The sequence below is a fragment of the Hevea brasiliensis genome, chromosome 15 (assembly GCF_030052815.1).
Source record: "Hevea brasiliensis isolate MT/VB/25A 57/8 chromosome 15, ASM3005281v1, whole genome shotgun sequence".
NCBI lineage: Eukaryota > Viridiplantae > Streptophyta > Magnoliopsida > Malpighiales > Euphorbiaceae > Hevea > Hevea brasiliensis.
In genome coordinates this window covers 64,486,912-64,621,024 of record NC_079507.1, presented here as the reverse complement: position 1 = coordinate 64,621,024, position 134,113 = coordinate 64,486,912, and the positions used below count along the sequence as shown (strand labels likewise).

General features: G+C 33.6%; 15 protein-coding genes across 16 annotated transcripts; 9 read left to right on the top strand and 6 right to left on the bottom strand.

The window, feature by feature from the left end:
* Window positions 1–12,624: 12,624 nt before the first annotated feature.
* LOC131173878 (protein yippee-like At5g53940) lies at window positions 12,625–15,896 on the bottom strand. The gene is made up of 5 exons (XM_058136499.1): window positions 15,709–15,896; window positions 15,316–15,359; window positions 13,161–13,269; window positions 12,975–13,030; window positions 12,625–12,895 (listed from the first exon to the last, which is right to left on the bottom strand). The coding sequence occupies exons 1-5, from the start codon at window positions 15,802–15,804 to the stop codon at window positions 12,811–12,813; spliced, it is 390 nt and encodes a 129-aa protein (XP_057992482.1). The 5' UTR covers window positions 15,805–15,896; the 3' UTR covers window positions 12,625–12,810.
* Window positions 15,897–24,445: 8,549 nt separating this feature from the next.
* Window positions 24,446–25,486, bottom strand: LOC110655323 (ethylene-responsive transcription factor 4). The gene has a single exon (XM_058136497.1). It carries the CDS (start codon window positions 25,408–25,410, stop codon window positions 24,709–24,711), a length of 702 nt encoding a protein of 233 aa, XP_057992480.1. The 5' UTR covers window positions 25,411–25,486; the 3' UTR covers window positions 24,446–24,708.
* A 3,989-nt stretch (window positions 25,487–29,475) lies between these two features.
* LOC110655319 (putative pentatricopeptide repeat-containing protein At3g15200) lies at window positions 29,476–32,612 on the top strand (the record flags this gene model as incomplete). The annotated part of the gene is made up of 2 exons (XM_058136496.1): window positions 29,476–31,106; window positions 32,475–32,612. Coding segments are annotated over 2 exons (1,635 nt in total), but the record flags the coding sequence as incomplete, so codon positions are not given.
* On the top strand, window positions 32,509–34,103 carry LOC131173876 (pentatricopeptide repeat-containing protein At5g18475-like). Its single transcript, XM_058136495.1, has one exon. It carries the CDS (start codon window positions 32,509–32,511, stop codon window positions 34,048–34,050), a length of 1,542 nt encoding a protein of 513 aa, XP_057992478.1. The 3' UTR covers window positions 34,051–34,103.
* Window positions 34,104–34,716: 613 nt separating this feature from the next.
* Window positions 34,717–35,115, top strand: LOC131174090 (putative RING-H2 finger protein ATL19). The gene has a single exon (XM_058137149.1). It carries the CDS (start codon window positions 34,717–34,719, stop codon window positions 35,113–35,115), a length of 399 nt encoding a protein of 132 aa, XP_057993132.1.
* Window positions 35,116–35,844: 729 nt separating this feature from the next.
* Window positions 35,845–38,622, bottom strand: LOC131173877 (30S ribosomal protein S20, chloroplastic-like). The gene is made up of 3 exons (XM_058136498.1): window positions 38,335–38,622; window positions 37,917–38,083; window positions 35,845–36,197 (listed from the first exon to the last, which is right to left on the bottom strand). The coding sequence occupies exons 1-3, from the start codon at window positions 38,495–38,497 to the stop codon at window positions 35,961–35,963; spliced, it is 567 nt and encodes a 188-aa protein (XP_057992481.1). The 5' UTR covers window positions 38,498–38,622; the 3' UTR covers window positions 35,845–35,960.
* A 495-nt stretch (window positions 38,623–39,117) lies between these two features.
* LOC131173875 (uncharacterized) lies at window positions 39,118–52,105 on the bottom strand. Its single transcript, XM_058136494.1, has 17 exons — window positions 51,928–52,105; window positions 51,767–51,830; window positions 51,487–51,595; window positions 51,295–51,357; window positions 49,969–50,072; window positions 49,024–49,090; window positions 48,843–48,914; window positions 48,466–48,627; window positions 46,941–47,014; window positions 46,737–46,834; window positions 46,239–46,343; window positions 44,655–44,752; window positions 42,908–43,045; window positions 41,954–42,001; window positions 41,031–41,145; window positions 39,832–39,932; window positions 39,118–39,368 (listed from the first exon to the last, which is right to left on the bottom strand). Exons 1-17 carry the CDS (start codon window positions 51,998–52,000, stop codon window positions 39,282–39,284), a joined length of 1,578 nt encoding a protein of 525 aa, XP_057992477.1. The 5' UTR covers window positions 52,001–52,105; the 3' UTR covers window positions 39,118–39,281.
* Window positions 52,106–55,243: 3,138 nt separating this feature from the next.
* Window positions 55,244–57,691, bottom strand: LOC131174089 (protein CUP-SHAPED COTYLEDON 2-like). Its single transcript, XM_058137148.1, has 3 exons — window positions 56,965–57,691; window positions 56,591–56,874; window positions 55,244–55,831 (listed from the first exon to the last, which is right to left on the bottom strand). Exons 1-3 carry the CDS (start codon window positions 57,143–57,145, stop codon window positions 55,244–55,246), a joined length of 1,053 nt encoding a protein of 350 aa, XP_057993131.1. The 5' UTR covers window positions 57,146–57,691.
* Window positions 57,692–63,755: 6,064 nt separating this feature from the next.
* Window positions 63,756–69,826, top strand: LOC110655282 (probable aminotransferase TAT2). Of its 2 annotated transcripts, none has more exons than XM_058136961.1 (7): window positions 63,756–64,074; window positions 67,477–67,636; window positions 67,749–67,967; window positions 68,477–68,536; window positions 68,839–68,994; window positions 69,087–69,180; window positions 69,378–69,826. In XM_058136961.1, the coding sequence occupies exons 1-7, from the start codon at window positions 63,809–63,811 to the stop codon at window positions 69,494–69,496; spliced, it is 1,074 nt and encodes a 357-aa protein (XP_057992944.1). In that variant the 5' UTR covers window positions 63,756–63,808; the 3' UTR covers window positions 69,497–69,826. The 2 variants fall into 2 exon arrangements, with proteins under 2 accessions (XP_057992944.1, XP_021667219.2); XM_021811527.2 differs by having other exon boundaries at window positions 63,757–64,074; window positions 67,297–67,636.
* A 2,867-nt stretch (window positions 69,827–72,693) lies between these two features.
* Window positions 72,694–75,840, top strand: LOC110655318 (D-amino-acid transaminase, chloroplastic). The gene is made up of 5 exons (XM_021811579.2): window positions 72,694–72,969; window positions 73,050–73,126; window positions 74,337–74,512; window positions 74,611–75,284; window positions 75,519–75,840. Exons 1-5 carry the CDS (start codon window positions 72,951–72,953, stop codon window positions 75,626–75,628), a joined length of 1,056 nt encoding a protein of 351 aa, XP_021667271.2. The 5' UTR covers window positions 72,694–72,950; the 3' UTR covers window positions 75,629–75,840.
* Window positions 75,841–82,716: 6,876 nt separating this feature from the next.
* LOC110655281 (signaling peptide TAXIMIN 2-like) lies at window positions 82,717–83,224 on the top strand. Its single transcript, XM_021811526.1, has 2 exons — window positions 82,717–82,814; window positions 83,080–83,224. Exons 1-2 carry the CDS (start codon window positions 82,717–82,719, stop codon window positions 83,201–83,203), a joined length of 222 nt encoding a protein of 73 aa, XP_021667218.1. The 3' UTR covers window positions 83,204–83,224.
* Window positions 83,225–86,378: 3,154 nt separating this feature from the next.
* Window positions 86,379–87,273, top strand: LOC131173844 (homeobox-leucine zipper protein ATHB-52-like). Its single transcript, XM_058136416.1, has one exon. The coding sequence runs from the start codon at window positions 86,498–86,500 to the stop codon at window positions 87,053–87,055; it is 558 nt and encodes a 185-aa protein (XP_057992399.1). The 5' UTR covers window positions 86,379–86,497; the 3' UTR covers window positions 87,056–87,273.
* A 6,421-nt stretch (window positions 87,274–93,694) lies between these two features.
* LOC110655317 (uncharacterized) lies at window positions 93,695–106,470 on the top strand. Its single transcript, XM_021811578.2, is given in 8 exon segments — window positions 93,695–95,460; window positions 97,449–97,589; window positions 97,717–97,945; window positions 97,948–98,037; window positions 98,040–99,476; window positions 101,792–102,099; window positions 103,913–104,760; window positions 104,844–106,470. Coding segments are annotated over 8 exon segments (5,679 nt in total). The 5' UTR covers window positions 93,695–94,050; the 3' UTR covers window positions 106,060–106,470.
* Window positions 106,471–110,063: 3,593 nt separating this feature from the next.
* On the top strand, window positions 110,064–112,660 carry LOC131173806 (uncharacterized). Its single transcript, XM_058136298.1, has one exon. It carries the CDS (start codon window positions 110,269–110,271, stop codon window positions 112,507–112,509), a length of 2,241 nt encoding a protein of 746 aa, XP_057992281.1. The 5' UTR covers window positions 110,064–110,268; the 3' UTR covers window positions 112,510–112,660.
* Window positions 112,661–123,038: 10,378 nt separating this feature from the next.
* LOC131174016 (uncharacterized) lies at window positions 123,039–124,898 on the bottom strand. Its single transcript, XM_058137043.1, has 2 exons — window positions 124,017–124,898; window positions 123,039–123,712 (listed from the first exon to the last, which is right to left on the bottom strand). Exons 1-2 carry the CDS (start codon window positions 124,548–124,550, stop codon window positions 123,272–123,274), a joined length of 975 nt encoding a protein of 324 aa, XP_057993026.1. The 5' UTR covers window positions 124,551–124,898; the 3' UTR covers window positions 123,039–123,271.
* Between the last annotated feature and the right edge of the window lie 9,215 nt (window positions 124,899–134,113).

Genomic DNA, 134,113 nt, shown 5'->3' with positions numbered 1-134,113 from the left:
AAAACTAAAAATATTTGAGTCTACGAATTTTTCGAAGTTTTTGGAATTTTTCGAATTTTTGACCTCGCTTGGCCCCGAGGCAAAGTAAAAATTCAAAATTTTGTATCTCAAATCGGACCGACCGAATCGAACCGATCGATTGGACCGCCGAATCGGACCGCTTTTCTTTTTCTTTCTTCCTTCTTCCTCCCGCCGACCTCCCCTTCTCTCTCTCTTTCTCTCTCCTCTCCTCCCTTGCCGCGCCACCTCCCTCGCTTCCTACCACGGCTGCCCTCCTGGCTGGCCGCAGCCGACCGGCCGCCCCAAACGCCAAAAATGCGCGAACATGGCGCGATTTTTTGACTTTTGATTTTCTAAAAATCCGCCGATCCCACCAATCGACGTCTTGTGTCTAAACTCATCTACTCGACGAGAGCTTTTCACATACCAAGAACACCAAATCCATCAAGCGCTTGTTCATTTTTTGCTCGAGAAGTTTTTAGCCCATTTTGAATTTTGGGCTAGATTTCTCGCAAACCATGAATCCCACGAGAAAACCGAGAGTACCCTAGCGCTCCACTTGTCGAGAGCTTCGCGGCGACATAAATTTTGAATTTTTTTGACACGTTTTTCGGTGTCCCACAACTTCGCATGAATTTTTCGAGCATTTAATGAGCTTAGAAAATTCTGAAAATTTATGTGCTAACTCGTGTTATGGGCTTCGTAGGTATCCTCAATTCGTGGAAATTCGACATGATCGTGTCCGTGAATTTTGCCGCATGCACTACACGAAAAGTCTCGAATTGACCGAGGTTTTGGCTACCCCCATTGTCGATGTCCCGCGGCCCCAAAGCCTAATCGCAAAGGTAAACCAACCTTACTTTTTCAAAATTTTCTAGTACTTAAATAGGATTAAAAATCCATAAAATATTCGTGGTAGCTCGTAAAATTATGATTCTTTTTGCAATAGCCTAGTAATATTAAGGATCAGGCAAAGTTTTAGAATTTTTAGAGTTGTTTAGGTACTTTTGCAAAAATGATCAATTATAAGGACTAAATTGAAATTTTACATATTGTGATGGATGACAGATTTGATGGGCTCAAGAGGGCTGTGTGATGTGATTGAGTTGTGATATATGGATTGTGAGTATAGAAGTGTGTTTTAAGCCCTTTTGTGTTGGTAGGTCCTAGGTACGCAGGAGACTGCCGATTTTCTGCACGACTTAGACGCATTTGGTCTTTTCCTTGTTGTATGGAGTCAAATTTATTAAATGATTGTAATAAGATTGTCAGTGAGCGAGACACCTTCTTCCTCCGCCATTACTCCTGATCACCGCCAAGTCCGTGAGTAAAATATTAATTTTAATTGTGATTTCACTATTATTATATGTTCACATGCCCATGCATCACTTATATGCATATATCTATGTAGATAAACTTTAGGCACGATTTATGTTGCATTCATAATCGTGAAAGTGCCATGTATGTTGTTGTGGTAATTTGGAGTAGGTGTGCGTGGCATGCGCAGATGAGGTGTGACTATGGATAGGACTGCAGACACGCGCTTGAGATCTTCACGGACCCGGCCCTTCGGTAGACACGCTTGAGTTCTTCGACCCCGATTTGTTATTAAGTGAAGTCCGAAATCAGTTCTTCACCGCACCAAGTTGGATTTAAGAGAGCTATATAGGGGATCAGCTCCCATATATTGTGATTGATATTACAGGGTGTGTGAGTGCTCCAAACTACCTTTTTGCTGTTATGATGTGAAAATATTGTTGCTGTTGCATTTCACTTCACAAGTTGCATTAGTTTTAGATAGTTATAGAGATTATGGTTAAAATTGATATTTTAATCTCTGAGTCGAACGCCACTCTGCTCAATATTTTTCAGCCACAGAGGATATTTTTGAGGTTAACTCGCTTTTCTCCTCAAGTCGCTTATCAATATTTGTGTAATTTATAAACTCCTAGAATTTCTCGCATGTGTTAGAAACCTTCATTTAAATTGGGCTTGTAATATAAGTTCTTATTGTGGACCTGTAAAATTATTCTATGCATGTTTGATGGACTGGATGAGGGAGCTGAGCTCCCATTTATTTTTATGATGATATGAGTATGTGGAGGGTGAGCTGAGCTCCCCAATGGATTGTATATTGTGTTTACAGGTCGGGTGAGTCAAAAACTCCCCGTTGAAAGGTCCACTTTATGGCCGGACTGTCACGACCCAACCTATGGGCCTGACCAAGACTAGACTCTGGCCACCCTAAAGCCCCGAGGCCCAGAGTAAGCCTTAACTATTCATTAACCCAACTCTAGGCCCATTTGGGCCCAATATCAAGAAAACAAACTGACAGAGTCCTACCATAAAATGGACTTTCCAACGGGAGTTTTCGACTCACCCGACTGTAAACACAATAAATAATCCATTGGGGAGCCTACCACCCTCCACATACTCATCAACATAATAATAAATGGGAGCTCACTCCTCATCCAATCCATCAAACAGATTTAAAATATTAAGTTTACAGTCCAACATGAATATAATATTACAGCATCAATTTCAAATAATTACGCTAACACATGAAATTCTAGGAGTAATTAAAATTACACAATATTGATAAATAACTCATGAGGTAAAAAGGCAAAGTTAACCTGCACAAAATATCCTCCCGTAGTCTGTGAAAATTTTTGAACAGAGGAGCGTCGACTTAGAGTAAAATATCAATCTTAACTATAATCTCTATAACTATCTCAAACTAATGCAACTCAGAGAGTGAAATGCAACATACACAACATTTTCACATCATAACAACAAAAAGGAAATTTGGAGCACTCACAAACCCTGTAGTATCAATCAAAACATATGTGAGCTGATCCTCATACGCCTCTCTTAAATCCAACCTGTGCCGAATTACTCAAGCTCTGACTTCCACTTAATAACCAAATCGAGGGTCCCAATGAATTACTCAAGCCGTGACTACCCTCAAGGAACGTCCCAAATAATTACTCGCCGTGACTACCCCGCCCCATCCATAGTCCACACCACATCACACGCACGCCAACGCACGCATTAACCGCTTCCAAATTACCACAACAACATCCATGGTACATCAACAGCTATGAATGCAACATAAATCGTGCCTAGAGTTTAACTACATAAATATATGCATATAAGTGATGCATGGGCATGCCAATATATAATAATATCGTAAATTATAATTAAAATTAATATTTTACTCACGCATTTGACGATAAATTATCGTGGCGGTGGGCGGAGGAAGAAGGTCGGCTCTATCCGATAATCATATTACATTTATTTAATACAATCACTCAATGCAAATAAAGAAAAAGACCAAATACGCCCTAAGTCGTACGAAAATCCTACAGAGTCTCCCCTATACCTAGACCTACCCAACTCGCAAAAGGGCTAAAAACGCACTTCTATACTCACAATCCATACATCAACAGCTCAATCATATCACACAGCTCCTCCGCCCATCAAATCAATCATCCATCACAATACGCAAAATTTCAATTTAGTCCTTATTATTGATCATTTTTGCAAAAATCGCCAAACAAGCTCTAAAATTATAAAACTTTGCCTCATGTCCTTAGCAATATTACTAAGCTATTGTGAAAGAATCGTAATTTTCTAAGCTACCACGAATATTTTATGGATTTTTAATCCTATTTAAGCACTAGAAAATTACGAAAAACTAGGTTCGTTTACCTTTGCCGATTCCGACTTCGGGACGCGCCGACGCTCGACAATGGGGCTAGCCAAAACCTCACCAATTCGAGACTTTTCCGCCACGGTCCGTTCGCCCAAATTTACATCTTGGCCAATCGCCGAATTTCCACGAATCGAGGATACCTACACGGCCCATAACACGGGGTTAGCACATAAATTTTTCAGAATTTTCTAAGCTCATTTAATGCTCGAAATTACATCGCGGTTCCGTGGGACCCACCAAAAACGGTGTCGGAAAATTCAAATTTATGTCGCTAAGCTCTCGATGAATGGAGCGTCGGGTGGCCTCGCTTTCTCGTGGATTCACTTGCAGAAATCTAGCCCAAAAGTCAAATGGGCTAAAATCTTCCCGAGCAAAAATCTGACAAACCGCTTGATGGATTTCGCTCTTGGTGTCTATGGAAAGCTCTCACGAGTAGATGATTTTAGACACAAGACCGGCCCAATCGGTGGCCGGATCGACCGGACGGCCGAGAAATCGAGCGACGCAAGGCCAGGGAGGAGGAGAGAGAAAAGAAAGAGAAAAGAGAGGGACGACGCGCGGAGAAGAAAAAGGAAAGGAGCCACTGATTCGACCGGTCCGATCCGTCCGGCTTGATTCGGCTCGATTCGAATACAAAATTTTGAATTTTTATCGCCGGACCAAAACGAGGTCCAAAAATTTCAAAATATTCCGTGAAACTCAAAATACGAGACTCCAAATATATTTTTAGTTTTGCCACGTGGTCTTTAAATTAATTTTTAAAATCATCAAAGTTTATATTTTCTAAAATCGAACCCGATTTTTAAAATCCAAAATCTCAAAAATTCCTAAAATTTAAATAAAATTAAAATATCAAAAATACTCATAAATAATAAAATTTGGGGTGTTACATTCTTTCCTCTTACGTAAAATTCGCCCTCGAATTTTTACACAAGGCGTAATAAAACACATGATTATGCATTGAACAAGTAAGGGTACTTGCTACGCATGTCCCGCCTCGACTCCTGTGCACTCTTCCACCGATCGACTCTCCACAAAACCTTAACCATAGGACTGCTTGGATCTCACTGCCTCACTTGGTAGTCCACTATGGCTACAGTCGCTCCTCAAATGTCAAGTTCTCTTTTAGCTCTATCACATCCTATCAAAGATATGAGAAGGATCAGAATGTATTTCCGAGCATGGAGATGTGAAACACGGATGAACATGAGAAAGGTTGGGTGGTAGCTCCAACCTGTAGGCAATCGCTTCCAACTCTATCAAGAACCTCAAAAGGTCCGATATACCGAGGTGCCAACTTGCCCTTCTTTCCGAATCTCATGACTCCTTCATTGGAGATACCTTCAGAATACATACGCCATCGCAAACTCCACATCCTCTCCTGGGTCTCGTAACTCTTCCGCTTCATCAAAGCCGCCCCGCTGCTCGATTAAAGGAACTACCTCAAGTGTACCGCACTAGGTCTACATCATGCACTTCGCTTCCCATTTCTCGCCCAACACAGAGGAGACCTACACTTTCTTCCATATAATGCCTCATAGGGTGCCAACCCTACCGGAGTGATAATTGTTGTAGGCAAACTCACTGTAGCTAGCCGCCATCCCATCGACCTCCAAAATCCAAGACACTCATGCGGCATGTCTTCCAGTTGTTTGATCGCCCTTTCTGATCGCACCGTCTGAGGGTGGAAGGTCAGACGGTTCAATCAGGTGCCAAGTGCCTCCCGCAACTTTCTCCAAAACCGAAGTGAATCGCCCTCTGCCGATATTATGGAAGCCTAACCCATGCAATCGACTATTTCTCGAATGTAGAGCCGCATACTGTACTACGTAGTATGTAGTCTTTAAGGTAAGAAGTGAGTCGATTTGGTCAAGCGGTCTACAATTACCCATATCGAGTCATATCCTCGCGTGGTACGAGGCAACCAAATACAAAATCCATAGTAATCATTTCCCACTTCCATTCGGGATAGGGAGCTCTTGCAGCTTCCCGACGGTCTCGTGTTCAAACTTCACCTTCGACAAGTCAAGCACTTGGACACAAAGTCGCTATGTCTCTCTTCATGCCATTCCACCAAAGAGCTATCTTTCACATCATGGTACATCTTGGTGGAACTCGGGTGGATATCGCATGCTGTATAGTGTGCCTCTTGCATGATTTCATTCCCGAGGTTGTCCACATCGCACACATATCCTAGAACCTTGCACTAGGGCGCCATCATTGGCAAATCCAAACTCACCACCTTCACCTTGTCAGATCTTTCTATGATCTTCATCAATTGTTGGTCTCAGGCCGGGAAACTCTAACTCGCCTCAAGTCCGCCTCACCGAAAAGTGAGCCAACAATACCCTCATCCGAAGATCTAGGATTAGACCTCGATCCATCAACTCATGTACTTCCCGAATCAATGGTCTTTTCTCTCAAATGTGCGCCAAATCGCGTAAGATTTTCTCGCCAAGGCATCCGCCACAACATTGGCCTTCCTGTGGTGGTACCGATGGTGCAATCATAGTCTTCGTAAGCTCCATCCATCTCCTCTGCCTCAAGTTTAAATCCCTCTCTTGGAAGATGGACTTTAAACTCTTGTGGTCGGTGTATATCTCGCACACGTCACCGTACAGGTAGTGTCTCCAGTTTTTAAGTGCAAAGACTACAGCCGCCATTTCCAAATCATGGGTGGGGTAGTTCGCCATGCCTCTTCACCGCCTTGAAGCATAAGCCACTACCTTTCCATTCTGCATCAAAACACACCTAGGCCAACTCGAGGCGCCACAAGACACTACAGATCCTTCACAACTCACAGGTAGTGTCAACACAGGGGCAGTGGTTAGACACTCCTAGAGCTTCTGGAAACTCACCTCACAGAAAACTGTCCAAAAGAATGGAACAGACTACCTGGTCAAATTAGTTAGTGGAGCCGCTATCCCGAGAAATCTTGCACAAAACGCTCAGAGTAGCAACTAAACCCATAAAACTTCGCACCTCGTTGGATCATGTAGGCTTAAGCCAATCGCCATAGCCTTCAATTTTCTTGGGATCCACTTGAATACCGCCACTTGAAACCACGTGTCCCAAGAATGAGATGCTTTCTAGCCAAAATTCACATTTCAAAATTTGGCGATACCGTGCTCCTCAAAGTCCGCAACACCATCCTCAAGTGCCACACGTGTTCTTCCTCGGTCCGAGAGTATACTAATGTCATCTATGAATACGATGACAAAACGGTCCAAAATGGCTTGAACACCCTGCTCATCAAGTCCATGAAGGTCACCGTGCATTAGTGAGTCCAAAAGACATCACCAAGAACTCATAATGACCATATCTTGTCCTCGAAGCCGCTTTGGACACGCCCTCATTCCCGATTCTCAATTGATGGTAGCGACCGCAGTCTATCTTGAAAAGAATCTAGCTCCTTGAGCCGATCAAACAAATCATCGATCCGAGGAAGTGGATACTTGTTCTTCACATACCTTGTTCAAATTGTCTGCACAACCTCAATGACCCATCCTTCTTTCTCACAAATAGAACAGAGCACCCTGTGGTGAAGTGCTCTGACGCATGAAACCCTTGTCCAAGAGCTCTGTAGTTGCTCCTTCGCCTCTTTCAATTCACTGGTGCCATCCTCGTAAGGTGGCATCGATATGGGGTTTATACCCTAATAACATCAATGCGTAACTCTATTCCCCTTTCGTGGTAACTCGAAGCTCTTCGAGAAGACATCCATGAATTCTCCGACAACAGAACATTTTCCATGCCGACACCTTCTACAGATGTATCTCTCACCAATGCCAAATACCCTTGGCATCCACGCCAACATTTTTCCTGCACTAATTGTTGACACCAAATTATATGGAGCCACGCCCCGTCACCATCAGCTAAACTCTTCCACACCGTATGTGGAAGTATACCTTTTGTTCCTCGCAGCCTAAGGTGGCATAATGAGTTGCCAACCACCCATCCCCGTGATTACATCGAAATCCACATCGGTAGAGGAACCAAGTCCGCGGGAGGATCTTTCCATCCACTACCACCGGGCTGCCCGGAAATACCATGTCTACATCTATGTTGTCACTAAGTGGGGTAGCTACCGACAAAGGGCATTCTAAGGTTGTAGGGTTTCTACCCAACCTCATGGCAAACACAGGAGACAAATGAGTGCGTAGCACCTTGATCTATCAAAACACGAGCCTCATAAGAACATGCACTCAAGAATACCGCCATTCTCGCCTTAAGGCCTCAAAGGCCCACCGCTTCGATCTCAAGCTTTCGCACAAACCGATTGATAAAGTTCCACAACCGAGCCCATGTCAAACCTCCATCCGGTAACACGTAGTCATTCATCCATTGCCTAGGCATGGGCCCCATGACGGCCGCATACATTCTATCAATCTTCTATCACCAATCAGACTTGCTCGCCGTCTCAGAATCCAAAACCGATATGCATCGCTCGACACATCATAGGTACCGTGCACCAACTTCTTAAAATTTATGATCTGCTTGTAAGGTTCTCTTGGTGCGTGGATCGCCGCCGTGGAGGGTGGACTATATCGCGCCATCATGTCGATGGTTCTCTCGCATCAGCCAGAGTAGCCGCCATGGGGTCCATGGGACCTCGTGCTATGAAAGACTCGTTTGAACCTGGGTAGCCGCTTTTCTACTTGAGCAAGCTCTAGCCTCCTACCCGCCTCCTGGCAGCGCCATCCCGTGGCCGACACCTCGCCAGCACATCCGTTCGTGCAAAGGCAGCTCTCCTGCTTCTACGCATTTTCCTGAAATTCAGCAGCATTAGCCCACAAAATTCAAAATTGCACATTGCACAGCTCTATAGACTCATATTTACACACAATATATGAAGCAGAAACTAGAAGCAAAGACGACAATGCAAGACGAATATGGACCCTATTTTTCCGCATGTGACTCCTATTAGACTTTTCCCAACACTTTAGACAACTTTTCCCTAGGAATCTGGAGCCTAAGCTCTGATACCACATTTGTCACGACCCAACCTATGGGCTGACTCAAGACTAGGACCTGGCCACTAAAGCCCCGAGGCCCGTAGTAAGCCTTAACTATTCATTAACCCAACTCTAGGCCCATTTGGGCACAATATCAAGAAATCAAACTGACAGAGTCCGTACATAACATGGACTTTCCAACGGGAGTTTTCGACTCACCCGACCTGTAAACACAATAAACAATCCATTGGGAGCCTACCACCCTCCACATACTCATCAACATAATAATAAATGGGAGCTCACTCCTCATCCAATCCATCAAACAGATTTAAAATATTAAGTTTACAGTCCAACATGAATATAATATTACGCATCAATTTCAAATAATTACCGCTAACACATGCGGAAATTCTAGGAGTAATTAAAATTACACAATATTGATAAACAACTCGAGGTAAAAAGCAAGTTAACCTAACAAAATATCCTCCTGTGGCTGTAAAAATTTTTGAACAGAGTGAGCGTCGACTCAGAGAGTAAAATATCAATCTTAACTATAATCTCTATAACTATCTCAAACTAATGCAACTGTAGAGTGAAATGCAACATACACAACATTTTCACATCATAACATCAAAAGGAAATTTGGAGCACTCACACACCTGTAGTATCAATCATAACATATGGGAGCCGATCCCTATACACTCTCTTAAATCCAACCCGTGCCGCTAATTACTCAAGCTCTGACTTCCACTTAATAACCAAATCGAGGGTCCCAAATAATTACTCAAGCCGTGACTACCCTCAAGGAACGTCCCAATTACTCAAGCCGTGACTACCCGCCCCATCCATAGTCCACACCACATCACACGCACGCCAACGCACGACACCGCCCAAATTACCACAACAACATCCATGGTACATCAACGCTATGAATGCAACATAAATCGTGCCTAGAGTTTAACTACATAAATATATGCATATAAGTGATGCATGGGCATGCCGAATATATAATAATATCGAAATTATAATTAAAATTAATATTTTACTCACGCATTTGACGACAAATTACCGTGGCGGTGGCGGAGGAAGAAGGTCTGTCCACCACGACAATCATATTACATTTATTTAATACAATCGACTCAATACAAATAAAGAAAAGACCAATTACGCCCTAAGTCATGCCAAAATCCGCAGTAGTCTCCTATACCTAGGACCTACCCAACCTCGCAAAAGGGCTAAAACGCACTTCTATACTCACAATCCATACATCAACAGCTCAATCATATCACACAGCCCTCCGCCCATCAAATCAATCATCCATCACAATACGCAAAATTTCAATTTAGTCCTTATTATTGATCATTTTTGCAAAACCGCCCAAACAAGCTCTAAAAATTATAAAACTTGCCCTCATGTCCTTAGCAATATTACTAAGCTATTGCAAAAGAATCGTAATTTTCTAAGCTACCACGAATATTTTATGAATTTTTAATCCTATTTAAGCACTAGAAAATTACGTAAAAACTAGGTTCGGCTTACCTTTGCCGATTCCGACTTCGGGACGCCGACGCCCGACAATGGGGCTAGCCAAAACCTCGCCCAATTCGAGACTTTTCCTGGCCACGTCCGTTCGCCCGAAATTTGCATCTGGCCAATTGTCGAATTTCCGCGAATCGAGGATACCTACACGAAGCCCATAACACGGGGTTAGTACATAAATTTTTCAGAATTTTCTAAGCTCATTTAATGCTCAAATTACACCGCGGTTCCGTGGGACCCACCAAAAACGGTGTCGGAAAATTCAAATTTATGTCGCTATAAGCTCTCGACGAATGGAGCGTTGGTGGCCTCGGCTTCTCGTGGATTCACTTGCCGAAATCTAGCCCAAAAGTCGAAATGGGCTAAAATCTTCCCGAGCAAAAATCTGACAAACCGCCGATGGATTTCGCGCTCTTGGTGTCTATGGAAAGCTCTCACCGAGTAGATGATTTTAGACACAAGACCCGGCCCAATCGGTGACGGACGGGGATTTGGTCGAGAAATCGAGCGACGCAAGGCAGGGAGGGGAGGAGAGAGAAAAGAAAGAGAAAAGAGAGGGACGACGCGCGGGAGAAGAAAAAGGAAAGGGAGCCGGTTCGATTCGGGTCCGATCCGGTCCGATTCGATTCGCTGATTCGATTCGAATACAAAATTTTGAATTTTTATCGCCTGACCGAAACGAGGTCCAAAAATTCAAAAATTTCGTAAAACTCAGTAAAATACGTAGACTCCAAATATATTTTTAGTTTTGCCACGTGGTCTTTAAATTAATTTTTAAAAATCATAAAAATTTATATTTTCGGACAATCGAACCCGATTTTTAAAATCAAAATCTCAAAAATTCCTAAAATTTAAATAAAATTAAAATATCAAAAATACTCATAAATAATAAAATTTGGGTGTTACACTGACTCTGTCCGGTTGGTTTCTTGAAATTGGGCCCAAATGGGCCTTAAAATTGGGTTAATGAATAGTTAGGCTTACTACGCCTCGGGCTTTAGGTTGGCCTGTGTCCTAGTGCCACCCAAATTTATAGGTGGGTCATGACAAAAGTTTAATAATTAAATAATTTATAATTTATATATACATAATTAGAGAATTAATAACTTACAAATTTAAAAAAATTATATAATTAATTAATAAAAATATAAAAAAATTAATGAAATTACTTGATATATATATATACATATAATTTAAATTTTTTTTTCTAAATAATAATAAAACAATGTAATATAATATGATTAATATCAATGAAAGTAATAATTATTCATTAATTATACTATAAAAGTATAAAAAGATTAATAAAAATTGAATATTAATATAAATTTCTTATTTACAATAATTACGAAAATAAAATTTTATTTATTTTTCCATAATTCATTATATAGCATTCAATATATATATAATTGAAAATATATATTTATTAAATGTATATCAAAATAAGATAAATAAAAATAAAATAATATTAAAATAAATTAAAATTTATTAAATATATAAAAATGAAAGAAAAGGCAAAGTAGTTAACTTTTTATGACTATTTTTATAATATAATTTTAAATTATTTTATTAATTTTAATATATAAAATTCTTATATTTTTATAATTAAATAAAACAACTAAAAATTTAAGAATTATTAAATAAGAAATTTATAAATTATTGAAATATATCTAATATTTTTAATTAATTAGTCATAATTTAATAAAGATATTTAAAAGAAAATTAAAAAAGAATTAAATAAAAAAAATTAATTTTTATATAATAAATATTATATAGCAAGACTAAGAGAAAATATATGCACATGGTATATCACAATTGATTTTATAGGTATATCATATTAATTGTGGCCTAATAATAATAATTCTGTGAATGAATAATATAAACAACAACAAATGAGTCAAGGATGATGAATCAATTCATTCAATAATAAGTCATATTTATTTATGCTCAGGTGAAAATAAGGAGAGAGGCGGAGAAGTAAATGGAATGGGAGAAATAAAATTATAATTTTTTTTATAGGTCAAATGTATAAATTGATGTCTGAATGACATCATTGTCCAAAGATTTATGTTAGTATTTCTATAATTATTTTCACTTACCTTTCCAAAAGTGTATCGATATGATCTATTAAATTATTTTTTAAAAAAATAAATAAATTTATGCTTAATAAGTGAAAAAAATAAAATTAAGTAGTTTAATAAATGAAAATAAAAATTTTAAGCGTCACCAAACTTTTTAATGAAAATAGGGGACAGTTTATGTAACTGATTTTTTCATATTTTAATGATTCAACTCAAAGGTTATTCAATTAACAATTTGGTTATTTTTTCTCATTTCTTAGGGGGTGGTCTACATCTCACTGCATTATTCTAGATTCATATGTGCTACCAGTGAGACCACCTGCTGCAGTGTTAGGAGTAAGCACAGAATCACTAATTATGATATTGCAAATTAGACCATTTTACACCCTGCAAGATTTATGCGTCCAGCAAGATAATGAAATTTCTCCTCAACAATTAAGAGTTTACACATTTGCTCAAAAGAAGTGTCTCGCTTCCTACTATATTATTTTGCACAACTACTTCACAAAGTTGAAGTTAGAACTTAAACATCTTCTCCGTCACTCATACTGGAATGTGTATCCACAAAGACTCCCGTCGACAAGTCCATTTCATCGACAATCCTCCCTCTGTTTGATAGACAAGCATGTATAGATGTATGATGTCAAGAAGATGACGAAATATTAATTTACAAAACAAGATATTTACCTTTCAAGAACAAACTTCCCTACTTTATACTTTTGACTCTTTTCATGTGCTGCCTCCTGGTAGGGAATCAATCACAAGATAAGATATCCTTAGTTCAAAATCAGCAATTGTTCAAAATCAGCAAAAGCTTGAATTATGTAAACTAAAGGAGGGGAGGAGGGCGGGGGAGAGAGAGAGAGAGAGTACATATTTCCAGCCAATAATTTGTCCACAACAGCAGCAAAATATATCTGCAACAGTATGCATTCCTGAAAGCATCGCTCTGTCCTCTAAGGCTCCAATTATGATGTTTACCCTGAAATCACAAACTCCACAGCATGCAGCTTTGTTGCATTATGGTATAGAAGACATTAAATTGCTCAAGGTAGGAACAAACTCCTTGTGTATTCGCTTGTGGAGCTACATACTGGAATGTGAAAATGTGAATGCACATGTACTCATACATGCATGCGTTGGAAACCAAGAGCTATCTGTCACAAGTCCCCTGAGGAAGATAACACTGCTAACTAATAACTACTAGTTCAAATTTAGGTGACCGTTCTTTATTTGTCCATATTTTCCAACAAGATACACAGTTTGAGTTCTCATAAGCTATCATAGGAAATTTGGAATAAATACTGTTAAAGCAGTGATCACTGTCCAAGCAAACCAAAATTAATATTAGCTAGCATGAAAATCAAACAAATTCCTTTTCAGTATTTACACAGAGATAAGCTGCAACTGTTTCAAATGATGAAAGAATGATAAAGAGTTAGTGGAAAAATCTTAAGTTCTTGCTGAAGGCTGAACATTTTGATGAGGAATGCCTTTTATTTCGTTTTCACATCTAATGCTACAATTGCATGACATTAACTCTGAAAGTTTCTTTCAGATTTCATGTGTTGAGGAAGAATGTACAAACAGAGATAAAGAACAGAAGCTGCAAAGAAAGAATCATGAGAATAAAAAACTGGAGGAAAGCATTTCCTGTATCCAATTAATTACAACTGTTCAAAAGGTATCTATCACACAATGCTTGTTCAGAACTATTTAATAGAACTTAGGCAGGCGATTACATGAGTTTATGCCTAACTAAATCACACTTTGGTAATAATCTGATAGGCTTATGCCTAAAAAACCTCAAACAGTAAACCATTGGCTGTTAAGGCTGTAGAATCAGTACAGTAGGAATTAGAAGTCATAAAAAAGAATAAACCTACGTTACTATTTCAAAATATAATAAACCTGCATTACTATTTCAAAATATACCATGTATCCCTCTCTAATTAGAAGTCAAACATTTGTGACTTCCAACAAAACCCACTGCCCGGGTTTTTATCAGCCATTGATATGCATTAGTTCTAAGATAACATAGAAAGTTACATACAAAAGCAAACACTTTTTAACTTAACGACGAAGAATTGTAACAATACCTAACAGTGATACTGCAAGGGGGAAAAATAATGGTTTTTTGCTTGGAGTTCTGTTCCATTGTGCTTGCTTCAGAATATTTGATATGAGGGGAATGGTAGAATTTGCAACAGTGTTAAGCATGAAATGAAATTAGCTTCCAAAGTTGAGAGTGTTGTGGAATTTATTATCAAATCAGTCCTTCCCACCCATTTTTAACTTTCTAATCCATCTTTTTTATTTATTTTCAGATTCCAGATTTTAGTTCAGCTGAGGTGCCTTTCTTATATTCTCCATATCTTGGGTTGTAGTTTGCAGCCCTCTTTGGTGCTTGTAGTGATCTATTACTAGTCAATAAAGAAGAGAAACTATAAGCACCAGTCCACTTCATGTAATTTAAGAACTAATTTTTCTTTTTCAGACAAGCACTTAAAAGAAGAGATACAGAATTTTCATGTACATAAAAAAATCCATGCGCATAATGGCAATAAGCCTGAACAATGAAGGTTATTCAACCAAGATAATGACTTATGCACAAGTATGCTACTTCAAATTCCATGGTATGCAAATTTCATTTGCCTAGACCGCAAACATTCAACCTTTTAGCCACTCAAGGAATATCAAATTCAACAGAACAAAACGCAGAATGTTAAAAGAAAACTTGCCCTATAAACAAACCATAAGGCATAAGCTAGTCATTTTTTCAGTAGAAAATAAAAAATTATAGTAACTATAACTGCAGCAATACTTCACTAACTGTTGATAGCTTGAAATTTTTGTGTTTTATAGGCAACAAAGGCAACAAGTTCTGTAAAATCAAATACTAAGAAATTTTGACCAAAAAATAATACCAAAAATCTACAGGTGGATCAATAATAAAACCACAATTCTCGTAGAATAAAGAATGAGCATAATGACTAAGCAGTCCATGAAAGAATAGTAAGGAACTCACACGTTATTGAAGAGGTATGCCTTTCCTCGGCGGCAATGGAAAGACTACAAATCAAAAGGAAAGGACGAGGTTTTTAACAATTCCATCAGAAAAGAACGACTAACAATAACCAGCAATTTATTAAACCACAAAACCCCATCTTCCCCTCCCAACCTCCCAAAAATAATAATAATAATAATAAAAAATTCATCTGATCTTCTTCTGTAACCATAGTTAATCTGCTATGCCATATTTGCGCCACCAAAATTATAAACTGCACTATTAACCTTCTCCAATACTTGCAAATATGCAGAACTTGTATCAAATATAGCATGTCTTCCTTATCCCAACTGCTAAAAGATTAAAGGGCACAATAATATGAGGGAAAATTCTGAGAAGAGCTCAGGGGATTACCCTTGAGACTAGATCAACTGGAAGGGCCAAGTGGGTACCACAATACTTGCATCTGTAAGATCTGCCTTCTAACTCCACCACAAATATCCTTCCCATGTCTTCTTTTTCCCTTTACTGCTGCAAATTTTGGATTGAGCGGTTGTTGCTGGTTTTTATTTTTGTTCTTGCAAGATAAGGAGAGAGGTGTGGCTGGATTTTGGATTAGATCAAGGAGGGAACACTGGCACTTTGACACTGACACTTGCTTAAAAACAAATGTTTTAAGAACACCTGTTTCTTGCTCTATCAGATCAATCTTTATATTTTATTAGAATCTTAAATTTAAGTCTTCGTTCAATAAGTGCTTTTGTTATTTAAAATTATTTTATAACATTTTTTAACAGAGTTAATTGCTGAAAAAGGTGGCGTTGAATTTTATTAATTAAACTAACCTTGTCGAATATATGGTTGGATTAAAATACCCTCTTCTCCATTTTAGTTCCCCTCCCCAGTTTTGATAGCCACACTCTAAAATGAGATCAAATTCACCCAATAATTAATAAATTATCAAATGAGCACCCAAAATGGTAGAATAATGTGTGGAGGGGGTTTTTCACCCAAAACAATATTTCATTGGTGATGGGCCTTTCACAGGATAGGGTTTGCTAACTTGGAAAAAGGCCAAGACTTTTAACTAGACCCGACCGTTGAGGTTAGTCTTCTAAGGCCAAGACCAATAAATGCACCCAGGACCACACACCTTATAAATTATTAAAAAAGATTTACACTTGATATAAAACCAATTCTATTTCAAAAAATAAAAATAAAAATAAAACCAATTCAGAAACTATTTAAAAATAATTTAAATATAATGAGAGTCTCTCTCTCTCTAAAACAAGTTAGTGAGAGTAGAGTTAGTGAGAGAATCTACTCTCTTCCCTAGGAGTTTGTCCCTTCACTTTTGCTTAATTTTACGACGTTGAGCATAGGATGACTCCTCTTTCTCTTGTACGGTAGTAGGTTTCCGCTCCATTAGGTGGATTGTAAATTGTAAATATAGTTTTTGTTGGGTTGCTTTGGCTGCAAACTTGAGGTTATAAAAGAGGAATTTACTGTTTGATTTATTTTTGGTTATTTGATTACTCTAGTTGTGTTTACGAAAGCGAAATTTGGCCTCTGGGTTATAGTGTTCTAGCACCTGTGAATGGAGGAAGAAGGACCCAAGGGTTGAAGAGTCAGCTTACTGTTTGAGCACCGTCTATTAGATCCAAAAACAGAAAATGGAACCAAAGGAATTATTTAGTTGGTTATATTCTCTTTATGTTATTTTTACTTTTCACGTGTAAATTGTATATTGATAGGAAACTGTTAGTTTGTTACATCCAAGTAACCAATTCTGTTATAGCTCTGTATGTAAATGTATTTACATAGTAATGAGAAAGCATCGCATTCTCTATAATCAAATTCCTTTATAAATTCTTCTTATGGTATCAAAGCAATTAATTCTCTATTCATTTAGTTCTTGAGAATTCTTTAATGGTAGTTAATACAGATCCTACACAAAATCCTTATAGCCCGTATTATCTTCATCCAAATGAGAATCCTGCACTAGTCATTGTGTCACCTATTTTTTCAGGATCCAACTATCATTCCTGGTCCAGAGCTATGCGAATAGCTCTTTTATTAAAGAACAAGCTTCGATTCATGGATGGTACTTGTCCTGCTCCAACGACAACAAACCCTTGAGATCCAGCATGAGAACGATGCAATACCATGGTACTTTTATGGCTAATTCATTCTTTATCACCATCCATCACTCACAGTATTATTTGGATAGATAAAGCAGCTGATGTTTGGCAAGATCTAAAAGAAAGATTTTCACAAGGTGATATTCTAAGCATTTATGATTTACAAGAAGAAATTTATGCCTAAAAACAAGGAGAAAGATCTGTAACTGATTACTTTACTGAGTTGAAAATTTTATGGGATGAATTGATGAATTTTAGACCCATTCATAATTGTTCTTATGAGACACCCTGTGCTTGTGGTGCTCTAACAAAGGTGAAAGATTATCAGAGCAAGATTATTTGATTCTTCCTTAAAGATCTTAATGATCAGTATGTCAATGTTAAGTCGCAAATCATGTTGATTGACCCGTTTCCATCAATCAACAAGGCATTTTCCTTAGTTATCCAGCAAGAAAGGCAGATCAACTCTTCAAATATTCATATTGAATCTACAGTATTGGTTAATAGGACTTCCAAAAGTGGTCAACATGATGCTAAGCCTCGATAGTTCTATTCAAAGAAACCAATTGCTGTAGTTACACTGCTCCTAATTCACCAGATACACGTTTTTGTACCTACTATGGAAAGTCAAGGCACACAACGGAAATGTGCTACAAGAAGCACGGATATCCACCGGGATTTTTTCAATCCAAAATCAAATCTCCTGCTCCAGCTGTGAATATTGTTGCTAATGTTACATATTCAGCTTTTGATTCAATTACAAATTATGCTTCTAAGGCAAATCCTAATGATCCGATATTTGGTATTACTCAAGATCAATATCAAAATTTATTGGCTCTTCTCTGATCATCAAAGCTTGATACATTTGTCAATATGGTTACTCCTCAAACTTCAAATTATAATACTAATCTAGTTTCATCTTTTGAGCCACATACAGGTATTCATTTTGCCTTTTATTGTCTTACTTCTCCTTATTAGTGGATTCTTGACACAGGAGCCACTGATCATATCACCTATTCCTTTCAATATTTTGTTTCATTTAAGCATATTTCTCCTATATTTGTTACTCTTCCTAATGGTAATAAAATGACTGCCACTATTTTAGGAGTTGTTAAATTTTCTGAACAATTAATTCTGCAAGATGTTCTTTACTTACCTAAATTTCATTCAATCTTATCTCTATCACCAAATTAACTTCTCATCTCTCTTGTTGTTTGATTTTTCAAAAACAAAATTGTTTCATACAAAGTCTCGCCTTGGAAGACTATTGGTATAGTCAAGTTTGCAATGGGTTATATGCAATGAAAATAATCCTCATGCTTCCTTCTTTACACTACCACAAGTTTTGACACTTGGCACTACCGCTTGGGGCATCCATCGATTCACGACTCAAACTACTTCAAGATCACTTGTCTAGATTTTCTTCTTCCAATAATGACACTAGTGAAATCACACCGCCAAACAAAAGAAATCACCATTCACAAATAGTGAAACAAAAACAAATAAGATATTTGATCTCATTCACGAGATATCCGGGTCCATTTTCTATTTCGTCAATTCATAATCACAAATATTTTTTTACTATTGTTGATGATCATAGTCGATATACTTGGTTGTATCTTCTTCAATCCAAATCTCAAACAAGAAATGCTCTTTAAAATTTTTGCTCTATGATTGAAACTCAATTCTCTACCTCTATTAAAATTATTCAAAGTGACAATGGTATCGAATTTGTTATGCCTGATTTCTTTATGTCCAAAGGCACATTACATGAAACCACTTGCATTAAAACTCCACAACAAAATGGCACTATGGAGCGCAAACACTAACACATATTGAATGTTGCTCATTCTTTACTTTTCCAATCTAATTTGCTTAAGTTGTATTGGTCTTACTGTGTCCCTCATGCTGTCCATTTAATAAATAAACTTCCCTCTGCTCTTCTTGAAAACAAGACACCATATTAGTTACTTTATGATAAACCACTAAGTTTTCTTCATCTCAAGGTTTTCGGTTCTCTTTGTTTCGCGTCTACCCTTATTGCCAACAGATCTAAATTTGATCCTCGTGCACGTAAATGTGTCTTTTTTGGCTTCAAACCAGGTACCAAAGGCTATCTTCTCTTAGCTTTCAAAACCAGAAATATTTTCTTATCTCGTAATGTCATTTTCCATGAACACATTTTCCCCTTTCATTATTCTCCCCCAACTTCTTTACCACCTATTTCTCTTCCCTAAGACACTTCTCTTCCTTTTACTGATCCAGTGCCTACACTTTCTCCACCTCTACCACTACAACAATATTCTCGAATCAAATGCACCCCAACCTACTTAAGGGATTATCATTGCAATCTCATTACCAACACAAACAATACCACTAATTCTTCCATTACAAGTAAAATTCTTTATCCTTTAGATTCAGTACTTTCCTATTCTAAGCTTTCTTCTTATCACAAACATTTTGTTCTTAATATGTCTTTACATTTTAAGCCCAAAACGTATAATCAAGTTATTAAATATGATTGTTGGAAGGATGCTATGCAAGCTGAAATAAAAGCTCTTGAGCAAAACCATACGTGGATCATTATAGATTTACCTCCTGACAAGCATCCCATTGGCTACAAGTGGGTATTTCGAATCAAATATAACACTAATGGTACTATCGAGCGCTACAAGACTCGACTAGTTGCCAAAGGTTATACTCAAATTGAGGGAATTGACTACTTTGACACTTTTTCACCTGTGGCCAAAATGACAATAGTTATATTATTATTAGCACTAGCCACAACTAATAATTGGATTTTGGAACAGCTTGATGTTGACAATGCTTTTCTCCATGGTGATTTGAATGAAGAAGTTTATATGCTTCTCCCTCATGGTTTTCACAGCTTTAAATCTAATCAAGTCTGCCATCTTAAAAAATCCCTTTATGGGCTTAAACAAGCTAGTCGCCAATGGTTCTCTAAATTGCCCCACGATTAATTTCCCTTGGTTATCATCAATCTCTAGCAGATTATTCATTATCTATTAAGTAGGATGGTGTGGATATTACAATATTGCTGGATATTACAATATTGCTGGTTTATGTCATTCTGAAATTCAAAGTGTCAAGTCTTTTCTTAATCGACAATTCAAAATCAAAGACTTGGGCTAGCTTAAATTTTTTCTTGGTCTTGAAATTGCTCGCAATTTAGCAGGCATTACTATCAATCAACGAAAATATGCCCTTGATCTTCTTTCTAATATAGTTTTCTTAATGTCTAAACCTGTTGCTACTCCTATGGACTCAAAGCTTAAATTGAGCAGAGATAATGGTGATCTTTTGTCCGATATTTAGCAATACAGGCAATTGATTGGGCGTTGGTTGTATTTAACTTCCACACGTCCTGATATCACTTTCGTTGTTCAGCAATTTAGTCAGTTCATGGATAAGCCAACAAAGCAACATCTCATTGCAGCTCATCGCGTGTTACGTTACATCAAAGGTACACCAGTTGCTGGATTGTTTTTTAGTGCACAAAGTTCTTCTCAACTAAAAGCATTTAGTGACTTTGATTGGGCTGGATGCATCGATTCTAGAAAATCTGTCACCGGGTATTGCATATTCCTTAGTTCATCTCTGATATGTTGGCGAGCTAAGAAACAACCAACTGTGTCTCGAAGTTCTTTAGAAGTTGAATACCGTGCCTTAGCTAGTACTACCTGTGAATTACAGTGGTTGTCATATCTGTTAAAGGATTTGCATATTTTACATCCTCAACCTGCTCTTCTTTTCTATGATAATAACTTTGCTCTTCAAATTGCCGCTAACCCAACCTTCCATGAATGAACAAAATATATTAAGAATGATTGCCATCTTGTTCGGGAAAAATTACAACTGACTCATCAAGTCACTTCCTCTTTCATCATCCGCTCAACTGGCAAACATTTGCAATAAACCTTTAGGTGCCATTCCTTTTCGAGACATTATTGCCAAATTGGGAGTAGTCAACATTTATTCTCCAGCTTGTTAGAGGGGTATTAGATCCAAAAACAGAAAATAGCGCCAAATGAATTATTTAGTTGGTTATATTCTCTTGCTATTTTTACTTTCCACGTGTAAATTGTATATTGATAGGAGGCTGTTAGTTTGTTACATCTAAATAACTAATTCTGTTATAGCTCTGTATATAAATGTATTTACACAGTAATAATAAAGCATCACATTCTCTGTAATCAAATTCCTTTCTAAATACTTCTCACCGTCGCTGCTTCGTCTGACTGCATGAGAGTAAGAGGCCATTAGAGCTGTCTCTCTTCTTACTCTTTCTTCTCCTAAGGTGATATGCTCTAAGCCGCCATAATTGTGTGCTTTAAGTCGTTCGTCTGAGCCTATATGTGTGCTGCTCGACTCTTAGGTCTTATTGTGCTAGGGTCACTTAAATAAGGTTTTAGCCATGCATGACCATGGCCGAAGTTTCAGTACATTTGATCTCCCACCCGATGATGATTTCCGATGAAGAGGCGAGGCTCTGCTCCTATTGTGACGTTGGTTTCATTTGTCCAGTTTCTAAGTTAAGCACTAAACCTGTTTCAACTATGGCTTATTCGGATGATGGTCAAGAGTCTGGGTTGGATTTGTTGTGTCTAAACCTTTTAAAACTAATGACTTTTATCTATTTGGGCTCCAATGCCCTGTTCTGATACTCTATATATATGTTGACCATGGGCCGTACTCTGTACTAAGTTTTAAGTCCTGTTTATTGTTAAATAAAATTCCATCTTTGGGAGTAAAAATTAAAATAAATATAAAATTAATTCACCCAATCTAAACTATTGATTTTTTCTTTTTTTTTTTTTTAAATTTAACTATATATTTTTTGAAATTTCGATTTGGTTTAACATATTACGAGTCCATAAAAACCCATTAATAAAAAAAATAAATAAAGTATATAAATTTAAAAAATTTATAAAAATCATAAAAAGATGGTATGATCCCTTAGCTGCCCAACAGGCCGCAGCTTTAAAGGCCGTCACGCGCACAAGCAGCCGCCCAAGCCTTTTTGGCGGTTGCTTTTCTAAAATTTCACTCATTCAGAGCGCTCCACGTTTCAACAACTATGCTGTGCTTCCGTCACCCGCGGGTCCCTTTATTAAATCATCCACCGCCGACGCGCCGGTTTCAACTGTCTACCACCTATCAACACAGCATCACACACGTCCCCTTCTCTTTCGTTACTCGTACATTCTTCACGTGAGTGGCCCACGTGGAGGGTGTTCATTGGGTGGTGTTCATTTCATTGTACCCACCTCATGCGACGAAAGGAGGAATCTTTGAAAATGGATTTGTAGAGGACAAATTGGAGGGAGTAGGAACCCACCAAAAGCGGCAGCCGCACCTCCTCTCACTAAACTGTTTCACACGTGGACCGCTCTTGTCTCCTTAAAAAAAGAAACTATTACATAAAATATTTCAATTAAGGCGGCCTACTCTTATTTAAAGTAATTTCTACCCTAAAAATTATTAGCGTTTATCAATTTTAACCTTCATCTAGCTTCAATTTCCTTGCCTATCAAAAAATAAACAGCAAATGAGAGAGAGACCCACTATGGATGGATAAAAAGGAAAAATAAATAAATAAATACCTGCAGACCACCGACTAAGCAACTGAAATGGATTAAATTAAATATAAAAAATTTTAGCAACGAAATTTAATTAAATTGAACGTAAAATGGAGACTGAAATCAAAAGTAAATGAATTCTTTAATTTAGTTCCGATCTAATTTTAGAATCGGACCATGGCCATCGACTTCCTGCTCGTTATTTCTTTGTCAGAGCAGCACAATGTAAAAAATACAAGCAAAAATCTAAGAGAGAAACATTTTAAATTTCAGAAATTAAGAGGTCCAAATTGCAAAGAACTTTGATGTAAGCGAAAACCAGAACCCAAAAGCTATCATTAAAGGTTTTATTGGACGGTAAATCTGCACGTGACGACAACCCGAATCCCGACATGTTCCTCGTCAACACGGAATTAAAGCCCTAGGCCCCATACCGCGTGGACCCCTTCTCGCCGCACTGATTTGGTCTCTCTCACTCAGTCAAACAGAAATAATAGCGGTTGTCGGCATCGCCTGTAGTAATGTAATCTCAAAAATACTAGGGATTTTTATTTTTTTATAACATAAATTTTATTTTATAAATAAAAATTATTATATAAATTACTATTAAAATTTAATTTAATAATAATATTTTTAAAATATAAATAAAATGAGTCAACTAAAGTATAATAATAAAAGAGGCCAAATAATTACAGAACCCACAGGTAACGCCTATATATAGGCCCCACGAGAGAGCCCTTATCCAGCCGTCGGATCGACAACTATTTTAGAGATCTGTGCCAGAAAAGGACAAGCAAGTACGCGAATCACGAGTAGACATTTAATGACCCGCGAAGAAAGGGACCAGGATTAGAACCCCATTCTTCTCATCACGAGGCCGCCCTCTGCCGTTCTTAGCACCCTTCTCTTTTACCCTTCCTTTTTTTTTTTTTTCAATTTTCCTTTTTTTTTTTCTTCTATTTTTCAATTTGTAATAATATTCTATAAAATAATACCAACAATAATAACAACAATTTGTGTGGAACTGTGGGTTACGCAGGGTGGACGGGGTCCACGTGTGAACCAACCAACCAATCAAACTGCCCACAATGCCGGCGACATGTCTGTTCGACACTTGTTCGCTACATATACAAATAAGATACGCAGCCAAAATCCAACCAAGTGAAAACAAATTTGGAATTTTGGAACCATCATGAATTCCGTTTGGTTACTGAGAAAATTGCAAAAAATGAAAATCTTCTGATTATTCTTGCTTCTATTGTAGTCTGATAAACACAACTCACCAGGGATTCAGGACCCCGGTTGACTTTTTGCATTGCTTTACCTCGGCAACCAAGCAGATATACCGTGAACAAATCAAAGTTTGAAAAACTCGATAAAATGGAAAATGGTAAAGGAAATTGTTAAAAGTTGATTTAAAGATGAAAATTTATGTATTAATGAATTTAACACTAACAATAAAAACAGTAGAAACAACATTCGAGAAATTCATGATTTCTCAGTTGCTAAAAAAACACATAAGCTTTTGCTTGGGTTATCTCTCTTTACATACATAATAAAAAAGATACGTCAGTTTTCCTCCGGTCTCGACTGGAAATTGAGCTTAAAGACAACAAAAAAGGGGGGACCAACGCCGAAGCCCAAAACAAATTCCCAAAAACCAGATCTTATAATCAGGCAACTTCTGCCGGGGGGAGGTTAAGATCCAGATCAAGTAATAATCCCTTCTTACAAGGGCTACGATCATGGTCATAATCAACAACAGATGAAGAATCTGAATCACTCTGAACCCCACCGTTCATCATCCCCGCCGTCCGATCAAATCTGCACGTGTTAGCGTTAGTATGATTTTTATTCTCCCCGTGAGCAAGGGCATCGAAAAAGAAAACTGGGCTACCAACCGCCGCGAGTGAAATCCATGCGCTCCCAGGGAAGCTAACACCGTTGGGGAAATGGCTGTGGCAGTGATGGCTGGGAACGTTGAGAGTAAGATCCAGAGGCGGTGGGGGAGAAGCAGCTCGTGGAGGTGAAGGAGAGGAGGACTCTACGGTACTGCTCTGGCTTGGGCTGCGTGCGACGGTCACAATAGGAGCGGCGGAGGAGGCGGCAGCATTGTTAAGCTCGGAAACTGAAGGAAAATTAGTCTTGGCTTTGGAGCCGCGGAACTCACGAGCAGCAGCATCGTAAGCACGCGCGGCCTCTTCAGCAGTGTCGAAAGTGCCGAGCCAGACCCGGGTTTTCTTGCCGGGGTCACGGATCTCGGCGGCGTAACGACCCCACGGCCGCTTCCTAACGCCTCTGTAACGGATCTCCTTGACGGTGGAGTTAGGGGTGGGGCTGCTGCTAGCGCTGTTAGACCTGTCTCTTGGAGCCATCTTTCAAGCCGTTTCCGCTACACAGAGAGAGAGAGAGAGAGAGAGAGAGAGAGAGAGAGAGAGGAGAATGCTCGATAGGCTGAGTTTGCCACATTTGGGTTGGGTTTTATAGATGAGAAAATTATCGTAGATTTAGTACATCATATAGTGAGGATTAATTAAAATTTTTAATTACGTAATAAAAATTTTTAATTACGTAATAAATTAAATCTATTTAAAAATTTGTGCTTATTGCAGAATAGAAAAGATAAAGGTGGGGTTTGAAGGTTTAAAGCTACGCTCCTTTTGCGGTGGGTTTGTGTTGTGCATGTACGTGCGTGCGAGTCAAAGATAGACAACGTGGCTTCTCTTGCACGACCCACGCGAGTGAGTCCACTGTCTAATCAAACTTTGACACGTTGGGTTTTCCGCCCCGCCAGCTCCCTGTGTTGGTAATTTACCTACAGATCCTATGGAATTGATTTTTTGAAGGCATAATCAACCCCATCCCATCTTAATTAACAGGCTAATTAATTTGTCATTATGGTAAGAAGACCAATTCCATGTACTTCCATTCTAGGCGCTTGCTTTCCATTTTTCTATGATTTTGCTTTTTGGAATGAAAGTTGGCCAATGTTCCTTACAAATTCAAAAATAAATTATGGCTGATTTTTTTTATAATTTAAATAAAATCTTTTGGACTCAAAAAAAGAAATTAAAAACATGTTTCGTTAAATGTTTGTAATCAATCATCAATTTACTAACTAGTATTATAAGACCAACATTTAGAAACTATATATTTAAATTTTGATCGTTTTGATTATAATTTTAAATGTTGAGCCTTGAGTTATGAAATACTATGCAATCATCATAATGAATACCTTCAAAAAGTGATTTTAAACCCAAATGCTAATAAATGACTCTCAATAGGTATTTATAACTTGCATAATACTAATAAATTTCATAAAATCTATTGAAATTCATTTATAAAGTTACACTTTATTTGATTTGTAATATAATTCATTTAAAATTTAAAATTATTAATTTCATAAAATATATCCTATTAACTTTTGTTAATATAAAAATTAAATTCAAAATTTCTCTATTTATTATATTATAAAAGTAAAGAAAGATTAATTAAATTATTTATAATTAATTTTTTTGATAAAATTTATTTATAAGTAAGAATGAATTAAATTAAATGGATTAGAAAACTACATTAAATAATTCATTTTGATATTCAATATTTGATACATCGAATTACAATCTCGTAATAAGCTACCGCAATATATAGCCTAAAGTGTTAAAAAAAATCTCCAATTTTATTGTAATAAGCTATTGCTCGCGGATTAATAAAAAAAAGGTACACGCGTGAAAAAACGTGTCCGTGCTACGCCCCCCTCACGTGCTAGTGAATCAGTCACTTTTTTCAGGTAATTGGGCTCAGTCAACGAGAGTTTTGACCATTCGCTTTACCAATTACTACAAATTTGCCCCGCCGCCCTGCCTGCCGCATCCAAGTGAAATTCAATTATTGCTTATTTCAGCAATTATCTCATACACCAACTCTCATCCTAACATCAACAAAGTCTTCTCTTCTCACCGCTAGATCCCCCGTTTTGACAACGTCAACGCCCAAGCAGCATGAGCCGGATCAGCAACTTCCATGCGGATTCGGGACTCCTACACACGCGGCCATAGGGCGGAGAAATTGTTGGTGTTACAGAGATGCGGTCATCCAAATTACTGTTTGCAAAAAGGGACACGCAAACAGTGGCGGCACGCCTCGCGCAACACGAAAAGACCGACTCCACCGCCTTCAGTTTTTTAATTGGTTTCTTTTTTAAGCTGCGTGTCTTCATATAACGCGTGCCACGTTTCTCTATTTTTTTTGTGGTTCTAACTCCAAACTCCAAAACAACATATAACCTTTTTAGTTCATTTATGATAATTATTAAATAAAAAATTACGAAATTTTATTAATTATTAAAATTTAAATTTTACATTATTTTAAATTTTTTGATGGCTGTCTTTAAGTTACTGATTAAGTATTGGCTATTTAAATTTATCTATTTTTATTGTTATATAATTTTAGTCACGTACTGGAATTTTATCATAAATAATGGATAATTATATATATTTTAATTATTATTTTTCTTTAATCATAATAAAGTTTTAGTATGATGAAAGTAATTAAAAGATTTTAACTATTTCTTAACGAGTATTTTAACAAAAATATTAGAAAATTTCATTTTCATTATTTTATTGTATATTTATTTATTTAAATACATCATCGTTCTATATTAAAAATTTTTAAAATATTGAAATTGAAATTATTTTATTGTCTAAACATCAAATTATTGTGTTTAAAATATATAAATTTATTAAAAAATTGATATATATTTTTATAATAATAATAATAATAATTATTATTATTATTATTATTAGACTTTTCTTACACACTCTTTTTCAAATTTTTGACACCATGCATTATAAATGTGTTAATATCATTTTATTATTTTATTTTTAGGAATTTATTAAATGAAAGGGGTGGCATAAATAAAATAAAATTAAATATTTTATATTTTATGCTAACATTCTATATATCTAAATGACTCCCAATTTCAAATATATAAGGCACTCCCTCCATCCTATTATAATAGGTAATTGAGAAAAAATTTTGTAATTTTATTTATCATTTTACGAAATTAAGAAAGTATTAATTATTTTTTTTTCAACTTTATCCACATCTATTAATATTTCTAATGCATTTGTCTTTTCTTAATATTTCAATGATATTATAAGAATATTTTTAATTAATTATTAATTAATTTTTTTAAAAATGCTATCCAATAATTTTTTCAATATTTATATAAAAATTTTAAAATATTATTAAAATAGGACGGATGGAATAAATATTAAATCTTATACCATAATTCCCTCAATAAAAAAAATCCTATACCATAACACTAGGGTTTACTTTTAAGGCATTTTTGGAATAATTATTATGAAATTTGGTCTAATTCTTTTTATTTTGTAGATTATTGTTGAATTTTTTTGAAATTTAGGCTTTAATTATTATTATTATTATTATTATTTAAGAAATGGCTTAGGTTCTCCCTCATATTTTTGAAGTTGGGCCCAGAAATCTCATAGTGGGCTTTGGTTGAGCAATCTCGAAAAGCTGAAACGAGCCCTCCTCCGTCTCGTTTGATTCCCTCGAGCCTTTTCCTCGCCTCTCTTGCAGATGCTTACTGCGTAGCTACTCCATCACTCCATTCCCTTGTGCTCTCTCTTTATTCTCTTGGTCATGGGTCATCGCTTATACTCGTCAATTACTACTTCAAAAGAGTATAAGCAGCCATCACAATACCATCCTCGCGGCAATCTAACACCCAACTCTTTCTCACGCTAGGTAAAATCTACCATCCTAATTGCGTTTTTCTTAATGGGTATGGGGATGTGATATTGAGATTGTTCTTATTGGTTTTTGGCTTTTTTTATGGGATTGAAATTGATTTTCACAAAGGAGTTTAGGTGGAAATATGAAGAAATTAACTTAAAAATCCGTCTCTTCTCATTTTGTGTTCTGTATGCAAGGTGCTTGTGAGATAATTTATCATTGATTGGTCTTTCTGTTCTTTGTGGGCATTGAATTGAAGTGTCTTAGTGCTCTATTTGGCTTTATTTTTAGTTGTGCTTTTCTATTCTTTTTTCGCCATTTTGGTGGTGATGAATTTACATATCACTTTACGATTTGAAAGCTACTCTACTCATGTAAACATCACAATCTTGATTTGATTCTTATTTTTTGTTATTTCAGAGGTCGGGTTCAATACTTTCTTGGATTTGGACGAATTTCAATCCTGATTTTTAGCTTTTGGGTTTAATGATTTTCATCTTTTCAAATTACTCTTGTTTTTAGGACTTGGAACTGCGTTGTTGTAGCTCTTTCTGTATTCTGCTTGAAAAAGAAAGGGGAAAAAAAAAGATAAAAGAAAAGGGCTTGAGAACTGATTTTGATTTGCGGAAGTGTTGGGCTACCTTGTTAATTTGTTTTGCTAATAATAAATCCACCTAATAAAAATTTACAAAATGCCTCCCATATTCCAACAATTCAAAACCATTTTATGGCAAAACATTTACTTGAAATCCAAATTCAAATGTCCAACCATACCCACAACTTGCCGCTCTTTCCTTGTTTACATTCACTATCTTCACATCCCACATAACCGAAATCCTGGAGAGTCCAAGTCCCCATTCAAAGCATTTCACTTTGTTCATTCGGTTGCTAATTCCCTTTCACTAACTGCACCCCAAAATGAACCTGCCAATGAACTAGCAATCCAAGTCCAAAACATCTTCGAGAATTACAGAGACAGCCCCACAAGGAAGATTGAGCTTGCTCTCAATCATTGCTGCCTCACATTGACAGAAGATCTAATCTTGAACATACTGAGGAGGCACCGATCTGATTGGAAACCAGCTTTTATATTTTTCAACTGGGTTTCTAAAGGTGGCCAAATTATTTTGGGTTCTGGTGTTTATAATGAGATTCTTGACATTCTTGGAAAAATGAGGCGGTTTGGGGAATTGAACCAAGTGCTTGATGAAATGTCCAACAGAGGGGGACTTGTCAATGAGGAAACATATAGAGTTCTGGTTAATAGATTTGCAGCTGCACATAAGGTGGAAGAGGCAATTGAGGTTTTCAATAAGAGGAGAGACTTAGGGCTAGAGCTTGATTTGGTTGCATTCCAGAAACTTTTGATGTGTTTATGTAGGTACAAGCATGTAGAAGTTGCAGAAACTTTGTTTTATTCTAAGGGAAATGATTTTGGCATGGATATAAAGACGATGAATATTGTTCTGAATGGGTGGTGTGTGTTAGGAAATGTGCATGAGGCAAAGAGGTTTTGGAAAGATATAGTTAGCTCTAAATGCAAGCCAGATTTGTTTACATATGGAACTTTTATTAAAGCATTAACCAAGAAGGGAAAGTTAGGCAAAGCAATGAAACTCTATCGAGCAATGTGGGAGAAACATTGCAAGCCAGATGTGGTGATATGCAATTGTATTATTGACGCATTGTGTTTCAAGAAGAGGATTCCAGAGGCCTTGGAGGTTTTCAGGGAAATGAGTGAACAGGGTTGTTTACCAAATGTGGCTACCTACAACTCGCTTATCAAGCATTTGTGCAAAATTCAGAGGATGGAGAAGGTTTACGAGCTTTTGGATGAAATGCAGGACAAGAAGGGGAGCTGCATGCCAAATGATATAACTTTCAATTTCTTGCTCCAGGCATTGAAGAAGCCAGAGCAACTTCCTTGGGTTTTAGAAAGGATGGAGAGGAATGGATGCAAGATCAATGGTGACACATATAACTTGATCTTGAAATTGTATGTGGCTTGGGATTGTGAGGAAAGAATAATAGGTACTTGGAATGAGATGGAGAAATATGGTTTGGGACCTGATCGACGATCCTATACCATTATTATCCATTGGCTCCATCACAAGGGAAGAATTAAGGATGCTTTGCATTACTTTTGGGAGATGAAATCTAAGGGAATGGTTCCAGAGCCAAGGACTGAGATGTTGGTCAATGCAATGAGTATGAAGTCGAAAGAAAATGATGCTGAACAAGAGGAAAAAGGTGCAATAAATAGTAAAAAATCATCAAGTTCTATGCGCAAAAGGATAAGGAAGATTAGAGCAGGGTAATCTTGCTTCAATTTTTAAGTGTTATCAAGATCATGTGATTACCTTCTGTGGGAGAAAGAGAAATTAACTGAAATATGGATGTATAAATGCTTGAAGATAGTGAGCTCCACGTTTATCTTTGGGGCAAGAAACAAAAGTCAATTTCATCAAATCGTATCGCAGAACTGTTTTGTTGAAGACTCATTTCTAAGTGATGCTTTTAGGAGGTAACAGGATGACACATTTTGTGGGCCGAGTCCTCTATTTTTCCTTATTAATACTGAATCTTGGTGGCAACAGAAAAAATGTTATTGATGAAAATTATGTTATGTGATGACTTTTTTTCATTTGGAAAGGTTGTTTTTCAAAGTTTCAGAAATAAAACTTACTAAGTTTCAGAATATGGCTTGCAATTTATGTGGCAATGTGAAGAACTCAACATAAAAACTTGTCTCTTCTTTCATTTTGTGTTCAAAGAATTTTTAAGCTAATCTATCCTCAATTGGGTTTCTTTGTCCTTTTGGAGCATTGCAAGTATCATAGTCTTAATTTTGCTGCATTTTCAGCTTTGATTGCCTTTCCTTTTTTTATTCGTTTTTCCTTGATCTTTATGGTGGTTGTGAATTTAGAAGAAGTCATGAAAATATTGCAACCTTGATTTGATTGTTATTTTTTTTTCTTTAGAGATGGGGTTTCATTCTTTCTTGCATTTGGCCAGATTTTTGGTTTGGGGTTTCTTTTATTGGTTTTCATTTTCATCATTTCAAATTATTCTTGTTTTTGAGGATTTGGAAGTGGGTGGTTTATTCCATTATATATACTGTTTCAGAAGAAAAGGAAAAAAGGAAAACAGAATGAGAGCTGCTTTTGATTTAAAGAAGAGTTTGGACCACCTTGTTAATTTGGTTTGCATGTGATAGTGTATCTTCTTTTGACTTTGCTTGACTGGTAGCCTTCTCGAAGTGTATGCATGAGTTGCTGGTCTCTTAAAACTTATCTGGTTTACTTAGCCAAAAGGAAAAGAAAGATGTCAAGAGAAAAAGATAAAGAAGCCAAGTTGATCAGAGGGACATGTGCAGTCATTTTTTGTACTCAGATTTATTCTGTTTATGTTGTATTTACAATAATCATTGAGCATTCTTCAGCGAACAGATCTGCACATGTGCTAGAGCTTATAATCTTCTCAAATGATATGTCACTTGATTTATTCTCCTTTCCTTGGTTATTGTTGTTGTCTTTGTCAAAGCCCTCATTTAATGCTGTTTTTCTCTAGTCACAATGTATGCTGAAGATGATTATGAGTTGAATTAATGTGTGTTGGTTTTAAAACGTGCTTTTTGATAGACATTTGAAAAAGAAGGCTAATAGGTTGTTATCTTTTTCAGATGATGAAGTTATATAAATGGTGCTGCAGTTTTCATGAATTCTATGAGAGGTTTTGGCCATAAGTTTCGTTCATTCACTACTTCTGCTTCAACTCCATCATATTCATTTCCATGGATCTCTCCTCTTCAATTTTCAAAGGCAACTCATGTACAAGATTTACCAACTGAAACCTCAAACACCCTTGTGGATTCTCGGAGAAAATCAAAATTCATCTCTCACGATTCTGCCATAAATTTGATCAAACATGAGAGGGATCCACAACATGCATTAGAAATTTTCAACATGGTAGCAGAACAAAAGGGTTTCAATCACAATCATGCTACCTATTCAACCATAATTCATAAGCTTGCTCAGGCCAAGAAGTTTCAGGTGGTTGATGCACTGCTTCATCAGATGACCTATGAAACTTGCAAATTTCATGAAAATATATTACTTAATCTTATGAAGCATTTCTCTAAGTCTTCTCTGCATGAGAGAGTGCTTGAGATATTCTATGCAATTCAGCCAATAGTTCGTGAGAAGCCATCTCTCAAAGCCATCAGCACGTGTCTCAATCTGTTGATTGAAGCAAAGCAGATTGATTTGGCCCAGAAAGTTCTGTTATATGTCAAGGGGTGTCTCAAAGTAAGACCAAATACCTGTATTTTTAACATCTTGGTCAAGCATCATTGCAAAATTGGGGATCTTGAATCTGCCTTTCAAGTTTTGAAGGAGATGAAAAAGTCCAGTTGGACTTATCCTAATTTGATTACCTACTCAACTCTGATGGACGGGCTATGCAAAAGTGGAAGACTTAATGAAGCAATTGAATTGTTTGAGGACATGGTGGCAAAGGATCAGATATTGCCCGATGCTCTCACTTACAGTATTTTGATTAATGGCTTCTGCCATGGGGGTGAAGTTGATAGGGCCAGGAAGATAATAGAGTTTATGAGAAATAATGGATGCAACCCAAATTTATTTAATTATTCAGCCCTGATGAATGGATTTTGTAAAGAGGGAAGGTTTAAGGAGGCCAAAGAGGTTTTTGATGAGATGAAGAGCTTTGGCTTGAAACCTGATACAGTTGGCTACACTACATTGATAAATTGTTTCTGTGGGACAGGTAGAATAGATGAAGCCATGGAGTTGCTTAAAGAGATGGCAGAAATGAAGTGCAAACCTGATGTTGTAACTTTTAATGTGCTGCTTAAAGGTTTGTGCAGAGAAGGCAGGTTTGATGAGGCTTTTGGGATGCTTGAGAAACTAGCTTATGAGGGTGTTTATCTGAATAAAGGGAGTTACAGGATTGTTTTGAATTTCTCGTGCCAAACAGGTAAGCTGGAGAAGACTTGTGAACTGTTGGATTTTATGCTCAGTAGAGGCTTTGTACCCCATCATGCAACTTCAAATGAGTTGTTGGTTCGCCTATGTAAAGCTGCAATGGTGGATGATGCTGTTACAGCATTATTTGGATTAGCAGAAATGGGGTTTAAACCAGAACCTGATTCATGGGCTGTTTTAGTTGAACATATATGCAGAGAAAGAAAATTGTTGTTTGCATTTGAACTGCTTGATGAGTTAGTTACCAAATAAGCTGGCAATTCTACACTGTTTTAATCTCAATCGATGAAATTTGCAAACTTCAATTCTTGTTGCTTCTTTGTAGCGTAATTTACTAAAGTAGCCATCAATTGATGCGAATTAGAAAGTTATCCATTATTGTAATTTAAATGTTAAAGACATTCTCATAGTTGCATAGATCAAAATCGATAGTCTAGCAAGATGTTTGTTAGCATGAATTTTCTTTTCCACTAAAAGAAAACAATTTAATTAATGTAATGATTGGTTATTCATTTTACTTAATTATTTTCCACCATGGAAAATGCCAATGGATAACTATAAATAACTAAAATAACTACAATTAATATATTTATAATTATAATTAACTAGAATAACTAAGGTTATAGCTAGTTTAACCAAAATTCTTCCTTTTGATTACAGTATTTTCTTATTAGTTTTGAACTAAGTTTCTTTTAATTGATAAAAACTTTAAAACCACCAGATTTCTATAAAGAAATTAAATAGCAGCTGATTCAAGCCTTGATAATCATAGATACACTCATTTCACCACATCCACATCTCAAGATGATTCCTTCAGATTTTGTATTCTTACCTTCAAATCAGCAAAACAATTTTGTTAATGTGATGGGTTTCATAATTATCATCTTAGTCTGCATAATCTTATTATGCATTGTTATCATGGCAATAATTTTTTTCGCTTTTTATATATCGTTTAAGTATATCATTCGACCTCTATTTTTGAATGATAGCCTTAATGATCTTGAACTTGGACGGTTTATATATGATCAAGATTTAGAGTCACATGAAGAGGAAATACTTGATGAACTTCCAAGCAATATGGAGAACGAAGTAGCAAGAATGCAGTTCATTGATTGGTTGTTGCCGTCTGTAAAATACGGAGAAGAAATGAAATCGAAACATGAAGATTGTGCAATATGCTTGGATGATTACAAAGATGGAGATTTATGCAGAATTTTTCCATTGTGCAAGCATATATTTCATCCAAATTGTATTGATGTCTGGTTGGAGAAGAATTTAACATGCCCCATTTGTCGTCAGTATATTTTTGGCATTTGATGATGAGTTTCAATGTAAATTTTTTACACGCTAAAAATCTCTCTCCTCTTCTCTTTTCTCCTATTCCTTCAAACAGTGTAGAATCAGAAACTTCAAATATGAATTTTGTAAATACAAAGGATCAAATAAGCAATTTTCAGTACACTAACATACTTCTCAAAAGTAAAATATAAATCAGAAAGGCAAATCCAGAGCAAATTCAAACAAAGGATAGGCAAAGAAAATATATTTCATCAGTTGTGATAATGACTTGGAAGAACCCAAAAATCAAAATGGAAGCACCTTGTTCTGAACTTTCTTCGCTACTTAAAAATTATAGGGATATTTATCACATAAAATAACAACCTACAGTGTACTGATCAGGAAAAAAAAAATTTAGTAAATTCAATTCAACTTTCAAAATTAAATAATTCAATTCAGTTCAAATTATTTAAAATAAATAATTTTTTTAAATTAAAATAATTAAATTCTTTTATTACATACATAGAAATTGACAAAAAATTTTAACTAAATTAAATTCTTATAAAATTGTTCCAAACAGGGAATTTAGAAAACTTAATTATATTTTCAATATACTAAAAATATTCTTTTATAGCACCTGATATTGCAAAACAATTGAATTCATAGAACATTTAAACTTGATAGTCTCCATTCCAAATAACAAAAGGTAAAGCCGGTTAGATGATCAGCATATATAGCAATTCCTAAGGAGGACAAAACAAAGAAAGATGCCTGTCAAACGCCCCGAAAGGAATTATACATATATAACAAAACAAAGTAAATATCTTTCATACATAAAACTCAAAAATCCCTCTCCCATGCTCCTCTAATTTAAACCAGCTGTCCTAACTGGCAGTTGCTCCTGCAGGAGCAGGGGTATACCAGCCGTGGTGAATCTCTACCGCCTTTTTTCTCCTAGCAAGTCGCGACTTTCTACGCGCTCCAGTATTTCTATGCAATGTTCCCACTTTTACAGCCTTATCAATGACTGAGTATGCCTCTGCAATTAGTTTTTCAATGGGAAGGACCTCCTCTGCTTGTGCATCGGGTTTCTTCCTCAAATCATCTAATGCTTCCAACACCTGCAATGGTAGCATACAATTTATTAGCAAACTTAATAAAAAAGTTGCACATATATCCTTCCGACCATGCCAGGGGCATAGGTAAAAAAGATGACGACAAAAGCATCTTCTATTATTTCCATTCGAGTCGTAGTCAGTGCATAGAACCATCCAGCCATCTAATAATAATTGCGCTTATCAGTATGGACTTCTTGTCTAAACAGCACTCCAACGGTAGTTCATTTATTATCCAGCTCACACATGAATCTCCCGTCTTCTCAAGAATTGTTCAACACAAAAATGCTGCAAACACTAACTCCACAGACATGAAGTTTTAATTATCTAGTTCTGCTTCTCTCCCCCTCCTCTCCGCCGCGCCGCGGCGCCCCCCCACCCCCCCCCCCCCCAAGCTCCAACGTTTTTTTTTTCCTTTGTGTGTGTGTGTGTGTGCATAGGAATTAGATTAGGGTTAATAATAAACCTAAAATGTTACTTTCAATCAAGAAATTCAAAGCCATCATACACAGTCTCTTAGAGTTGAAATTACTAGAAAATGATAATCTTAGCCAAATTATAAAAGTTGACGAGGGCTCATTTTTCAATCTTGCTTTCTGACTCAAAGACTCAAAACAGTTTGTAGAAGTTCTTGACGTCATAAATTAGCCTGTTCTTTGAAGGCTGGTCAAGACAAGGCCTCTGAAAATAAAGGGATGTTGCAGTTCCTAGCTCAACTGGGAATTGGGATCAAGCTCCATTTCTAAATTTGAAGTATATCAGAATATAACGTCAGCACATAACATAATAGACAGGATCCACAACATTTATTCTTTTGTATAAACAATAGCAGCTTGTTGTTCCCCAGTGAATTCTTTGCTTCAACCGTTCATGAAGCAGAGAAGGCAGCATCACCTGGGCAAGCCAACATATAGACTTCTCACCAACAATGAAATCGAGAGACTAAAAAAGATTTGCTTGAAATCTTAAGGCCAAGAAACCAATTTCAACTCCATGACCAGATTCATATTGTAGCTGCACCAAAACTCGATACTTTTCCTCAATAATTAACTTGTGAAACCTTTGATTCTAGGCAGGACTCTGAAATTTTGAAATTTTAATGTGCTGCTGAAATGGACACATGCATACTACGATACCAACTACAGAATAGTTGGCAATATATGGCCAAAACTCAGTAGGAAGCGAGAATTCATGGCCCAAATTCAGAATCCGAGAAACCATACAAGAATAAATATGAAGGTCAATATATTGTATAATCCTATCGCCAGATGTTTCTCCTAAAGGTGAGATTCCTATTTTGGATTATGTACTATACCCTTCTCTACATGACTTTGGCTTCATCAATTCTCCTTCAAGTTCTGACACAAAGCCAACAACTGGAGGAATTCCAGCTTCTACAGAAATTATATTGTTTCAGGAGATACAAGCATTACTTCCTCGAATCTGACAAACTATAAGATATTTTGCGAGACAACTAATCTTCTTTGCTCTCTCTCTAACTCCCAAAAATAAACCTGTGCTTGTTATGAGCATCAATTTCACGACAGTACACCAAGCTACAGAACCCAAAGATGACCACGATTACTTAAACAATTCATAAATAAAAAAAAAAGTAAATCAAATTTATCAAAAAAAAAAAAAACCAATTCCCAAACAAAAAACTGAACACTCAAGAAAAGTAATTTCACAGAACTGAACCAAAAGAAAGAAGGGGGCGTGGGTTACCTTCTTCATGCGGGTTCCAATTTCAGACTTCCGTGCTTTATTGTAAATCCGCCTTTTCTCAGCTTGGCGAGCTCTCTTTTCTGCAGAATCAGCTTTTTTATTTGAAGCCGCTTCACAAACGATTAAATGCCCAATTGGCCTTCTAACTCTGCTCATTGACAAGCACCCTAAAAAACAAATCCACGAAAACCATTGATCTATATAACAATCGGACAAAAACCCACTTAACAACATATAGATAGGTTAAAGTGGTTCCTTCCCCATGACAATATACAACGAACAGATTTCGTATTTCTCGGAAGCCAAACAAAGCAAGTGGATACATGCACTTCACTGGGTTCTTGTAGAAGACACATGATAAGATAATTGTAATGCAATTGAGAGAGGGAGAGATGAGAAAGGGCCATTACTGCAATACCTTCGTTGAACACATCGTGAGAGAGAGCGGAGGAGAAACTGAGAGACCTGAAAGTGGGACAATGAGAAGAAGAAGAAGAAGAAGCAGAGCAAGTGCTATTGAAGGAGATGTTCTTGAGCTTCGTAGGAAGGGCCAAGCACGAAGATAAAACAGCAGCTGCCATATCTGCCTATCTCCCTGTGGTACAAACTGTAGCTCTTGCAGAACGCTATTCTGTGGAGTTTCCGCTCATCCAGGGAGGTGTAGATGAACTCGCGTCAAGCGGATAGAATGGCCCTGTCACAATCTCATTGTGAAGTTGTTTGGATGCTACTATAAAGTGTGCCCGTACCCGAACAGGATAAATTTTTACGCTTTTGAGAATATAACACCTTATTTATTTATTTATTATTATTATTATTCGAGAGAATTACTTAATCCGATTATTTCGTTAAAACTTAGCTCACCTTAACAAGGAATAAAAACTGCCCTTGAGTTTCGATAGGCAAGCCTTATTTATATACATAAAAATAAATTAATTTAATTTTCAAGCAATTATTATTTTTAACATAATTTTTTCTTTTAAAATAAAATTTTTTAAATTAAAAAATTTAATTCGATTTTCAAAAAATAAAAATTACCGAGTTAAATTCTTATAAAAAAAAATAGAGGATTCAAATTTTAAAAGAAATATTCAATTTATAGAAATCAAGTTCCACATATATGCAAGCCAAAGGAAGGTGAAAATTTAGGTTAGCTATCAGCTCTCTCCCTTTCACGCGTCCACAACGAAGAAAAGAGAGATTTACTGTCTGAAAGAGTTCTGATTTCCTAAATCCAATCCAAGGGTAAATTATTAAATATTTGCGCAAAGGGTGAGCTTCCAAACTAATATTACAAAATGTTAGATCAAAAGCTGTATGAAAATAGTCCACATCTTGTCTACTTAAGTATGTTCTTCAAGGAAATTAGAATCTGTCAGCTGTCATTACTACAGGTTGTACTTCATGAGGCTTGCCGGTGAGATATGGACCTCTGCTAACAGATTCCTGCAACTGAACCAGAAAAAAAATGAAAGCATCATAAGTTAATATTAACAAAGAGCAAGTATTACAGACTCAATATTCCCACGTCTATGTCAGAAATTCCCTTGTTAATTTTGAAAATGTAACGGCAACCTGAGTTTTATATTTTGACACAACTTGTAACGTTGCACAGAGAGAACATTCTTTTTCAAACGCTCTTCTCTGCAATTACTTTCCAGAGACATTCACAGATCCCAACTATATAACTGTGCACTGAATTTGGGGCAACTAAATGTCCATTTTAGCAATCAATTGCAGTTCCTTGTTTGGCAATACTTCCGAAACATAGAGAAGGCCAGAAACCATGACCAAACATTTTTGGCATGCACATCATGATATAGGTGCAACTTCCTACATAATTAATGCCAAGTTGCTTCCCACTTCAACATGCAGCATGCAAACCAAAGGTTTGTGCATTGAGAATAAATCTCACCTTGGTAGCAATTCCAACAAGAGCAGGATTAGTGCCAAGTTTACCCGAGGCCATGAAAGCCTTTTGGATTGCCTTGCAACAATTATATCTAGCTTCCATACCTGAAATTTTCCATTAACTAGATTTAGCAGTTTTAATTCCTCCAAGGTTTGAGTACAAAGTGAGCAAAAAGAAAAAGGACTTAACAATAGCCAAGTTCAAATGAAATTGAACTATAAATAGAATTGCATTTATTCACTGTATAAGAGATACCATAGAGACAAATCATCAGTTAAGTTTCAAGTCTTCTATTTCCATGTTTAAAATAAACAGTTGAAAGTTCCATCACTAAGGAGACAAATGCAGATTTGAAAAGTCAAAGAATATTTTGACTAGTTTGAAGAGAATGTCATAATTATATTGGATTACAATTCTTCACTTTTGGTATAGGGCATAATACTTGTGTGGATGTTCATGCTATCCCATCCAATAAATTTAACAATGACAGAAACTGCTCCCAATGGACAGATCCCATAACATCAGAATTCTCAAGGTAGCTTCCAGGCTCACTCACTTGGCTAAGTCTTAAAACTCCCACTTTGTGTCCCACATCCCAATATGTTCTCATGTATGTACATGTACGTAAAAAGCATATGGAGGCTACGGATGAAGCAGTACATATGGCTGGAAAATTCCAGTTCAATTGCATAACTACAGATGTTAAAGATAAATATTAATTTCTGGCAAATTGATTGTAACTTTACTGCTTCTCTACGCCCATAGCTTGAATCCTAGGAATCCACTTGCTTATTCTATTCACCATTTCCTAGTCACAACTTCCAGGACATCAAGTCTTCTTGGACTCGCTTTAACAATGGACCAAGAAGAAAGTATCGTAATCCAGAGTTTCAAAGAGATGGCAACATGATTATTTTATAAGTTGATCAAATTGAAAGTTCATGTAATGTGTATTGAGACAAGAAAACTGGCGTGCAATTATCAGTTATCCGGTTCAAATCATGTTTAAGGAGGTGCTATAACAAGCCAGCCACCACTAGTTTCCCAGAAAATAGAGCATAGTCAACAATTAAAACCTAGGTTTCAGCCCCATACCTGCATTAACAAGCAACCACATACCCCCACCAAAGGACAAAAAAACAATACAATAGTTTTAAGCAATTATGCACATCATAATAACAGAGAGAGAGATGAAAATGGACCTATTTTTGTGGTTTCAGTATTTGGATCGGTTACTATATTTACAATCTCCTGTTTTGAGCATATCTCCATCAGGCACCAAGGCCGAGCCACCAAACCAGTTATCATTCTGTAAGCCTGAAATATTCACAAAAGAATGCCATATTATATTCCATTCATAAAGTTAATCTAGCAATTCTAAACAACTGCATGTTAGATTCAAACTAGGTACAATCTCTTTGACTCAAATGAGAGCTTGTGAAACACCATTATAGGAGATAAGCACAAATACAATCAAAATATAGCAACTTAACCCTTGTCAAACAACAATAAATTGAGTTGTAAGGGAGAAAGAGCCACCATGATTTGTCCTAATGATCTTCAACATACAAGTGGAAATAAATTCATGTTGCTTTTAAATTAGCATTCAAAGATTAATCAAGAGTTCTATTCTTACAAATTAATTATTTTTACAGAATTTATAGTGGTCCTGAAGCACAAGAATAGTAGGCACATTTCGGTCCACGCAAAGAAAAATAGATAGATAGAGAGAGAGAGAGAGAGAGAGAGAGAGAGAGGAAAGAAAAGCTGGGGAATATAATATAATTTGAGACCAGAATTGATAGATATTTTATGCCAATTTGTGACCAGAATATAAAATGGTTCCATAAATTTCTTTTTCCCCCTCCATCTTCTTGAAAGCAACTGCACCTGAACGACAGGCTAAGTTGCTTTTGCCTGAGCTCACTTACCATGGAATGAGCAAACCTTTTACCATATCAGGACCTCAAACATAGAACCTTTTAGAATCTTGAGCTTTAGTTACATGACATTCAATCATGGCTTAAAAGAGTTTGTTTAAAATAATTACAACAAATCTCCCCCAATTTCATGTTCATGGAAAAAGTAAAATATTAACTTAAAATCATAAATATAAAATTCTCACCGCCAAACGAACTTCTGAATCCTGTTGAAGAACTGATAAGAAAAGACCCTGCCAATTGTTGCAACTTAGTTTTACTTGGAAACCATATGAAGAGCATATCATAAAGAGAGAAAACACAATTGTTGCCCAGGATGGAAGTGCCATATGCAAACACCACCCACAGAGCTAAGAATATGAAAACCTATTTGTTGTCTTTACTTGGTGAGTTAGAGGAACATACATCAATGATCAAACTAAGGGTGGATAACGAGCATTGGAAAACCAAATCGTACCAGTCAAACTGAACTGATCAATTCGGTTAACCAGCCTAGCTCAGTTAGGTATCAGTACAAGCTTCAGGAATTTTTTAGCTTCTGCTCGAGACCAGTTTTTTACTTGAAAAACCACTGGTTAACCAAACCAAACTGGAAAGGCATACAATTTGTCTTACACACACACACACACACATTTTGTTAGTTATAAAACTATCACCATTTTTTAAAAACCTTAAAAAAATAAATTGATATTGGGAAGATGGGGGAAATTTAGGTACATCTACATCCATTAATGCATTTTTATTCATTTAATTTATTTTCAATTGTGTTTATAGCTAATTTGGTGGACTAATATTTGGCATTAGCTATTAATTAATAAAAATTTATCTTCACTTTTGAATATCTCAATGTTTTATTAATTGTGTTAACTGTTAAGGTTTATGCATTGATTTTCTTCCCTTTTTTTTAATTAAAAAAAAAAAAGAAGAATCGATCAGGTCAAACAGTTAACTAGTCAACCGTTAACCAATTTGATTGACAAGGTTTTGGTTTGTAAAATATTATAAACCAAAGCCTTCGGTTTGGGAAAAGAATAGATTCGGTTAACCAAACCATGCCCACCCCTACATCAAACAATGTGAGAAAAACTGCAATAAGAAAAGCAAGAAAATTATAAAAATATATGAAAGAAAATTCTCACTGATGGTGTCAGCTTTGAAGTCTTGGATGCCGTTTCATAGATCAAGCGTCGAAGATTTTCTTCTGCATCAGAATTAAGTATTATGTCGCTCTCCAACCGAGACTCTCCTGATATGTTTCCAAGAGAATGCAATGCAGCCTGTGCTTGCCATTTAGAAACCATCTCATGTCAGATACATAAAAGAGAACATAGAATGTGGATTTAATGTTGGGATACTTCCAAAACAAGAGGCAATCAACTACTTAATACAAATGTTGAAGAATAATTGGGTGATAAAGAAGGGCCATTCACCAGCATGTTCAATACTACAAATCCATGTCGCATATCAGCCCTTATTTAAAATTCTCCACATTTTTTCATGTCAAACATATCCAAGCTTGCATTTTTATCTTTTCAGCACCAAAATTTCAATGCTCCTAGAACATATCAAACAACGATATCATACCAGAAATAAACTTTATCAACACAACATGGGTATAAACTAAATATATTTTACATTTAAGTATGATTTTAGCGCTCTTCCTTGATCTATAAATTAAGAATGCTAGCAAGTTATCATTATAGGTTACATCTACATAATTTACCATAGTCATGCATGGATGCACATGTATGACCAATCCCGGATTCTTTATGTCCTGAAAAGGTATGGTGTGTAGTTTTATCCATATCTGTCCATTCCTAAAAGTAGTTCTGGATAATCTCGAGTATTGACAATCACACTGATCTTTTAAAGATGGAAACAAAATATTGCAATTTATATCCACGCCTAACGTGAGCAAGAGCTCATTTCAGGCACACCACTAGAAAATTTAGAGACTCCTAGTCATATTCATCAATCTAGTTCATGAAGAAAAGATAGCAGAAATGACATGTTTTAGGCAAACTTTTGGTAGAGAGAAGCACATTGAACAGTGCCAGTTAGTGAACATTGTGATATACCATGTTAAGTATAGGCAACAATCACAAAAGCAAAAGCACCTACATGAGAAATGACATTTGATCAAATAGCGACAGTAATGGAAGTTGGTCCTGTGAAGTGGTAGCTCCAATCATTCTCCACATAATACAGTTTATGTCAGAAACTCAGAATGCATATATGCATAAACATTCCTCTCTCTCTCTCTCACTCTCTCTCCCTATGTTACTGAAGCTGGAGCTCATTTCAGAAAATGCTCCTTGCCATATTTTGAGATTCTTTAACCAATATTCTGTCAAGTTAGTTCATGACAGTAACAAAGCATCATGATAAACTCTATACTGACTTGTAGTACAAAGGAATTGCTGTAGCTAAGTGGTAGTATAATCATAAAATGACAGTTCGCAGTAAAGTTCTGCTACATGTAAATAAGAATAACATATAATGCACAATACTCCCTTCTTCAAACCCATACACCCCTTCCCCAAAAAAAAAAAATACATGACTAAATAAATAAAGAAAATTGAAAAAAAAAAAAAAAAGAAGAAAGAAAGAGGGAGGAAAGAGAAGCATCTGGATAAAAGGTGGCAAAAGGTGTTAGTCCACTATGCAATATTCTTTGCACTCCTGTTTATCAGACTTGTATGTATATGGACATTAGTTTGAGGTTAAGTCTTACTTAGTATTTATATGTGTATTGTTCTCGTGTCAGTTAAAAACCATTTAAATAAAATGAAGCTTCCTTTCATTTAAATCATGAGTTTACAAGCAACATAAAACAGTGCATAGAAACAAAGAAATTTATAAAGTAGATGGGCCCAAACCACTCACCAACTGATTGCCACGTGCTTGTCTATCAAAGGCAGCATTAATAACATGTCTTGCAGCCGGAGGTAACATACAGAGCAGCAGCGTTGCTCCTGGGATTGCTAAAACATATCAAAGTAGTTTATCAGAAAAAAAAACTTAAAAAGGATTTCAGGAAAAGTGCAAGCAAACCAAAAGTGAATTTCAAATTTATCTCAAGTTAGAGCAAATGACTAGGAGTATCATATTTGTTCCTTATATTGCTGAAAACTGAAAAATTCATCAATCTATCGTCTTAAAGGAGTATTTCTTTATAAAGTGTTTTGTGACAGGTTATGCCTATAGTTGCAACAGGTGCAGCACAATAACCAAGGGAAATCCACATTTTGCAATGTTAGTTAAAAAAAAAAAAAAAAGGGCAATCAATACAGTTTTGAAGATCATAATTTTCATATTATTGGAAAAACCCAGTCAGAAATAGCTCTCCTTGAAGAAGATAATTAAGCATACAAGATGAATCAGTTCACAGTTCAGACATGAGAGCCATCAGCCATCTCAGAAGTGCTGATCCAAATAAAACTGAGACCACACAAGTATATGACTAAATTCTGTTGTGCTGATCCATATTTAGGCTTCTGTTAAAAATCAGCCAACAGAAACAAACACCCATAAAATGCAGATAAACAACTACCAACTAAAATATCTAAAACCAAAATTTCTACAATCTATGACCGGAGTACCATTATATTAGACTTAGAAAACACGAATATTATTTTTCTTTTGCTCCATAGAGTATTAACCTAAGGCAAGACCCATCCCAATCACACCCCATCCATGCTCCGAGGTCTGATATACAATTGATGAAATGACCCATTGCCAGCCTCCTGCCAACCCAAAAAAGTAGCAAATGGATTTGATGCTACTTCATTATTTACTGAGCAGGTGTTGTAATCCCTTGATTTTAGGAATATAGATTATTAGGCATCAATTGTATTTTCTTATTGTAATTAGCTTTCTATTTTTTAATTTCCTGTTTAGGTCTAATTATTTATATATAAGTAGGAGCCTTGTATTTCATTTTTATCATCAAGAAAATACATAGAAAATTCCCTCAAATATCAGTGTCTTTCATTATGGTATTAGAGCCTACCCTGCTTCAATATTAGATTAACTATAAATGAACAAACTTTACGCTATAAATGTTCATGCCTAAACATGAAGAGGGTGCATTGTCCCACATTAGTTTGGAACAAGGAATTAAGCAAACCTCCTCCCCTTGAGTTAGCTTTTGGGGTGAAACTAAGTCCAGTCCATTTCCTCTACATAGTATCAAAGCATGTTTGAAAATGTTGGATACACGACATTATCAAACATGTGGAAAGGTGTCCAACATGCCTGATCTGAAACCCACCTAATATAGTCTAACATCAAGAAATATATCCCTTCATTAATGATTAATGATTGAACGAAAGAACACCAAGGCCATATCAAACCAGTACAAAAACTTAATCCGAAGGCATTCAGAAAAGGAGCACTACTACTAAAGAAAAGTAGCTTTGCCTCATGGCAACTGTTGCATTAACCCACTGAAATTAGTGATATACTTACACAATCCAATTTGCCCCAATGCTTCAAGTGCGCATTCACATTCATTCAAATCTTGACTCGCTGATTGAAGTCTTCCGTCGATGGCTGATACAACAGTTTTAACACCTGAATTTAAAAGAACTATTAGTACTGTTATAAACTAGCATTGATCAATCTTCAAATAAAATAGATATACAATCATACAAACTGGAATACATAATAGCTCTCACACTTGGATGCTCCTATCAGTATCCTAAGGATATCTTTCTCCCACACGTGCATGCACAAACAAAATGATGAATTAACATGTCCAGTCAAAATAGTTATGAAAAGGAGGGAATAAAACTATACAAAAGACACTTTTGAATTTCTGAATATTCACAAAAGTTGCACTCTGCAAAATGAAATGAAATGAAATTAAATAAAGAACTCTGGATTACTACAAATGCATTTTCTTCAAACAACAATTTTATCAACATCTAGAAAGTTGAGAGTCCAAAACCTAAAAGCAAGCCTTACAAGATTCATCAATGAATGTGAATATATTTTCCTTGGATAGAAGCCTTGCACTTATCATCATTGCTCTTGATCTTAATATTGCATCCATTGATGTGTTGCTTCAAAAGAGGAGGGAAAACAAAGAACAAAAACAGGAGGGGAAATATTTTAAAGTATGCAAGGATTAAAATCTATATATATAGAAAATACCACTCAAATAAGCACCTAATCATAGACGAAAGAAGTTGGATAAGAGCGGTCCTTGACAAGAACTCTGTACCATGCTGGACTTCTGCTAACTTCATTTGCTCAGCACATATAACAAGACAAAACAATGCACATTTAAGTAGTGAAAGAACGAATATCAAAATAAAAGCAATGAAAGAAAAAGAGGCAAGAAAGCTGAATAATATTAATGGAAAACAAAATCATGAAGCAGCAATGTGCATGCTGGCTTAATCATAGACCATAGCTATCTGCTGCTATTTGTTAGCCCCATGGCTTGGTCATAAGAAATCATATTGCAGCCATCAGCAGACCTGAACGTCGCACATCACATGACTCCTTACATATATATAATTTACAAATTTCTTTTGTTTTTAATTATTGCATTGCTAGAAAATCTGATATCATATTATGTTTTGTAAATTCCAATTGTCACATGCACTTTTATAAGTTCAGAAATCTCTGTGACTGAACAAATTTCCCTTTCTCATTGGAAGTCCAGGAAGCAAATGTTTTATTAAGATGTCATCTTCCACCTATTCTAGTGTTCTTTACAACTTCTGAGACATACATGATCTTTTACATTACAAGCATACTTGTCATGATTCAACCCTTCTGGTTGGTTCAATATTTCATTAAGCCTTCTGAATGGTGGATAAGGTATCATATCTTGTAAAGAGGGGAACCTCCTCATCTATACTTAAAAAATTTGAGAAGAAATTTTTCCAAATTCTTCAAAAAATTTGAAAAGATTTTTTTTCCAAATTCTTCAAATACTTGAATCATACTCAAACCAAATTTTCAAATATCATTCTATGTTCATCTTTAGGCATTCTCCTAAATTTCCACCTTAAAACATGTTTCCACCAACTTTCTTAAAACTGCCTCATGTTATCAGCCAAAGTTCTTATATTATCCCAATTTCCAGAACTGGTTGCCTTTTCCAATGCCAGTAGCTTTTTCTTCCCCTGAGATTTTCTTTACTCCTTCCCCAGTCTACTATTTGCCTGTTCACCTATTCCACATCCTAATATCCAAAAACAAACCCTAACAACTACTATAATGGAGAGTTCAACCATACAATCACTAGGAGCTCTAATCACTGACCTGTGTTACTGCAATATGCAATTTTTATTATGAATAGTTTGTCAAGTGATTATAACACTTGCTTTTTCCCAGTGAACACCTTACATACAATGCAAATGAACATAAAAACACAATAAGATTGTGTCTGTATAGGAAATTTGATTTCTAGTTCAAACTTCATGATAAAAATCTGGACTTACAAATGATAAGGGAATTAGAAACATACTTCAACCAAATTTAAAGCATGAAATTCAACTGAGGCCTTCTCAACATGCATTCAAAATTCATTCTCCAAAGCAAATTTTCAATCACATATAGGAATCTATGTAATTTGAATCTCATCATTGCTTCATTTCAAATCCCTACTTTGTCTAAACAGAACCCAAGGGAACACAGGGAGGAGGGCAACTGTATAAAAAGTAGTCGAACAATGGCAAACCTCATAAAAGAGCTCCAAAACATTTAAAGTTGCTAGGGTATCATCTGAATTTCTGACTTCTGCCTCCAACAAACTAAGTAGGTTTGAATTGTAAACTGCTGATGCCACATCGACAGAAACAGAGAATAGTTTCACTATTAAAGATAAAATCCGGATACGTCCTGAAAGGTGCTTAGATGATTAGAAAGGGATGTACAAACAAACAATTAGGCAAAAAAAAATTAATTTATACATAACATGCATGATAAGACTAGCATAGTAAATTGTGAAACAGTGCAGCAAAAAATAAAAATCAACAGAACAAATCATGTTTTAGCTATGTCTATGAAGGAAGAACTGCAATATTAAGAAATATGCCAAAGAATTAACTACCATACCAATGATGAACACCGGGCAGATAAAGTTCTGAGATGTGTAATGTTGCCATTATTCGCTGGGAAGATGACCTCCTATTTAAATTTTGCACCACTTTACCCAGTAAATAGAAGTAATAGCTATGTAGTGGAGTAAGTTAAAAGACTTAAACTCACAAAGCAGACCAGCAACGGTCGGTCTTACCATGCCCTCTGGAAAGCCAGCTAATTTCTTAATTGCCTCCATTGATGCACTTGCCACTTGTTCATTACTACAGGGAGAAGAAATGCATTCAAATGAAGAAACAACCCAGAAAAATTTTTAACGAGTAAATATGATATAATCTTTGTAAGTCTCTACCCACAACAGAAGGGAAAACAAAAGACAACTGCCAAAACACCACCACAAATTTAGCTTCCATTTTAGGTTTCAGTGAGATGGTAGATATTTTAACCTGCTGAAATGCTAGTTTTAACTTGTAAGGTTCAAATTCAGATGACAATTGAGAAATCCTTCCTCCCAGTTACCTCCTTATTGTAGAAATCTAGCCCAATCAAATATTATTAATCACCCTTGCGGGATAACAATACTTTGAGAATCAACAATGCCATATGATTTGGGCTTTTTCCCGAGCCTCTTGAGAATTGCATTGCCTTCCTCACGTTGATTCACCCTCCATGAATGAACTGTGTCGTGGCAAGATCAACCACATAGGTAGAGACTTGCACACACTATGGCAGAAACGCAAAAGAATCGGAAATCGGGTTTCAGGTACCATCATAAAGCTAAAGAGTTATTTAATTTAACAATAGATTGTAATAATTAACCAGGATGTCATATATAAAAATCAATATGGCAGCAGTTGTAGATAGCCCCAAGAAACTATAAGGCAGCACCTAACCATAAGATAACAGCCCCATAATGTTGACAACTTGCAAGGAAATTTATGCATCAGTACTCAGAATAGATAGCATATTTCCCACTTATGAAAGATGTGTCAAGATCAATACCAACTGTTTCAGGAATAAATGGTATCACCAAAGTTTGCATCTGAACTACATTGCTGATTTCAAAATACATACTTATTTCTAAAATAATGATTTAACATAAACAACTGGAACTCCCGGAAGGAAGCTGCAAACTCCTTACCCATTTACGAGACAATCAAGCAGAAGAGGATGAATGTCATGGTCAATGATTAGCTGTGCAGGTGAGATGGTTTTATCATTAAAATTTTCCAGAAGACAAGCAACCTGTGCACAAGTGGCAATAAAGCAAAACAATGGTTATCTAAATGCAGCATTATACTTTGGAAAGATATTCAATCATATATATATGTTCAGCAATTGAACAAAGTTCAAGTAAATGGCACCCAAATTGCAAACATTATACATTATTCAAAGCTACTTAATACATTTTAGTCAGTTTCTTGGCAAAATTAGATACAAGATTAGCCATCACGTCTTTAGCATACACTATGCAATAGAGATCAAGCAATTGTTAGCTCCTTTGAACAAAGTTCCAATAAATGGCGGCAAATTTGCAGTCAATCATACACTGTGCAAAGCCACTAAATACTTTTTTAGTTTCTTGGAACCACTATACACAAAATAGGCGATCCATCATGTCTTTAGCACAAATTATGCAATCAAGTTCAAGTGCTACCCCCTAATTTGAACTGCATTTTGCTTCTACCACCACATAGACCACCAAACACTATGAATTTCCTCATAGCTTAACTGGCCCACCACATAGACCACAAACATAGCACTTAACTCAAAGTTCTGGCCCACCATTAATTCTATACCAGGTAGCCCAGTAGACCAATACAAGTGCCTAACAGAACATCACTGCATCAGTGATAAATTGGGTTTTCGTCCAAGCCTTCCACCAAGGCTAAAAATTCTGCCTTCCTGAAACATTTTACTAAAAGGCACCAGTAAAGGTTCTATTAACAACACTAAAAATTGACAGTGCCAATGATGAATGATCCATATCTAATCCTTACAATTCTTGGCCAATAACTGACAGCACATACACAAAGTCTTTAAAAGAGTACAGTAACTTCTTATTTCAGTATAATATCCAACAAATGCCATTCATTCTTTATGGCACATTACATAAAATCTAATATAAAGTGAACAACTCCACAACGGCAAGGTCAACTGAAGTCCACTTCAACAGCTCTACACTCCAGCAGCCTAAGGTCTACATGTGAGCAATAGCTTGCATATGAAGCCATGTGTAAAGTACAGCCAGCAGCAGATGTTCATGATTAAATCAACATATAAAAGATAACAAGAAACTATACCACCTGCTCATTTTGAAGAAAACTAAGGATAAAAAATCCATGCACCATTATAAGAGTAGAAAACTTTGGCACAACAATTCAACATTGAAAATTTCATAACATTCAGCGACCTCCAGGAGAAAAGAAAATCAACTAGTAATGCATAAGTAATAATGTACGCATACCGTTTTGCAAGCTAGACATCTGACCAGTTGAGAATCTGCCCTCAAACCAAGTTGCACAAAAGACTGAAGAAAAACCAAAAATGAGAACAAACTTAATGAAACAAGCTTTAGCTAAACCCAATAAAACCCCTCCTTGCTCTTCGCAAGCAAACCTGCTGCTTCAATCAAAACAGGCCTTAGCAGAAGACATACCATATACTGTGGGATAAGAGATGCACCATATTTTGTCTTAAAGATTCTTTCTAGACAAGCAACCAAAGTATTCTCCAAACCAGGCACACCTGCTTTTGTTTGTAAAGCACTGAAAATAGCAAAACCAAATTCTAATATGGATAAAAGAACATGCTAAATGCAACTTAATGAGCACAATAATAATAATTAGCTTAATGCATCCATAGAACTTATATTCACAAATACCGCCCCCGGGGGGAGAAAGAAAGAAAGGAAATAAAAGCGGGAAAAGGAAGATTACCTGATAACGACAGGAAGGGGAAAACGATCAAGAAAATCCTTTGCTGCGGCGTCGTTTTGAACACCTGAGAGTGGGAATAGAATATAAGAGTATCAAAATTCAAGTTCTCTAAATTGCCCAGAGAAAGGGGAAAAAATAAAAAGGGAAATACATGTGGATACCTGGATAATAAGCAAAATCAGAAGCGGAATCGAGTAAAGGAGTAGGATCCTCCATTGCGTATTCTTCGTCCATAGCTTTGCCTTGCTCTTCCCTTTTCCTCTTTTTTTTTTTTTTTTATCAGAAGCTTTGCCTTGCTTACTTGCACTCAAAGTTGAGACTGCAAAATCTCCAGAGACAGCGCTTGAACTTTATTGGCGCGTGGCGACTGGACAACGGGCCGGGTAGAAAACGGGTTAATGGTCGGTGCAGCTTGAGAAACAGGATACATATGATCCTTTTTCTATTCCTATCTATACCCTTGCCTTTTTCAATAACCAGGTCGGTATTTTATTTTTCATTTCGCTTTAATTTATTTTTTTTATTATAATTATAATAATTATTATTAAATAATATTTAATTAAATAATTTTATCTTAAAAAATATAATTATTGAAATATAAAATATAAAATAAAATGGAAGATAGATTTTGATGGTAAAAAGATAAAAGAAATTTGAGATTTAATTTGTAATAAATTATATATTTTTATATTTATAGGTTTTGATGGTAAAAAAAAAAATACCTAGTTTTTAATAAATTTAATCTTCCATTATGCAAAAAAGCTAACAGTGTATCATTAGAGATTTATAAGAGTAATTTATAATTATTTTCTTTTAAATTTTTTATTTATTAGATGAAAGTAAAATACTATAAATTGACTTTATATATCTCAAATTATTATTTAAAAATCAATTTAAAAGAGTAATATCTACATATAAGCTAAAGATTCAAAACTTATTAATTTAAATTTACTTACCATAATTAACATTTGGCATAATTAAAAATAATAATTTTATTTAAAAGTATAAATATTTGAAATTAAAAAAAAAAGATAAAATATATATTTGAAAATTAATTTTTAATTCATTTTTCAACTATTAATGTATATAAAATATTTGCAATTTATAAAATATTAAATATTTATATTTTTTTAAAGTGAAATTAATTTTATCTAATAAGACTTAAGACTCCATTTATTTTATATAAAATAATTTGTATATAAAAATATTTTTTAAAAAAATATTTTTTATTATTTAGTTATAATTTTAAAATAATGATATGTGTTTATTTCATCCATATATAAATATTGACATTTTAATAAAATTATTAAAATTTAAAAAAAAAAATTATTTTTTTTAAAAAAATATAAATAAATTTTCTTTTAATTAAAAAAATATTTTTTGTTAACGAATTTTCTTAAATTCTTCAATCATTAAAAAATTAAAAAAAAATATTTTTCATAAAATAAATGAAATTTTAACACATGTGTTCTTGTAGTGAATATTTATATAATTACATAAATTTTATTCAAAAAATAAAATTAATTTTATTAGATAAACGTAATTAATATGAGAATATTGCTAATTATAGATATAGAATTTTTTAAAAATAACTTTTGTTTCTTACCATAAAAAGGCAACACCAAAGAAATTATTGCTCCTTGACACTTCCATAATCTATTCGGGCTTTAAAAGCGAAGCACCGGTGGATCCTATAACATGCAGCCCATTATTGCTTTTCTTAGACTGAAAGCATTGAGTAGTCAAGTAACAGTGGCCCATCTGATTCTCACGCTATAGAAACATGGCGTGCTTTGCCATTTCCACGCACCAGAGATGGGACAATGCCCCCCCTTCCGCTCGGCCTCCCCCTTCATATATCCCAAAATGTTAGGGTACTGATTGCATTCCCAACTATGCTGCAGATCACGTGCCCATTCCAACCTTAATAATATCCTAAAGGTGCTGATCACACTCAATCATCACCATCCATCTTTTCGTCCTCAGGGGCCCCACTGTTTTGACTCTCTATTAGATTTGTCGTTACTCATTTGCTTTGGATGTGGCGATGGGATGTGTTGTTTCTTTCAATCTTGCCATTGATTGATCATCGATCCATCCTCATCCTCACTTAATTTTGAGCAAACAAGATTTCTTTAATTATTATGAATATAATAAAAATACATTTTTATTAATGTGTTTTTTTATTATAAAATATATTTTTATTAATGAATTAGATAAAAACATTAATGTACTCAAATAGGCTTTTTTTATTAAAAACAATTAAAAATAATTATGTAATTTTCCAGTAAAAATAACTTTCTTTTCAATTTTTCTCTTTAAATTAGAGAAAAAAATTAAGAGTAAAATAACATTCATTTGCCAAACAAGAAAGAAGTATCTTATTCCTTTTTTTCTCTATTTTCACACATACAAACACGGTGCTAGTCTGCTACTATGATAAACTGACAATGAAAAAAAAAATATAGAAAAATCAATTAATTAATGAAAATAAAACTGAAGAGGTAAATAAAAGATTAAATTGTTAAACTGAATAAAATTTAAAAATAAAAAAATAATTTACGCCAAAAATAAATTCGAACTCTATAATTCGTACGAGTACAGACAAAAATATGAGATTGTAAGCAAAAATGTCACACAGGCCAGCATAGAATAGGTGGGAGTCCTAGAGACGACCATTAAATTTGTCTCTTCCACAAGCAATCAGTCTCCAAGTCCTATCATCATAGACCTCCACCATTCCTCATGTCTGAAATTTCTTTTTCTTCTATACATAGGGCACGGAAAGGTCCTGCTCACAGTGAGTGAAAGGTAAATCCATGGCTACCGATCCTTGGCTGCATGCCTCAATTTTTTAAATTTATTTTCGTAGAGGGCAGAGCACAACTTTCGTAATTCAACAACCCATTTAATGCTCTTTTCCCTTTGCATTGAAAAAAATAAAAAACTCCATCAAAATGCATTTGTTTCCCAGTTGTCGTGATTGATTTTAAACTTGAATTATATAATCGCATAAATTATATATACTTATAACTCTAGCTAATATCACCAAATTAAAAATTATATTATTTATATTAAATTCTATATCAATATGGTAAGAAAATTCACCTAAAATAATGACATTTAAAGTAAAAAGTAGAAGCAAAGTTCAAAAAGCTTTTTAATTCGTTTTAAAAAAAAAAATTTCAAATGTATATTTTCATCGAATAAGAAAGCAGAAGTTAATAACTTTAATCCAAAAGGTAAAATCCTAGAAATATTGGTAGGGAACATAAAGAACATAAAGTCACTTTCTAATATTTAATTAATAAACAGCCACTAGACTTGAACCAGAAAATCAACAAAATCCCTACAGATAGCCCCTAACCATATCACAGTATGCAGGAACCTGCATGATTCGTCTTTAAAACGACAAAACACATAGATAAAACAATAGGATACTCAACGCACGACATATATATTGCATTACATTAGAGCTTAATCATCAAAAACTTTGTAGGTCCACATGCAGTCGAGTTCTGTGGCACCCCTCACAGCCCTTCCGCCACCACCCCCACCATCAACTCTCCCCTCATCCAAACCTGCCATCCAATTCAGGGCATTGGTACCAACTCCATTATATGCAGCCGGCGCACCCTGGGATGAGGAAGAGAAGAAGAAAGGTAGCTGAAGATTCTCCTGCAGAGACCTAAGGCTGGGGAAAGCAGACAAACCCAGATCTCTTGGGAAACGTCCAAACGGATCAGCAGAAGGGAGAGGCGGCGGAGCAAAATCAAAGTTGTTCTGGTTAGCAGCGGCGGAGGCAGCGGCTGCAATGGAGAAACAGGACACGTGCTCAGTTTGGGCATAGCTGTCATAGGAGCAGCAGTCATGGTCATTGAGAGTGGTTGTCGAGACAATAGTAGCGCTGGTGGTGGTAGGGTCCAGGAGAGGTGGGAGAGAAACCGAAGGGGAGCTGGCTTCCGGGCAGAGGTTGATGGTGGCGTTGTAACGGCCTTTCTTGCAGATGCTACTAGAGGCAGCGCCGCCACTCTTCTGGAAGACTCGGGAGATGACCCACTCGTCCTGGTAATCACCCGAAAATAAGTCGACAAATGAATAAAAAAAAGAACATGAGAATATCATTGTCCTAATCTATGCTACAGCAACACAGGATTAACAGGTTGAAAGAAGAGATAATTTTGGCGTCCCTTAAAATAAAATCTGAGCACCCATTGGCCAGAACAATAATGCATGAGGACTTAAGAAAAAGATTGTCTATGGCATCTCGAAGAGTAAGTGCAAAGATCACAGCAAAGAAAAGCCACAAGAAAAAATAATGGTATGCCTTTTCAGACTTTTAAATAAGAACACTGAACAGCATACGAATCATTAATTGGACTGAGCTTGTTAATCATAACTGTCAAAACCTATATTTGCAAATAATAATTGATTTCGGCTCTAGCTAGAAGGGAAGCTGAAAGGCTGGAAGCACAGCAAAGTAATGGTATGCCTTTTCAGACTTTTAAATGAGAACACTGAACAGCATACGAATCATTATTTGGACTGAGCTTGTTAATCATAAGTGTCAAAACCTATATTTGCAAATAATAATTGATTTCGGCTCTAGCTAGAAGGGAAGCTGAAAGGCTGGAAGCACACCATTCCTACATCATCTGCAACCAACATCACGCCAACAGCTATAGCCCTAAACAAGCTAAATATAAATACTGAATGTCTTCCTGCTTCCCTAAAACAACCCTAGTGATGACATAGGTTTATTCATGTCCATGTTGAAATCTTGACGTTTCAAGCAAATTAATACATAGCAGACACCATATATACCTTGGAGCTGCGGGAGAGATAGTGGTAGGCAAATTTGCCTTCGAGGCGATACTCATGCATAACCCAATTGCTTTTCTCTCCTTTAGGAGCTCTCCCTCTGTAGAACACCAATGTCTTCTTCATTCCCACTAGAGCACAAGTCTTCGAGCTGTAAATCTCCCTGTCTTTCCCTGTAGCCTTCCAATAACCAGCTTCAGTGGCTCTATTGGTTCTCAAACCAGTTGGGTACTTTCTATCCCTCAGGCTGAAGAAATACCACTCTTTCTCTCCCATTTTAGCTTTCTCTGCCAAACCAATTAGAAATAATGAAACCAAAATTTATAAACTTTAATCTACTCAGTGATCTTAATGCGCGAAAAGACTTAATGAGTTACCAGGAAGCTCCCAAGGCTCGCATTTGTTGAGATCCACTTCAGCTATAGCTCTGCCAGTGAAGTTGCTGTCGAGGACCTTCTTGAGGAGATAGTATGTGATAAGCTCCTCGTCGGTCGGATGGAACCTAAAGCCCGGAGGTAGATGGGCATCACCGTTGTCAAAATGGCAGTGGCAATCCATGAAATTAAAGAAACACCAGTTCAAGAAACCAGCCCAGTTATGCTATGAAACCTTTGAAGAAGAGAGAGAACGAAAATCTTAAGCACAATCAAGTTTCTATCAAATACCACATTGTAAAGTGTCTAAAAGACAAAGCCAAGAAACGGCATGCAAAAATTGTGAACCTAAAACAGAGAAGGGAGGGAGCTTTTAGAAGAAGAAGAAGAAGAAGAAGAAGTAGAAGAAGAAGAATAGGGTTTTGTTAAATTTCTTATCTTGTATTGGGGTTTAGCAGGTCATGGGTGGAGAAAGACTGTCAATAGGGAGACAGATAAAAAGGGTTTCATAGGAGCTATAGTGGATATGATAAGGGCCAAAGCATAGAGCGCGAGAGATATGAAGGTGATGTATGTGTCTGAAGAGTGGGGTTCTGTTTAGAGTATGCGTGCGTGCGTGGGAAAGTGTGCAGGTATTCTCTGTCAGTGAAGAAAATGCAAGGGAGGGAACAGAAAGTAGTTTTTATGAGAGAAGTCCTCTTTCAGAGATAATATTGAGAAAAAACAAAATAAAATAAATTGTGAGATAAAAAATAAAAATTAAAAAGGAAGGAAAAAAAAAAGAAAGAAGAAATGAGTGAGAGAGAGAGAGAGAGAGAGAGAGATTTCCCCATGAATCGATAAAGCTGTTTCATATCTCCTCTGTCAGCACAGTACAAATATTAAATTATCATCTTGACAGAGACATTGTTATTACACGCCATCTCTCCCGATCTCCCCTCTTTCCTTCTGCTCTCAATATCTCGTGTGAGATTAGTTTTGAAAGGTTAAACATTTTCGTTCATTTGTGCTTTGATGAGAGGTTAAACATATTCACATATCTAATGATGTGGTTCACTGCTTCCTTCTACGGTTCCTTTTTTCTTATTTACAAGTGATTCATGGCCATTCTTTTTCTTAATGAGGAACCTACACCACAGTTTGACACATGAGACAAAAAAGATTTCCTCAGGAAATTGCTAAAAGCAAGGTGGTAAATGAGCATTTTACCCCACCACTTCCTAACTCTTCTCCGCCCCATGTTATAGGCCTTTGTAGCCTTTTCCAGCTATTGAAAATTTTAAATGGTGGGTTCAGTTGTTGACATTGTGTTCGAATTAGAATTAGAAGAAGGAAAATAATAAAAAAAAAAATTAAAATAATAATAATAATAATAAATATATATACATATATATTTTTATGTTTAAATAAAAAAATAATAAAAAAATTTTATTTTATAAATAATAAAATTATAATTTTATTTTTAAATTAAAAAAATTTATTTTATAAATAATAAAATTATAATTTTATCTCTAAATTAAGACATAAAACTTATCAAATATGAAGATATATTTATAATTTTTTTTTTACTTTTTTTCTTATTTTAAAGAGTGTAAAATTGAATAAAAAAAATTTATTTTCCTTTTAAATTTTCTTTTTTTTTATTTTTTATCAATTTAAACATAAAATAAAAAAAATAAAATTATTTTCCTCTCAATTTTTTTTCTTATTTTTTCTCTATTTAAATATAGTGTTAATATTTCTTAATTTTTCTTTTATTAACTTAAAAAAAGATAGTTAATGAGTTTTTATTTATTAATAAAATAGTTTTTAATGTAGTAAAATTAAAAATTTTAACATAATTAATATTATATTTTTTTTATTAATTAGCTTCATATATAATTTGATGGTTGTCCTACTTGTTGTCTACACTGATAAAAAATAATCAATGAAAAGTAGCATCTCAAATTCACAAGAGAATGACATTCAAATTGTGATACAGTGAAACTCTCCAAACTGAGAGGTACTTCACTGTGGAACATCAGTTGTTATTGCAGTGCAATTTCATATTCCAAATGCAGCTAGCAAAAAAGAAAGAAAATATATTTTATAAGAGAGCAGGATTCTTATATCTATCTCTGAGTCATTTTGATTGATCCATTTAACTATTCAATCAGTTTGTTTCATATTGAAAATCTTGCAAATTCCTCATATTACAAACAACACATGATATCTATTGTCCATCTTTTCATTTATCATATCAAAAATAGCAAAAAGATCTCTTACTCTGCACCAAACAGATAAAGCCACCCATCATGAACAAAGTCTACGTCATTATACATAATCTTGAGTAACTCCTTTCAAATTAATGGGTTTAACATGACATGATACATAATTTCACAAGAGGGTATCGGGGAAAATTTTAATTTTCAGCCCTTTTTCCCATATCCCACCCCCAACTTTCTAATGAAATGGACCAAACTTACTCGGCAAACATGCAATCAAAATATGGGGAATAAATAAAGAGGAACGCCTGTACAGGCTGACACCTGAGATTGGTAGGAACAATTCCCATCCCGGTTTTGTACATCGTCCAGTTTATTTTATTTGATAATTGGTATAATTAATAAAAATGGTGTCGCAAAAATTCAACGAAATGATTATATGTCCATGCATGGATCAACTCAAGCAATCCCATCCATCACCCTATCAAAGAAGAAAGATTGATGCTATGGGATTTTGACACATCATGCTCGGATTTTGAGACACAAGGTCTACCCGCTCAGAGGCTTCACATCAAATCATTTCTCTTCTCCTCTCTTTTCTCATATTACCAAACATATCTCTATCTTTTTCTAGTTGTCAAGGCTTTTGCTGGCAAAGGCTACCCAAAAAGGCCAAAAGAAAGAAAAAGCTCCCCCACGATCATCTCTTCTCTTCCCTTCTCCGCTCACGTGAGGGAACTTTGGGGCTTTGGCTTTGGCATTTTGTTACAGAATTCTCTTATCTTGTACATGAAATCTGCAACGAAATCTCTTCTCTTGTAAATGAAATCTACAACGAATTTAACTCTCCATGGGTTCTTTTCAAATTGATCAATCCTTTTAGTCCTTACACCAATGTTGAGTTGTAAAATCCATGAAAATAAGATCATCCCACTTTTTCCGATTGATTGTAAAAGCTTGAGTTTGAGCTAATAAGCCATTTATGAAAAATAAGAAGAAGAAAAATAATTAAGATAAATAATTTTAACAAGACACTTTTTCTTATCTAGATAAAAGTGAAAAAAAATTGAGAGAGGAGGAAAAAGTTATTTTTCTATTTTTCTCTCATTATAATAAGAAATCAAAAAGGAAAGGCTAACCTTATCCTATGAAATTATATATTTCCCCAAATAGATTGTTAACGTACTTAAAAATATTAAGCTCTTAGATTAACGACACCTGGACATTTATTATATAAAGTAACTGCCTGTAAGAAAAAGCTAATATGCTCAAGGCACTCCATAGTTATTAAATTGTCGGTATATAATTTAAATCCCCCAAACAATAGCTAGAGTCCACAAATATTTCATGGAAAAAAAAAAAAGACAAATGCTTTATTAAATACAAAATGGTGAGGAAATAAAATATAAATAAAAATAAAAAAGAATTTCTTCAATTTATTTTTTAATTTTTTATTTGGACAAGAAAATAAAATAAAAAATAAAATCATATTCTATCTATTATTTAAAATTAAAGTTTTTTTTAAGACAATTATTTAAAATTTAAGTGAAAATGGATACAAGAAAAATGTACAAAATTTGCCGACACCTTAGACATTTCTCCTCCTCCGGAAATATATATACATAAAGAAAAGATTATGCATTTATTTTTTTATATTTCTCCTTTTTTTTAAAAAAAAAAAGAGATGAATTTATTTTTTTTTCTTATATTGCTTGAATTTTCAAATAAAGAATATCAAATTATTCTGCGATATTACGGGTTAACCCTTTTATTAAAAATGGAGAAATAAAACATAAAATCTTTTCGATTTTATGTTCTTAAAATTGTTTAAAAAAAAAATGAAGCGATTAGAAGTGTATTGAGAGAAACAAACAAGAAGGCCCGATACTCAAGAGATTGCCTTAATGATCGCGCATGACGACAAACATTATATCAGCTTCCGCTTCCCCACTCTCTCTCCCGCCGCCCCCCGCTTACGGCGCATCGTGGCTCGAGTCAGCATCAACTCCTCGCTGTTCTCGTCTCTCCTCCCTTTGGGCCACCACCTAACGTGGGCACATGGTTTACACCACCGCCCCTTCCGAGTGCGCAGTGCGCACTGGCATTAAACAGTACATAAATAAATAATAATAGGAAAAAACGCAGCGTACTGTGTAGTTGTATTATTATTATTATTATTATTTAAGAGAAGTTGTATTATTATTTACTGTCAGACCAATAATGTGTGATTGTATGTTTATCATTCGTACGGTTGTAATTAGGACACGTCTGTCTCAATGTGGGCCCCATTTTATCTTTTTATGCTGAGTCTTATTTTTCTTCTGGGTAAATTATACAATGGTATCTAAGGGTATGCAATAATAAACCTCTTGTCTTTAATTTAAATATTAAAAATTAAATAAATTAAAAATAATTAGGAAAAATAAAAAAAATAATAATAAACTCAACCTTTTCAAATCAGTGGATTTTGAAATTTGGTAGAATAAATGAAAAATAAACCCAAACCCAAAATCCCACGGATAGAAAATATAAAATGGGAGTGGACTAGGCCCATTAGAAGCAGAGGACAAGACAGAATAAATTGTATCCATATGGGCCCTCCAATAATATCATATACATGGTAAAATTGAAATTTACATTAATTATTCATCTCTTATTCTAATTTTTCAGATGATATAATAGAAATTTTAAGATATATACTTTTTTACTTAAATTTATATAATTAAACATCAAATTTTGTTCAAAAATTTGTTTTTATATCAATTAAATACATAATGTAAAATCTTATTTTATGAACTATATATTTCTTTTTCATGTTATACATACATACATATATGATCTGGTTTTGTAATTAATGGATTTAAATTTTTCATATATTTTTTTATTTATTTTATATACAGAATATTATCTATAATTTTAAAAATATTTATTTATTTTTAATGATATTTTAAAATTTTTAAAAAAGATTTTGAAGTTGAAGTTTGTTATTTGATTGATGAAAAATAAAGGAAATTTTGAATTTTTTTGCTATTTGGTTGAATTTAAGGATTTAAATATTTACAAAATTTTAAATAATATTTTTTAATTTAATAAAATTATTTAATTTATTTATTATTAATAAACATAACATAATTAATTTATAAATTAAAGTTAAAAATTAAATTTATATGTCGAATAGATTTAAATGACTATCGAACAGTTTCTTAATGGTTTAATGGTTAGAATCTTTTCTTGTATAGAAAAATTAATTATAAATATATTGAAACTATTTAACTTAAAAAGTTTTAATTTATAAGTGAGATTCAAATATGAATTTTAATTTAATATCCCAAATACCCATATAATATCATTTGATCGATAAATTTTTGTCCTTAACAATGTGTTTAAGTTTGTATCATATATATTAATACAAAGTTAAATAAAGATACTTTTCAATTTTTTTGAATGAAATCTATAAAACTTGAATAAAATTGGAATATAATGCATTTTACGTAATTGATTTGGAAAAAAACCTTAATGTACATTGAAACATAATTATTCTTTAATTTATAGAGCTTCCATTGAATAATAAAAGAAAAATATTAACCTTTCACCAAATATGAGTATCCATCTCGTTCCCGAGCATGACCCATTCGTTGGTAATTTTTTTATTTTTTTATTTTTTACAAACCATTGTGTTTTTTCTAACTTCTTTTTTGTCTTATTTTTTAATAAATAGTAAGACATTTTTTCTTTTATATAAAGACTTCAACAATTTATTAAATTAATTTTTTTTAATGTTTTAAGCGATATAATAATAATAATAACAACAATATTGTTATTAATATAATTTTTTTGGTTGAAAAACAACATTATTCATAATTTTTTATTATTTTTATAGAAGAATGATGTTTAATTTAATTTATGTATAAATTTCATGAATGAATTATTGTTAACATTTACTAAATTTATTTATTAGCTTGGTCTATGGGTTCTCTTTATATCGTAATTGAATCTGACTGCTTCACTCTTATTTCTACTATCAACAGTCCCCAAGATAGTGTTGACTGAGAAATTAGAGCACCTATTGCTGTTATTCATTCTCTTATGCAGAGGTTTAGTTCAGTCTCTTTTGTTTGGGTTAAAAGGGATGTAAAAAAGCGGCTGATTGCATAGTCCAATTAAGGATTGTTTGCGGTATAATTGGGTTTCAAATAATCTTGCTAAGCTCAGCTCTTTTTTTATCTTGTTGCCCAGAGGCTTGGTTAATGCAATGCAATGCATTCTGCAATTAAAAAAAATTATTTATTTCTTTATTTTAATTGTAGTTACCAGTTATCTTGAAAGTTGAAATTTTTGTTACACATGCAATTAATTGATGGTCAGAGAGAATTACCTCAGATTTTAAAACAAGTACTAAAGTAGGAAAAAAAATTTTTAAAAGAAAAGTTCTTTGTTTTTAACCCAAAAAGCTCTATGCAGATCAACTGCCAACTTGCTATCATGCAGGGATTACAAGGGGAAACAAACTTCGATCTGTGGTGGCAAGCTGTCAGCCATGCACTCCCTTCATTCCACCAAAAAGTGCTAGCTTCTCATATAAATATCAATGAGAAGAACCCAGCAAGATTTTCAAGAAACTGAGATAGGTAGATAGATAGCCCATGGAGAAGGTTAAGGAGAGTGGAACCATGAACAATTGTGAAGTGGAGACGCCCAAAAACATAACCATCAAAGGCATTATAAGTTTGCTGATGCAAAGTGTTGATGAGAAATGTGATAGGAGTGTGATTTCTCTTGGCATGGGTGACCCTTCTGCTTATTCTTGCTTTCACACCACACCTATTGCTCGGCATGCGGTTGTTGATGCTTTTCAATCTGACAAGTTCAATGGTTATTCTCCTACTGTTGGCCTTCCGCAAACTAGAAGGTAATCTCCAAGTTTTCTCATTCCTGATCTTTTTTAACTCCTTCATTAGGCATTTATCAGTTAGTTTATGCAACTATTTTTGTAATTTTCCCGATTTTATAGAGTTCTGTCCAATTTAATTTTTGACTCTTGCAGACCAATTTTGGTGTCTGGTTCTAGATTTGAGAATTCTCTTCATTTAGAATTGAATTTGTTGCTCTAGTATGTATCCAGTTTAAAGAATTCACTTTGGAGTGAAAAGCATCTCAGTTTTCTGCTATTTAATTATCGGAGCTCATAATTGCTATCTTGTGCTCATGAATAATTCATTGCAGCTGGACTTACAGATTAGAATTGTTAGTTCTATCATAGTTCTTAAATTCCTCAGTTCTGAGTCTTCTGACTGTTGCAAGTTGTTAATATTTGGGATAGAGGTAATCCATAAGTGTTTAAGGTTTCAAGTGTTCAACGCTATTATTAAACTCAGTTTGAAAGTTAATCAGGAGAAATAACCGAGTAAATGAACAGATCAGTGGTTCAATCTGCGAATAATTAAAAATTAATTAAATATAACACATATTAATATAACTAAATAAAATTAATTAAATAAATTTTAATTATTTAAAATAAAATTTTAACATTTATTAAATTATATTTACATAATTTTTAATAGTATTTAAATTTTATATAAAAGTATTAAAAGATATAATAAATAAGAAATTTTTATGAAGGTATAATTCTCTTTTTAATATTGATGATATATTAAGTATACGTTAAAATAAATATATTGAAATAAAAAAATGTAAGTACTAAATTAGCTCACTTGATTTTAATTTTAAAGTCTTTTTATGAAGTTTTTAGTTTAATTTTCCATATCAACACATAAAAAAAATCTATTGAATAATTAAACTTGCGGGACACCGAATTGCTTTGTTTTAATTGCAAACTCGGACTGATTCACTGATTTAACAGGCCAGGTCAGTCTGAGTTTAATAATAATAGACCTTTATTTGTGAAGTGTTTTAATATCATATATCGATTTGAGATAACAGTAATGTGCTTTTTATAATGCCTTACATATTTCTCCCTAATTATTTTTTGAAAATAAGTTAGACTTCACCTATTTTCTTAAAACGAATATAAATATTCAAGGAGTTGTGATCAAAGTTTCTTTAATTTACCGTAATTTCTGATTGCAATTAAATTTCAAACTATCCATAATTACTATTCAGGTCTGCATCATTATATTTCTTTGCCTATTTCTTATAGTCGTTGTGTTGAAATTAATCTTTCAATTAGCATTTTACCATTGCTAAGATTTAAGAATTAATTAGAAGGATAGAAAAGAAAGAGGAAGAGAGAAGAGAATTACAAAGAGCTACATCTTTATTATCATTACTTTTATAAAATAAAAGATTATATGTTTATATATGAATTTCTATAATTATTCTACTCAATTAATAATATAAATCTTACACTAAACTGTAATATATAAAATCTACTAATTAAAAATATATAAAATTCATCTTGATTTTTCACAACTCTCTCCTTAAAATGGAACCTTATTAATTTCAACACTTCCCTTAACGAGATTCTCATTGAAACCAATAAATCCCTCAAAACAGCTCACAAGTTAGATTCAGAAACACCTGCACAAAGATACCAACACATATCAACTCACAAGATTGTATTTTCTCTCCATAAATGATGCTAGCAAGGAAACCTTAACACAACGCAATTCAGAAGATTGCGCTTCCTGTCCAAAGGCAGCAACGGTGAGGAAAGACAAAACAATAGGTGAATCTTTATTCAATAGCTCATAAGGGCCGTGATACGGTGGCTGTCCAAACTAAAACACCCACGAATTGAAATAGGACCTCGAATAAAGAGCAAACCCAAAACTCAAAACACATAAGTTTCAGCTACTTCCAGGTAATATTGAAGTCGGTGCTCAACCTTAAGAGTCTTAAAATAACAGTAGTATTAAAGGTAGACCACCAAAAAGTAGTAAATGGTCTCCTAAAGCCAAATCATACACAAAACAACTTAAAACCACGTCACATAAGAAGAATGGAGTTTCAAAACGTGTTGGAAGTTGCAGATTTGTCAACAGGTCACTAGGCCCAAATCAACACGCCAACCACAGCCAAAACACCCTTAAAGGAAGCACTTAACCAAACAAAATTCTGACGGAAATAAAACAACCAATCTTGAATGCAAACACACCCAGTAGCAAATCCTCGGCAAAAATCATAATGCCTATCTGCAGCAAATCAAAACAACCAAAACAGAACTTAAATAAAGAGCCTTAATGTCCTGAAGCAGAACTAGCGTGTTAGACTAGAAGATTACAGAAACTGACTTGCAGCCAGTACCTTGGAACACCCATAGAAGAGCTTCAGACCACACATTAGCACACTAGGAGAACATCGAGGCGACCTTGGGAAACGAAGCCAAAAGGGCAAACTCCGGCCGACACACTGCCACTCGCCAGCGTGTGGGGTAAGGAAAAAAAATCAAAGATCCTGTGCATGGGGGCTACTCTTTGGGTCGCTGATCACTGAACTTCACCTAGAGATTAATTGGAAGTCAGACTTCCTTCTAGGGTTGGCTGTGAGACTTGATAGTCACCCAAAAATATTGACATGAAGAAATAGTTGCCGGCAATGGAAATGCATAAGCTTTAGTGCGAAGAAAATAAACAAAACAGAAAAAAAAAATATATATATATATATATATATTTTTTTTTTCCTCCTTTTCACAGAAACAGCCGGATACCATGTTAATATTTAAGAATTAGAAAAATAGGAAAGAAAGAAAGAGAGAGAATAAAATCACAAAGGTAACCTCTTTTTTTTATTATTTTTATAAAATAAAAAATTATATATTTATATATAAATCTACTTTTATAAAATAAAAAATATGAATTTTATCTATTTAGAAATATAAATCCAATCCATTTAGAAATATAAATTCTACATTAAATAAAAATATATAAAATTTAATAATTAAGAATATATAAAACCCACATTGGCTTTCTACAACACCTCTTTTTTCAAGCTGAAATCTAAAATAACTTATCTGTATTGGCCTTAGCCTTTTGGTATCTTATTTCAGAGTTATAGTAAGAAGCGGCTAAAAGTACATATAAAACCTCTGGTTCAAAGTTGAGAGGCGTCTTCTCTGAATAATGTGGTTTATAAGATTCTTTAATAGTTTCAGTTTTGCTCTCTCACTATACAGGGCAATTGCTGATTACCTATCTCGTGATCTTCCTTACAAGTTGTCATCTGATGATGTTTTTATCACATCTGGTTGCACACAAGCCATTGATGTTGCTTTGACAATGCTTGCTCGTCCTAGTGCGAATATCCTGCTTCCAAGGCCATGCTTTCCAATTTATGAACTTTGTGCTGCGTTTAGGGGACTTGAAGTTAGACGCTTTGATCTTCTTCCAGATAAAGGCTGGGAGGTTGATCTGGATGCAATTGAAGTTCTTGCAGATCAGAATACTGTTGCATTGGTTATCATAAATCCTGGAAATCCTTGTGGGAATGTATACTCTTACCAACATTTGAAAGAGGTTAGTGGTCCAGGAGTTGGGTTCAAGTGCCAAGCAAACATATGTCAAGTGAGGTTGTATTGTTTCCTATATGTGACGCCATGAGTCTTATTTGGTTGCTTATTTGGTTTAGATTGCAGATATAGCGGAAAAGCTTAAAATTCTTGTTATTGCTGATGAAGTTTATGGGCATCTTGCTTTTGGGAAGAATCCGTTTGTACCAATGGGAGTTTTTGGATCCACTGTTCCTGTTCTTACCCTTGGTTCTCTATCAAAGAGATGGATAGTGCCTGGATGGCGACTTGGTTGGTTTGTCACTACTGATCCATCTGGCAAGTTCATAAAAACAAAGGTTTACTCTCTTCTCTTTCTGTGTATCTACATGGCATTTCATCAGTAGGGCTTACCCCATTATATCACCAGGTTCCCAACTCTGGATTGCATTTCCCAAAACATATATGTCATAACTAAAGAGTCCTGATGATACACAATAGATGCGTCTTCATAAAACATAGAACTTTTTCTCTCAATTCATTGGATTACAGCACCTCCATATTCATTTTTCCCTTGTCGGTTATTTTACTAACATCAAATTTTGTCACTTATACTGCACGTGTAAGAAACTTGAATTTGGCATATTCAATTGGTAAGCAGACGTTTCGGATTACTAGTTCTTAAATTGTGCACTGCGCGCATCTACCATTACTATTGGCATCCTTTTCTATTCTTTTGTTGAACTTTTTCAATGTGCTCATTTCTCTTTCTGTGGCAGTAACCGAATGCTTCTCTATTCCCCATAGTATTGAACAATCTTCTTGGAGATTTTAACATTTCCTACATTCTACCAAATCTTGTACTCAGGTTGTTGAACATATTAAGAAGTACTTCGACATTTTGGGAGGACCTGCAACCTTCATCCAGGTTTGCTTATTTGCATGATTATAATTTCAACGGCAGCGGAGGGACATTGAACTGCATTTCTTGATTAGCTGCAGATAATATTTGAATGCATGTGCCAAGAGTTGTTGCTTGTTCCATGCTTGTTCTTGAAAGTAGTTGTCCATGTGAATAGAACTTTTTCAATATTTTGACGTTTGAGAGGAGCTGATAACATCAGGTTTTTCAACTAGGTTTTCTTTCATGCCAAGTATAATCTACCCCTTCCTCCCCTTTTTTATTTTTTTTTCTCCTGATTTGATGTTGATATTATTTGCGTATGTTAGGCAGCAGTACCTTACATTCTTGAGCAAACTGATGAAGTTTTCTTCAAGAAAACAATCAATATACTGAAGCAGGCATCCGAGATTTGCTGTGATAGGATAAAGGAGATCCCCTGCATCACTTGTCCGCACAAGCCTCAGGGATCTATGGCTGTTATGGTGAGGAAAAGGAAGAATATGGAGCTCTTGTTGCATTTAAATAATGGGAATACAACTGAAATCTCTCATGTTGAGCTTTTAATGTAATGCAGATGAAATTGAATCTTCCACTACTGGATGATATCTCAGATGATATTGATTTCTGCTTCAAACTGGCTAAAGAGGAATCTGTTATCATTCTTCCAGGTAGGAAACATATGATCGAAGAAAATGAAATGAGTGATTTTGTAACTTGGTTCTATTTTATAATCCAAGACCTATGGAGTCCTCCCTAAAACGAGTTATTACTTGTTTCCAAGTTGCTGAAATCTTTCACCTGATGTCAGCTAACAAGCCTGCAGTTCTGTCATTGCTAACAGATGATAATTATATTTCTTTTGCAGGAACTGCAGTGGGGCTAAAAGATTGGCTCCGCATAACTTTCGCTGCCGACCCAGCATCACTTGAAGAAGCTCTAGTGAGGGTAAAATCTTTCTGTCAAAGGCACAACAAGTTTATATAGGGCAGCTACCAATGATCCCATGATAGATTCTTCCCTTCGGTGAAGCTGTTAAAAGTAATCTATCAGTAGCCGTATTATTAAACATGTAAACAAAAATAGACTTTATAGTATCTTTATCAGGTAAGCACATAAAGGAATTGACAGCTAGACATGAAACCTAACCAGAGGTTCAGAGTTTACTGCATACAAGTCCATGTGAGAAATCGATGACAAGTTTTACTCTTTGAAGGTCGTACTGATATTCAAATCTTCTTAAATTGTTTCATTGGAAGACCATGTTCTGCATTAATCATCATGAAATTGAGATCATAAGGACTCATTTTTATAGCATTTCTCAGTCCATCTCCATAAATCTAGTACTCTCAAATTGCAGTAATATTTGCAAAAATTTAGTGTCAAAACATGTCCATCGTATTTGGCTCCACAAGGGGGGGAAAAGGGCAAAAGATAGACAAAACTGAAAGGAGACATTGGGTGACTCTCGGAAAAGGACCATGGAGAATAACTTACCAACACAGGGGGTCCAGAATTTTTCCCTTTCTTTAAAGAATACAGTTTAATATTATTTTTCTTTTAACTCTTTCCCTTGGAATGTATCAATTGCAGTTTAGTGACATGCAATTGTTCTCCAAATTTCTTGACTTTTAGGGATTGCTATTTAATAGGAAATTATTGAGTCCACTTTTAGTATTTTTAACACACATAAATTTAGGTCACTCTATAAAATATGGAAAATAGGTCCCACATTTATGTGAATAAATAACACCAAGCTATGTATGATAATGGCAAATTATATAATATACCCAACTTTCATAATCTATGAAAAAGCTTATAATATGTAACCACAAGGAATACTAAAAAATAGTACTGTGTAGGGGAGAGCGAATTTTGATTTAAATTGAAAAATCTAACCGAACTGAGTCAATTCGGTTCAATCAATTCAATTTTAAAATTTAATTGACTCGGTTCGATTATTTTCATAAAAAAAAAAACTGAATCAAAATTACTAATATATATATATATAAAGAAAACCCTAAGATTTTTTAGTTTTGATTTCTAAGTTTTTTTTTTTATGTTTTATTATTGAGATATAATGTTGAAAATATGAAATTTTATAAAATTCGGTTTGATTGGCTTAAAACCAAATCAAACCGATATTTATTGGTTCGGTTCAATTAAGGTCGGTTTGATTTTCTCTTAATAATAGGTTTGATTCGATTTTTAAAATTTCTTATTTTTAATTTTCAGTTTTATCGGTTCAGAACCGAACTGACCATTTGCACACCCTAGTACTATGCGTGCATCCAATAATTTTCTTTATATAATTTGCTCAATTGAGTTTATGATTTTCTTTTTTCTTGATTGGCATAAAAATCAATTTTGAGAATATCAAAGGATTATTTATTTTGAATACAATACATCGAAGTGAGGAATTCACTATAATATCATCTGAAAAAAAAACTTAATTTCAGTGTATGAAAATCAATTTGAAAATACCTCATAGATATCAAAAAATTTTTTACAAAAATTTGTATGAGAAGAAAACTATGAATATAAAATGATAGGATGATGATGATGATGTTTTATTTTAACAGCTGATATTTTCTTACTAATAAGAAAAATAATTCTTGTGGGATATTATCTAAATAATTCTTGTGGGATATTATCTAGTTTTCCCTTTCCTTAGAATCCCCCACCCCCAAAATCCAAAGATTATTCTTTAAAAAATAATTGGAAAATTGTTAGCATATAATGTTTATTATGTATAGGAATGTAAATGGTTCGATTGATTAAATTGCGTGAATATATTTTGAAAAAATTATTATTTAGTTGTTATATTTTAATAAAGGTAATTATTTTTATTTTTTATTTTAAAAAAATATATTTATATTTATTTTTTGTTTTTTAAAAAATATATTATTTAATTTCTTCTAGTATATTATACCATTAATTTTAATATTATATTAAGGAATGGAAAGAATGGAGCAAGTGATGATCATGACCCTTGAGGCCTTCTAAAATTCTCTTTTTTACATATATATGCATCCTTGAAAATTTTATTTTATTTAGCTATTGGTCCTCTAAGATATATATATTTTTTGTTTTATTATAATATAGATAATATAAAATATCAAAAGTTTTTTTTTATTATATATTTAATAAATTTTTATAACATTGACTCTCTTAAAAAAATGATCTAATTTAACTATACCTTATTATACCATTTTCAAATATATAATATTGACTCTTCGAATATATAAAATTATAATTAAATATTTTTTAATTTAATTTTATATGTAACATTGGTTTTTGAAATAATAATAGGTAGAGTACCCATAAAAATCAATGTAACTCAACTCCATTGCTATTTTCAATTCTTAAACATGTTACAAATTTTATTATTATTATTATTATATCTGAATTTATTTAATTTTATATATTTTAATTAATATTATACATAAAATATATTTCATAAAATATTTTTATTAATATATATATTAAAATTTAATAATTCTACAAAATATTTAGAATATGTTTATTTAAATATAACATATCAAAAATTTTATAAAAATTATAAAAAATATATTTTATATTTAATTAATTATTTATATAAATAAATTTGAATAACATATACTAACTATATAAAACTCAAACTCTACACCACTATTATTTCCTAAATTTAAACTCATCTCAAACCTAATTAATACTACTTAAATTTACTGTAATGTAAAATTCAGTCTGATCAAATGATAAAAATACTTCACCTTTTACCATTAATCCATTTAAGATTTTTTTTTTATTTTAATAAAATTAAGAAGAGAAATTTAATATGACTTACTAAAATTAATCAATCCTATAAATTATTTTTAATTAGACGCTAATTGAATTTTCTCAAAAGTTAGAAACCGATCAAAATCAACTATAAAAAAAAATAAAAAATTCAATCAGTTGTATATCTTACTGTAATGCACCATAATATAAAAAAAAATTATTTTTAATATATTTAAATTATAAATAATGTGAAATAATTCTATTAATTTAGTTTACAGCCACGATACTGATTACCTGAATATTTCTCCTTGCTAATACACAGCAATAGACCTTAGACAACATGGTCATATGGCGACATGGTCAACCCATTCCCGTGGTTGGTAACAAAATTCCAAGATATACATACACAGCAATAGACCTTAGACGATTCCTTTCATTGAAGACTAGACAATAAAACATTTCTACTTATGCCTGATACTACTCTGTCCAGTAACTAGAACCAAAAACTGCAAAGACAAACTGCTACAAGTTAACAGAAATTGATTCCTCCAACCCTATCACGTTATTCTATAATCGATACTAAATTCAGACTTACTAATATAACCCTGAACTCACTTCTTCTCATCAATTATATCCCTTGCTTTGAAGAGATTCTTTCACCATCACCTTTTGCTTATCATCCATGGAGCATAAAAAATCAGGTAATAGTATTTGGGTTTTTTTCTATTTGGTTTTTCTGTTGAAAAATTGTTGAGCTTGTTTAATGTTTTATGTCTTCAAGATGAGATTGCTGCATTCGAGGCTGAGAAAGCAGTCTACAGTGACTTTAAGGTTCACGTGTTCTCTTCTTCTTCAGAGGTTGGAAACTATAAATTCCATATTTCATAACAATTACAATTGATTATGATTTTTTATGCTAATTGATCGTTTAGGGTCTTTTTTGCTATCTTCTGACATATTTGGAGAATCTCCCAAATTGGTCCTGTTTTTAGGACAATACTGCTCTGCTCTTTGTGTCTCTCTTTTTCACAAATATTCAGGATCTTGTACTGTTGGCTGCTGGATATTTTCAGGAAAAATAGGCAGTGTAGGGAATGGATTTGGGATTGTCAGTTGTAAATAAAAAGAGGAGTTTTTCATTGAGTTGCTTTAGTGAAACTTGCTGATAACCAAATTAGGTCGACGGGTGATACAATTCCTAGCAGCTAGTGAATATGATATAATATGATATGGTTATGCTTTTAAAAACAGACAAGGGTAGATTGTATTTCACTGTTTATAATGATGAGTAAATGGATCCTAAATTATGGATGTCAAGCTTTCTATGAGACACGACATTCTATTTATATTATTGGTTTGCCCTTTCTACTGGTGTCTTGTTGTGTTTGGCAACTTAAAAATTTATTGATAAAGGGAGAGGAAATGTTTTATTTTGTTTGGATGAAGAGGATGGGAAGGGAAATGTAATTATAAATAAAATTAAAGAGGGTAATAAGGTTCTCCATCAAAGTTGGATTTTTTTACAACCCAAATTGGGTTGCAATCAATTTCAATTCCTGGAAGGGACTGAAGATGAATAATTACCCTCCCTTCCCTTGCCCTCCTTTTCTTTTAAAAAAAGAAAATTCCCAAATAAGGTGGTTAAAGATTTCACCTCCATCCTGCTCCCTTCCTCTTCGTTCCACTCCCATCCATGCATAATGTTAATCTAGTGGTAAAGGTGAAAGAATTTATGAGTGTGTGTTAATTTTTGAAATCTCATCAATAATAATTTTCTCCCTAATACTAAAAAAGTAATTTCAGTTTGCCTTCTCCCCTTAGACGAGCATTGCCTTCAAACAAATAGAAATATGATTAAATTCATCCATTGAGATTGATGCCTGCCCTCATGCCTCTCAAGGGTGCCAACTAGTTCAGTGATTTTCAAGATGCAAATTGAAATTCAGAAATTTGGTGACTTTAATAAGATTTAGCAGTGACTACAGGAGAACTTTACCTCATTCTTCTCTATTCTATTTCCCTAATATTTTACTTCACTTTCTTCTCCATTTTATTGTTGATCAATCAGTTGCTTGAAAGGCTACACGAGAAATGGAGTTTAGTAAAAAAGCAACCATACCCAGCAATGTATTCTAGCGTGTATGGAGGAATAATTCTTGATCCTGCAATTATGGTGATTCCTATAGATGATCACATGGTTCATCGAGGGCATGGAGTGTTCGATACATCTATTATTTATGATGGGTATGCATAAACTCTAACTTTTGTGACTTTTCTTTTCTCCTATCCATTTTGGAGTACAATTGGTGTTAATAACTTTTTGAGCAATATGGCTTATGCAGATATCTTTATGAACTTGATGTCCATTTGGACCGCTTTCTACGATCAGCATCTAAAGCAAAGATATCTTCTCCTTTCCCTCGCTCAACTCTTCGAAGCATTCTTATTCAAATGACAGCAGTATCGAAATGCAAGAAAGGAACTCTAAGATTCTGGCTAAGTGCAGGCCCTGGAAACTTCTTGCTTTCGCCTGCAGGTTGCCCAACTTCTGCTTTCTATGCTGTAGTTATTGATGATGACTTCTCCCAGTGCAAGGAGGGGGTTAAAGTGATAACTTCCACTATCCCCATGAAGTCACCTTTGTTTGCAACTACGAAAAATGTGAACTATCTCCCTAATGTCCTCTCAGTAATGGAAGCCGAAGAGAAGGGAGCATTTGCTTCTATCTGGGTTGATAACGAAGGCTATATCGCTGAGGGTCCAAATGTGAATGTGGCTTTCATAACCCAAGATAAGGAGCTTATCTTACCTTCATTTGACAAGATCCTTAGTGGTTGCACTGCATTAAGGCTTCTTCAACTAGCACCTAAATTGGTCGAGCAAGGGCAATTAAAAAGTGTTAAAATTGCTGATCTTACTGTTCAAGAGGCCAAAAGGGCAGCTGAAATGACGTATGTTGGAAGCACGCTTCCTCTCTTGCCAATTGTTATGTGGGATGAGCAATCCATTGGAGATGGTAACAACAACTCTCTATCACACATTTCATTATTCGTGGTTTATGATCTGGATGCTACTGATTAGCAATAAAAAGGAACATAATCTTTCTAAATTGATCATTGAAAGTCACCTTTTCTTGTTGCATAGCATGGGAAATGGTTTTAAAAGAACTGTTATCTTTTTGCACATGATTGGTTATGGATGAGTCATTTATTTCATATAAAATACTTTGTTTCTTTCTTCTTGGTTGCAGGAAAGGTAGGAGAGTTAACAATGGCACTCTCTGATCTGCTTTGGGAAGATATGGTTGCAGGCGACGGCAAGCAAAGGGTACCTGTTCCTTATGAGAAGCTAGCCACATAGATTCAATAGCTGAGACCAAAGGAATGATTTCAACTTAAACTTCAGCTTCTCTCATTGCTCATTGTTATTTTCCTGCTGCTTGCCAAGGGACTTGCTTTGGCTAGTCATTGTTCATGGAATAAATCAATTGACGTTTGATTTTGCTCTGTTCATTAGTCCAAAGTGTATAATGAACATAATTACGCCTATAATAATTACCTGCATTGAATTAAGACCTTCATTTGATGAACAGAATGCAACGACATAAACGCATGTTAGCAAGAGAACTAAGTTGAGCCTATCCTCAAACTGTTTTTGCCAACAACATGGTTTTAGAATGTCTTTTGCAACAATAGCTGGGAAGACATTTTCACTTGCAGATGGAGAGATCTATGTGTTTTCCTTGCAGCTTCTAAATCTTTTAGGAATTTAATTTCTCTAAAATGGTTTCTCCTAGAAAATAGTCACTTTTCTGACCCTTTATCCTATAGTTACCATTTCAGTTCCACAGATGAACAAAAACTGATATTTTCCAGTATTTTTCAAGGAAAACAGAAAATCTGCTTGAAATTTGTATACAACCTTCTACTTTTAGCTCCAGCACAAAACTAAGAAGCTCATAAAGTCATGCTTGAGCTCAATGTTCCATAGGATTCAATGATTATACAAAAAAAAACTAAAAATGTCAGGCATTGTAGATTTCAATCCAGAGTAAACTGAATAGTTACTCTCAGGGAAAATAAATCTGATACAGAACTTCTAAAGGAAATTTTCTTAACAAATTCAGACAAAATAAAAGAAAAAACTTTGAAAGTCTTTGATATAATGGCATTTCTGCGTATATATATTGTTATTACAATTAAAATCATGCTAATAGCATCATCAAGAGGTAAAAAAAATATAATTTCATAGCATTGAAGAACAAAGAAGTTGTCATTGCAGAACAACTCCCAGCTCTTTTTCACCTCTCTGGAAATAGCAAACAAATTTCCCCATGTCACCCATTTCGAAGGAGGAAGGCTGAGTATCAATGAATTGGCAAGCGCTAGCCTCTAAGGATTCATCACAGCCAACAGAACCAGGTGGCTTGAGCTCAATCATCTTGGATGCAAAAAAGGGTGCTAGCTATGAGTAAATCTTTGCAAGCAAGAGTACTGGAAGATATGTGAGACTGGTTTTTTCCTTTTCCTTGAAGTTGGAAGAAATAAGTAGTCCTCGCTTATCTTTGAAGCGAATTGCATAAAAAATTCACACCATTAAAAAAGCATCTTATAATTGCTTTTTTATCTTGTAGTGGTAGGCATTTATTATGTACAGTAAGTGCGTCTTCTTTTGGCAGCTCACATCATCCGATGCCTTCTAATGACCATTGGTCATTGCCTGCCACCGTTGCTAACTTTTTCTTGTACGTGTTTCACATTGGCTTTCTTCGGTTAATAAAATAAAAAATAATGAATATTAATAATTTTTTTTTTTAGTTCAGATGAGGTAAATGGTGACAAGGATGATCTGAAACCCGTTCAATTACTTGAAGACATGAAACGCCCCCAACCTTGCTCCTCCTCCTTCAACCACTGCAACCTTACCCTTTCCCACAATAATCAAAACCAGAACCACAAACCCACCTCACATAAAACACCGAACAGGAATTATCCCACAGTTTACTTTGAAACTTCCCTACCAATTTGGATGCCACTATGAGATGTCTTTAGCAGATATAGTGCCATTGATGTTTTCATCCCCTGAAAACTTAGTTGGATAGGCCGTCGATTTGGGTTTATGTCCTGGAAAAATAAAATCTTAGAGGACTTCTTCACATGCTAAACCAATTTTAAGGATCGGGACTTTCAAACTACGTGACTTTATTTTCAGATTTTTCAAGCTGTTTTCCACCTAGAAAGAAAAATAAATCAAAATATGGAAGCCCATGAGAGGTGGCATGATTCTTGTTAGCATAATTATAGCAATTAGCATGATTATAGGAGATTTGTATAGTATAATTATAGTAATTAGCATGATTATAGGAGATTTGTGTAGCATAATTATAGCAATTATTATTCTTGTCCAAATTAGTTCATATTTTCATGTATAAATAGATGTAATATCTCTGTAAATGAAACACAGATAAATACACAATCATTTTCTTCATTACTTGTATTCTTTCTTCTAACATGGTATCAGCGCCATAAAACTTTTATTTCTAGTTTTTGGGGTCTCTCTGCTCTCTCTACAACCTGTTCTGGTTCATTCTTTCATACCTATTATTATACCATTTTTTTTTCTCCTCATCTTGTTATCAATGGAGAAATCTGATATTTCAAGACCTATTGCAACAGTTCTGACTGGTTCCAACTATAATCTTTGGGTTCAAGGAATGAAAAGTTTTTTGATAGGTCGTAAGCTTTGGCGTATTGTTACCGGAGATATCACTGCGCCGACAAGAGAGAACGATGAAACTGATGCAAAATTTGCTGACCGTCTTGAGGATTGGGATAGTAAAAATCATCAGATCATCACCTGGTTTCGCAATACCTCTGTCTCATCCATCCACATCCAGTTTGCTAATTATGACTCTGCAAAAGAAATCTGGGATTTTTTGGCTAATCGATATCAGACCACTGGACTTGCCCACTATTATCAGTTGTGGACTACTCTTCATAATCTGAAACAAGAAGCAGGTCAATCTGTGAATGATTTTCTTGCCCAGGTCCAACCTATTTGGAATCAAATATCTCAGGCCAAAATCAGTGAAGATCATCTTCATCTCATTCAAGTTCTAATGGCTCTTCGATCAGAATATGAGGCCGTTCGAGCGTCCCTGCTACATCGAAATCCACTCCCATCATTGGATACTGTTATTCAAGAGATTATTTTTGAAGAGACTCGTCTCAGTTTGGATAAAACTCCTCAATTTGAAGCTGCTCTTGCAACTACTCGATCCTCACATCAGAAATCTGGCAATCAACTCTGTAAGAATTGTAATCAAATTGGTCATGCTTTTGCATATTGTCCTACTATAAAATGCAAATATTGTCATGGTTACGGTCATATTCTTGAACATTGTCCCACACGTCCTCCAAGACCAAAAGGAGGGCAGTTAAATTCAAGAATGTCTCAAAGCCTGGATCTTCCTCTGTCACTGCTGTTGCTGCTACTGAGGGCTCTACTGCCATCACCATGAGTGATCTTGAGGCACTATTCAAACAGGTTATCTCTTCTAATGCTCCTGTTGCCATGTCTGCCACTCCGGGTAATTCTTATTGGCTTTTTGACTCTGCATGTTGTAATCATATGACCACTAATCTTAAATTCTTGTCTTCTACAAAACCTGTATCTTCCTTACCACCAATCCATACTGCAAATGGTACTAAAATGAACATCACACATACTGGTCATGTGTCTACCTCAAATCTTCATCTCCCTGACACCTATTATATCCCTAATTTGGCACTCAATCTTATTTCTGTTGGTCAATTGTGTGAAAAAGGACTAAATGTTATTTTTTTCTCACCATGGTGTCCAGGTACAGGATCCACAAACGGGACAGATTCTTGGGGAGGGTCGCAGAGTGGGTCGATTATTTGAGCTTACATCTTTACATCTTCCTCAGAGATTTGTGTCTGCAGCTACAATCCCTAATTCCTCCATTCACCAATGGCATCTTCGTCTTGGTCATGCTTCTACCAGTAAAATTCAACCTTTAATTTCTCGTGGATTATTAGGACCTACTAAGTTTGAGTCATTTAATTGTTTAAATTGTCAGCTTGCAAAACAATCTGCATTATTTTTTTCTCATAATAATACTACTTCAGACACTCCTTTTGGTTTAATCCATTCTGATATTTGGGGTCCTTCTCCTATTTCTTCAATAAATGGTTTTCGTTATTTTGTAATATTTATTGATGATTATTCTCGGTTTACTTGGATATATTTTTTGAAACATCGATCTGAGTTATCACAAATTTACATCACATTTGCAAAAATGATTAAAATTCAGTTCTCTTGTGACATTAAAATTCTCCGAACAGACAATGCCATGGAATATCGGGATTCTTCTTTACTTCAGTTTCTTAGTCAACAAGGCACCGTTGTTCAACGTTCTTGTCCTCACACCTCTCAACAGAATGGGCGAGCCGAACGCAAGCATTGCCATATTCTTGATTCTGTATGTACTCTTCTTCTTTCTGCCTCATGTCCAGAAAAATTTTGGGGAGAAGCAGCTTTTCATGCTGTTTATATTATTAATCGTCTTCCTACCTTGGTTCTTCATAATTTATCTCCTTTTGAAAAGTTGTTTGGACAACCTCCTGACTATTCCATCCTTAAACCTTTTGGATGTGTTTCTTTTGTTCTTTTACAACCTCATGAACATACCAAATTAGAACCCCGTGCTCGTCTATGTTGTTTTCTTGGTTATGGCATTGAACACAAAGGGTATCGTTGTTGGGATCCTGTTTCTAATAAGTTACGCATCTCTCGTCATGTTACCTTTTGGGAAAATACTATGTTCTCTTCTCTTTCCAAATTTCATCACTCTGTCAATACTGACTCTCTATTTTTCACTGACTCCTCCAAAGAGCTGTTTCCAAGTCCTGATCCAGGTGATTGTGATGTGCTCAATATTAGCCCAACTACACCTGCCCCTGTTGAATCGGCACCAGTTGTTGATCCAGTACCTGCGCCTGCATCTCCTCCTAGCACTACTCTTCGTCGTTCTACCCGTGTAAGAGAAACTCCTCATTATCTTTCTGATTTTCACTGTTACTCTACTATTGCAACCCTTCATGAGCCTCGTTCTTATCGTGAGGCAAATCGACCCTCTTTGGCGACAAGCTATGGTAGCGAACTTGAGCTTTAGAAAACTCATACTTGGGATGTAGTTGATCTTCCACCAAACAAGACCCCTATTGGTTGCAAATGGATTTACAAAATCAAGACCCGTTCTGATGGAACTATTGAACGCTACAAAGCTCGCTTAGTAGCCAAAGGGTACACTCAAGAGTATGGTATCGACTATGAAGAAACTTTTGCTCCAGTGGCCCGATTAACATCTATTCGCAGTCTCTTAGCTATTGCTGCAGTTCGTAAATGGAAACTTTTCCAGATGGATGTCAAAAATGCTTTTCTTCATGGTGATTTAACAGACGAGGTTTATATGCATCCTCCACTGGTTATCATTCTCCTCATAAGGTTTGCAAACTTGACGAGCCTTATATGGATTAAAACAAGCTCCTGTGGCTGGTTTGCCAAATTTAGTTCAACTTGGTTTTCTCTCTAGTCCACATGATTACGCATTATTCACTCGCCAGCGGTGGTATTGTTCTTCATTTGCTTTATGTTGATGATATGATAATAACAGGAGATGATTCATCGGTATTCTAGAGTTACAACATTATCTCAATCAACATTTTGAAATGAAAGACACAGGTTCTCTCGGCTATTTTTGGGTCTTGAAGTTTCTCAAAATTCGATGGCTATTATCTATCTCAAGCCAAGTATGCATCCGACTTACTTTCTCGGCGGGCATCATCGATAGCAAAACAGATCAACCCCATTGGAGCTCAATTGCAAACTTACACCTCTTGATGGCACTCCTCTTGATGATCCTACTTTATATCGGCACTTGTCGGGAGTCTTGTTTATCTCACGATTACTCGACACGATATTTCATATCTTTGTTCATCCGTCGACTAGTTTATGTCCTCCTCGCTCAACTCATTTCTCTGCAGATTGCTTGAATCCTTCGTTATATCAAAGGCACTCTTTTTCATGGTTTGCACTTTTCCGCTACCTCCTCCCTAGTATTATCCGGCTACTCACGATCTTGATTGGTGGTGATCGGCGGATCGTCGCTCTACAACTGGTTATTATTTCTTCTTGGGTAATTCTCTTATCTCTTGGCGTAGCAAAAAGCAAACTGTTGTTGCACGTTCTAGCATAGAATCTGAATATCGTGCTCTTGCTGATGCTACATCTGAATTACTTTGGTTACGGTGGTTATTAACTGATTTGGGTATCACTGATTCTGCTGCCACAATACTTCATTGCGATAATAGAAGTGCCATACAGATTTCTCATAATGATGTATTTCATGAGCGTACCAAACACATCGAAATTGATTGTCATTTTGTACGTCATCATGTTGCTCATGGCACCATATGTTTGATTCCTGTCTCCTCTGTCAGCCAAACCGCTGATATATTCACCAAAACGCATCCTCCCGCTCGCTTTCAGGATCTCTTAAGTAAACTCAAGTTGGCACCTGTGCTACCACCTTGAGTTTGAGGGGGGTGTTAACATAATTACAGCAATTAGCATGATTATAGGAGATTTGTGTAGCATAATTACAGCAATTAGCATGATTATAGGAGATTTGTGTAGCATAATTATAGCAATTATTATTCTTGTCCAAATTAGTTCATATTTTCATGTATAAATAGATGTAATATCTCTGTAAATGAGACACAGACAAATACACAATCCTTTTCTTCATTACTTGTATTCTTTCTTCTAACAATCCTCTTATCTTTTTCATCTAAAGTCATGAATCCATTACTCAGTGATAATAGCTCAATGTCTTGGGTTGAATTTGACCCTAGTTGGGCGATTCATCTAGCTGTGAGCTCAAGATATGTCATTACATATTTGGACAATTTTTTTTTTTGATGGATTATTAGGAACTTGTGCGGAGATTTCATTATTCGTTGATGAAAGCTCTAAAAGCATCAAGCTAGATTGATCAGCTTGAATTTTAATCAATGTTGCGTCTTCAGATTTTGTGAGCAAAGTTATTATTGTTGATCTGAGTAGAATGTTTCCGTAGCTCTAAGAAAGAAGAAAATTTATATATTAATTATGTATAAATTAAATTTTAATATTTTAATTTTTTTTAAGGTGAAATATTTAGCTCTAACAATACTATTTAAAAAATTTGTTATAAATATATATGGAGTATAAAGTTTGATTTCGCATATAAAGACAATAGAAATGGTCATAATAATCTCTCTTTGTGTGTGGCTCAAGGAAGTTATTCGGCGAAAAGGGCTCTGCTTCATGTTTGAAAAGCAAAGCTGAACAAACAAATAAAAGCAAATTAAACAGAAAATAATATGGCAGATTGCAGGCCTTTAGGGTTCTTGATAGGTTTGCCATTTGCTTTCGTTTCTTTGCTTTTATCCCTAGTTGGAGCCATTGTGTGGATTATTGGGTGAGTCTTCTCTTCCTTATTTTTCATTCTTTTCTTTTCTTTTCTTTTAAAAAAAGGATTATATATGCATATAGCTTTAAGAAAACACAATCAAAATATAATTTCTTAATTTCCCCTTGCAATTTATTGTCAATAATGGGTTTAAATTTTTAAATTATATATTCAACAAATCCCATTTTTAGATATTCATTAATAATTTGTGCTTAATTATTTTAATATGTGCATTAATTAATTATTGTAAAATTAAATTAATATTTGATAACAGGAGTGTATTGAGTTGCATCTGCCCTTGTTGCATATTTTGTGCCGGACTTGCAGACTTGGCGATGAGTCTTGTGAAGCTTCCTGTAACTATCATCCAGGGATTCATTGCTTTTATTCCTTGTTGATCCATGTGTGTGCGCGCGCCCCTTCAATTAATTTGGTTCATAGTCATTGTTTTTTTTTTTTAATATATATACAATAGAAATCATAAAGCATTCGAAACTCATTAATCCAAATAATTCGGATTTACACCACATAGACTTATAAAGGGGAACAAAGTACTTCCTCACAAGTTTTAAAGGTATTCTATATTTAGAACTTAAACCCAATATCACTAGTTAATAGAGAAGGAATTATTACCATTCCATCTCAGTTATTGAAAGTTAGTTTAATTGTCTATATTAATTATTTATAGTTTTTATAATTTCTTTATTTATTAATTTATTAATCATATAATTCGTTATGAAAAAATGGGCTGCTTATTACTATATTTTTCTGTTTAAAAAAAAATAATAATAAGAGAGTGGTAAATCATTATATGTTGGGGGTTTTAATAATTTATATTATAATTAAAAGAAATTTTAATTTTCAATTAATGCTATAATTGACAGCTGTTTGCAAGAGAATCCTTAATCCCCGCATACAAATACAAAAATACTGACAATTCTTAGGGGCATGAATGATCAAAGTTGACTGCTCGTAGAGCATTCATGCACTTGGAGTAGAAGAAAAAGAAGAAGATGAGGAAGAAGCCATCAAGCTTTGAACGAGCCTTGTGGGATGTTTAAAGTTTTACTGCTCAAAAACAAAATTAATTAATATTAATTAATTAATTAATTAATCATGATCTAAACCTTTACCCAATAGATAGTATCATGTATCATCCAAACCCTCAGTCTCAGGTCTAAATTGAAGCCAAAAACATCACTGTTGAGAAGTGCATGAACAAAGGAAGCTCTGCCCACCAATCACCATATCATTAACAGACCAAGTGTGGGGAAGAGTGTATCCCTCCAAACGACACATTTTCATTTGATTTAACCCATGAAATATAGTTTTGAAATGAACACATTTCGAGATTTTAGCTTTAGCTTTAGCCTTTAGGGACACAATTATTTTTTGTGTCTAGTTTTAGAGGCTTAAATTGTATTTGTACCCTTTGATTAGTTGCAGCCCTAGCCATAAATTCATGCACTTAGATAGCCTGATATGATCCTATCAATATCCTAATTTTTATATTTATATTTATAATTTAATTTATTAATAAAGAATAAATGAAATTTTAGAAATATGATGCTAGCTAGTCTACTGATTTAATTGATCCCAAGTAGAAAAAGGCAAAAATGACTAGAAAACAAATTTATAGTGAGCATCTTTGAATAGTGGTACGTGAGTAGAAACCAGAATTCAACACTTTTGTATTTAGCGAATGGTTTGTTCATGGCTTCATGCTATGAATTAGCTTTGTCATATAAGAACTCCTAGAATTATGGGGTAGTTTTAATAAAAGTCTCATCATTTAAAGCCTTAAAATCAAGTGGCTTTGAATACAAATACGAGTTGAAGCAAGGTTAGTGGCTAGCATTGTGTTGCATTTGCATAATTACAAATGAGTAGTATTTGTTTCGCTTCGAGGTCACCTAACCTTTTAAGTTTCAACTTCTAGCAATGTCTAAGGAAGGGATGACGATCGACTTATCGGCTATAGAATATCGCTTTCTCCTTTGAATTGAAGGTCTTCTGCTTCTTGGTTTCTGATTCTCAATTCTCACACCCCAGCAGCCACCGCCGCACCCGCGACGCCATCACTGGTAATGGAAAGCCAAGCGGCGGTCAAATTCTTTAATTTGCGAAGACTTTAGCGGCTCTCTTCCTTTCAAACTCTTGGATTTTATTACTCCCGCGTATAAACATATAACAAGTGGCAATTCTTGGCATTATCTGTCTCCTTTTTATTACAATTTTTTTTTTATAAAAAACAAAAATATTTCATTAACTGAAAATAACGTAAAGTCATGAAGTACAAATTAATATATTGTTTGTTTTTTATAAATAAAATTAACTAGAGGATTTGAAAGTCTATTTTTATGTATTAAAGGGTAATTTTTATAGTTCATCTGAATTTTACTCTATATTTTATTTTATTTTTATTCATTAATTTTAATTTATTATTAAAAAATTTAAAAATTTTAATTTTACTTTATAAAAATCTCTTTTAACTTGCTATTTAAGTTAAAAAAAATAAAATTACTTAAGTTAAAAAAAAAATTACCTTTCCACTTCAAATAACTAGCTATTCCAATTACCATATGAATTTATCATAAAAATATCAATGTCATTATAAAGATTTGCTTCTTAAGAAGGTAAAAAATTTACTTTTCATTAAAAAGTGTTAAAACTATATTTATAAACATTATATTATTTTTAAAATTTACGATTACAGATTAAAGAGATTTTTTTATAAAATAAAATTAAAATTTATGGTTATTTTAATAATAAATTAAAATTAAGGGATAAAAGTAAAATACAGTATAAAATTTAAAAATCAATTATAAAAATTACCTAACGAGAGAGAATTTAATTTTAATATAAATGGTTAGTTTTAATTTAATTATAATATAATAATTAATAATATCTCCAATTAATAGCAATAAATAAAATTTAATGGTATTCGTTTTGCAATTAATGTCGGTCAAGATTAGGATGTGCACACCCTAAGACGATACATATCATCAACAATCCACAGAAGCTGGTGGGGCTGTGTGTTTCAAACCCTGCACATCATTGTTTAATATTTTGATGTCATGCAACCTACAAGCAGGGAACATGATTGGATTTTCATGACAAACTTGATTATCATTTCACTTCACAATACGTTAAAATTCAGAAAATTAGTGTAATGTATAGTGAAGTGATTTAACCTATATTTTATCCAGAGATGGAAGAAAAACTCAGATGCCCATGTCGTAAAATTAATTTATATGGTAAAGAATATTATTGAATCCTGCAAACAGCCTAGGTTTAGTTGATTTCTTCGTATAATTATGGATAAATGAAGGATTTCTTTATTTGTTAACATGATTTTTTTTTTTTTTTAATTTATGATGAAAGGTATTTCCAAGCAAATTAAATGGCCCATAACATATTATATCATCACGAGTAGGACCATCTTCACGTGAAGACCATACCCATCCATGAATACTTAATTAGCCGCCTCTCCCTCTCTTGAAATTGCTATGTGGTCTTTCCACTTTGTGCTTTGGGGGTCCTCCTTATATATCAAAGGACCTTATCAAAGTCTTTAACATCAAAGGACTTTTGTACTATAAAAAGAGCAAATGAACCCACCAATTTCTTAACCAATTTCCACTCAACAATCGCTTTTCCAAGTTCCCTCTCATTTCTCAACCCCAAATAGCATGGATTTCTTCCAATCCCAAAGCCAACAAAAACACCTTGCAAAGAATAGCAACAAAAGGAGGCTAACACAAGACCAAGTGAGACTTCTAGAGAGAACCTTCACCACCAACAAGAAGCTTGAGCCTGAGCTCAAGCTCCAACTAGCAAATCAACTAGGTGTGCCTCCAAGACAAGTTGCCATTTGGTACCAGAACAAGAAAGCCAGATGGAAGACACAAAGCTTGGAGCTTGACTATAATACAATCCAAGTGAAGCTAGAAAATGCATTGGCTGACAAAAGGAGATTAGAGAAAGAAGTGATTCAGCTTAGAGAGGAGTTGAGGAAGGCTCAAGAAATGGTTTTTGCTTTCAACCAAGGAGTAGTTCCTTCTCATCCTCATCATTTCCATCCTCCTCCTCCTCCTCCTCCTCCTCTTAATGTTTCTTGCAACTCTTCTTGTGATGAAGGAGGTGGTGGCTCTAGCTTGCATGAAGATGTGAATGGTGAGGTTTTGCAACTCGATGAGCTTTATGCTTGTTTAATTGGTCCTGGTGGTGGTGGATCAACCTGGGGTTAGTGGGTATGTGACCAAAGTAGACTACGTACTCTTTCCTATAAAAACCATGAGTGTGTACTGCTTGGAATTGAAGCACCCTCTCCAGATTTTGGATTGACACTTGAGCAGGTGGTGTGTTGAAGAAATTAAAGCTTGTTTTAATTTAGGAAGAATTAATGTTAATGACGCTTGTGAATTTTAATTAATGGCAATTGATGTTAATTATAATTATTAGTCTACTTCATATATATGTTGAATGTGATTACAAGTATTGCTTCATAATATAGATGGTGTAAAGATTTAAATTCAGAATATTTTCTTTTACCTTCAAAAATTTTTAATTTATAATAGAAAAAATTATAGTAAACTCTTTGATGTAATGCAATCAATTCATGCTGACTAAATATGGCTATTTTTCAACTCACAATTACTTCTTCCCTTTCCATATGGAAAAGTAAAATTAAGCAAGTGGACTCTTGGTGCTCAGTCACAGTACTAATGCTTCATTGTCAAACAAATCCAATTTTCTTTCAACTACTTGCCTAATATATAGAAGGTTAATTCTTCAGGTGGGGAGAGGAGCCTAGAGGAATTAATGGAATGAACTTGATTCTATAACTTCACATCAGTTTGACCTATCAATAATATACATGTGGGGCTTTACTTTGACCAAATTGAAAGTTAACTTTATACATAATAGATGAAAATTTTGGATAATCCACCCTTCCAATTTTTAATTAGAATATGCAATTTCCTTAATATTATGCTCTATATCTAATTATATTATTACTTTTTTTACCATATGAAGTCCTAAAGTAGCCATTTACAATCATATACGTGCATACATGTAAAATAAAAACTAAGGAATTTACAAGAAGATTAAGCCGTTCAAATTAATAATTTGAAAGGTTAAAATTAAAAATTAAGTTGCAGCAGCAGCTTGAATCCTGTCACCTGCCATGCCAATGATTTCAGATTTTAGTGCTACTTGCAATGCCATGATTTTGAGGGAATTGGGAAGTCCCTCTCAAAATTTATTATCGCATTCTTTTTCTTTGGACTTAAGGGTTAGGAAAGCAACATGTCGTCTCTTCATGACTTAATTAGCTAGATCAATAATTTATTATTTTATTTTATTTTTATTATTAAATTAGAATTACTGAATTAATCAATTCATAATTATTAACAAAATAAATACAAAGTTTGGTGATAATATAAACTATTGCAACAAAACCGAGCTGAAAAGCAACCGAAACGATATTAACAAAATTTCTCGCGAAATGGTTAACATTATTAAAACGGCGAATTTTATGTGCGTTTGTAACTCCAAACTCCAAAGCCCAAGGCTCAAGCCCTTTTCCCTTCCATACTCAAACTCTCTCCAACCAAAATGCCCTGAACACATATCTCACCGCACCTCCACACACAGAACCGGCCATTGAAACACCGGTTCGGCTAAACCCACCCACCGTATATGGCATCGATCTCAGCTTTGTGTCGCGGTGGCGCTTTTGAAAGAATCAGAAACGTGCCGAAAGCTAGTCTCTCGTTGCTGTAATGTAAGTCGTAACAAATTCCCGCTCCACTTTTCCGTCGTGATGATTCCATTTCCAAAATTAGTTTATTTGCTGTCGAAAATAATACGTTGATGCAATTTTATTTTGGCTTCCCGAATTTTTATGCACTCATTTTTAAACCACTGAAAGGAAAAAAAAAAAAAAAATTACCACCAAGTAAAATTTCGTTAGTATTTGCTGATGCTGAAAGGCCTAATTGAAAAATTAAAATATGAAATAAATTTTACAAACGAAACAGTTATGAAATAATTACTGATGATAATTTTGCGTAGTAAAGTTGGCATTAAATATGAGCGGTAATAGTTGTGTTAAAATATATTAATGAATTGCATTGTTTGTGTTTTTTTTTTAAATATTAAATGTCTAGAATATAAATTATCAATGAAATATAATATTAATTAAAATGTAAAAATATAATATAATATTAAATATTTATAAAAAAATACTATTTTTTTTCAAAAATTACCAATTAATAGAGTTTGATCGGCAATAATATTGAAAAACTTAATCAATGAAATTTAATAATATACCAATGAATTATTTTTTTGATATATTAAATATTGTTTTATAATATAAATATATTTAGGAAATAATACAGATAACTTTGTGACATTGGTATTATTTATTTATAATAGAAATTTAATATTTTATTATATATGTAGACATCGTATTATATAATTGAACAAAATCAAATAGAAAAATTCAATTTGTCTCATTCAAATTAATGATTTGAATTATAAAATAAAATCAAAATAAGAAATTCTTATTTTTGTGAAAAAATATAAGCAATTGGTCATGAAACAATGGCCATGTGAAAAAAAAAAAAAAGTCCAGCCCCTCGTGAAACAATGGCCAAAAAACAAAAGGAAGAAGGCATGCATGGCCATGGGTCTATGAAACTGCAAGGAAGATAAGCAATTGGTCTTTGTTTGCGATGAATTGAGGAGCCAATAGTTGAGGATTGAGGAGGCGAGGATGATGGTAAATCAAGGAATCGATAGTCGAGATTGAAAGGTATGATTAATGAAACAAAGAAGAAGAAGATTGGAGTGAGGTGAGATTGAAGTTGGAGGTGCTAAAGAAAGAAGTAGAACTTCCCCATAAAAAGATATCTCCTTCAAAATAGGCCAGTCAAGCAAAGAAGATTGCAATTAGGGGTGGGCATTTGATTCAAACTGAATCGAATCGAATTTAATCAAATCAAATTATAAAAATTAAATTATATATTTTAGAAATCGAACCAAATCAATATAGATGAAAATCAAATTGAACTGAACCGCTCTATTTCGATTTGATTTGGTTCAAATCGATCAGTTTTGATTTTTGATTAATTTATTAATTTAGAAGTGATTTTTAAATTTTTTGATCTGATTTTAACTTTGATTTAAACCTAATAACCATTAATCAATAAAAATAAATAATTTATATATATAAAATTACATACAATTCATAAATTCCCTATAAAAATAAATCAATTCAAAAAATTAATAAAACTATTCAGTTTAGTTTAACTGATTTTTTCCTCTTTAAAATCGAACTTGATTTGGTTCGGTTCAAATCGATCAGTTTTATTTTTGATTATTTTTTTAATTTAGACGTGATTTTTAAATATTTTGATCTAATTTTAACTTTGATTTAAACATAATAACCATTAATCAATAAAATTAAATAATTTATATATATAAAATTACATACAATTCATAAATTCCCTATAAAAATAAATCAATTTAAAAAAATTAATAAAACTATTCAGTTCAGTTTAACTGATTTTTTTCTCTTCAAAATCGAACCCAATCGAAATAACAGAAATTTTTATAATATAAAATCGAATCAAATTGAATTATTTTAAAATCGAATCAAATTATCGAATTAAGACTATTTAGTTTAAACCGAATAATACTCACCCCTAATTGCAACAACCTAAAGAGAGACTAAAACCTATGCATATACCAATGGAAACTGGGAGAAGAATGACAGAGTTTCAGCTTTTCAATTTTATATAGACTGTAAAAAGATCGGTGCCCATAGATGACCACAACCACTCTTTTGAGATGCCATATATGTGAGGAAATCCTCGAAACAAACTTGTACCCACTGAGAGAACATGTAGATCTATAGAACATACAATTCCTCCATTTGAATGGGAATATGTTTGATAGAACGAGAAATTATGACAAACATACCCATCCAAAAAGGGAATCTAAACTCTTTAGATTTGAAGACTACAAAAGCACTACAATTAAAAAAAAAAAAAAAAAAAAAAAAAAGAGAGATAGAGGGGAAGGGTCTACGGCCAAAAGGTCATACCTCCCTCCAAACTAAAACTAAAAAACTAGGTTTGAAGATCTAGAGAGAAGGGAGAGGCTTTGGATTAGAGGGAAAGCCAATTTTTTTTTTTTTCCTGAATTGGAAGTAAGCGTTACGTTACAACATATATTTGTTATCCATTTGTTAATGTCATTATCATAGCTTAGGCTGAACGTCGAAAAAGGACACCTAGTTTGAGTGGAAAATCTGTCCTCTCCACTCCATCATATCAAATTTTAATTTTTTATTTAATGCATAGTTAGTTTTTTTTTTTAATTAATTCCAATTAAAATTTGAATAAATGTGTGTACAAATAAAGAGATAAAATTATTAAAAAATTGCAAATTCTTATATATATAATTTATTATTTATAATTGCTATATTAAAATTATAAATATAATTATATCAAACTAATTAATGAAAAGTCTAAAACTACTGAACGTAAAGCCTAAAAATTATTAAACTTGATCTGTAACTCTCTTCCTAATAATGGTATTAATTTTTTTTTTTTTTATTTTGTTACTTATATAGAGAGTGAGAGAGTTAAACATTAGACATCTCAAATTCAACAGATGTACAGCTACTATGTACTAAATTTAATTTTATTAATGTTATTAATTCATATTTAAATTTAGCTAGCCTAACTATTCCTTAATATATTTAATAATGTATACATATATTTTGTATAAATATTGCAATTTTACTGTGCTTTTATTACTCTTTTTAGAGTTTTGCTTTCTTTTTCATGGATTTAGTATGTTCAATTCACCAACTAAAAGTAACTGAGTAATCCAAATTACATACCATATAATATTGGTAACTATGCACATTATTTTTCATATCTTCTCCATATAATATCGGTAACTATGCACTTTGTTTTATTTAATTGACCCATTTTAAAATAAAGTAATATTTTTTTTATCAAGAAAATAAAGAACACACGCATAATGAGTTCAGTGATAAAAGTGGATCAATATTAAAATTATGATAATTTTAATAAAATCTTTATTTTTATACAAACTCAACACACACACTCTTCATAAATGATATACGATGTCGAAATATCAATTCACTGGATTCATACATAATTTTTATTTTTTCTTACTGAGAAGATAAAAATTTTAAAATAAATTATTTTTAAAATTATAATAATTTTAATAAAATTTTTATTTTTATAAAATTTTTATTTTTATAAAAATTTAGTATATGCACACTTCATACATAGATGATGGCAGAGATAAGCGTCATTAGTATTGTTATTATTATTCTCAAATATTAAAATTAAATGATAGAGCCGTTGGCCTTTAACTATACCTTCAAATTTTGGGCTACTTTATTTAAGCCTTTTAGCCCCCAACTTATTTGGCGGCAACTTGTGCTGGAAAATTATCAATATATCTCTTACCCACATCTACATGCACTTACTTCCATTTCATATCCCACTCTCTTCTCTCTGCGTATTTCACCTCCTCAAAAATCAATCTTCAATTATCACCTATTATACTCTTTTCTATAAAAAAAATAATTTTAATATTATTAAATTAAAACTCATTAATTACTTAAAATAATATTTAAATTGAATGATAAACTCATAAGATATGTTTCTCTATCTATATTTAAATTATAATACTAGTTGAAATGATAATCTTAAATATATTTTACAGAAAATTATAAGTTAATTTTAAATTATATAAAAAATTATAAATATTTTTATAAAAAATAATTTAACTTTTGAAATTTTTTTATATTTTATTTAAATTATTGTTAAATTGAAATAATACAAAACAATTGCATCCTTTGAAATTTATTTTATTAATAAAATAGTTAGTTAATTTAATTATATAAATATAAAATATTAAAAAGTAATTAAAAATGACATGATTTTAATGGTTTTAAATAATAAATAAATAAATAAATAAATAATATATTTTCTAAATTTTAAACAATAAAAAAATAAATATATAAATATAAATTTAGATGAATTAATAAAATAAAATTTGAGTATGCGATTGTTTTAAATTATTTTAACATAAACGGTACTTTAATTCAAAAGACTAAGTATTTTAATGAAAAGATTATTTTATTTAATGAAAAATTACATTATTTTTCTTAAAAAATATAAAAATTAACCTTAAATTTCATAAAATTTAAAAATATCTTATAATTGACTTTATATTTTATTGGATATTGTGTTATAAATAAGGAGTATCAATGTAAAAAAAAAGGTGGGAGCCTAAATTTTAGGCTTCATTTGTTTTTTTTGAAATATTTTTTAAAAAAAATATAATTTTTTGTACTTTTAATGTTTAGTAAACCTAAAAAGAGGTTAGGGAAATTTTTTTTTTAAATAGAGAAAGTTATTTTTTAAAATTTAATAATTTTATTAAATTGTAAATATTTTTATATATGTATGATATAATTATATATTATTTATTTAATATTATACATAAATATTTTTTTATATATAAGTTATTAGTAAAATGCTTAATTTAGTTTCTATATTTAATGGAAAAGTTTAATTTATTATTTTTTTCTAAATTAATGTAAAAATTTTATTTTAAGTTTAATTTAATTTAAAAATTAAAATTTAAGAATTAAATTTTTTAATTTCTTAATTTTATGCGTAAATTATTTTCCGCAAAGAAACAAATCCTTTTTACTTTGTTTAGGGGCAAAAGTATAAAATCGCGTGTGTTCACCTAAATATTTAGCGCGTGGTGACAACCCTAAAATATCAGGGTAAAAGCACTATTCTCTCTGAATTTTCCTTCGAAGTAACAGCAAAAGAGAGAATCGAGAGAGAGAAACAAAGAGAAAAAACGATTTTTTTTTTTTTTTATTTTCCGTTTCCCCAAATCTTCACGAAGCGCTATGAAAAGCTTCTACACAAATGGATTTCTAGGGTTGGTATCGATTCCAAATTACAATTTCATTCGCAACTCGAACCGATTCAGCTCGGCGATAACCCGGTGAGTTCGCCGAGTTACTGCTCAGTCTTAATGATTTTCTTTCCACAGTCCAAACGCCAACGAGATCTGTAAATCCCCATATGCTTTAAATTCAGATATATTACCTCTACGTGAAGTTTATAGATAAGGATATCAGTATTCGGGCGTAAAAATTGTTCTTGTCATGCAATTGAAATCGGCCTCGGATTCTTCACAGAAGCGAAGGGATTTTAGCCCGAGAGGAACTAGGCTTCGAAAGAAGCATAAGAGACTCGATGCCATATGCGAAAACGTTTATAATCAAAATCATAGTGAATCCAACGAGGGAAGAGGAGAGTCCACCCAGGATGCCAATTTGGAGCTGCGTCGCAGCTCACGAGTGCGGCGGGCACCGGTTGTGCTCGATGTCTCACCTCCTCCTGTCAAAAAGCGCAGGAAGATTGGTAAGAATGTCAATTTGAGTGTTAATAGAAACGGTGGTAGTGTTAGTCTAGGGAGTGTTAAAAGGGAAGACAGTGAGAGATTAGAGGATTTGGATACTCCAGGGAGTTGGAGATCGCGGTTGAGATCAAGGGGTAGGAATGTGGCGACTAGAGAGAGAGGCGAGACAAGTGGGAGAAGGAAGCTTTTTGATGAAATAGAGACGACGGAAAGTGAATTGGCTGGGAATAAAGGATATTTGGATGGTGAGAAGATGATGGTTGTGAGATCAAAGAGGCCAGGGAGGGTAAAGGCAGTAAATGGTTTGGGGAATGAAATGAAAGCGGGTGGAACATGTGGTCTTGAGGATGTGAATGAGAAGGATGAGGGTAAAGAGTGTATAAGGAATGATGAGAGTGAGAAGGATGAGATTCGGGTGGCAGAGAATGAGGCCAAGGAGGGCATGGCAGTTTTAGGTAGTGAAATAGGCAGTGGAAATGATGGGGAGGTAGGGGGGAATGATGCTGATGAGAGTATGGAAGTTTCAGTTGCTGCAATGGGTGGTGGAAATGAGGTGGAGGTAGTGGATGATGGTTCTGCACTGTTAGGATCAGATGAAGTGAATGAACAAGAGCAGAAAGAGAAATTGCATGATTTGGAGTTGAAGAAGACCCCGGATGGACATGATAATGTGGAATATGTAGAGCAGAGTGACAAAGCGGAGGATTTGGAGAATGGGATGGATTTGAAAAATGAAAGAGAAGTTGTTGAAGTTGATGGGGCACTGGTAAATGAGGTGGAGGATCCTGATGAGGAAGGACATGCTGAGGTTAATGAAATTCCCTTGGAAGTTGAGAAAGATGCGAAGGCAGACAAATTGAATCATGATTTGCATACTCTTGATAGGCCACGGATTAAACAGGGGAGACGGTGTGGTTTGTGTGGATGTGGTAATAATGATGGTAAGCCACCTAAGAGGTTGGTTCAAGATGCTGGTGAAAGTGAACGTGAGACATACAGTGGCTCATCAGCGTCAGAGGAGCCCAACTATGATGTCTGGGATGGATTCGGTGATGAACCAGGGTGGCTTGGACGCCTATTGGGTCCTATAAATGACCGATATGGTATTGCTGGAATTTGGGTTCATCAACACTGTGCTGTATGGAGTCCAGAGGTGCAGTTTCTAAACTGAATTTTGTTATCTATCTAATATATCTCCTGCTTTGCTTGGTAAACCGTTATTATTTCTCATACTAATTGTTAGAGTTACTAAAATTTTCTTATAAGTTTCCTTTATTTTTATCATTTCCTTCATTTGGTTGTATTAGATATGTGTCAAATAGGAATTGTTATTTGTATGGGGATTATTGTATTTAAAGAATGCTCTGGTGGTGTTGCTTGCCCTATGTTGTTGATGCCGTCCTTAGATGAGGTATTATCCTGTTTCTGCAACAATCTATCATAGATTTTATTCTCTTGAAAGCTTTTGGTGTTCTTAAAGACTGATCAATGCAGACTCTCCTTTATTGATTGTCTTATTTTTTAGCTCCGTTGTGGAGTTTTTTTAATTTTATTGTAAGGAAAGCTAATATGGGCTTCTATGAGCGTGTGAATAGAATATTAAATATACTTCTGATGTCATCATGACACATTAATGTCCCAAAGCTTGTTTTGATAGAGTTGTAAATTTTCCTCAGGATGAACATTATCATTGATATTGCTAACAAAATGCTTGATTTAATAAGCCTTTTCTATAAGTATATATATATATATATATATGTATATATATATATATAACATTATTGAACATGTTATTTTAGCATTAATTGTTCAGTTTGAATATTGTTGTGTGATAATGTTTTATAGCCCATCAATAAAAGAGTATGGTGTGCAATTCATCACTTAGTCATTAAAAAACGCAATTCACCAGGAAAGGTGTGTTGAATTCATGTTCAAGTATACAGTTTTTTACTGCAAAAGTACAGGTTTGATTCAATATTTAAGAAAGCTCAGTCTGTGTTGGTTTTCATATTCAGAATATATGTAAACTTCATATAGGTGAAAACCTCTAGAAACCTGTTTAGATTTATGTTTTCTCCAGTGATAATAGAACTTATTTGGAACTTGTTAGGAGACAATGCCAAATTATAATTTTGTGCGAGGGTCAAACGGCTCATAATAATAAAGTTGGCTCATTTTTGTTGTGGATAAAAACACTGATTTAAGATTGCTTCCGAAAAATCTTTTAAAATTTTTTAACTTTCAACAAGGAGATATAGCAATTTGGCTTGTGACTGTATACATGCATAGACAGTTGTGGTTTTATTTTTTTCCTTTCACATTTAAGAAGAGAACCCTTACTGGATGTGTTGCAAATACAGTGAGAAAAAGGCTACTTATTCTTAGCTAGTTAGCCTATTATTTACTTGTAGGTAGTGCCGCTTGTTAAGCAATTCAAAAGTAGATATTATTCACTTTTTTATTTTTATTTTGTGGTCTGTGTTCAAGGTTTCAGGTGGGGGATGGGAACTGAACAAATCTACATAATTGGTGCCTAAAGCATTTAACCTTCTTACTCTTTTTTCCTCTGTTTATCTCTATGTAATATTTCCTGGACCCTCTTGAGATGGTCTTGTAAAGCATTAGCAGGATCATCAAAAGAATTGTTGTTATGATTATTTGTTTGCTTTTCCATATAAAAGAACATACCTCTATTGGTTTTGTTGTTTGGTGTCTTATAACTCTTTGATATGTTAGCTTTATGTGATGCAGAGTGGACCTTATTTGATGAAGATAGCTTTACTTCCATATGCATGTGGTGGTTTTCTCTCTGGTTTAGGTGTCCATGATTATTTCCTTTGCATGAAATTAACTGATTCTGTCTGTTCAAAAGATTATCAGGGCTCAACATTATATCATACTCGATATTTTATCATCTCTAATCTTATCTTGTGATGGAACATATTTTGAGGGAGTAAGCAACAGCCTCCACTCCTTGATGCTTAACATTTTTCATTTGTATATCGGCACAATGCATATTCTCTTTACTACATGTTATTTGGGTCGGATATTCTCTTTTACTGTATTTTGTTGAGTTCTTTTAACAAAAATTTAACCATCTTGTTGCAGTAAATTCCCATGCATTGTGATTTGTGTTCGCAGGTTTATTTTGCTGGTTTAGGTCGCTTAAAAAATGTAAGGGCTGCACTTTGCAGAGGAAGAGCATTAAAATGCACACGCTGTGGAAGACCAGGCGCAACTATCGGATGTCGTGTTGATCGATGTCCAAAAACTTATCACTTGGTTTGTTATTTGTATTTGTTTTACAGAGTTGCTTTTCTTTCTTTTACAGCCTTTTGCTTTCCATACATGGCAGCCATTATAAGCTGCAACTTGATTTTGTTTTTCTTCTCGCTTCTGTGTTTTGCAGCCTTGTGCTCGAGCTAATGGCTGCATCTTTGATCATCGTAAATTTCTTATAGCATGCACAGATCATCGACATCTCTTCCAGCCTCATGGTAATCAATATTTAATGCGGATAAAGAAATTGAAGGCCAGGAAAATGAGGTTAGAAATGAGGAAGCTATCAAATGATGCTTGGCGAAAGGATGTTGAAGCTGAAGAAAAATGGTTGGAGAACTGTGGGGAGGATGAAGAGTTTTGAAACGTGAGAGCAAGAGGCTTCATCGAGATTTGTTGAGAATTGCACCTGTGTACATTGGAGGCTCTGAGTCTGAGAGTGGAAAACTATTTGAGGATGGGAATCTGTTGCTGGGCTAAAGCACGTGATACAGTGTATGAAGGAAGTAGTTATTTTACCACTTCTATATCCTGAGTTTTTTAGTAATCTAGGAATGACACCTCCTAGGGGTGTTCTTTTGCATGGGCATCCTGGAACAGGTAAAACACTTGTTGTGCGAGCATTGATTGGTTCATGTGCACGTGGTGACAAACGGATTGCATATTTTGCTCGTAAAGGTGCAGACTGCTTAGGAAAGTATGTTGGTGATGCTGAGCGCCAGCTTAGACTCTTGTTTCAGGTTGCTGAGAGATGTCAACCTTCTATAATATTCTTTGATGAGATAGATGGATTAGCCCCTTGTCGTACAAGGCAGCAAGATCAGACTCACAGTTCAGTTGTCTCCACATTGCTTGCTTTATTGGATGGTTTAAAATCCCGAGGTTCAGTGGTGGTGATAGGTGCAACAAATCGACCTGAGGCTGTTGATCCAGCATTGCGTAGACCTGGGAGATTTGACAGGGAGATTTATTTTCCATTGCCATCAGTTGAGGACAGGGCTGCCATACTTTCACTTCACACACAGAGGTGGCCAAAACCAGTTACTGGATCTTTGCTGCAGTGGGTTGCAAGAAGAACTGTTGGCTTTGCTGGTGCTGATCTGCAGGCTCTTTGTACTCAAGCTGCCATAATTGCACTGAAGAGAAATTTCCCTTTGCAAGAAATTTTATCTGCTGCTGGAGAGAAAGCTCCTGGTGCTAAACGTGTTCCTCTTCCAGATTTTGCAGTTGAAGAGAGAGACTGGTTAGAGGCCTTAGCATGTGCCTCACCTCCCTGCTCTCGTAGAGAAGCTGGAATAGCTGCTCATGATTTGGTGTCTTCTCCTCTTCCTACCCACCTTATTCCTTGTTTATTGCAGCCATTATCCCAGTTGCTTGTTTCTCTCTATCTTGATGAACGGCTCTGGTTGCCTCCACCCCTTTCTGAAGCTGCTGTGATGATTAAAAGAGTGGTAATTTCTTCTTTAGCGATGAAGAATCTCCCTACTAATCAGTGGTGGTCTCATGTTGATAATTTACTTCAAGAAGCAGAACTTGCCAAGGAAATACAGAAAAGGCTTTCATCTACTGGAATATTAAGTGGAGAGGGCACCTATTCTGGTGTGGATGCCTTTGCTGATGAAAATGATGATGATAGAGTGATGCTTAAACCTTCAGTGGTGCGTAACGGGGGTATGAGCATTGGTTTGTCTGGAAGTTTATCTTTTGCATCATTAAAGAAACCAGGATACCGGGTATTGTTTGCTGGGAGTCCTAGATCTGGGCAGAGACAATTGGCTTCTTGCATACTTCATTGCTATCTTGGGAATGCAGAAGTTCAGAAGGTTGATCTGGCTACAATTTCACAAGAAGGGCACGGGGATATGGTCCAAGGGATTACACAGATATTGAGTATGTCTTCTTTTTATATTCTCTCTCTCTCTCTCAAAAAAAAAAAAAAAAAACCTTCATTGTTGTGATACACAATTTGGGCTGCATGAGATTTATGCAAGCAATCATTCTGTGTAATTTTTTTTTTTTTCCTGTGGATAATACTGCAACTTCTATTGCTGAGGAGTTGGCTTGAGTATAAGCTGCTTCAGACATCCATGGTTTGCTCGAGTGTGAGCTGCTTCAGAGTTCAGACATCCATGGTCTCAAGTTTTCTACTTCTTGACTTTTGTGAATTAGTTTTCAATTAATGTGTTCTATTATCAAGTCTATTAGAAGATGGCCAAGCTCTTTATGATTTCATTCATACTATTTTTTTTGGTCTATTTTGATTAAAGAAAAAGTTCTCCTTTCATGTGGAATTGTCAGGTGAGCAGTTTTTCTGGAATCTTCAACCTACATAGCTGTCTATTAGACATCTAGTATCATTAGCCTCAGACTTACATTAGGCATAGCAATTAAGGTGAATTGCATGACAGAGCACTCAGTTTTAATGGCTATTGAAGTCTCCAAGTTGATCTTAGTTGAATTGCAAATGTTATTTGTGTTTTTTAATGGTATAGAGACCTCCCAGTTTTGATAATATAGCACTCCATACTTAAGTTGTATGCTTTGTCTTTTAAAAGCCAAGAAAATGAGATTGATGGATAACTGCTGCTGCCTGTGTCAAAAAAAAAAAAAAAAAAAAAAAAGAAATATGCAATTTTTACCAGGCAGTAACTTTTGAATGTATGGGTAAATGGAACTGACATCCAAATCCAATTTAGGACCTTGTTTGGTTCAAAATGTGTTCATTTCTTAGTAGCTTCCGGAGAAATGGTACTTTGTGGGACATTATTTGCTAGGAAGTTGTGGGTTTTATTGTTTGGTATGCACTTTTCCCCAAGACGTATTTGATTTTGGTTCTTTTTTCAGTCTAATCGGCTTGGTTTCAGTTCCAATTTAAAAAAAAATTTGGTTTTCGATTTAGTTCAGTTAGTTTAGCCAAGCTAACCAATCTGAACTAGTTTGATTTAATATATGTGTTGTTTAGATGGGGGGCTGCTGCGTTTTAACTTAAAACTTACCTAACCCTTAAAACAGGTATCTCTGTTTCAGCCCTAGCCAATTTACCTTCACACAGCCACTCTTCATCTTTTGATTCCTCACTCTTCAGAACTCAGAAGATACCTCAGTCCTCAAAAGAAGATACCTCAGTCCTCAAAACTCAGAAGTTTCATACCTTGCCTTACTGGCTCACTGCAGCCTTTGCCACTTAGCATCCCGTATCTCCTCTCTGAGCTCCCTCTCAACTCCATTCCAGATTTTCAGTCACTTCCACACCTGTGAGGCTGTGACCCGAGTCCCTGTCACCACATGTAGCCATGACACCTGTCTTCCGCTCCTAGGTTCCTCCTCCCCAGAAGCCTTTCACGAGTCTCAATTTGCCACCTTTTGCCATTATTCCCCAGTTACTCCTCAGTTCCTTGATTCAGTAGCTATCAATTTCTGTTTTAATGAAGCTTGATTTCGGTTTCTGCCTCTTATGAAATTGCGGATTTGCTGTTAGTTCTGGTTTCTGCATACTTTATGAAAGGAAAAATGATGTTTAGTTGTTTGTGCTTTATGTAATTTTATTTTTTTTTTAAATATCTTTATTACTAGAATGACCCCTTGTTTTTTGTTGAGAAGAGTATATGGAACGACGGAATGAGAATTTGATTTGCGGGTTCTAAGTTTACTAGTTTCAAATGGGTTACTAGTTCACTTCACCTAAATTAGATTAAATTTCGTGTGTTTTGGTCTCTAGAACTTCAAATTATGAAAATTTGGATAAAAAATTGTTAATTTCTTTCGCATTTTCTAACCTTTTTAGGTCGATCAAACAAATAAAAAAAACCAAATGTATATATTTCGCTTTGGTTCCCTTCTTTAGCTAATTTGGTTATTTTGGTTTGGTTTGAACCGACTGAATGCTCAGCCCTACTTCCTAGGAAATGCCATTTCTTGAGCTTATTTCCTGTAAGCAAACCAGGCCTAGATTGTATGGCATGATTTCTTTGGTTTTCAAGCTTGCTGCTACATGATTTCTGATTTTTTTTCATCTTTTCATGGTAGAGGGTGGCAGAAGAGTAGTTGAGATTATTATTTATTGTAGCCTTCATGTCATTGAAATTTTGGGTGTTGGTAATTTTTGCTGAGGCAAGTTGACCTTCATAAGCTTAAATACAAATTGGGTGTCATATGTGAATGAGAAAGCATGTAGGGATCCTTACATCTATCTGTCACTTTGGCAGTGAAATGTGCTAGCTTGGAGTCATTCGTGATTTTCATGCCAAGAATTGATTTGTGGGCTGTGGAATCATGTCAGCAAGTTACTGAGGAGAGTGATGCATCTTCAACAGACCATCAACTTTCTGAGGAAACAGAATTTTGTTCCACACCAATTCAAGTTGTTGGAAAGGAAAATGAATCCATTGCACATCAATGCAGTGAATCTGAAATGCCACAGCCACAAGATGCTACCCTGTGCACCTCACATGCCTGGAGCTCATTTGTTGAGCAGGTGGAGTCTATACGCGTGTCAACATCCTTGATCATTCTGGTATGTTGATTTTCTGATTGTATAAAAGCTGCTGCATGTTTCTCATGTTTGTTAAAGCCTGGTTTAGGGCATTTAGCATACAGATATGATTAGTCTATTTTCGAGCTTTTCTTAACAATTAAGCGCCTGACTAATGGATATGATTTGTCTTTTGACTGCAATATTTATTCTTTATGAACTAGTTCAAAATTTAAGGGATTTGTTAAAATGGCAAAAAATTATAAAAGAATGAAACAATATTAATTTTTTATTTTCTCAATGCTTTTGAAGGTTTAGCTAATATCCTACAGGCATGATTTGGTTTTATTTGCTGAATTAAATAAAAGTTTTGTGTTCAATTGAATAAACAGATAAGAAGGGCTCAGTTGAACATTCACAAATGTACAGGAGCCTGTAAGTGCATATGGTCAAGAAAAAACAAATCTTTTGCCACAAAGTTAGGGGCTTTGTTCTTAAGCTTTGTTCTGTTAAATTTGACCATATCTAGGGAATTAAGTTACTCTCTTATAATTTCTCACGTTAATTTTCAGCACTTTCCTCATTTAATTATTTGGGCATCAGCATTAGGAGTATGACATGCTTATTATTCAAAAGAGAAGATTCTAGCTTAGCTAGTCCTTGATTTTTGTTGTGTTGGGCCCAAACTCTGCACATGGCACTGCAACCTTTCTGAAAATGTTGTGATGTGGGATGTGTTTGAACAACCTTTGCGAGCTATCATATATTAGGGCTTCATATTTAGATATTCAAGGGAAAGGGATTTATCTTTTGTGATTGAATTCTAGCTGACTGTAACCAATGTTTGAGGACATAAGAATGGCTGTTTTGTGGCTGGAATAGTAGGGTCTGGTTGCAATCTGGGATAGCAGCTATGTGTCAGATGTAGGGCTGAATTCTTAGATGGAAAGGGTTTGTGGTATTGAATTGGAGTTGGGTATGTGTAGATCAAGGAGAAAAGGGTGCCTCGGTAGGAATAAAGCTGGAAGTTCTGATTGTTGTTGTTCTCTGACAGCAAATTTTGACCATGTGCCTCATCAGATGTTGATGAGTTAATTGGCTGGGCAAGTTATTCAAAGCTACCAACATTGATGCGACTAATCTATTAGAGAAAATCCTTGGCAATTTGATTTGCCCATAATACTATAAAACTTGAACTCTCTTACAATTGTTGATTATATTGAAGTTTGTGTATGTGTAGTTGAAGATTTCCCATAAATCCTTATCAACAATTATTCCATTGCTTTTGAGAATGAGGAATTGAAACCTAACATGTGTAAAGGCCAATAAAAGACAAGGAAATAACAGGACCCTAGTTAACACTTATTGGAGTATGAGAAAGACCATCCCGAACCAAATTACTGAAAAGCCCTTAAGCATAATAAAGCATAAAAACATGAATAAAATTGAAATATAGACCATCAACAAGCTTACCCATAAGCAACTGCCTAATACACTTTGCCTTTGAACTAAGAATACTCTCGTTATTGGTATAGTTAAATATATCTTGTTTCCAAATGCTATTTTTCTTGTCCAATCACGCAATAAATGTGACATACAATTTATATAGTGGGGTTTGGCTTTATTTTTTTAGTGATTGTATACTTTAAATCTATGCTTTTCTAAGATATTAGTGTGCTGGTACATTATCTTCATTTGTAAAATTGTTTTTCTTTTGTAGAATGCAATTGATTCATTCATCTGTTATCACCCACTTGTCCTTTGAAGAATGCATTCATTATACTGGTAATATGGTCATTCAATCTATTATTTCCTTGCTTGTAATGATAATTTTACCTACCTTCTACACTAACAGGCTACTTCAGAACTTCCATATCTGAAACTCCCACATAGAATAAGGGAATTCTTTAAGAGTGATATCTCAAATAGCAGTCAGTTGACTCCTTTGGAGCACACGGTGCCCCGATTCTTGGTTCATACTGGTGGGAATTTCAATCGTGATGTGGTGGCCAGTCTTTCTGCGGCAAAGTTATTGAGGGATATAATACAACTCTTTGTTCTGTTGGTTCATCAAAGGGTGCATATGCATATTGGTTCATCCAGACAGTATAAATTTTGTGATTCTATTGAAGGATCTCTTGATGCAGAATATCACAATAAAAATCATGGCTCAGCTGGTGAAAATGAGTGTAGAGAAGAATTTCTTTATGAACATTTAAAAGTTCCACCACCTCCCAATAATAGAAGTTTGAAAGGAAAATCAAGCTTGCTATTAGCAATATCTACATTTGGACATCAAATTCTTCGATATCCCCATTTTGCTGAACTTTGTTGGGTCACATCAAAACTGAAAGAAGGTCCTTGTGCAGATGTTAGTGGACCTTGGAAGGGCTGGCCTTTCAATTCTTGCATTATTCGTCCTGGTAACATGGATTCTGTGACATTTGCTTCAGGGAATGTTAAAAGCAAAGAGAGATCTGGTTTAGTCAGAGGCTTAGTTGCTATTGGCTTATCAGCATACAGAGGTGTGTACAAATCACTCAGAGAGGTCTCCTTTGAGGTAAGGAAAGTCCTTGAGCTTTTAGTTGGACAAGTGAATGAAAAGATTCAGGCTGGGAAAGACAAATATCAGTATGTTCGTCTCTTATCGCAAGTAGCGTATCTGGAAGATATGGTCAACAACTGGGCACATGCATTGCAAAGGTACTGTTGGCTGTTGTCATTTACATGCTAGAAGATTCATTTCATTTGCAGATTGTTCTCTAACAGGGTTTTTTCTATTTCAGTTTAGAACTTGACACTCAAATCACTGTGGCGAATGCTAGGCAAAGTACCGTGGAATTTCTAGGTAACCATTCTTGTGAGGATCATTTAGCTCAAAGTGAAGAATGCAAGGAAGGCTTACCAAATAAAAGCTCCCATGAATCTGAATGCCTGGCAGGAAGTCCTATGGAATTTGTTCCTGAAAATGAAGGTGTTGAATTGAACAAAGGAGACAATGGTTTTTGTCATTCTAGCTCTGAGGTGATAGATGTTCTCTCAGAAGACATATCCGCACAGCGGATTGTCCTTTGTGGCCATAACAACTCAGATAAGCAGCTTCAAAGTTCTACATCTGATAACCAGTTGGTTGATAATAATACAGATGAGCAGAATGAGACTGCTCTTGGACAGTGTGAGCCAGAAAATACTGAAACTCTTGCAGTTGTTACTGGATTGGACAATGGGTCATCAAAACATTCTAATGGATTTGTGGTTACAGAAGCTGTTCTTCCCTCTGAGAATGGTCTCTTTAATTCAGGTAAACCATGTGCTGATAAATTCTCTGGCTCCTTAATATCCAGTGACCAGGTCAATAGATTGGCTGCAATGGAGGGTGCAATTAGATGTGAGGATGCTCTGCCTGACTTCAGTGACCATATTGGGAATGTCAACTTATCTCCTGGCAAATATACTAATACCAGTCATTCTGCTGATTCTGGTGTTGTGTGTTCATATATTTGTTGTTCTGGATGCCTATGCACCCTCCATGGACTGATTCAGAAAATTCTAGTTCGGTACTGGGGATTAAACAATAGCTATTGGGTGGCAGAGGATGTTCATGATATTGTTTCATCATTGTCTGTAGATCTTCTTTCAGCAGTTAGGAAAGTTGATATGGCTGAAAATATCAACAATTCATTTGATGAGAACCTGAGATGTGGTAATGCTGAAAGATTGTCTGAATGTCCAGAACTGCGTAATTGTCATTGCAAAAGTTCAGGAAATAGTTTAGCTTTGGCAACGGAATGTAGTTGCCACTCAGTGGATGGCTGTTTAACTGCAAAAGGAAGTAACTCCCCAAATTCACAGTTCGGGCTTGAACTGGAATTTATTTTCAGAGATGGCATCCTGGTACCTGTGGATTCTAACAAAGATGTTTCTTTCCATTGTAAATACAAGACTTTATGCCTTTGTTCTCTTATAAAGTCAGTAGTAATGATGAAGCAGCCTTTTGATTGATATGATATTTTCACAGCATGGATTGCCTAGCAATGGCATCATATGGTGTTTTTGCGAATTTAGGTGTAAATTTTCATTTAAGAGGTATAAAGGATCAAATTTTTTGGGCAGTTCCAATTTATGGGTGTTTAATTGCTTTCCATGGTCAGCCGTTCAGGAGAAATGCTTTCTATGGAGGACAGTTCAGTCTACTTTTCTTCTGCTCTCAAAAAGATTTTGACGCAGGAAGAAGCTAAGAAAGAAACTTGTGCCATGTGAATACAACATATACTGAGGTCAGTTCCTAGTTGATTTCGTATAAGATGATAAGTGATTGTTGCTTTCTGTTTTTTCTGCATATATAGCTTTATGTTGGTTCCCAAGACAATTGCGTCAAGCAATTAGGAATATGAATCTATAGACAGTTTATTATTTTTGGTTTTGATTTGCTAGAATAAGCTTTTTGGCCAATTTGAAGGATTAGAGTGAAAATTTTATAACAAGAAATTAAAATATATTAACAGGCAGTAAGGACCAAAATTAGATATTTTAAAACAATAAATAAAAATATATATTGTGAATTTCAGAATTTGTTTTTAATATTATTATTCTTGATTTTCAGCCTGAATATGATTAGTTGTTATAAAATACTGAAAAAAATCTCATTAATGTTGATAGACTGCCCAAAAGTAAATTAGGCATCAGGAAGTGAATTCTTAGCTGACAGCAACACTACACCTGTTGGTTGTTGCTGTTGGTGGAACAAACTGGACCCTTGTATAAAAAAATCATTTAATTTTTACATATGATGTCTTTATCTGGCTGAATTTTAAACTCCATTGTTAAAGTTTGTGCTCCCCCCTCCTCTCTGTTAATGTTAGGGAGGAAGGATCTCATTTCTAAATCTCTGAGTGTCGGCACTTAATATTTTATTCCCTGTTTAGCAATTGGCTTTACCTGAAAATTGGGCCACTATCAGAAACAATGCCAACTTTAATTATCATGTTTAAGCAGCCTTTATTTTAGTAAGTACTAGCTTTGTCTGTTTGTAGTGTAAATGTTTAGTCAAAGCTTCTTTCTTTTCAATTGCCCGCTTCTTTCAAAATCTCTGAGGATAATTTACGCTTATTGTATTCCTCATCATTCTACTTTAAAGTTAGGGTTTCTCTTTTTTTTTTTTTTTTTGGCCGTTTGCTTTAGCAGCCTGTCTTCTCCGTCAAATATTTTGCTGTTCGTGTAGACGTCTATTAGTGTTTTTTTTTTTTTTATTGGAACTAGAATTGTCGTCTCAACTTGGTGCTTTTTATAGATACTTGATTTCATATAAAGTATAATTACTTTATTATAAAAAATAAAATAATTTCATATAAATTTGTAAGTTATCTCATGAGATTTTTGTAAAATGGTTATTTATATTAATTTTAGAAATTTTAAAAAAAATCTTCATATAAAAGAAAAACATATAATATTTTTTAAAAATCTAATAAATAATATTCAATGAACCTAAACTACAAAATTTATGACACTGCATGAAGTTCAAAAAGAAATACTCACTACACATGAAAGTGAAATAATAGAGAATTTTTTATAGTAATTTTTATTGATAATTATTTTTCTTTAATTACATATAAATAAGATTATTTATAATGTTTTTAGAGTCCTAGAAATATAAATTTACTTTCTAGAAAATTTAAATAAATTAAAATATAATAAAAAAATATAAACTAAATAGAAAACTAAATCCTAAATAAAATAAGAAGTAAACAAATCTTAAATATAATAGAAAATTTTCTAATTAATTAAGTTTTCACAAGATGTCCTCAGTGAAATTTGCTATCCAAAAAAATCAATTTTATCTACACTTGTTAAAATTGCTACTTATTCTCTTTTGACACTAGTATGTTCTCATTTTCATCTTATAATTTTTTTAAAAACATATTATATGTTTTTTTTATTTGAAGAAATTTTATTTTTTTTAGTTAATAAAATTTTTGTAATTAAATAATTTGTGAAAAAGTTTTTTTTATAAAAATTTAATAAAATAAATAATAAATTTATATAAAATTATCTTTTTTTTTCCTAACAAGTAATCACAAGTACCCATAAAATTTCTCACTCAACTTCTATTGAGCCAAAGGGCATTGGTACAACTGTTATTCTCTTAAATCTGCTGTACATCAACAATTTTTCATAACCATCATTGGACTCGTGGATGTGATGTGGCAAGTGATTATTGGGTGTTTATGGTGACCTCTTTTGCTTTTTACGTCTCTTTAGAGTTCACGCGCCAGTTTGTTTTCGGTTTTCTATGCGATGCTGCCGATGCAGATACTTGGCATTGGCACACGTCCCTGCCAACTAAGGCTTCGGTTATTTTGGATTTAGCATGCTTGCTAACTCGCCTTTCTATGCGCGTGCCGTATCTCTGATCATTGTCTAAAGTATACACTAAAAGTAAGGCTAATTTAAACTATACCATGTTCAGGAATCAATTAAAAGATAACAACCAAGCGAAAATGGGAACGATGAAAATAAATTAAAATGGATCAAATTTAATTTTGCTTTATAATGATGAAATTGTAAGTTCATTTAACAAATTTTAATTAGAAATAGTTTTTTGATATCACTAAAAGGATCTTATCATAATTCAATTAAAACATTTAGGTATAAAATTTCAACAATATATTTATGTATGTATATATGTATATATTCCTTCCATCATGATAAGCGTAAAATATCTACCGAATTATAAAATAAAAAAAAAGTCCATTAATTTTTAAGAGATGGTAATACACGTAATAGAAAAGCGCCTGGGTACAAAAGGCAATAATATAATGGCCAAGCTATCTCTGGAACTGTAGTCACGTGCACCCTTGGATTGTTGTGTGTTTTTTCACCTCGTCGCTATCGATCCCCCATGTGATCTGACTATGTAAAAGCCCATCCCTTTGTAACTAAATATCAAGATTGCCACCTGTGTCGTTTTGTTGCAGAAAACGGCTAATTGCGGTGGCGTTGGGCTGGGTGTTAAAAGTGGGCACAACCACGAGATAGTGATTGATATATTTGGTTTGTGTTGTTGATAGTGAAATAGTGAAGTGGCCACGTTCATTTTGGGGACTATGGGACATTTGAGAATTGCGAGGTTGATGTCTAACTTCTATTATTTCTTCATAATCACTTTTCTTTATACTCTGTGTGTTTACGAATATAATTATATGGGGACCTCTATAACTTATAGATGAAAAAACCCAACTGCTGAATTCACTCTAATCATATATACTCACTCATATTTGTTAAGGAGCTTCTTTTTATCTATGTTTATTTTGATCTAAGAATTGAGCTTTTCATTGACAATTTTTTAAAAAAACTTCCAGATGATGGTGCAAGAAATTCAACTTTTTAACTTTTTTGCTTTCACCAAAAAAATACTCTTTAAATCTTTGGTAAGAGGGATCAATGAAATTGAGTGCAAACCATTTTCGACACATATTTTTAATTTCACAAATATGATATTTAAGTATTAGAATATCTTGTTAAAAATTGTTGAAATTTTTGATATATAACTTTTATTAGAAGAGCTCGTAATTTTAAAAGTGATTTTGATATTAATAAATTAAAATTTAATGATAAAATTTACAATAAAATATATTATCACCATTATATACAATATATAAAATGGGAGTTATCAAGAATTTTTTTTAATTTATTAATTAGTTGATAAAATGAAAGATTAAAACAGATCATCTTACACTTTATTGGAAGCAAAACGTTTCTACTTATTGTTGGATGTACATATTATAGAATTTAAAATATTTCATGCACCTATGTCTATCATGACCAATACCAAGGGCAGAATTGGCATGCTAAATAAATCGAAGTAGGAGAAGTCAAAAAGCTTTTCAAAATTACTATTTATATAAAAAAAATTATATTATTTAAAATTAATACAATTGAATTATTTTAATAATTATGTTTGTCCGGGGATATCGCTTTATCATAGAATGCCTGGCTACTTGGTTTACTTTGCACTAAAAGACAAATACCCACTTATCTATCATCATCTTCCATTCTCTCTGTTCATCACTGCACTTGCATTTCTCTACCTTACACTCACCTCTCTGATTTTCCATCTCCTTCTTTTCTCTTCCTTACGCTCAAAATCTCTAATCTTGCACTATTCTCCCATGTCCCAATACTCAAACAACTGACAAAAAAAAAACAAGAAAAATGGACACTGATAGACCCCATCGCTCCAATAGCAACAACAATTCCAGCAGTACTAGCAGCACTAGCGAACTTTTTATTTGCTTTACCTCTCGCCTCTCTTCTTCTTCTATGAAGATCTCTTCTAAGTCTATCCTTAGTCCTGGCCGAGCTAGGGAACCTTCTCAAATCTCTCTCTCTAACTCTCTTAGCAGAAGATTAAGAACTAATGGTAGCATGAAAGGTGGCCAAGCTTCTCCAATGTTCCCCACTAATGGCAAGAAACGTGGCTGTGCCTTTGAAAATCCTGAACCTTCTTCTCCAAAGGTTACCTGCATTGGTCAGGTCAGAGTCAAGACCAAGAAACAGGGCAAGAAATTCAGAACAAGATCTCAAAGAAGAGGTGAGGTAAGTTTTAGAAGAGTAGACCAAACCAGCACCAGCAATAGTAGCAATATTGAAGCCAGTAATCATCAAGATTTTACTCACAACCATGCAAACAATCAATTTCTGAATCAGCAGCAACAACAGGAATGCTTGCCTCATCGGAATCAGAGATGGGTACATCTACCTTTGACCATATGCGAAGCTTTAAGGGCTTTTGGTGCTGAACTTAACTGCTTTCTACCCTGCCGCTCCTCCTGTATGGCAAGCGAGAAAGAGAAGGAAGATAAGGCTGCGGGATCGAGCAATAGCAGCTCTTGTGGGGCGGTTTTTGCTCGGTGGCTGGTGGCAGTGCAAGAGGGAGACGAAAAGGGAAGAGAGATAGAGTTGTTGGTTGGCGAAGATGAAGAAGAAGACAGGGAAGATAGTACAGAGAGGAGGAGGAGCTATAGGAGGCATGTGTTTGAAGAGATTGAATTCAAGGAAGAGAAATATGGAGAAGGAAACGAAAGTATGCAAGAAGAGGAAGCAAGGGTGAGTATTTGCATCCCACCAAAGAATGCTTTGTTGTTGATGAGGTGCAGATCTGACCCTGTGAGAATGGCTGCTCTTGCTAATAAATTCTGGGAAGCACCGCTTCCAAATGATGAGGATGAGGAAGCTGGTGAAGATGATGGAAAAGAGGAAGAAGAAAAGGAAAACGTAGAAGTTGAAGCAGGTCACGATGAAGAGAGGCAAAGAACACAACTTGAGCAAGAAATGAAGCATGGAGGGGATTTGATAAACGAAAGCTGCGTTTCTTGTGAAGCCGTTGAAGAGCATCAAATTCAAGAAACTGAAGCGAGTCTGGTTAATTTGGAGGGAGAAGATGGAGAAGATTGCCAAGAGAGCAGCACAGAAATACTTTGTGTGAAGGAAGGGAATTTAGAAGAGCAAGAAGAGAAAACAGAAATTCAGGTGAACCAGCAGCAAGAAACTCTATTGGATGATTCTTCTCCTTCACGGGAAGAAACCGAAGATCCAGAGTACTTGAAAGATGATGAAAATGAAGAGGAGTTGCTCCAAGAAAGTCGAGATAATCTAGAACGAAGGCTCAGCAGAGCAGAAGACGACGAACAAGAGAGAAATTTCAGTGATGACAACGTGTCCGTACATCAAAAAGAATCCGAAGAAGCTGGCCAAGACTTAGTAGAAGACCAAGAATCAAAATCAGCAGAGACTGCTCGAGCTTTAGCAGAAGAATTTGCAAGACAAGAAACACATGAAAAGAGAGATTCAACCTGCATGCAAGAAGAGGAGGAAGAAGAAGAAGAAGAAGAAGAAGATACAGTGGCCCATGAAAGATCCAAATCCGTAGACCCGACAGGCCAAGAAGGTCAAAGTGATTTGAAGTCGAAGGAGAGTGAAAGTCAGCCTGTGTTACCAGAATGCTTGTTGTTAATGATGTGTGAGCCCAAGCTGTCAATGGAGGTATCCAAGGAAACCTGGGTATGCAGTACGGATTTTATCAGATGGTTACCAGAGCATTCAAGGCCGGTCAAGAAAAAAGAAGGTGGAGATGAGGCCAAGAAGAAAAGGAACAGCATTGACATCAATCCTCCGCCTGTGCACAATAACTTGCAGCAACCACCTAGGTCTTCTTGTTCATATCCGGCCAAGCCGCCGGCTCGTGCCGCTGGCGCAGAGTCTATGTCTACAGTGATAGAGCAGAAGCTGGTGGGAACCAAGGGTATTGAGCCGTTTGTGCTAACTCGCTGCAAGTCGGAGCCGATGAGGTCGGCGGCTAAGCTCGCACCAGAGGCTTGTTTTTGGAAGAATAGGAAGCTGGAGCCGCATCGTCCGGCTACGCTGGGGGTAGGCGAGGCTGGGGTTGGGTTTTAAAGCAGAGTTGATTCGGAAGGAATCTTGGGTAAGAATTAAGTAAAGTTGTATTGGTAAAACAGTAGTTTTGTAGTTTCCTTATGGTGCTTTCACTGCTGTGGATGGCATCCTTGTAAATCTATTTTTTATATATATATATTTTTTCTTGCCATCTCATTTTTTTAATTATTTGCATATTCATAATGATAAAGTTATTTGAAATTACTTAAATATTTTAAAATTATTTGAAAATGAATTTCAGAGTTTAATCTCATATTATTACTTAAGGCCTGATATTCTAAAGATAGTCGTGTGACAAATTAATGATATGGGTATTGGGTAGGAGGATTATCTTATCAAGGGCATGACCCACCATATGGTTTCGGTCTGATTTGGAATCCGAATTTTAAGGGTTACCTTTTTTAATTGAAATCAAATGGATTGATTTTAGTCTTCAATACTAATTTTGATCAATTTTATTCAATTTCATTTTGAATTGGATTGCAGCCTGCTGCCACACTTTATTTTCCCCTTTTTTATGTTAAAAAAAAAAAAAGAAAGAAAGATGTACTTGTGATAATTGAATATTGTTGAATGTTGAAAATATGTGAATGTTTTTCCTTTGAATTTGGGGTGGTTATTGAGCAGGCTCTGTACTGGGAGAACATATCAAATATCTTCGACACAAATTCAATGTCAAGTCCTCTCCCCTACAATCAAAAAACTAGTAGTAAAATGATATGACATTGCCATTTGTTTTGTTCTTTTAACATCTTATGCTCTACTATAAATACTGGTGGAATATCGTCCTATATTTTTCAGTTAAAATAATTTTAACATTATTATTTAAAATATTAAAAATAAATTTTAATTAAATAAATTAATAATTATTTTCAAATCAATGAATTTAATAATCATAAATTTATTTTAATAGCCATAAATTATTATTCATATATAATAATAATAATAATAATAATAAAATTATTTTAAAATAATAAAAATAAAATAAAATTAAAGTAAATTAAAATTTATTAAATATATAAAAAAAGAGAAAAAAATTTAAATATTAATTTTTCTTTAAAGTAAATATAAGTATTGATTTTATTATAATTGATTTTTTAAATTAAAAATTAAGAAAATAATAACATTTAATAATTATATTTAATAATTATATTACATCTATTTAAAAAATACGGAAACTACTTAATGTTGACTTTTCTCTTTTAAAAAAATTAAAAATTAATTGATAGTTATTACCTTTAATAATTCGATATGTTTAAAAAAATTAACCATTAATTTATTACAAAAATTTTAATATGTTTAATTATAATTTAGAGTAGATATTTTAAAAGAAATTAAACTTTTAACTATAGTAATAATTGGATAATTATTATAATATTAATTAAATTTTAAAATTAAATATCTTAAATTGTTAAATTATTAGTAATTAAACACTGAATTTAATAACATGTGATAATTATATTCAGTAATTATATTATATCTATTTAAAAAATATAGAAAATATTTAATGTTGACTTTTCTCTTTTAAGAAATTAAAAATTAATGGATAGTTATTACCTTTAATAATTCGACATGTTTAAAAAAAATTAATCATTAATTTCTTATAAAATTTAAATATGCCTAATTGTAATTTAGAGCAGATATTTTAAAAGAAATTAAACTTTTAATTGTAGTAATAATTGGATAATCATTATAATATTAGTTAAATTTTAAAATTAAATGTCTTAAATTGTCAAATTATTAGCAATTAAATATTGAATTTAATTGTAATAAATGTATTAAAAAATATTTCACTTTCTTTTAAAATAACTGTCATTGACTTTTTAAATTAAAAAGTAAGAAACTTATAATGAATGACAATTATATTTAGTAATCAGTATTTTTTATATTATTTAAATTTGAAATATCAAAATAATTAAGAATTATATTTAAAAATAAAACTATATAATAATTATATATTATAATTGTTTCATAAATATAGAAAAATTATTACCAATAAATTTAATTAAAAAATACTACTTGCTATAAATGTGACAAATTTAAAATTCTATATCTTCTTAAATTTGTTTTATAAAATCTGAATAATCTCTTCATCAGAAAGCGAATATGGAATATACATAAATTAGCATATGTATATTTATTCAGTATAATTAATAAATTAATATGATTAACTCTTAATTTTTTCTATTTTTAATTAAATTAAAATTCTCTAGATATTTTTAATAATAATAATAATAATAATAACAACAATAATAAATAATAATAGTAATAATAATAATAATAGCTACTTATTATAATACTAAAATGTAATAATTATATAATTTGTAACTTACATATACATAATTAGGGAATTAATAACTTAATCATAATTTATAGAAATTGTATTATTAATTAATTTTGTTAAATAATAATAAAATAATATAACATAACATGATTAATATTAATTAAATTAATAATATTAATTATTTATTAATATACTATAAAAAAATATAAAAAAATAATGAAAATTAAATATTAATATAAATTTATTGTTTACCATAACTACAAAAATAAATTTTTATTTCATTTCATTTTTTCACAATTCATTTTATATAGCATTCAATATACAATTAAAATATGTCTTTATTAAATGAATACTAAAATAAGATAAATAATATTAAAGTAAATTAAAAATTATTAAATATATAAAAGAGAGAAAGAGAAAGCAAAGTATTTAACTTTATGTGACTAATTTTATAGCATAATTTTAAATTATTTTATTAATTTTAAGATATATATAATTTTTAAATTTTTATAATTAAATAAAATAATTAAAAATTTAAGAGAAATAATTAAAAATTTAAGAATCATCAAATGAGAAATTTATAAAATTATTAAAATATATCTAATATTTTTAATTAATTAACCATAAAAATTGTGATAATAATGGTAATAGTAAAAATAATTAATGACAACAACAATGATAATAATTAATTACATTAATTAATATAATTATTAAATATAACCTCTCTATATATATATATAATAAAGAGTTTTTCCTATATCTAATTAAATTGAGGTTTCTAAATAATAATAGTAATAATAATAATAATAATAATAATAATAATAACTCATTACAATATTAAAGTAATAACTAAATAAATAGTTTGTAACTTATATACACATAGTTAGGAAATTAATAATTTAATCATAATTTAAAAAAATTGTATCATTAATTAATTTTTCTAAATGATAATAAAATAATATAATATAATCAATATTAACCAAAGCAATAATATTAATTATTTATTAATATACAATAAAAAATATAAAACTATAAAAAATATAAAAAAATAAAATTGAATATTGATATAAATTTTCTATTTGCCATAATTATTAAAATAAATTTTTATTTCATTTCATTTTTTTATAATTCATTATATATATATATATATCTTAATCACTAAGAATCTTAATCATAATTTAGAGTAAATATTTTTAAAAAATTAAATCTAATTAAAACTATTTAGAAAATATAAATAAAATCTAATGTTGACATTTCATTTTTTTTAAATTAAAGATTAATTACCTTTAAAATTTTAATTATTAATTTCTCACAATAATTTAAATATCCCATAATTTCTAATTTTAATTTAAAACATATATTTTAAATGAAATTAAACTTAATAAAAATTTTTATCATTAATTTCTAAAAAAAATTAAATATTTCATGATTCTTGGTTTTAATTTTAAACAGATATTTTAAAGGAAATTAAACTTAATTATAGTAATTAATAATTTTTCATTATTTAAATTTGAAATATCATATTAATTAAGAATTATATTTAGAAAATTAGATTATATAATAATTATATATTACAAATATTTAGGAAATGTAGATAAATTTTAATTTTGATCTTTTTTTTAAATAACCTTTAAAAATTAGTCATCTTTTAAAAAAATCAATTATTAATTTCTCACAAATATTCAAATATTCTTAATTCTAATTTAGAATAGATATTTTAAAGAAAGTTAAATTTAATTAAAACTATTTATGAAATATAAATAAAATTTAATGTTGACCTTTTATTTAAAAAAAAAATAAAAAATATTTAAATTTAGAAGTTATATAATATTTATATATCTCAACTCTTTAAAGAAATGACGAAAAAATTAGGTATCCAAAGCATAGTTTTTTTTGTAGTTACCATTTTTTTCTTTTTCTCCTTCATTTTATTAGTATTTTACTTTAAAATTATAATCTCTCTTATGATTCTTTTTAGATTCTCACTTTTTCTACCATTCTTTATGGTAATTTTACTATATTTTTTTTCATTTAACTTAGTTGCACTTAGTTCTGTGTTCTGTTTATTGTTTGAATTGTTGATTTTCTATTTAATTTATCTAAAAAAAAAACATTTTAACTTTATTTTGAAAGAATACGAAAAACTTTTCTTACTAAGAATATTATTTTTTTGGGCTCATTATTTTGCAATAACATGATCATTCTATTCTAATACTAGTTAAATAAAAATTGTCTTTATTTATTTATTTGTTTTTCCTTTTAATACTATGGGAGATATATTTTATTTGTTGAGATGAATCTTATGATAGATCTTCCTAGTGTTTGATTAGTAAATTTGAGGTTGTAATGCTGATCTAATGATGTGTTTGTGGTATAACCTCCAAATAAAAACACGTGGCTTGCAGTGACTTCTTTGCCTCACTTCAAGTTTGAAGAATCATTGCAATTAATAAATAATAGAATTTAGATAACATAAAATATAATATTATTTCTTTAATTTATTGTACTCAAGAAATTGAACTTTAATATTGATAAAAAAAAAGTATATTTAAGCATATTGAATATCTTTTTTATGTGTATTTAGGCAGTAAAAAGTTAAATTTAGATTATTACTTAAAAATTAAATAAGGGAAAAAAATTGATATCAATAAAATTAACAAATGAGGTAAGAAAAGAAATTGCTAGTAATAAATTTAATTTAATATAATTGACATACGTGGAAATGAGAAAATATTGCTAACAATAAATTTAATTTAATATTACCATTTGGCATTACTATTTAGCACAGAAAAAAATTTGATTACTTTAAATAGTGCCATGTGGCATAAATATAATTATTTTAGAATCCTATATGATGGCATCAGGGGAAAACTTGTCTACTTTATATATATATATATATATATTAAAAAGTTAAATTTGGATTATAATTTAAAAATTAAATAGTAATTATATATTATAATTATATAGGATATTAAATTAAAATTCAAGATTAAAATTATGAAAAATTAATATTCTATAAATACTCTATGAAATTTAATAAAAATCAATTTAATAAATTCAATTTAATATAATTGGCATACATGGCAAGGAAAAAATTTGTTAGTAATAAATTCAATTTGATATTGTCACTCGGCATAAATGTAATAATGTTAGAATCCTATGTGGCAACAAAGGAAAAAATTTGATTGCTTTAAATATTAATATATGGCACAAATATAATCATTTTATAATTTTATGTGAAAATAACAGGGAAACACTACTCTACTTTATATATATATATATATATATATATATATATATATATATATATATATATATAAATTTGGCTATTAATTAATTTCGTTATAAAAAAAATTAATTACTATAGCGTTCCTGGAGATAAACATTTAATTTTGGTATTAATAATTTTTGATGAAACTAAAAAGAAATAAATAATTTGAAAATTAAACAATATGAATAGGGCAAGAATTACTGGGGGGTTGGGGACTGCTTATGTGGGAGTGGTGATCAAGTTCCAAAGCTTGCATGGTGTGGTAATTATCTTTAACAGAGATATCATGTATACCAGGCTTTCCAGGAAAAGTTTTTCTTTTATGGGAGTGATGGATTGGCAAGCTTTGTTGTTTCTCTTTAGATGGAAGGATAGAGACAAATATGAATAATTTAGCACTGAGGGCCAACAAGAAAAAAAAAAAAAAAAAGCCTCAATTTTACCACCTTGTCTTTGTCATTATTTTACTGGAAGAACACATCTATATAGTTTGAGCATAAATATATAAATTTTATTTATTTTATATATAAATTTTTTATTATTATATTTTAAATTTATTATAAAATGGATTTAAATAAAAATTGTTCAAAATAAAATAGAGAATAAAGCTTATAATATTAAAATATTAAATATTTTAGTGAAATTAATAGGAGTTATTGTGTAAATTTTATCAAATTCTTTCTATGATTTTATTTTTTTCTTGAATATCCCATTTTTAAAACAGTTAATTTCCCAAAATTTTTTAAAAAATCCATGATATGATAATAAAATGAACAATCGATTTTTCTTCACACAAAAATTATTTTCTATCTTAGATTTTTTGTTTTTATTGCATTTTCTTCTGATGATGCTACATAGTTTCAAGTAACAAATCATGTTGTGGCCTATACATGCTTTTTCTTTTCTTGTGCCAACAAGTAAACTATAAAGAATGTGTGGAGTGGAGGCTTCCACATGAATCAACCATTTTGGTCCATCTAATCTTATACGAGTGATGAAGCAGCTATGCCTTTTGTTTGGTGATGTTTCCTACTTTCCTTGTACACTTTATTATATCTATATTTTCAAAAATAAAAATATTTATAATAAATCTTTCATTGATTAAATTTTGATTATAGTTTACATTTATTATTTTATAATTTTAAAAATAATTCAAATATTTTAAACAGTTAAACGTCCCCTCACCAAGATAAATATATGACCCACTCGACTGTTAATATAATAATTATTAAAGTTCTTTAATCATGGAAGAAATCATAAGATGTAAATCACGTGAGATTGACGATGATGAAGGGAAGAAACTAAAAATAATGCTTGTTAGTTGCAACCATAGTTGATGTTTGCTTCAACTTCAGAAGAACAAGAACATTTTGCTGACTTATGTCCATCATAATTACATATCTATATGAAAGAAGATATTCATTTGATAATTCTTGAAGCAAATTAAACTTAATTAGGAGTAGAAATTGCAATTTCTGGTGATATTATTTGTACTCGGGTAATTGAATGATCTCTGGTGGGTTCTTTGGCATCACTTGGATCTATGTTCTGGGGTGTGTTGAATTTTCTGTGCATGGCAGTTTTGAGGTTGATGTGTATGCTGTTCTGATGTGTTTGTGTTTTCTGTAAAAAAAAAAAAAAATTATGTTGGCCTTTCATTTTAATATTATGTAAATAATTTCAAATCCATTAAATATAATTAAAAATTTTTTAAAAATGGAAAACTTAGCGTAAAATTTAAAATTCATATTATGATTGAGGTTTGTAATGAATGAAGACAGCAGAGGCCAAGAAAGCGAGAGATATTGAAGTTTTTGGGACCAACATAAACATAAGGAACAAAACACCAAATGATTTGGTGCATACAGTTCTTGGTGTCTATCCTATCTATGCCCTCTTGATGAGTCCTTTAATAATACTGCAAGAAATTATTTTTTATTTTTTATTTTTTTGATGTTCAATATGTTGCAAGGCGTCTACTTCTTTGCGTTATGTTGTTTATGCTCATTAGTTTATTTGATTGCCCTCTAATAATTAATGAAGGATGCTTCTTCTTCTGCCATTATTAACTATTGAAGCCTATTTTTATTTATTTATAAAAAAGGAACAAGTATTTATATATAGTAAAAATTCATCCTAACCTTTGTAAATAAAATTCAACAAAGCCGGTAGTTGGACTTGGACAGAGAGAATGGGCTGGAGTCCAAAGGATAGAGGTCTATATTTAACCGTGAGACCATCAGCAGTATAACAGCACCAGCCTTTGTACTTGGGGCATGGTTCTTCCAAAGTAGTATCATACATGGTGACACTTGTTCATTTGTTAAACACTTACATTAGCCCGCTCATATGTTTCCCACTGGTTTTTGCTTCCTTTCTTCAACGTGCAAGGTCCCTAGTGAAATACCTGTGCTGTGAGTTACCGGGCACAAGGCTATAATAGAGCATTTTTTTTTGGTAAGTCAACTTTGACAACAATTTGCTGCTGTGGTTTTTCGGTCCAATACCCATAATTGGAGCTTCCACGTTGGTGATTTTGAACACTCTGACTCAAATTCTAACCCTCTGCCTGTAGATTCCTTGTTTATGGCAGTTTTCAAACAAAATCTCTAAGTAGTAGATTGGGAAAATGGCAATGACTGAACTTGATATAATTTACTTTGAAGTTCATTCCTATAGTTGTTCAGAAAGCAGGACATAACCAATAAGGCACAAGATTATCCTATGCAGCTGCAATAAACTAAAAAATGAAAAATTTAATAGCATGAATACAATTGATTATAATTGCAAGACCAAAATTGATTATCAGCGACCCACTATCTTGATTCTCTTGTTATTGTGAACTATCTGGATTTTGATCTCCCAGGCTGATGTTCAATTCAGCAGTACCTGAAGGACTCTCAGATGTTGAATTCAGAAAGCCCGACTACTCATTGCCTTCACTTTCACTTTTCTCCCTAGTAGAACCTTCCATGAAAGAGTTGAAGGCAAGCTGGGCAGAATAAAGGAATAAACCAACAGAATTGACGAATCTTGCAAGGTAACACAACACATTTATAATTTCCTGCAAACTGTAAGGAGATGCCACAACTTCCTTGCATAAGTTAATCATAAATGTCGGAAGAATGCGGCAGTGGGGGCTACCTGATGGTTATTGTTATTTGACGAACCTCAAAAGCAGGAAAATGAAAAGAGTGAGAATCATACAATGAGAGTTCCATCTATATTCACCAACCATCTTCAAGTATTTTCTTTCAACAGGAAAGCATATGCAATAAGAATGTGATATAGATTGGAACAGACCAAAACTGATGAGCAAAAGAAATCAAACAAAGATAAGTGTAAATGGGATACAATGGAACCAACAGAGAAATTATCTGCCATGGTCTGGCGGTTAAGAGCTGCCTCAATAGTAGTAGTGAACTTATAGAGTACAAGTGCAATCACTCCTGCTGATATTGCGCCTAAAAATGCCTGAACTGGTGAAGGAGGTTTCTTACCATCAATTGAAGCAGATCCCATTGTTTTCAAACTATCTAATGCCTCCTCTCAAAACACGTACACTTGCTCAAAATTCCTTTCCCGATGAAGCTAAAGTATAAAATGAAAGTGAAGAAATTGCACTATACCCCAATTTTGTCAAATGCCCATTTGAATCATTATAGCAAACACTAATGCAGATGCAGAGTCAACCCAATGGAAAACAATTATACCACACTTATAATTCAAAATGAATCGAAATAACATGCAAGTAGACATAAAATTTGATGGGATGCCAAAATTCATCTTCAATTCTGACAAATTTTGTAAACCCATGTACCAAAAGGCACTTTCTAAAACCACAGTAACATAATCAACCAGTAAAGCTAACAAAGATTTGCTGCAACAACATCAAGGCGAAGGTCTAAAGCGAAATACCAGTTCTTTAGCACGCTTAGCTCGGCGACGAATAGAGCGAAAGAGAAAGACAGCAATGGCTCCAGTGAGAAGGACGCTAGTGGCCACCTGGAGAGGAGAAGGGTCATCTGTGGTAGCAAAAATGGAAGGAGAGAAGAGTGGGAGCTCTATGGTACCACCCTCTTCCGTTGGATTAATGGATGTGGTGGTGTGGTTGGCGGAGTCAGGGAGCTGGGCCAGCCATAGGTCGGGTCTGGGACGAGGAAATGCTCAGAGGGAGAAAGGAGAGCTGGGTTTGTAGAAAGAGGAGGAAGTAAAGGAAGGGCTGTGGTGGTGGTGGTGGAGAGAGAGGGGGAAGAACTGAGGAGAGAGAGTGTGGTGATGGCACGGAAACATGGAAGATTATAGAATACACGTAGACAAAAGCAGTGCTTCTCTCTTCCTTAGAGAAGTGTGGCTCTTCATAAGATGGAGAATAGACAGTATATAAGCGGTAACATGTAAGCGGTAACATGCATAATGAATATATTTAATAATTTTTTTTTTAAATATTTGATATAAAATTTAAAAAATAATTGAATTATTATTATTATTATTATTATTATTATTATTATTATTTTTTCTTAACTAGATTATTATTTCTCTATCTTCTTCCTTTGAATTTGGAGTTCTATAATTATATGATAATAATATCTTCTTGCATTGCATCTTTTGGATTTTGGTTGGATATTTCTAAATTATCTTTATTTTTTGGCCTTCTCCCTCCATGGAAAATAAAATTTTTGTGCTCTGAAACAGCACCATCAATATTTTTTTAGACTAATGAGGGAAATTTTTAATGCTCATAGCATCTATTTTAATTTTTTCTCATAAGATTTTGAGTGAAAATCCAAAGTTTATGAATGGAGATAGCTATTCATTGTATAATTGTTCAATAAAAAATATGAAATAAATATTCAATTTTTAAATTACTAGTTCAATGAAAAATCTGATATAAAATAAAAATACACAAATGGCTAAATCAATAAAATTATGAGAAATATGAAATCAGAATATGTTTTATTGTTGCAAATCAAATGATAAAAAGGACTTATTGTTATTGTTACAGATTATTGAATCCCTCAAGTATTAGAAAAATACAGACTTAAAAATCAACAGGAATTGTTATTTCTTCAATCCTCTAAGGCATTCCTCCAATTCTTGCAAGTTTGCTCTCAATATAAGGTGACAAGAGTAGCTCATTTGTGAAGTATACACCCATCAAAAGTCCAACAAATGTTAGGAATAGCCAGAAGGCCAAAAAAAATTGATTAGCGTACATTAGAGGCGACTGCTCTAGCCCAATACTTGAGTTGTGCCTTCATTTCTTGTGCTGAATTTTTGGGAGCCCAAATGGGAATTGGAGGTGCACAACTTTGCTTTTGCAGATGCCATGCCTTAGAAAGGTGAGGTCTCCTCCTCACTTTGTCTTGGTCTTGATGATCTTGGTTTTTTTTTTGCTTGTCTTGCAAACCAGGGAGAAGTCCAACCTCACTTGGGTTGAGGTCTTGTTTGTTAAATGTGAATCCCAAGTCCTTGAACCCTTGCACTTCTTGAGATTCAATATTACTTAGGCTTCTCTGTATATTTCTTTGGTTAGAACATCCAAGATTCCTCTTTTGTTTAGAGTTAGCATTAACTGTGTCAATGGTTTGCATCTTCCAGTTTCTTGGTGGTCTGTACCTTGGCATGCTGGAACTTTGTATCATACCCTGCATACAAAGTGTTTGAATTAATTGCTTGAAGAATAAAACTGAGTATGGGATTAAAACTGCATATGGGATTAATTATCCTCCTACACAATAAATAGATACTCCATTGAGTCAGTGATTCATTCTTATTAAAACAAAATCGAAGTTACCCGATTCATTAATGAATATCTAAAATTCACCTATAGATTTAGCAACATAAAGTAAATTAAGCCTTTCAATTTGCAATACAAAGCAACAAATTATAGCATTCAAAAAAAGGCCTCCAAATTTTAAAGAGCTGAGAACTACAAGTTTTGGGAGGTACCTTTGAAGTATGACAAGGAGACATTGCTTGGCGAATCAATCTGCTCATTGTAATGTTATCATCATTCTCTTCTACTTCTTTTCTACCTATACAAGGGGGTAGAGATGGTGTTCTAAGTAATTTGTGCTTTGATGGTTGCCCTGTGATCACTTTGCTCCTTCTATTCTCTTGAATACCTTCTGCACAAGTAGTTGGTTTGATAGGCTGTTGTACCGATGCTTTATCTGATAATTGCCTGCAGGTCGGCTGTTTCTCTTCAATTTTCTCTTCTCTCCAGCCTATACAAGGTAGCAATGATGGTTCACGAATCGAATTACCTACAACTTTCCCTATGCATGGATTGTTCTCTGCTAAAATTGCTTGATCAAAGTTTGGAGTAGGATCAGAGTAGCACCTCAGCATTAAAGATGATCTTGGTTTCCTGGTGAGCAGTTTCCCAAAGAACCAACCCTCCTCCAAAAGCTGGTGAACACCATCCACCTTTACATCCCTACTAGAGGATGTCTCAAAAGGGTCATCATCAAAACAATCCATTGTTGTTTTTTGCACAATTTCTGAATCTACTGCACAGAACGAAACACATGGGATAGTTGGTTCTTGTGATATATTTTTCTTTATATTCTGCTATCTACTGGAAGCCGCTGCACAACATATGGGGGATTGACTTGGGAGGCTCATGTGGGGCAGGAGACCCATGTGCATGTAGCTCATAACGCATAGCAATCTCTTATTTTTAATTTGAGCAATGGACAGACTAAGAGCTCGGACTAGAGATTTCAATATTAGAAATTAAAGTATGAAAGTGAACTTGTGAGAATGCGTCTGAAACAGCGGTGTAGAAATTGAATCGTAACAACTCAGAGATACGGGCATTGGGATTGGATTAGGTGAGACAGGGCTGATTGCTTAGCCGCAAGACCATGTCATTCCAGCACATTCCCCATGTGATTGTCTTTTGTTTATGATGCAACCGAAAAGTGTTCTGTGCATTGTTTTTCTTCTCAGCTGTTCTGTGGTGTGACAGCTAAGGTTATGACTGGCTAGGCCTTGGACATTATTGAGGAGAAAGATGCCAAAATGGATTTTCTTTCTATATTTAGGGAGCACATTTTATTTATTGCGTGCAAGAAAATTTTTCATTTTACTGGAAAATTAATAACAAATTATAACAGCATCTTATGTTCATGATTAATTAAGATTTAGCTCAAAAAAAATATATCGTTGCAAAATTTAAACTCCTGAAATTGGATTTTAGCCATAAAATACGAAGAAAATTTAGCTCATTCTAGACTCATTAGGTCAGGACAAGAGAACATTTCAGTTTGAAACCTCCTTTTCCGCTGGCTTTAGATTGTATATTTGCAGTTTCTTTAACCATAAATAGCAGCTACTGGGAACGAAGAAGCTTTAAAATCTAAAACAAACCCAAGAAAAAGAAAATCCTGGGCTCTATAGATATGGGCTTCTATTACATTTTTGCCGGTTAAAGTTTTTTGAAGTAGGCCGCGCTGGCCACAATAAGAATATGGTGTTGTGACTTGTATTTTTTTTTTTTTTAATCTATTCATATATATTTATATATATAAAGCTGATAAGTTTTTTTTTTTTATATAAGGTATAGATTTATTTCCTTATCGTTAATATATTTTTTCAAAATATTATTAATATTTATAAAAATACTATTTAAGTATATTATATTTATTTAACATATTATGAGTATAAAAAATTTAAAATTTTAAAACTGCAAAAATGATCATGCTATTCAATTATCTTAAATTATTTTATATTTTTAATTAATTTTTTTTATTATATTACTACATTTTTATTATAAAATTTTCATTAAAAAATTATAGAGATAAAAAGTTTAAGTCACTATAAAAAATACTAAAAATAAATTACAGTATAACAATAAATTTAAAATATTATTTTATTTTCATATATTAAAAGTAAAAATATATAAATTAAAATTATTTATATATTTAAATTATTATCACCTACATGCACTAGTATGAGTGTGTGTGTATATATTGCACCCATGATGCTACCGCAACCTTTCATACGGGATGAGTATGATTTTCTCGTGATACTGTCATATATCGCTATTTATAAAAGTTGTGTGTTTTATTTTATGTTAATTATTTTTTATTTTTTTTTATTTTTTTAAAAATTGTTATTATTTTAATTTTTATAATTTAAATAATTATTTTATTCAAAAATTGATTGTCAAAAACCAAGGATTTTGAGATTGAATGTGTTACTTAAATATTTATTATATTTATAATTTCATTTACATAAATATAATATTTTAATTTATACTTCACATGTATTTTATTTTTAATTGATGAAATATTTTTATTTTTTATAAAAAATTAATTATTATAACTTGTTTCATATTAATCAAATGATAAATATAAATTTTATATTATTATTCCATTTTAAATGTGATTTAACTTTTTGAAAGAATTTTACATTATTGTTATTATAATTTCTCCTTAAATGTCTTTTATATTAAAAATATTTATCTATAATTAATGTAAAGTTTACATAGTATTATTTGAATAATCCCGTATTATTCATTGATTTTAATTTTTTAAATGGAAACATATTTTTTTGTTTTATTTTAATTTTTACTTATATTTTTTTTATAATTATTTGAAATGTAAGTTTTTGCTAATAATGATTTATTTTAATATTTTATATATTTTTAATTCATTTTACATATGTCTTTTAATAATTTGTGTAATTTTTTTTAAATTCAAAAAATTAATTTGTGTAATATTGAACTTTTATTTTTTAATTATAACTGGTTAATATTAATTTTAAATATAAATATATTAATAATTTAAATATTAAAATTAAAAAATAATAAACTCATGTGCGGGCATTTAACTAGCGCGTAAATAAAATAGCTTAGAAAGCACCCTTGGTTTCCGTCATTCTACTTGAGTTGAGCATGCAGAGGAGAACAAAAACACAGGTCATGGAGCTGCGATTCTCAAAGCCCCAGGCCTCCAAGGTCGACGGGCGTACCTGTCCTGGAATTCTCTTGATACTCCAACTCATTACTCTGCCTTCTTCATTACTAGCAATATTACCCAGATTGTTCTTGGAGTCAAATGCGGCATCAAAATTAACTTTGAGAAAACCTGATGGGGGTGGATTCCATTGCAGAGGGGGATAGATTTGAGGAGTGGAGGTCTGCTGTTGGATGATGAAAGCATTTCGTGCTTAAATTTCCATAGTTGCCAGGAAATGAACACCACTTGTGCAAGCATCGGCATGCCTCCTTCACCTATCCACGCTAATATCTCCTTCTAGCATTGAACCATATTATGTCCTTGAATCAGCCGTGAACGAATGCAGAAACCAAAACTCCACCATACTGCTGCCGCAAAGAGGCAGTGAAAGAGCACATGCTCAGTAGATTCCCTTTGCCCACTCGCCTGGCATTTGTCTTTCATATTTGGGAATCGGGCTGACAAATTGGAAGGTTTCCTTTTAACGCTTGCCATAAAAATTTTTAGTTTCCCGGCACTGGGATAGCCCATATTCTTCTCCAGAAACTCTGGTCTTACTCTAACAGCCGAATTGGAAGCATCTCGACTTGCAAATTTACAAGCCAAATCGTATCCCGTTTCACGGAATATCTCCCTCCCTTTCCTTTTATTTATTAATTTTTTTATTTTTTTTATTTTATCTCAGATCTGCAAAGACAACGAAAGAAATTAAAAAAAGAAAATGAAGAGAAAGAAAAAGAAAATTAAAGAATGTTATTTAGATAAATTATTAAAATAAAGGATAAATATAAATTTTATTCTTATGGCTATTGTATTATAGAATTATCTTTAAGTATTTTAATATAAATAAAACACATTTCATTTTTCTCTATCTCCCACCGATTTAAAAAAAAAAATATATATTTTAAATTAATTACAAAGAGTTAATAATTTCTCAATCTTCATCTCCTCCATTCTTTCATTTCCCTCAACCGAAACAAAATGCTCGGTTAGCCTCCCTCCCTAACATACTGATAGGCAACCCCAGAATTATGTTTGCATCATCTCTGTCTCTCACAAGTCCTGAATTCCACGACCACCAATCCCCTTATTGTAAGATTTTCGGCTCCTCCATGGCTACGATAGATTGCTACCTACCTCCACATGCCAAAAAGACGAGAACCTTGCCACATATATATATAAACTATTTAAAATGTGTTATATGCTCTTAAAATAATCTAAAATATATTATTAACATAAAATATATTAAATTTCACAAATTAATAAATAAAATTTTTAAATTTTTATATATTAAAATATGTTTAAATATATTATAAATATAAAAAATTCAAAACTTTTCAGTATATCTCCCACAAACCGATGAGAAATTGTAATATCCCTAATTTTTAAATTTATTATTTTATAGGTAAATATTAATATTTTATTTTATTTAAATTTTGAAAAATTATTTGAAATTTTTCAAATTTTAGAAATCGGATTCGATTTTCTGAAAATATAAAACTTCAATGATTTTTAAAAATTAATTTAAAGACCACGTGGCAAAACTAAAAATATATTTGGACTTTACGAATTTTTTTGAGGTTTTTTAAAATTTTTTTGAAATTTTTGTGCCTCATTTTTTGTCTCAGGACTGAGTAAAAATTTAAATTTTTGTCTTTTGAATCGGACTGGCCCATTTTCTTTTTCCTTCTTCTTCTTTGCGCGCCCTCAATACCCTCCCTCTCTCTCTTTTTCTCTCTCCTCCCTCTCCCTCCACGCTGACAGCAGCCACCCGGCCCTCCCCCACACGCCGGTGCACCACCTCAGCTTTCCCCCTCTCCAACCGTCGCCTGAAGCCCCAGAAAAGCACGCCCAAAGAAGCTTACGCGCGTAGCGCCCCACTTCACCTTCCCGAGCTGATTCTGGCCAATTCGGCCACTAATCAGACCGGGTCTTATTCCAAAATACTTCTACACCTCGAGAGCTTTCCATAGATACAAAGAATACCAAAATCTATTGAGCAGTTTGCCTAATTTTTATCCGGGAAGTTTTAGCCCATTTTGATTTTCGGGCTAGATTTCTCGAAAACCGTAAACCTCACAAAAAATCTGAGAGTACAGGAGTGCTCCACTCGCCAAGAGCTTCGCGGCAATACCTATTTCAAATTTTTTCGATACTGTTTTTTGGTAGGTCCCTTGAGACTTCACAATATTTTTTCGATACTGTTTTTTGGTAGGTCCCTTGAGACTTCACAATATTTTTTCGAGCATTAAATGAGCTTATAAAATTTCCTAAAAATTATATACTAAACCTCGTGTTGTGGGCTTTGCGTGGGTACCTTCAATTCGAGGAAATTCAATAGTTGCTTAGATCTGTAATTTCGGACTGGGCAGACAGGCTACCGAAAAAATCTCAGAATTGGATTGAGGTTATAGGCTACCCCACTGTTTTCAGATGTCCCGGATGCATCACAAAAGTTGGAATTGATATAGGTAAAGCCGAACCCTCATTTTTCTTAATTATCTAGTGCTTGATTTCGATTAAAAATTTATAAAATATTCGTGGTTAGTTAGAAAAATATAATTCCTTTTGCGTTAGCTCTATAATATTGCTAAGGACCGCAGGGCAAAGTTTTAGAATTTTTAGAGCTCATTTGGGTAGTTTTTGCAAAAGGGATAATTGTAGGGACTAAATTGTAATTTTCTAAATTGTGGTTGTTGACTGTTTGGATGGGCCCAAGAGGGGCCATGCGATGTGATTGAGTTGTGGATGTGTGGCTTGTGGATATAGAAGTGCATTTTGAACCATTTTGTAGGTTGGGTAGGTCCTAGGTATAGATGAGACTTTACCAGATTTTCGGCACGACCTAGGGTATCTTTGATATTTTCCAAGCTTGTATCAAGTCAAATATATTGAATAATTACAATAAAATTTGTCAGGTGAGCCAGGACAACCTTCCTCCTTCGCCTAGCCACCACAGTGACCGTGGTTAAGTCTGTGAGTAAAATATTAATTTTAATTATAATATCGATATTATTATATGTTCAAGCATGCCCATGTATCACTTATAAATCTGTATCTATGTAGTTAAACACTAGGCATATTTTATATTACATTCATAATTGACAAAATGCCATAAATTTTGTTTGTGGTAATTTAGAGCAGTGTGCGTGCGTTGGCGTGCGTGTGGTATAGTATTGGATATGGACAGAACAGGTAGACACAGCTTGAGAGATACTCGCTGGGACCCGGTCCTTTATGGATAAGTCGGGGTAGACACGGCTTGAGAGACACTCACTGGGACCCCGCATTTGGTTTATTAAGCGACAGTCTGGCTTGAGAGACACTCGCTGACAGAGGTTGGATTAAGAGAGCTGTATTGGGAATCAGCTCCCATATATGTATTGTTTGTACAGTGTTGGGTGGGTGAGTGCTCCAAATTGCCTTTTTACTGCTATGATGTGGTTTGTATGAAAATTATAATGATGTTGCATTTCATGCCTTAGGATGCATTAGCTTTAGTTAGCTATAAAAATTGTGATTAAAATTAGTATTTTACTCTCTGAGTCGAACGCTCACTCCTGTTCATATATTTTTCCAGGCTACAGGAGGATTACTTGTTGTGACTAACCTGATCTTCTTTTTCGCAGGTCAATTAGTAGTATTTGATGTATTTTGTATAATTAAGTTAAATTTTAGACTCTGCATGTGTTAGGAGTATTTTAATTAATTTGGATCTGTAATATAATATGGTATTAAATTTGTAAGATTATTAATTGCATGTATGACTAGATTAGATGAGGGAGCTGAGCTCCCATTGGATTTTTAATATTATAAGCATGTGGAGGGTGAGCTGAGCTCCCTAATTTATTTTATATTGTGTTTATAGGTCAGGCGAGTCAAAAACTCTCCGTTGAATGGTCTATTTTATGACCAAACTCTGTCTGATTGAATTCTTGAAATTGGGCCCAAATGGGCCTTATGATTGGGTTGAGGAATAGTTAGGCTTACTACGGGCCTCGGGGACTTTAGGCTGGTTTATGTCCTAGTGCAGGTCGGGCCCATAGGTTGGGTCGTGACAAATGTGGTATCAGAGCTTAGGCTCCAGATTCATAGGGAATATATGTCTAAAGTGTTGAAAAGAGTCTAATAGGAGTCACATGCAGATAATAGAGTCCACATTCGTCCTTGCATTATCATCTTTGCTTCTAGTTTCTACTTTATATAATTGTGTGTAAATATGAGTCTATAGAGTTGTGTAACATGCCGTTTTGATTTTTTGTTGGCTAATACTGCTGAATTTCAGGAAAATGCATAGAAGCAGAAGAGCTGCCACTACACCAGAACGGGATGTGCCAAACGAGGTATCAGCACAGGATGAGACGCCTACTCCGAGGAGGCGGGCCAGGAGACCTAGAGCTTCTCAAGTAGAAGAGCAGCCGCCACCAGTTCAGGAACAGTCTGTAGGCCCTGTAAGCTAAAATGAGCTTGATTTTGATGATAACAAAACTTAATGAAATATACATTAACCTTTTGTGCATAAGTATTTGAAGTGATTTTATAGGTCATGATATGCAAAGACATTGATGGAAGGACTATTCTATTGACATGGCTGATATAAAAGGAGTTTATCATCTTGTATAACACAAGACGAATCAAAGTCCATGAAGAAATATGATAGAAATTAAGCTCTTAGGTCCATTGTACAAGATTGGAGAATTTATGCCATTTGAGACCTAAAATCAATTTTGTTTTTAGATTCAAGGGTTTAGAAAGTGTTTTTATATCATTCCTAAGGTTTTTGAATGGTCAAAAAAATTTTTACAACCTTTCTTCAAAAACTCAAAATTTCAATTTTTAAGTCTGGCAGTAGCGAAATTAGTTAACCCGTTGCAAAAATTAGTTAACTAGTTTTGATGTCTAAAATTCTCTATCTTACAAAACTAGTTAACCGGTGAAAATTTTAGTTAACTATTTTTATGACCTGACTGACTCAACTCACGCACGACTTTCTAAGCAATAACGGCTAGTTTTTTGAAAATTAAAGAGCCGTTGGACACACTCTCCAGCAGACGTTTTTGGCAATGAAAAGCACCTATAAAAGGCATCATTTACTACAATTCTAACTAATGAAAGTGCTCTTATTCATAGTGAATTTATTGTGGTTTTTATAGCTTTCATTCAATTACTCTTGAGCTTGAGTGGCAAATCTTCTCTCTCAATCTTCTAGCATTAAATTCTGTATTTGAGAGTTATTGAGAGTGATTTCTTCTACATCAAAACCTATTTAAGGTTGTGTAAGTGTGAGGACACACTTGTGGAAGGTTTTCAAGCACCTTGTGAAGCTTGTGGGAGGTTTTCAAGCACCTTGTGAAGCTTGTGGTCTTTTGTGGGAAGCAAAGACGTTGTAAAGGTCCTCAAGCACCTGGGAAGCTTGTTGATATTGTAAAGGCTTTGAATCTTGCCTGTTGAAAAGATCAAATAGTGGAGTGACTCTCAAAGTGGGACTTTGGGAAGAGTGGATGTAGGCTAAGAGAGCCGAACCACTATAAACATTGTGTTTGATTCTCTTCTTCCCTTAACTCTTTAATTTTCAAAGACTTTGATTTTCTGATTATATATATTGAATGTGTTGAGAATTTATTTATTGAGCTAATATTGCAAACTCTGAATTTTATGTGAGAAAATACACTTGATATCAAGTAATTATTTTGTGTATGAACTAGTATTTGTGCATAACTTGATTAATTACTTAAATTACACCCTAGGAACAGAGTTATACACATACATAGAAGTGCAAAGCCTCAATTTTTCATTAAGTCTAGAGCAAGGGCTGAAAAATTGTCTAAAGTGTCCAATTCACCCCCCTCTTGGTCACTTTCTTTGGGACAACAAATTGGTATCAGAGCTTGTCTCTCTTGCTTGGGGTTTAAACACCTTAGAGAGATCCTACAATGGCTGGCACATCTAACACAGCTGGTATCCCTGCACCTTTAGCTGAAGGACAATCTATCACTAGACCACCTTTGTTTAATGGTTCTAATTATTCTTTCTGGAAAGTGAGAATGAGAAACTTTATTCAATCTGTTGATATTGAAGCATGGCAAAGAATTGTTAAAGGTCCTGAAATTCCATTAGAATTGCATGCTGATGGTTATAGAGAAAAACTAGAAGATGAATATAATGAACTTGATTGGAAGAAAGTTTCTTCAAATGCTAAAGCTTTAAACATTCTTCATTGTGCACTTGATGCAACTGAGTATAATCGTATTTCAGGTTGTGCATCTGCAAAAGAAGTGTGGGATAAACTTGAAGTCACATATGAAGGGACTAATCAAGTGAAGGAATCAAAAGCAAATAGGCTTGTTCGAGAATATGAACTATTTGAGATGAAACCTAGAGAAACCATTTCAGAAATGAGCACAAGATTTACTGATCTGGTGAATATTCTCAAAGCTCTTGAAAAAGAATTTATTGAAGAAGAATTAGTCAAAAAAGTCTTAAGGTCACTACTTAAATCGTGGGAAACAAAAGTGACAGTAATCTTTGACACCAAAGACTTCTCCAAATTCACTTATGATGAGCTGATTGGTTCTCTTATTGCTCATGAAATGCTTTATGACAAGAGCAAGAGCAATGTAGATGATGAAAAGAAAAAGAGAGGAATTGCCTTAAAGTCAAGCCAAGAGGATGAATTAAGGAAAACTATAGCTTTTAAGGCTGCCTCAAGTGACAGCTCCAATAGTTCAAGTGATGAAGATGATCTTGCCATGATTACAAGAAGATTCAAGAAAGCATTCAAAAAGGGAGGTTCAAAATATAAGAAATTTCTAAAGAAGTATTCACCCAAAGGTAAAACAAGCAAGGATCAAAATGAGATTAAATGCTTAAATGCAACAAACCTGGTCACATCAAGCCAAATTGTCCTAAACTGAAAAAGAAGAATTCAAAGGATAAGAGCAAGAAAGCCTTGGTTGCTGGTTGGATGGATAGTGATGATTCCTCAAGTGATAACTCTAGTGACAAGGAGGTTGCACACATTTGTCTCATGGCTCTAGGAGAGGATAAACCAGAAAGTTCCCAACAAAGAGAAATCAACAC

What these genes read in the sequence shown, in the direction of transcription:
- LOC131173878 (XM_058136499.1), bottom strand. Translation starts at nt 15,804, where the DNA reads ATGGGAAGGATATTTGTGGTGGAGTTAGAAGGCAGATCTTACAGATGC. An exon ending in GCATACCTCTTCAATAACGT is followed by an intron (nt 13,270 to 15,315) that starts GTGAGTTCCTTA and finishes TTGTGATTTCAG; the next exon opens with GGTAAACATCATAATTGGAG. An exon ending in AAATTATTGGCTGGAAATAT is followed by an intron (nt 13,031 to 13,160) that starts GTACTCTCTCTC and finishes ATTCCCTACCAG; the next exon opens with GAGGCAGCACATGAAAAGAG.
- LOC110655323 (XM_058136497.1), bottom strand. Translation starts at nt 25,410, where the DNA reads ATGGCTCCAAGAGACAGGTCTAACAGCGCTAGCAGCAGCCCCACCCCT.
- LOC131173876 (XM_058136495.1), top strand. Translation starts at nt 32,509, where the DNA reads ATGAATTCTATGAGAGGTTTTGGCCATAAGTTTCGTTCATTCACTACT.
- LOC131174090 (XM_058137149.1), top strand. Translation starts at nt 34,717, where the DNA reads ATGGCAATAATTTTTTTCGCTTTTTATATATCGTTTAAGTATATCATT.
- LOC131173877 (XM_058136498.1), bottom strand. Translation starts at nt 38,497, where the DNA reads ATGGCAGCTGCTGTTTTATCTTCGTGCTTGGCCCTTCCTACGAAGCTC. An exon ending in TCACGATGTGTTCAACGAAG is followed by an intron (nt 38,084 to 38,334) that starts GTATTGCAGTAA and finishes TTTGTTTTTTAG; the next exon opens with GGTGCTTGTCAATGAGCAGA. An exon ending in TTGGAACCCGCATGAAGAAG is followed by an intron (nt 36,198 to 37,916) that starts GTAACCCACGCC and finishes CTACCATTGCAG; the next exon opens with GTGTTGGAAGCATTAGATGA.
- LOC131173875 (XM_058136494.1), bottom strand. Translation starts at nt 52,000, where the DNA reads ATGGACGAAGAATACGCAATGGAGGATCCTACTCCTTTACTCGATTCC. An exon ending in CTGCCCGGTGTTCATCATTG is followed by an intron (nt 48,628 to 48,842) that starts GTATGGTAGTTA and finishes AAGCACCTTTCA; the next exon opens with GGACGTATCCGGATTTTATC. An exon ending in CTTCTTTCGTCTATGATTAG is followed by an intron (nt 46,835 to 46,940) that starts GTGCTTATTTGA and finishes CCTCTTTTGAAG; the next exon opens with CAACACATCAATGGATGCAA.
- LOC131174089 (XM_058137148.1), bottom strand. Translation starts at nt 57,145, where the DNA reads ATGGATTGCCACTGCCATTTTGACAACGGTGATGCCCATCTACCTCCG. An exon ending in CGAGCCTTGGGAGCTTCCTG is followed by an intron (nt 56,875 to 56,964) that starts GTAACTCATTAA and finishes TTGGTTTGGCAG; the next exon opens with AGAAAGCTAAAATGGGAGAG. An exon ending in ATCTCTCCCGCAGCTCCAAG is followed by an intron (nt 55,832 to 56,590) that starts GTATATATGGTG and finishes GGTGATTACCAG; the next exon opens with GACGAGTGGGTCATCTCCCG.
- LOC110655282 (XM_021811527.2), top strand. Translation starts at nt 63,809, where the DNA reads ATGGAGAAGGTTAAGGAGAGTGGAACCATGAACAATTGTGAAGTGGAG. An exon ending in GACCTGCAACCTTCATCCAG is followed by an intron (nt 68,537 to 68,838) that starts GTTTGCTTATTT and finishes TGCGTATGTTAG; the next exon opens with GCAGCAGTACCTTACATTCT. An exon ending in AGGGATCTATGGCTGTTATG is followed by an intron (nt 68,995 to 69,086) that starts GTGAGGAAAAGG and finishes AATGTAATGCAG; the next exon opens with ATGAAATTGAATCTTCCACT.
- LOC110655318 (XM_021811579.2), top strand. An exon ending in TGTTCTCTTCTTCTTCAGAG is followed by an intron (nt 73,127 to 74,336) that starts GTTGGAAACTAT and finishes TTGATCAATCAG; the next exon opens with TTGCTTGAAAGGCTACACGA. An exon ending in ACATCTATTATTTATGATGG is followed by an intron (nt 74,513 to 74,610) that starts GTATGCATAAAC and finishes TGGCTTATGCAG; the next exon opens with ATATCTTTATGAACTTGATG.
- LOC110655281 (XM_021811526.1), top strand. Translation starts at nt 82,717, where the DNA reads ATGGCAGATTGCAGGCCTTTAGGGTTCTTGATAGGTTTGCCATTTGCT. An exon ending in GCCATTGTGTGGATTATTGG is followed by an intron (nt 82,815 to 83,079) that starts GTGAGTCTTCTC and finishes ATTTGATAACAG; the next exon opens with GAGTGTATTGAGTTGCATCT.
- LOC131173844 (XM_058136416.1), top strand. Translation starts at nt 86,498, where the DNA reads ATGGATTTCTTCCAATCCCAAAGCCAACAAAAACACCTTGCAAAGAAT.
- LOC131173806 (XM_058136298.1), top strand. Translation starts at nt 110,269, where the DNA reads ATGGACACTGATAGACCCCATCGCTCCAATAGCAACAACAATTCCAGC.
- LOC131174016 (XM_058137043.1), bottom strand. Translation starts at nt 124,550, where the DNA reads ATGGATTGTTTTGATGATGACCCTTTTGAGACATCCTCTAGTAGGGAT. An exon ending in CTCCTTGTCATACTTCAAAG is followed by an intron (nt 123,713 to 124,016) that starts GTACCTCCCAAA and finishes CTTTGTATGCAG; the next exon opens with GGTATGATACAAAGTTCCAG.